Source organism: Hevea brasiliensis, chromosome 17 (assembly GCF_030052815.1).
Source record: "Hevea brasiliensis isolate MT/VB/25A 57/8 chromosome 17, ASM3005281v1, whole genome shotgun sequence".
NCBI classification, from domain to species: domain Eukaryota; kingdom Viridiplantae; phylum Streptophyta; class Magnoliopsida; order Malpighiales; family Euphorbiaceae; genus Hevea; species Hevea brasiliensis.
In genome coordinates this window covers 43220798-43364976 of record NC_079509.1, presented here as the reverse complement: position 1 = coordinate 43364976, position 144179 = coordinate 43220798, and positions in this window count along the sequence as shown.

Genomic DNA, 144179 nt, shown 5'->3' with positions numbered 1-144179 from the left:
AGTTTTTAATTCTTTCACCATGGCATCTTCGTCTTTATTTAAAGTAAGCTTTTTAGGGACTTAGGAGACCAAATAATTCCAATTACGTGGGATCCCCTCAAAGCTGTTTCGATCCTTGCTCCTAAGGATGAAAAACTGATCCTTCCAGTTCTTCAGCGAAGAAAAGAGATCGGTGAAAAGCCCGCAGTTCGACTTTGCCTGAAATAACTAGAATTCGTCATCCTTTCTTCGGGCAAGCCTATGCAGCTCGGCAAAGATCCTAACCATGGGCTCTAGTCTCTTAGCTCGACAGAGACCTCTAAAGGCTACTAAAGTCCTCCAGGCGTTCGGATGCACTTGAGCTATTGAGACATGGTGGAATTTTAGGACGGCCTTGTAAAATCCATCCAAGGGAAAACGGAGCCTGGACTTCAACTGCTTCTCGTATACTAAGATAAGATCGCCTTTTTCAAAGAAGTGATCGGCCTGAAGATCGCCATGGCATCTGATCAGTTCAAAAGAGTCAATCCACAGATTGTATTTTTGACTTATGGATTGGAGATCAGTCTCTCTAAGGACTGATGGCAGTTCATCAACTAGCAGGTTATCCTTTCTCGAAGACATTCCTCGGTTCGGTCTGGTAGCTGGACCAGTAATTGGAATGATGGCTGTGTTGGATTGTTTGCTTAGTCTAATCGCGTTGCCTTCTTCCGAGGTCTATGAAATATGGACGAAAGGTGGGCTCGCAGCTCTCTGACCCTCGGTACCACTCATTTTCAGGAAAATTGATCGAAAAAAGATTAAATCTCTTATCAGAGTGTTAGTCGGTGCCGAAAAAACTTGAAAAATGAGAGAAAATTTGATGTCGATGAGAGAAATATGAAAGTGGCATGATTTGCAAATGGCTACCCCCTCCCTATTTATACCCACTAGTGCATTAAATGCTGCATCGATAAGCAAGATCTGACCAGTGCCCCGAGAATATTCTAGAAGCATGAAAAGGAGATCGGATAAAGAAAATCAGTTTATGAGTTCATTTAGAGGATTAGATTGGACACAATTAAAAGAGATCAGAAAATAATGCAATAATAAAACAAAAACATTCAAGTAAAATTTCATTTCATTTCCAAAAGATCAGATTACATTATTTGGGCGATCTCAAAAGATTATATTACATCATTTGGGCGATCTGAAAAGATCAGATTATATCATTTAGGCGATCTCTCAAAATCAGCACTACATTCTACCTAGCCTAAGACTACTCCGAAACCCAGAATGCTGGCTTATGTTAAAGCCTAGTCTTTTGGTTGAATCAAAAGATGTGTTTGATCAGAAAGCCAACAATAAATACTGGGCAGATGTACATCTCAGGTGGGGTGACTATTACTCTCATGATATTGAGCAGCGTCATTGTTGATGTCATCGACCAGAACCAAGCTGCAATCAAGACCCTCGAGATGGTAAGGAACCAAGTGAACTTCAAGAGGCAGTCACCGATATTAAGATTGAAATTAGCGGTCCTCTTGTCAGATATCGATCTATGAGCCATGCCAATGGGCTGGCCTGAGATCGGTGTGGTAGTTAGTTTTGACCTTGATCAGTTAATTAGTCCAGTTCCCTCACCACCATCGGATGAAACCCTCATGAATCTCTAATCACCGAAGTTGCTCATTTTCAGGAAATGAACAAAGAAAGCATTCGGAAAAAGATTAAAGTGGTTGTCATGGGAAGTATTCTTGCGAAAAAAGCCAAAAGCTGAAGAATGAAACATTGAAGGTTCACCGGAGAAAGTTGTGAATATGCAAAGGAAAATCCCTCAACATATATATTGGGCCCCAACATTTATTGCATACAGAACTTGAAGCGGACGCATTAGTAACTGAAGAATTTATTGCTTTGACCAATACAAGTTAGATAGAGAGGAAAGATCAGGAATGAGCGAGTTCGGGAAATAAGAGGGGACCTGATGCAAGAGATAGAGATCAGAATAATGACCCTAAAAAGGGACGGTCATAATAGGAAGATCGAAAAAGCAAGGAATAACCTGTAAGATCAAAGAACTCAGGGAGTTGAATAACTACCGATCATGGCCTTTAATTAGCTCCCCCCACCATTAGATTCGAGTTAGTTAAAGCATTGTAGGCTTGATCAGATCCTCACCACACATCTCATTCGCAAGGACACCCTCCTAGTCGTCAGATGCCAAAACGGTTAAAGCAGCCCTATACATCCTGATCTACACCATTGATTATAATTGTAAGGATGGATCTGGAGCCATCAGATCAAAAATAGATGACAGATTTGGCGCCTTTTATTCCTAGCCTTTGGATCCATTTCATAAGGCGAGACCCTTGATCGTTGGATTAAGGGAAGAAAGGAAAAATATTCTGAATGGAATCCCGACCCCCGATTTTGATTCTCTTTAATTCTCAGACATCAGATTATGTCCTTTTGAATCTAAGCCTTCTGTCTCCCCCGGATAAGATCCTTACCCTTCATTTTGAACACCCATTCCCTATAAATACCTGCATGTAATACTGTAGAAAGAAGGAGGTGATTATTGTGGAAAGACTCTGGACTTTGATTCAGTCTTACTGCTTATCATTCGGAGCTTTCAAAGTGTTGAGAAACTTTAAAAACCAGTTTTCTGAAGTATTTCATCTAAAGGAGCTGTAAATCCTGAGATTTTCATTTTCAGTGCCTGTGCACTACTCTGTGAAACTATATTCGCACCGCTTCATTCCCATCACTTTAGTATCTATGCATTACCTTCTGAGCTCAAGCTCATTTCACTTTGTTCCTATTACCTCGAGTAAGCTCAAGCGCTTCGGTTGTCTGCTTTCAGCTCTCCAAGATTTGCGGATACCGAAATTGGCTTGCCTGCTTCCCCAACTTTCCACAGGTAAGCTTTTAAGTTGTTATTTTGTTAAATATCCTTGGTTTGTTTTCTCAAGTTTTCTTTTAAAGTTTTTTTATCCAGTCACACAAAATCTCAGAATAGGTTATCTTAGCCCATTGTTATTTCCTTTGTCTTCTTTTCTTATTCATTCATAAACTCCATTTATCATCACTTAGTTTTTATTCCTTTCGAGAGTAGATGTTCGAGTCATCGGCGACTCGTAAATACTCTAAAGAATATAGGCAGAAGTACTTTAACAAGAGAGTTTTTAGTCTGAATAAATGAAAAATGATAAAGGAAGATAGGTGTAGCAAAGGTCAAATAGGTTGGAAACAAGATTAGGTCAAATAAATAAGTTACGAGATCGGGCCTTGGAACGAGCCTAGATGATAAGGCAATAGATCGGGAATCAAAACAAGTTCGGATCCCGAGCGAGCGGCTAAAAAGAGATCGGATGTCACAAATTAAAGAGTTCTGATAAAGCGATCATGCGGAAGATCAGCAAGGAGTTCGGCCCATCCGCCATCTAGTTATAAGGTCCCGTAGGCTAGGAAAAGCTTTACACAGGGGTTTCCTATGTCTTCAGTACTTTATTCCCATATAAAAGGGATCAAAAAGGACCCTTTACCTGAATCCTTAGTTCAAAGTTCTTATAAAATGCCATTCTTATAAATATATTAAGAGATCAGGGGAGAGTTCTTACCTGAACTTAGCCTAATTTTTTAACGCAATATATTAAGAGATCGGAGGAGAGTTCTTACCCGAACTAAGCATAATTTTTAACGCAATGTATTAAGAGATCCGGGGAGAGTCCTTACCTGAATTCTCAGCCAAAATCTTAATAAATTATATAGAGATCGAGAGAGAGTTCTTACTCGAATTCTCAGCCAAAATCTTAATAAAATGTGTGGAGATCGGGGGAGAGTTCTTACCCAAAATCCTCCGCTTAAATTTTAACAGAATACATTAAGAGATCAGGAGAGAGTTCTTACCCGTATTCTCTTAGCTTAAATTCAAACTAAAATATACTAAGAGATTGGGGGAGAGTTCTTACCCGAGCTCTTGAATTAAATTCTTAATACACCAAGGGATCGGCCGGAGAGTTCTTCGCAAAGTATCCTGAATATTAGGTTGAGGCCCGATGGAGAGTTCTCCTCAAGGCTCTCATATTTATAGGACAAAAATCCCACCTGAGAATATCACAACTTTAATATTCATATTAACCCTCCTAAATAACCCTTACACAACACCTATTCAGTGAAGGGTCATCTCATATACTCGTGTTCTTGGGCAACCCGTAATAGTAAAATATCAAACATTCCTTTTATCTGTACAAAGAATTAACATCATCATTCTAACCCCCAAATTATTAAATTTTAATTTATAAAGAGCACAACATCAAATCTGCTTACCCTTGTCGAGGGACGATGTGGGGTGCCTAACACCTTCCCCACCCGTATATGGACCCCGAACCTAGAATCTCTATTTTCGAAGTGGTTTTTATTTAATTTTTACAAATGGTTTTCTTTAATTTTCCTCAAAATTAAAGTGGCGACTCCTCACTTTTCCCACTTCGGTGAGAATCGTCTAGCGACTGTAAAGTCCTTGCGACAGGTGTCGGTTATTTAATGGTTGTTTTTATTTTTAATAATCAACTTTATATCATTTGGATCCATATCATAAGATGTGATAAAATTTTTATGCTGGTTGTCACTTACCGCAATCCTCCTCCTTTATCCGGGCTTGGGATCAGCTAAGCGCAAACTACTTAGGCGGAGTTGCTCAAACTATAGTGGAATTAAACTCATGTGCCATACTATGAAGTTGTGAGAGAGAGTTGTGGAACATGAACTGCGTCATGATACTTCTATCTCTCCCAATCAATTTGGCTTCATGCCTAGTCATTCAACTATAGAAGCAATTTTTCTACTTAGAAGCTTAATGGAGAAATATAGAGATGTGAGGAAAGATTTACATATGGTTTTTATCGATTTGGAGAAGGCTTATGATAGTGTTCTAAGAGATGTCTTATGGAGAGTGTTAGAACAAAATGGGATTATCTATTAGGTACATACAAGTATTGAAAGACATTTATGAAGGAGCAACTTCTATTGTGAGCACCGTGGGAGGGGACACTGGAGATTTTCCTATCTTAGTTGGATTACACTAAGGTTCAGCTATAAGCCCTTACCTTTTTACATTAGTTTTAGATGAATTAACGAAACATATACAAGAGAGTATCTCTTAGTGCATGATGTTTGTGGATGATATAGTTCTGATAGATGAGATGCAAGAAAGAGTCAATAGAAAGCTAAAGCTTTGGAGAAGTACTCTAGAGTCAAAGGGCTTAAAGTTAAGTAAAACGAAGACAGAATACATGCATTGCAAGTTCAGTGAAGGTCGAACTGGTGATAGGGAAGGAGTTAATTTGGATGGAGTGATACTGTCCCAAAGTAATCAACTTAAATATCTCGGCTCAGTCTTTCAAGTAGATGGGGGGATGTGAGGAGAACGTTAGTCATAGGATTAAAGCCAGATAGTTGAAGTGGAGACATGCCACGAAAGTTTAATGTGATCGCAAGATTCCCAATAAGTTGAAAGGAAAATTTTACCGTACAGCCATACGACCAGCCATGTTATATGGTAGTGAGTGTTGGGCACTGAAGGAGTCATATATGTCTAAGATAAGAGTTGTAGAGATGAGAATGCTAAGGTGGATGAGTGGCCATACTAGACTAGATAAAGTCCGTAATGAGAATATTAGAGAAAAGGTAGGAGTGGTACCAATTAAGGATAAGTAGAGAGAAGGGAGATTGAGGTGGTTTGGTCATGTGAAGCATAGACATACGGAGGCTCCAGTTAGTGTGACACCCCTTACCTGTCTACAGTGTAGCCGAGCAATATATGCCACACAGTGTGCCAGAGCACCAAATCATATTTCAGTTCAATTTACCCTTTTTACTTTTTTATTTTCAATTTTTGATTAATCTGAATTTTTCGCAAACTTTATAGAAAATCCGGCAGAGTGCCGGCTGTAAATTAGAAAAACAGTTCTTCTGAATCTATTAAAAACATTTCCAATAAAATCATCACATCATTCTCAGTCAACCACCAATATATTCTCAACAATTTCTCAATTGACTTTAGTATCTCAAAATTAAATTCAATTCATATCACAGTCAACTCAATGAGAAATGCACACATTTATTACTGAACATAGTTCATAGATAATTACATCAAAAACATAATTACATGAATTTATTATATGCATTACAGAAGTTTACAAAATATAAAATATCAAAATATCAAAAGTGGCCTAATGTCCTACCAAATGCACTGCAATGTGAGGTGACTCTAAACTCTGTGTGCAGATCTGAAAGCTCACCCAGTATGAGGTTTGCTGGACTCCCCAGCTATGTCTCCAGTGCCTGCGATTGGCAAAAGCGACGCGCTAAGCAATTCTGCTTAGTGGTGACAATATAAAATAAAATAACTAAATTAATATAAATATGTAGAATGTATGTTTACATTTTAGGTAGACTTAATTTCTGGCATTTATTGCAATATAAATTGATTAAAATTTTGTAAAATTCATTATTGTTGCCCGAGTAACCCATACTAGTTGACTGGACTAGATAAATGGGTAAACTGGCACTGGGTACTAAGTACCTCAGACTATCACACCATCAGTCACATTGTGTCTCTCGATGTGTAACAAAACAACTAATGAGCTGTAATAATTATCAAGGATATTAATTACCATAGCCAAAGACTATTTTATCACAGAATGGCATAGGAGGCCATGAAACACAGAATGGCATGAAGCCATATGCAGTACTGCTAATAGAACCCTATTGGCATGCCAACCTATCCAAATCAATCTTGCTAGGTATGGTAGGGCATATTACACTTTTCAGTTCACAATTCTTGAAATTCAAGTTTTGGTGTTACTATTCAATTCATTAGTCAACAAAATGTTAACTTTTACATGGACAATAGGTACATTGGTTTTATTACTCCCAACATACCACATTTTGCATTCTAAAATTGTTGGTATTGATTACCAATACCATTTCTAAGTTTAATGTTAACTGTTCAAAATTTTTAGATTTCAAGCTTTGTGTTTACAATTCCATTAGTCATTTTTGCAGTGAGAATTTGGCAAAATGATCAACATGAAAGTTGTTCCTTATTTTGTCTAGTTACATTTCCTTTTTTAAATCACTCCATTTGGAGTTTTGTAGCTCAAGTTATGGCCAAAAAACCACAACTGGCCGGATTATAATTTTTCCAGAATTTCTGGACTGACTAAATCTACAGTAATTTGAGCAGTGACTGCAAGTCACTTTTTGAATATGTTGTGGTCATAATTTGGGTTAGGTTTCTTCATGAAAGTTGTAGGTCTATGTCTCAGCTTATTTTTGGTAAAATTTCAAGTCAATTTTACCTTTCTACATTGAGTTATGACTAAATGACTAAACACTGTTCATTTAGTCATTTTACCTAGGCAGATTGTAGGTCAACCAGATTAGGGCAATCTTTAGGTCAACTTGGTTTGATTTTCTAGGCATGGTTTCTTCACCAAAGTTGTGCCATTATGTGTCTATTTTCATTTCCAATAGGCCTTGTACCAATTGAACCTCTACAATTCCAGTTATTGCTGCCCAAACCTGCTGGACTCATGCCCAGTCCTACAGGTCACCAAGGGCAGCCACACCAAACTCAATTCCCACTACACAACCCACTTCATTTTTTATTCACACACAGCCAAATGGTCAATAATTGACCATTAAAACTCTCTTTCACCAATTACATGAACAAGTCTCAATTTCAAGCTCAAACCCTAGCTCAACCATCTCAAAACTTGCGTTTACTTACCTTTCACTATCCTAACCAATAAATTAATGTTAAGGGCAGCCACTATACCACTTTAATTCTAAGAATTCTTCAAAACACTACCAAGTTCATGGCTGCTGGAATTTAGAGTAAGACATACACATAATGTTTACTAAATTTTCTTGCAATTTTGCATCAATTACCACTGCTTCAACATGAATTTAAAGAGAAAAACAAGTTTAAGTCACTAGCCTCTAATGGAGTGAAATTACAACTTGCTAGGGTTCTTCTTTTTCACTTCTTTTTGCTCCCAAAAGACTCACTAAGATGAAAGAACAAGTTTTTATGTTACTAGGTTAGGGTTTTGTTGAGAAAAGACTAAGGAATTCAAGCTTTTGTAAGCATGAAAATGGAGGAGGGAAGGAGGAGCATGGGGTGGCTTCTTTGGGAAGAAGAGCGGCTGCTGAAGTTTTCTAAAATTTGCCTTCTTTTCTACCCATTTTATGTATTATAAGTGTTTTCCTTTAATTTGATTGGCTAAGCATTTTAATTACCTCATGCTTACATAAGCATGAGGCAATAAATCTTATTTATTCACAATTTCTCTTCTTCCTTTTCCTATTCATTTTTAATTAATTTTTCATCAATATTTGTTCATATATTATGTCATATAATTCACTTACATAAATGGACAAGTTGGTCAAAAATTATCTCTGAAGGCGAAATGACCAAAATGCCCTCCGTTTGGCTTAACGAGCTAAAATTGTGTGTACCGATTGAAAAAATTTTCTAAGCATTTTGTTGGCATTCTAATGCCATAAGAACCTCAATGACCCTTCTCTAGAGTCCCAAAAATTATTTTATAATTTTTTTCCTGGGTTTAGGGTTGCTAACGGCCTTCACCGTCACTTCCCCTTCGGGTTACTCATCACTGGAGTTTCGGCTCGTTTAACCTTAGTGTATTTCGTTTCTAAAAATTTTTCCTTGATTCTTATGAGCATTATTTAATTTCTTTATAACTCCCCACTTTATTCTAATTATAATTTGAAACATTCTAGCTGCTCGAACTGACATTGGTCACCGAAACAGTAGACTGTACAGACTAGCTAAAGTGAGGATGTTACAACTCTTCCCCTCTAATAAAAATTTCGTCATCAAAATTTACCTGATGCAAACAGTTGATGAAACTATTGCTTCATCATCTCTTCACTTTCTGAAGTTGCCTTTTCAGTGTTGTGGTGCCTCCAAAGCACTTTCACCAGTGGAATTTGTTTATTTCTCAGTTCCTTCACTTCCCGAGCTAAAATTCGTATAGGTTCTTCTGTATATGTTAAGTCCGGTTGGATTTCAATCTCTTCCTTGGAGATGACATGTGAAGGGTCTGAGAGATATCTTTTCAGCAGAGAAACATGGAATACATTATAGATTTTATCCAGTTTTGGTGGTAAAGCTAGCCGATAGGCCACTGGTTCCACATGTTCATTGACTTCATATGGGCCAATGAACTTAGGGCTTAACTTATCCTTTCTTCCAAACCTCAGTACTTTCTTCCACGGTGAGACTTTGAGAAACACTTTATTGCCAACTGCATACTTTATCTCTTTTCTCTTCAAGTCAGCATAAGATTTCTGTCTATCTGAGGCAACCTTCAAGTTAGCTTTGATTATTTTCACTTTCTCCTCAGTCTGTTTCACTAGGTCTAGTCCTACCAGCTTATCTTCGCCCAATTTAGTCCAACACACTGGGGTTCTATATTTCCTCTCATACAGTGCTTCATACGGAGCCATTTGAATGCTAGCTTAGTAGCTATTGTTATATGCAAATTCTGCCAGTGGGAGGTATCTATCCCAACTCCCCTCAAACTTAATGACACAACTCCTTAGCATATCCTTCAGGATCTATCACATAATTCACATTGTTACTATCATTTCTATTTATTAACTATGAAAATTCAATTAGTTCTTAGGTTTACCTGGATTACTCGTTCTGACTGTCATTCGTCTGAGGATGAAAAGCCGTGCTAAAGCGGAGTTGTGTGCCCAACTCTTCTTATAACTTTTTCCAGAATCTCAATATAAACCTTGGGTCTCAATCAGATATGATGGAAAGTGCGATTCCATGCAGTCTAACTATCTCACTGATATACAATTCTGCTAACTTCTCCAGTGAGTAGTCAGTTCTAACTAGCAGAAAATGTGCTGACTTCGTCAATCTATCCACTATCACCCATACTGTATCATGCTTCTTCTGGGTGAGAGGTAGACCACTAACAAAATCCATAGTGACCCGATCCCATTTCCATTCAGGTATGCTTATAGGCTGTAGCAATCCTGATGGAACTTAATGTTCTACTTTAACTTGCTGACATGTCAAACACTTAGTCACATAGTCAGCTATATCCCTCTTCATACCAGGCCACCAATAATGAGGCTTCAAATCATTATACATTTTTGTGCTTCCCGGGTGCATAGCATAAACACTAGTGTGTGCCTTTTTCAGAATACTAGTCTTCAGTTCCCCATCATCTGGTACACACACTCTTTCTCTGTAGTACAGATACCCATCTTCTTTCACCTCATAATCAGTTTCCTTTCCCTCTGGAATTTTACCCACAATGGCTATTAATTTTTTATCTGCCCTCTGCCCATCTTGTATCTGCTATAGCAGGTTTGGCCTCACTTGTAACTCAGCCAAAATAGCTCCATCTTGAGCTAAGGATAGACAGGCATTTAGTGATCTTAAAGCTGTGATGGATTTTCTGCTCAAAGCATCAGCAACTACATTTGCCTTTCCAGGATGATAATCTATCACACAATCATAGTCCTTTAGGAACTCAATCCATGGCCTCTGTCTAAGATTTATCTCCTTCTGTGTTGGCAAATATTTTAAACTCTTGTGATCTGTATATATCTAGCATTTCTCACCATATAAATAATGCCTCCATATCTTCAGTGCGAAGATAATTGCTGCTAACTCCAAGTCATGAGTAGGGTAGTTTTGTTCATGTGGCCTTAACTGCTTGGAAGCATAGGCAACCACTTTCCCCTTTTGCATCAATACACACCCTAGCCTATTATGTGAGGCATCACTGTAGACTACAAAGTCTTTTCTCGACACTGGCTGTGTTAACACTGGTGCTTCTATCAACATAGCCTTCAGCCTCTCAAAACTGGCTTGGCACTTATCATTCCAGCCAAATTTCACATTCTTGTGCAACAACTTGGTCATTGGAGTAGCTATAAGAGAGAACCCCTTCACAAATCTTCTGTAGTACCCAGCTAGCCCCAAGAAACTTCTGACCTCAGTTGTATTTCTAGGAGGCTTCCATTCCATCACTGCTTCTATCTTTTTGGGATCCACTCTAATCCCCTCAGCTGATACTATGTGTCCAAGAAAGGAGATTTCACTCATCCAGAAGTCACACTTGGACAACTTAGCATACAGCTTCTTTTCTCGCAGGGTTTGCAGAATAATCCTCAAATGTTCATCATGTTCTTCCCTAGTCTTGGAATACACCAGAATATCATTAATAAATACCACTACAAACCAATCTAAATATGGATGAAAGATACGGTTCATAAGGTCCATAAATGTTGCTGGTGCATTTGTTAACCCAAACGGCATCACTAGAAATTCATAATGCCCATACCAGGTTCTGAATATAGTTTTTGACAAATCTGCATCCTTTACCCTCAACTGATGATACCCTGATCTAAGATCAATTTTTGAAAATACACTGGCTCCCTTCAAATGATCAAACAGATCGTCAATTCTGGGCAATGGATATTTATTCTTCACAGTTACCTTGTTCAACTACCGGTAATCAATACACAATCTCAAAGTTCCATCTTTCTTCTTCACAAACAGCACCGGAGCTCCCCATGGTGACACACTGGGCCATATGAACCCTTATCGAGTAACTCCTGTAACTGAATTTTCAACTCCCTCAATTCAGTGGGTGCCATCCTATAAAGAGCAATAGAAATTGGTGTTGTACCCGGCATTACCTCAATAGCAAACTCGACTTCCCTTTCTGTTGGTAAACCATGCAACTCTTCAAGAAATACATCTGGGAAGTCTCTTACTATGGGTATATCACACAGGTTTGGCTTAGCCTGCCTAGTATCAACCACATGTGCTAGGTAAGCTTCATAGCCTTTTCTCATCAATCTTCTTGCAACTGTAGCTGAGATAACATTGGATAGGAAATCTATCCTTTCACCCACAACAGTAATCTCATTACCCTCAGAAGTTTTCAGAGAAATCCTCTTTAATTTGCAATCAACTATTGTCTGATGACGTGACAACCAGTCCATTCCCAAAATCACGTCAAACTCGTGGAAAGGCAATTCAATTAGTTCTGTGGAGAATTCTTACCCCTGAATCCTCAACGGGTAACCTTTATACACCTTATTCACTACCACACTGTGGCCTAGTGGATTTGTGACCAGAATGTCTTAATCACTCTCCTCTACTGGAACTCCCCTCTCTACGGGTAGTTTGATGCAGATGTATGAATGAGTCGATCCTGGATCCACCAATGCATGCACAAAAGTGTTGTAGAGGGAGAACATACCCCTGATGACATCTGGGGCATCTTGCTCCTCCTGAGCTCTAATGGCATAGGCCCTGGTAGGTACTCTAGTCTCTGGCCTCTCAGTTGACTCGGATGCAGGCCTCAGTGATGGACCAGCTACCACAGATTTACCGACTTCCTACCCCTTTGTGGTGCAGGAGCAGGTCTGTCAGTTTATGTTGAAGCAACTGTAGTAGTCCTCTTCGGACAATTCTTGATCTGATGTTCTGTAGATCCACACCGTAAGCATGCACCAGTCACTCGCCAATAGTCCCCCTTATGCCACTTTTGGCAGTACGGACAGGCAGAAGATGCTGGGGCTGGTCCCCTAAACACTGTCCCTGGAGAGTTATCCACTGATGGTGTGGACTGGCCTCTCCTAGGTGTAAACTGTGGTCTGGGCCCCTGAGACTGACCTTGACCTTGTGGTTGTCCTGAACCCTGAGCAGGAGGACCTTTACTCTTCTTATTGGGAGTAGAAAATGAACTGGACTGACCTGAACCCCTCTTCTGCTGTCTTTCCCTTCTATTTTGCTCATTTATTCTGACTCTTTCTACTTTCGTTGCAGCATCAACTAGCTTAGCAAAATTCATAATCTCCAATGCTGTTATCATGACTTTGATATTGTCATTGAGCTCTTCTTCGAATCTTCTGCACCTCTCTGCCTCTATAGGGACTATCTCCCTCCCATACCGGCTCAGTCTGACAAACTCACGGTCATACTCTACCACTGATAATTGCCTCTGTCTCAGATTGATAAATTCTCTTCTTTGCTCTTCTAAATACACTTTGTTAACATATTTCTTCCTGAACTCTGTGAGGAAGAATTTCCAGGTGATCTGTTCCGATTGCACCTCACTAGTTACTGTGTCCCACCACTGATATGCATCATCCTGAAGTAGGGACACAGCACCCTCCAAGTTCTGCTCGGGGGTGCAATTAAGCTATTTCAACACTCTGATTGTTCTATCCAACCAGTTTTCTGCTGTCATGGGATCATCCTCCTTCTTTTCAAAGAAATCCATAGCCCCATGTTTTCGCAGTTTCTCCAGATGGGACTTCTGTGGTGTTGGTGGAGGTTGTGGCTATGGTTGTGGTGGTGGAATTGCCCCCATCATTTGCCTGTAGAATTCGGTCATTTGCTGGAATAGTGCAAACTAAGGTTGGGCAGGTGCCTCAGCTGCTGGTGGAGCAGATTCTCCCCTGCCCCCAGATTCAGCCCTTGGTGGAGCACGACTCTCCACCTCTTCATCAACTGCTCTTTAAGAAGCAGGATCCATATTCTATTCAAAAATAAGAAAACAAACAGATCTGCATCAGTGTCACCTCAACACTTACAAATGCAATGCAATGGTATGCACTCTATCTAGGCCCATAAATGCCTAAACCGATGCTCTGATACCACTAAATGTGACACCCCTTACCCGTCGACAGTTTAGCCGAGCAAGATATGTCACACAGTGTGCCGGAGCACCAAATCATATTTCAATTCAATTTACCCTTTTTACTTTTTTATTTTCAATTTTTGATTAATCTGAATTTTTTGCAAATTTTATAGAAAATCCGGCAGAGTGCCGGCTATAAATTGAAAAAATAGTTCTTCTGAATCTGTTAAAAACACTTCCAATAAAATCATCACATCATTCTCAGTCAACCACCAATATATTCTCAACAATTTCTCAATTGACTTCAGTATCTCAAAATTAAATTCAATTCATATCACAGTCAACTCAATAAGAAATGCTCACATTTATTACTGAACATAGTTCATAGATAATTACATCAAAAACATAATTACATGAATTTATAATATACATTACAGAAGTTTACAAAATACAAAATATCAAAATATCAAAAGTGGCCTAATGTCCTACCAAATGCACTGCAATGTGAGGTGACTCTGAACTATGTGTGCAGATCTGAAAGCTCACCCAGTACGAGGTCTGCTAGACTCCCCAGCTATGTCTCCAGTATCTGCGCGTGGCAAAAGCGATGCGCTAAGAAATTCTGCTTAGTGGTGACAATATAAAATAAAATAACTAAATTAATATAAATATGCAGAATGTATGTTTACATTTTAGGTAGACTTAATTTCTGGCATTTATTGCAGTATAAATTGATTAAAATTTTGTAAAATTCATTATCGTTACCCGAGTAACCCATACTGGTTGACTGGACTGGATAAACGGGTAAACTGGCACTGGGTACTAAGTACCTCGGACCATCACACCATCGATCACATTGTGTCTCTCGGTGTGCAACAGAACAACTAATGAGCTGTAATAATCATCAAGGATATCAATTACCATAGCCAAAGGCTATTTTATCACAGAATGGCATGGGAGGCCATGAAACACAGAATGGCATGAAGCCATATGCAGTACTGCTAACAGAACCCTATTGGCATGCCAACTTATCCAAACCAATCTTGCTAGGTATGCTAGGGCATATTACACTTTTAAGTTCACAATTCTTGAAATTCAATTTTTTGTGTTACTATTCAATCATTAGTCAACAAAATGTTGACTTTTACATGGACAATAGGTACATTGGTTTTATTACTCCCAACATACCACGTTTTGCATTCTAAAATTGTTGGTATTGGTTACCAATACCACTTCTAAGTTTAATGTTAATTGTTCAAAATTTTCAGATTTCAAGCTTTGTATTTATTGTTCCATTAATCATTTTTGTAGTGGGAATTTGGCAAAATGATCAACATGAAAGTTGTTCCTTATTTTGTCTAGTTACATTTCCTTTTTTAAATCACTCCATTTGGAGTTTTGTAACTCAAGTTATGGCCCATAAACCACAAATGGTTGGATTATAATTTTTTTAGAATTTCTGGACTGACCAAATCTATAGTAATTTAAGCAGTGACTGCAAGTCACTTTTTGAATATGTTGTGGTCATAATTTGGGTTAGGTTTCTTCATGAAAATTGTAGGTCTATATCTCTTTTCTGGTAAAATTTCAGGTCAATTAGACCTTTCTACACTGAGTTATGATCAAATGACTAAACACTGTTTATTTGGTCATTTTACCCAGGTAGATTGTAGGTCACCCAGATTAGGGCAATCTTTAGGTCAACTTGGTTTGATTTTCTGGGCATGGTTTCTTCACCAAAGTTGTGCCATTATGTGTCTAGTTTCATGTCCAATTGGCCTTGCACCAATTGAACCTCTACAATTCCAGTTATTGCTGCCCAAACCTGCTGGACTCATGCCCAGTCCTGCAGGTCACCAAGGGCAGCCACACCAAACTCAATTCCCACTACACAACCCACTTCATTTTTTATTCGCACATAGACAAATGGTCAATAATTGACCATTAAAACTCTCTTTTACCAATTACATGAACAAGTCTCAATTTCAAGCTCAAACCCTAGCTCAACCATCTCAAAACTTGCATTCACTTACCTTTCACTATCCTAACCAATAAATTAATGTTAAGGGCAGCCACTATACCACTTTAATTCTAAGAATTCTTCAAAACACTACCAAGTTCAAGGCTACTGGAATTTAGAGCAAGACATTCACGTAATGTTTACTAAATTTTCTTGCAAATTTGCATCAATTACCACTCCTTCAACATGAATTTAAAGAGAAAAACAAGTTTAAGTCACTAACCTCTAATGGAGTGAAATTGCAACTTGCTAGGGTTCTTCTTTTTCACTTCTTTTTACTCTCAAAAAACTCACCAAGATGAAAGAGTAATTTTTTATGTTGCTAGGTCAGGGTTTTGTTAAGAAAAGACTAAGGAATTCAAGCTTTTGTAAGCATGAAAATGGAGGAGGGAAGGAGGAGCATGGGGTGGCTTCTTTGGGAAGAAGAGTGGTTGCTGAAGTTTTCTAGAATTTGCCTTCTTTTCTGCCCATTTTATGTATTATAAGTGTTTTCCTTTAATTTGATTGGCTAAGCATTTTAATTACCTCATGCTTACATAAGCATGAGGTAATAAATCTCATTTATTCACAATTTCTCTTCTTCCTTTTCCTATTCATTTTTAATTAATTTTTCATCAATATTTGTTCATATTATATGTCATATAATTCACTTACATAAATGAACAAGTTGATCAAAAATCATCTCTGAAGACGAAATGACCAAATGCCCTCTGTTTGGCTTAACGAGCCAAAATTGTGTGTACCGATAGAAAAATTTTTCTAAGTATTTTCTTGGCATTCTAATGCCATAAGAACCTCAATAACCCTTCTCTGAAGTCCCAAAAATTATTTTATAATTTTTTCCCTAGGTTTAGGGTTGCTAACGGCCTTCACCATCACTTCCCCTTCGGGTTACTCATCACTGGGGTTTCGGCTCGTTTAACCTTAGTGTATTTCGTTTCTAAAAATTTTTCTTTGATTTTTATGAGTATTATTTAATTTCTTTATAACTCCCCACTTTAGTCTAATTATAATTTCAAATATTCTAGCTGCTTGGACCGACATTGGTCACCGGAACAGTAAACTGTACGGACTAGCTAAAGTGAGGATGTTACAGTTAGACAAGTAGAGCACATTAGGGTAGAGGATAGAAAAAAAAAGAAAGGGTAGACCTAAAATGACTTGGAGTAGACTAGTACAACATGACCTAGAAGCATTACACATTTCCAAGGATTTAACCCAAAATCATTTAGAGTGGAGAAAGAATATTCATATAGCCGACCTTAAATTTTTGAGATAAAAGTTTAGTTGAATTGAGTTGAGTTTAATCAACTTTATAGGGCAAAATTTTATAAATTTCTTAATATTATACTATTTATTTTTAATAATCAATATTTTGAGATAAAAATATATTAATATTTAAATGTTAAATTATTTGTTTTTAGGGTAATTAATTATTTCCCATTGAAGTTTAATCATAATCACTATTTAATCCTTGCTTTTTGAAAGTTGAATTAATTGATCTTGTGTTTTATTTATGTGAATTATTTGATCCTTCTATTAGGGTTCAGTTACTGTTATGCTTAGTCAAAGTTTAAATAATAGGTCAATGGCTTAGACATTTACTAACAATCCTAAAATGCCCTCCACTTTAAAAAATGGTATAAGTAAAAGAAGTTTGAAGCTGGATAAACATCCTTGCTGTTATTTCATGATTTTCTGCGATGCTTTGGTTTCTAATAGCGTTTTCAAAAGAATGATTTGAAGCCTTGCCTTCAAGAATTTTCAGCTGCACTAAGAAAACATGCATGTGATAAATGGGTTTAATTTTCTGATTACCTAGGGTTTATATTATGGGACGAAAAGAATACATTTTTTATCATTAACAATGGCATAAAAAAAACGAATGTGTTCTTGATATTGCCGCATAAATAAAAATATAATAGCATAGGAAGGCATAAATATATAAAATAGCTTGTCTTTCTTTTATAAATCTCCACTTGGTATTTGCTCTTTGCAATCACTGTCACTGTATAATGAACACTTTGTCTTCTTCAATTTATATATCTACTAAAAATGGGGGTAAGGGTTTCAAAAATATTTTGTAAAAAAGGAGAAACATAACAAATCGAGGAGAGGTGAGAATAATTTATTGAAAGTGAAACAGATAGACTGCATAAAATGAGGTAATTAAGTCAATTATAGAATCACTAACAGAGAGAAAACAGATTTTTTAACTGAAGGATTAAATAATTCACATAAATAAAACATAAGATCAATTAATTCAGTTTTCAAAAAAGTAAGGATTAAGTAGTGATTATAACTAAATCTCAGGGGGAAATAGTTAATTACCCCTATTTATAATAATAAAGTTTTTGATACAAAAATTTATTAGTCTCTAAATATTTATTATTTATTTCAAATAATAAACTTTTTCAGATTATTATTATTATTATTATTATTATTATTATTATTATTATTATTATGTTAGGTATTAAATAAAGAAATTATATTTTCTTTCAATCTGGTTTATATATGATTAAAAGTTCTAATTACTAAGACAACATATTATTTTTAATCATTAAGCTTAAATTAAATAATTAAAAAAATTAGAAGAAAATACGTGTATTATTTAGCTATAAATATTTTAATAATTTTAGATTATTTATATGAATTGAAAATTTAAACTACAAATTTAAAATATAATAACAATTTAAAAAAAAAAAAAAAAAAAGGAAGAAGAAGAACAACGCCCCACATCTTTTTCAAAGCGCCGGAGAATGCACGAGCGTTCCTCATAAAAGGTCCTGCCAATAAGTTTTCAAAATATATTTCCTTATTTCAGTTTTCAAAATACTAATAAGTGGGGCCTTTAATTTTATGATTAAATTATTCTTATCTTAAATAATATTTTAAATATGTTTTAATTTAAATTAAAGCATATAAAGACAAAATAATTTGCCTCTAAAAAATTATTAGAAATAAATTTATTTAATTTTAAAATAGATTTAAAAACAAAAAAAAATATTTTTAAAAAATAATTTTAGAGGCAAATAATATAACTTGTAAAAATATATAAAGAGATAGATATATTGTCTCTAGAAGTTATTTTTTAGACAAATATATATATTTTTTCAAATTAAATTAGTATTAAATATAAATTTATCTTTATATTTATTATTAATTATATTTAAAGACAATAATAAAAAAATAAATATTTATTTATTTCTAGAAATTATAGAGACAAATAAATTATTTTTGAGACAAAATTTTAAGTATCAATATGACAAAATAAGTGTGGTGCCTCGTTGATGAATAATGCTTTTTATTTCATATTTCTTATCACGATAATGAAAAAACATCCGTTTAACTCAATCTACACAAAATCTACCAATAATTCTCTCTCAGTCGTTTCTCTCTCTATTATTTCTCTCAACATCTATAATCGCTCAAACCCTTTGGATGCTTATTAGCGACCCCTTCAATTTTCTCCTTTTTTTTCTTTTTAGTTTATTAACGATTTTTTTTTTAATTCTTTAAATTTTGAACCTTCCAATCAAGGAGAGTTAAAAATTTGAGTTAATGAGGTCAAAAATATTTTATTTTATTCAATTTAGAGAAAAAAATTATTGTATGCAATAATAAACTATAAATTGAGAAAACAAATTATAATAATGCATGTAAATCTTTAATATGTAACAACTTAGCTGAGTAGTAAAAGATAATAATTTCATAAAATAATAAATTATCATGATAATATTAAATTTATAATTATTCTGGATGAGTTTTAAATTTTTAAGAGTATTGCTTGATCATTTCATTATCAATGAAATCAAAAGCATCTTTCAATATACGTAATCAAATAATCATTTCAACTGATATCTCATTCGATTCTACAACTGAGTATTCACAATTTTCATTATAGAAAATGTAATGGTCGGGTTCCAACCACTAGAGGAATTGTTCGTTTTGACCATAAGCCTCACTATAACACTCCTATTTGTATAGCCTGGTATATTTCACTGTTCCGATGACCGGAGTCGGTTCGAACAATTAAGGGGTTTAGAACCACTCTTAAGACAACTAGATAAGCTATAAACACAAATAATTAATAATTATCAAATAGTTAAGTATAAATAAGAAAAACAGAACATAAGAAGTTAAACGAGCCGAGAGTCACAGCGATGGGTGACCTTCTCGGGAAGGACTGCAAAGTCATTTTAAACTCAAATTTCGAACCGTAAAATGTGACGTCGCGGTCCTTAGGACCATTACGAACACAGTGGAAAAGAGAAAATCACGAAAAAGAATTGTTAAGCGTGTCAAATAATTAGGTTAGGGAGCCGGAAGAAATATTGAATTATTTGCAAACCGGGTTGAACCGGCGAGGGGCAATTTGGTCAATTGACCCCGAGACTGACTTCTGACCTAACTGTCAAATAAAATCGGAGAAAAAAAAATTTCAGAATTGGGAATTAAATTAAAGAAGTATGGAAAAATAAAGGAAAAAGAAAAGAAAATGAAATATGAATTATGACATCATCCAAATGACATCATACATGATGTCAAAAATGTAAATTATTTAATTAAAGTTGACTAAGTGAAAATTTAAGATAATTAGACATAAAAACAAATAAAAAAAATTTGTTGGGTTGTCTTCTTCATTTGGCCAAAATACACTCTCTCACTTCCCTCTCTCTTATTTCATTTCTCCACCATTGATAAGCCTCACTAAGCTTTTGAAACCCTAAATTAAACATGATTCCCCTAAAATTCTCCACTTAAACCTCTTCCTTACATCTTGAAGAGTATAGAGGAGCAAGAAATAGAAAGAAAATTGGAGAAAAAGGGAGTTAGAAATTGCTAAACCAAGGTTAGTAATAAACTCTAAATTATTTCTTCAAATTTCATGCAAATATGCTTAAAGTAACTTAGAAATTAAAGAAATAAAATGAAATTAATTGTTGAAGGACCAAACTGAATTTTCAGCCAGCATGTGTATGGGGGTATATTTGCATGGTTTGATAGATTTAAAAGTATATGTGATCTTGTTTGAGATGAAGAAACATGTATATATGCATTGAATCAATTAAATGCAAAGAATTAGTAAACTAGGGTTTAGACACTTAGGGTTTAGAGACAAAAATGTGAGAAATTGGTAAATGATATATTTGACCTAGTTTGAAGTGGGAAATGGTCAATGGTGACCAAATGAAGTGTGTTGGAAGTGTTGGAGTTGAGATCGAATTCAGATTGAGTGTAGTTAAGCTGCTGGCAGCATGACCAAGGTCCCTTTGAGGGACCAAAAATGAAAATTTACAAGTCAGTATGAGACCAATTGGGAATGAAAATAGACACTAAATGACACAATTTTCATTTAGGAAGCATGCCCAAAAAGTGATCAAAACCTAGTGAACAAATTGACCGAACTTGCAAAATCTCAGTCTGCCCTGTACAAACTGACCAAATGAATAGTATTTGTTCATTTGGTCATAACTTGAGCTAGGTAGGTCTAAATGACCTGAAATTTTACCAGTGGACAGATGAGTTATAGACCTAAAACTTTCATGAAGAACACAAACCCAAATTATGCCATTAACCAAGTTATTTGGCCACCCAAATTTGGTGACCTAAAACTGCCAGAACCAAAATTGCCCAGAAAATCTGGGTTAAGTCTAATCCGGCAACCATAGTTCAAATGGCTATAACTTGAGCTAAAAAACTCCAATTGGAGTGATTCAAAAAGGAGAATAAACTTAAGACAATAGGGAACATTTTCTATGAAGGAAGTTTTGCCAAATTCTAACAGAAAAATTACCAATGGAACAATACAACTTTAGACACCAAAACTGAAAATTGTCAAATTTGCCTAGAAGACTTAAAATTTGAGTAAACAACCAAAACCAACAAATTTAGTGACCAAAATGTGGTATGTGGGTGAATTTGGAATTCCCATACCTATTAAGCTTTAAAAAGTCAACAATTTGACTTGAATAGTATAGTGAATAGTAACCTCGAAACACAAAATTTAAAGAACGCTAAGTTTAGCATATTAGAGCTAGGTAAAAGTGAAGTTAAATTTATTTTTGGATTTATGCTAAGTTATGGTACTGAAACACTGTGAAATTGTGTGTTTCAATTGAAAAGAACACCGGGAAAGAACCCGAAGAATCGAGTCAAGGCAAAGAGGCGACTTGCTTGAGGTTTGTGTACAACGTATAAATTTTGTAAATTATCTCTGCATATTGCTTTGAATGATTTGAAATAGTGAATTGTGACATTATTTATGATGCTTTGATTTAAATTGTTGAAAGTTAATTATGTGTATTTGAAATGACAATGTTTAGCAAATTGTTATGATAAGTTTTGAAACCACAGTGTTATGACCATATATTTGAACACCTCACTAGCATGACTAGTGGGGGTAATCAGTTTCGAATTTTGATTCCTTCTCTGGATGAAGTGTTGAGGTGTGCCAGTAGAAGAGGAAATTGAATGGATATCCATATATTTGAGCTAGCCAGCCTTGTGATGTGATTTCTCCTTAGCCTCTGGCTATTGAGATTATATTTGTTTCGAATGGCATGATATAACTGTGGGTTTTATAAAATGTATTGTGATACTTCGAAATGAACTTGTTTGCATTAAAAATCTCATAATTCATGTTTTGTATTTAATGCTCATGTTTGGTCTAATTTTTGAATAAATGTGATTTAAATTCTGCATAAAGATTATTTTAGTATATTGTGCACCATTGAGTCCTAGTACTCAGCGATAGCTGTTATTGCTGTCGCAGATTTAGAGACTAGAGGAGCAGTAGAGTGAGCTACTGAGGATTGTGGAGCGACTCATCCTGAGGTTATATCGAGTATAATTTATACCCAGACTATAAATATTTATTGTGATGTTTATGATGCACATAAATGTATGAACTTGTAAAATGGGTCTTGAGCAGCTTGTACAAAGTTTGTATAAAGTTTGTAATAAAATTTAGTTTGAATTTCTTTTGATGTAAATTTTTGCAATGGTGTATATAAATTACTTTGTCATTAATGAAATATGTATGGTAGCATTTATTTTGAATTGAATGAAATTCATTAATGGAATTTGATGATTGATGGATATTGAAAATGGTGGATTTGATTTTTAGAAGTTGATAAATGAGTTGAAATTGATTGAGATTGATTGTGAAATTGAAGAAGTGGTTGAGAAAATTTATTAGAAGTGCTTTTTACAGGTATTTGAAGAACTGTTTTCTCAAAAGACAAACGGAACTCTGACAAAATTTTTATAAAATTTATGAAAAAATAAAATGGGCCAAAAATATTAACCAGTTTTAATTTTAATTAAAGGTTTTAAATACCTATTAGAAAATGCTCACCACTTATCAAAAATAAGAAAATTATTTTAAAATCCCTTGTAAGGTACTTAATGAGTTATCTGTAGGTGAAGTTCGGTAGTTCATTAGGTATTCTACGGGATCATGTTATGCCTTACAGAGGGGTAAGGTGTGACACTCACGGTTTTTTCCCGTAGGTGGAATGGAGAACTTCCTAGGAGGTCACCCATTCTAGGATTTCTCTCAAGCGAGCACGCTTAACCCTGGAGTTCTTCCAACTCTCTAGGCCATTCCACCAAAAGGCACCTCTAGTGATTAGTTCCTCTATTTTATATATCATTACTTTTTTGAACCCAAGACTATCTTCGCCGGTGCTTCGGCGATGGGTGACCGTTACAATTGGTATCAGAGCCTCTCGCATGTCCTCTTGGGCGATGGTGGGGCAAACCTCAGTGAGGATGCTGAGTCCCAAAATGGGGAGAGAAAGGTCCCTTAGGCAAATCCCACATCTGAAAGCACGGAGATGGTCTTGGGTTCAAAAAAGTAATGATATATAAAATGGGGAACTAATCACTAGAGGCGCCTTTTGGTGGAATGGCCTGGAGAGTTAAAAGAACTCCAGGGTTAAGCGTGCTCGCTTGAGAGAAATCCTAGGATGGGTGACCTCCTGGGAAGTTCTTCATTCCACCTATGGGACAAAACCGTGAGGCTTATGGCCAAAGTTGACAATTTCTCTAGTGGTTGGAGCATGACTATTACAGAAAATATCTTTTTAACACTTGCAATTATAATATGTTGCATCGACATCAATTTTACAGGCAAACATACTAATGGGTACGTTAATTTTTTTTATATACAAGAAAAATGGTCTTTAACGAGAGAAAAAAAAAATCCTCAATTAAAGTTAAAAAGTGGTTGTTAATAATGATTAATGATCCCAAAAGTTGATCGTTAAGTTGTTATTATAAGCTCTATCATTAAAAAGTTTAACAAAGACTTTACATAAACTTGTTGTTAATGCTAATAACAAGGACGTAATAATCAATCATTAAAAATATTATATTAATGACTATTTAGTCATCGTTAATGTTATTAACGAAAGAGAAAATAGTCATTAAATTTGAATTAAAATAATGTTATTTTGCATGTAATGACCTTTGATGTTACCGTTAAAAATTATTAACAATGAGAAAACTTAGCCATTGAAAAATAGTGAATGAGACAACTTAGCCGTTGAAAAATAGTAACAATAATAAATAATGGTCATTAAAGTTTATTAACGAGAAAAAAAGTCATTAAAAAGTATTAGAGAGAGCAAAAGATGATCGTTCAAAACTATTAATGATAGTAAAAAGTAGGATAAATGAACCTTAAAAATTGATGAAAATGATGAAAAATGGTCGATCAAAATTGTTAATGACCATAAAAGTGGTTGTGAAAAATTAATTATTAACGACAATGAAAAAATTGATTAACAATTAATATGAATACAAATATCATCGTTAATGATGATGTTTTAATTACTTTCACTTTTAAAATACCTCAAATTTTAATATGCAATTAATAATAATCAATAATATGCATTCTTAAACAAAATAATATTCTTACATTAATTGGAATAATGTAATAGCTGTAGAACATCATTGCATTACATAACTCTTAGGTTATATTAATTTGTAACAACTATAAGAGAGAGCTAGTAGAATACAAATAGAAAATTGTACAAGCTAAATACTAACCAACAAGAGTTTATATTACAATAAACCTTATCACACTCCCTCAACTCGAACTAAGTGCTGGTTGGATTATAAGCAAGTCATGAAGTTGGTGATGTCATTGGTGAGTTGCTACTTTGGTGAGTAGATTTGCAATCTGATCATGAGTGGAGATGTATTGGATAGCCAGTTGTTTCTTTATGACTAGATCTGAATGTCGACACCATATTTTGGCCGATCCCCAAAATCAATAAAACTTTGAAACCGATCCCCAAAATCAATAAAACTTTGAAACCGATCCTCGGTACTAAGTCTCCTTCGGACAGCTAATCACATTTCCGATCCCTCTTTGATAGGCTGTCACAATTCCGATCTCTCCCCGCAAAGAATTAAATCAAATTGTTAAGTTCTCGCATCAGTCAAAGCTTTACCAGTCTGTCGCTCACCGATCTCTCAAACCCATTGTCGAAACTCAGGACCCGTCAAGTACATTCCTGATAAATGAACTGGCACTAGATCTTTTCCTACCATTTTTATTGCCAATCTCCCTTTCGAAAGTTTAAGAGTTAAGGTTTTGGTTCGGTTTAATAAGGATTCCGATCTTAAGTGTTCAAGTTAAATTTTCAATTTTAATCAAGTCCCGTTCAGCATTTCTTCCCCACCGATCTCATGCTTATTTTGCTTTCCGATCTCTTATACTTAGATTAATAATTGCATTTAGTTCTTGTTTCGCTATGCTCATACAATCAAACACTTAGGCAGTTCAGAGATTTTCCAATCACATCCATTCATTGAACAAAAGAGAGCCCATTTCATTTCATTTTTTGTACAAGCTATTCAGCTGGAGGGTCACCCCCAGCCTGATTTACATTTTGCTCACTCTCTCTCTCACCCTCGGCTTCCCCCTCACTGTCCTCATCGTCGCCCTCAGGAGCCAGGTCGGCCATCCAAGAGAAGTCCTCCCCTGGGTAACGCTTCTGGAGTTCGGCCAAGAGGTCCTTGTGAGCATTCACATAGGCCCCGGCTATTCCCGTCACCATCTCTTCATCTTTCTCCTTAAGCTCCCCGTCTTTCTCTTTAAGCTCGTCGATGAGTTGGGCGACCTGAGCAGCTTCGTTGGCCTGTAGCGCCTGGACTTCTCCGAGAACCCGATTCCTTTCAGCCAGAACAAGATTCAATTCGGCCACCCTATCCTCAAAAAACTTCGCTCGCCCTTCAACTTGAGATATATAATCTTGAGCGGATGAGAGTTGGGATCGGAGGGAAGCCACTTCCTGATTTTTCTTCCCGATCTCCTTACCCAGACGCTGAACCTTTTCCCAAACCATGGTCTGATTCACCAGGCACTCAACGTTCAGGCTCATGGATTGAGTCAAGATATCATCAAGGCTATTCAAGGATAGCCTGTCCCGATCCTCCCGAAGAAAGATGGAAGAACCCAAGACTTGGGCAAAACCGGGGTTCTCCCGAACAGTCCGGTTATTCTTCAGGGACTCGATTAGCTTTTGAGCGCCACGAGAAGAGGTCCTCCCAGAAGATTGAGAAGGACCCCTTTCCGTGCTTGGAACAACTGGAAGAGCCGGAGGTTGCTCTTCCAATCTAGGAGAGATCGAGCGGCTTGGTCGGCAGATCCGAAGGTTGAGGCGGGTCCCCTTGTACTTCCCCAGATTCATGACCAGGTGTTCGAAGCATTTCCGAACGCTTCATCTCTTTTATTCTCCGGGAGATCTCTTTGTCCTTCTTCCATTTCCTAGAACCCTCACCACCCGCCATACCTGCACAAAGAAAAGGTCAGTGAGATCGCTAAGGTCCTGAGAGCTGAGATATAGAAAATACCAATGCCGAGGTCAGAGAGCGGAAGTTCGCGGTCTTGGCCGGTGAGCAGTTGAATAGTCCAATGGTGCAACTCGGCAGTCACCGCATCCAAACAAGAATACTTTTGAGTGGCGGCCAGACTCTTCAGATCCATCACTACTAAGCTTTCTTCCTGGTTCAGGGTAATATGCTTCGGAAGCAAAGGCCCCTGGTACCACCGGCTACAGGGGAAGTCCTCAGCGGCTCGGATCTTTGCTCCTCGAGAATGAAGAAAGCGGTTCTTCCAATTCTTAAGGGATGAGGCAGATCGGAAAAGAGCCCGCAATGAGGCTTACTGAAAAGAACCGATGTTCGTCATCCTTTGGCGAGTTAGTGCATGCGATTCGACAAACACCTTAGCCGTAGGTCTGATTCCCTTAGCTCGGCATAGACCTCGGAAGGCTACCAAGATCCGCCACGAGTTAGGGTGAATTTGAGCAATGCATGCTCGGTGAAGTTTTAGGACCTCCTTATAGAAGTCATCTAGAGGGAACCGAAGACCAGCCTTTAACTGTTCCTCGTACACCATAACCATGTCATTCTCTTCAAAGGAGTGATCGACACGAAGATCGCCGTGGCACTTGATTAGCTCGTACGAATCAGGCCGAATGTTGTATTCTTGGCTAAACGATTGCAGATCGGATACTCGAAGAACCGACGGTAGCTCATCTATAGGGAGAGTCTCCCTCCCTGAAACAGGTGCACGCCTTGATGGTATGATCCGCCCCCGAGCTGGAGCGGAGACCCTAGGGGGTTCGGTTTGCGTGCTTGGCCCGACTACCTCTTCTTCATCGGACGACCATGAGAACTGAATGGAAGGAGGGCTCGCCGCTCTCTGACCTTCGGCACCGCTCATTTTCAAAAGGAATAAAGAACTTAAAACTAAAAAAGAAGATCAAAGCCCTTACCGGAGTCTGATCGGCGTCGGAAGAACTTGAGAAAACGAGAGAACTTCGAAGTTGTGAGCAGGGGATTGAAAATGGAATGAGAGAACAACTGGCTAACCCTCCCACCCCTATTTATACTAGTCCGAGCATTTAATGCTCGCGAGGTTCTAGGCAACGCATCGATTGGTGGGACTCGACAGCTGTTCTGACACTTCTCTCAAATATTCGAATGTTCCGAGATCGGTTAATTGGAGATCGGCATAATAAGTTAAATATTTTGAATAAAGGATCAGTTAAGTGTCATTCAGGTAAAGAACCAGATCGGATAATCACATTAGAGATCGGAAAATAATCAATGCAAAAATAATAAGATGATAACCGACAAAATAAAGTCTTTATTTTCAAAAGATCGGATTACATCATTTGGGCGATCTCTAGGGATCGGATTACACTAAAATTGGATTACATCATTTCTGTGATCTCTAGAGATCGGATTGCATTGAAAATAAAATACATCATTTGGGCGATCTCTAGGGATCGGAATGTCACATTGTGATTGATCCACGAGGTGTCACCCAGGCGAGCCAAGCTGTCGGAACACCCAATGTGGAGGAAAGCCGCTGTCGGAATACTCAATGTGATGAGAAGCCGAATGACCCTCCATTTCCTGTTGTTCATTTTTTTTTAGGGTAATCTTGAATCCTACTAGAACACCTACACATTTTCCTACTTTGATAAATGTGTACGTGTCACTCAACATGATATGATTCAAAATTACCCCAATTTGTCTTACTAACGAATTTTCCATGGGCATTACCAAACCGAAGTGCAGTAAAGGATAGGCATCATTTTTATCATGGCATCCTCGAGTCAGTCGGCAGAAGAGGCTCAGCATGCTAAACTTTGGTCCAAATCAGCTCATAGGTCGGTACCCTCGCAAAATGATGTTTCCGAGGCACACGCTAGCTCAATACCGTCACTAGATCTGGATAAAATAAAGGTCAGAATGAACAACCTCGAGGGTCTGTCTAATGGATGGAGGTCGCTTCCCGATCAGGTCAAGGTACGATTTGAAGAAAAGTATGGAAGGATTGCAACCTTGATGCAAGTCAAGGTCCAAATCCCGGCATTAAAAGCCATGTTGTCGGTTTGGAATTCTAAGTACGGGGTATTCTCTTTCAATGACATTGATATGGTTCCCACTATGGAAGAATATCAGGCATTGCTAGGGATTCCTTACTCATTACAGAACCGGATCTACCTACACCTCGAACATAGGCAGACCTGGAAACGACTGGCACATATGTTGGGTACTCCCCCAGAAGAATTGAAGTCAAAAGAAACCTCCAAAGGAAACACGCATGGTTGGTATTGGACATATCTCCAGAAATGGTTAGATCAATGCCTCCGAGAGAAACGGTGGGATAAAGCTTCGGTAGCACTCGCCTTGGGAATCTATGGTCTGATTTTGTTCCCAGGACCATTGGGAATCATAACTTGCAATGCGGTGGAAGTGTTCTGGACAGTAGAAAGGCAGCAGATCAATCCAATACCGGCGATCCTTGTGGAGACTTTATTAACCCTTACCTACTGCAGACAACAGGGCAAAGGGTCCCTTAAGTGTTGTTCTCAACTGTTATACCTCTGGATTATCAGTCACATGTGTCCCGTGGAGACGAAGGGGTTGACTTGGTACCTTGACCAGCCTCCCATCGAGAGAATGACCGGTTAATGTCGATCACGAAAAATGAACAGCGATGGTGGGAGCGGATTTTGAGTTTCAATAGCCATGATTCTTGTTGGAGAAGCGTGGACGTCGAGGCCAACCCGTTCGATCGATGCGAGGGTAATCAGTCGGTATCCCTAATCGGAGTAACCGGGTATACAAGTTACACTCCGGCATTGGTAATGAGGCAGTTTGGCTCAACACAGTCCGTGATCAACATCAAAGAATACCACCAAGGTCGCTTCTACCATGAGCTCAAGGAAGAAGAAGGGTTGAAAATGGCTCGCAAGTCTTGGGAAAACATCACTCTGATGGAGAAATCACCCAAAGGCCCAAGTGCCTTGGGCGATTATCTTAAATGGAGAATTGACAGGGACCGAGAACACTCTACTGTAGAATTCAAGGACAGCAACCCTCGCCAAAATGCCCTATTAGAGGAAGCTGATAATCGCTTGGTTGACTCGCTACAAAAGGCAAATGCCGAGAACTCACAGCTGCAAGAACAAACGAAACAATTGGAGGACCAACAGCAGAAACTTAAGAGAAGGGTGAGAAGACTCAAGGAAGAGGCAAGTGCCGAAAGGATGAAGTTCGAAAAGCAAGAGGTGCAGTGGGAAAAGGAAAAAGACTCTCATCAGGCTGAGGCCAAAGAAATAAAAGTGCAGAATAGTAAGCTTCAGGAAAAGATGAAATACCAAGAAATACTCATTGAAGAGTATAAGCAAGAAAACAAAAAGAAGAAGCTTGAATTAAAAGAACAAGCACTACTCATCAACGATATCTTGAAAGAGTGTGCTAAAGAAAGGAAAGAGAAAGAAAAACAAGCTGCTCTCTATCAAGGACTGAAAGAGAATGTTGACCAGCTGGAGAGAACAATAGCACAGGGAAAACAAGAACTATTACCTGAATCCGAGTATGCCTTGAAAGCATTCGATCCTACCAAGCAAAAAGAAAGGTTATATGAGTATCTCAGAAAATGTCATCTCATTATAAAGAACCTCCCAGAGCCTAGGCCGATGTAAAGAATATGGTGTACAAATTATTCAGTTAATGAAATGATTTTTGGATCATTGTTTAGTAAATTTGTGAATGAATAATATGACTCCCGTAGGAACTCCCTCGCTAGGGTTATGTGAAAAATTGAATGCGCTATATGGACAGGTATCATAAATGAGCATTCAATCCCGTCATTCACAGTCAGACTATCGGGCAATGCCATGATAAAGTTAACGCGATTGTCCTTTTACAGATTTCAACCTGGCTTTCAAATGCCACTGTATCCTTCGTCCAGACCAGGACTTTTAGTTTCTTTGCAAAATTCAAAGTTCATTTAAAATTTTCTTTTTTTACCCCTCACAGGAAATCAATATTGCTTCAAACAAAGCAAGTCTGACAAAGCACACGGTTCAGCCCAAGCGAGTGTACTTAACAAGATCTCGGACAAAGAAGATAATGGAAGATCAGGAACAAGTACAGAACCTACAGGGGCAAGTCTCCGAATTGAAAGACCAGGTCTCAGAACTTATGAGACTAATGAGAGAAATGTCCCAGAATAAATCGACAGCAGAGTCTAGCCTGCCATTACCTCCTCCACCACCTCCAACAAATGATCCTCACCAAGCTTCAACTTCTTTTACCTTTCAGTCTCCCATCCCGGACCCAACAATCACTGTCAATCCGGTTACTACAAATAATGACCTGCCTTACTCTCATTACCCAGCCGTTCAAAACACCGACCCATACCCTTCAAATGTGATCCCTCCCATTCACTTCACCCCTCATCTCCCAACTGGGGGAGTATTCCACCTTGATAGGGGAGAAAATAAGTCAAAAAAATGAAAGCTATGCACTCTAGAGGAAAGATTGAGAGCAATTGAAGGGCTGAATATGTATGGCTCTGTGGATGTGGCATCACTAAGGCGGTGCCGGATGTGGTGGTGCCACCCAAATTCAAGGTTCAGTTTTGACAAGTACAGGAACTCAGATCCCGCATCCACACGGCAACCTATATTGCCAAAATGCGCCCTAACAGAAGATGAGACTTCTCATTCACTTCTTTCACGAGAGCCTCTCGGGCGGCTCTAAGATGGTGCATACAATTGGGCAGAGCAAAATTTGCACTCTGGAAGGATTTAGGCGATACCTTCTTAAAGCAATACAAATTCAATTGTGATGCGGCACCCACAAGGAGAGACCTCGAACATGGCACAGAAAGAGGGAAGGTTTCAAGCGGTATGCTCGAGAGATGGAGGAAAAGGCGGCGGAAGTATATCCCCGGTGGTGACAATGAGCTATGCTCTTTGTTCATCGAGACTTTGAAGGCTCCTACTTCAACTTGATGATTGGAAACACTTCCAACAGCTTCTCGATATCATCCGGTGGGTGAGAGAATTGAGGCCAACTTAAGAATGGGACATTGCAGAGTCGTGAGAGAACCCTATAAAGAAGGCGCGACTTTGGCAAGAAAAAGGAGGGTGAGGTACATTCTGTCACGTCAAAACAATTATTCCCCATTCCCCAAAACAATTCTGGTAGTATCCTTCCTCTCCTGGCCAAACCATCGCAAATATCCCACCTCCCTTCCCAAATTATCCACACCCGCGCCCACAATATCCCCCACCTACAAATTACCAACCAAGACCGCTTCCTCCTCCTGCTCAACCAAGACCACCACAAAATAATCCAAGGCCCCCAAGAAACCCTGATCCACCTCTTCCCCTCCCACTCAGTGAAATATACCGATACCTTGTCGGTATAAACCAAATTGTACCAGTCCCCTTAGACCCAATCCAGCCACCATACCCTAGATGGTATGATGCCACCGCCCGTTGTGAGTACCATGGAGGGGCACAAGGGCATTCAACTGATAACTGTGGGGCACTCAAAGGGAGAGTGCACGCTTTAATCCGAAATGGGTGGTTGAAGATCGAGGGAAATGGTTCCCTCCCCAACGTTACCTCAAACCCACTGCCTAACCATAATACGGGCAGTGGTGTAAATATGATAGAGTCTAAGGGAGAAGGATCAACACCAGAAGTGGATTACACTAAAATTGGATTACATCATTTCTGTGATCTCTAGAGATCGAATTGCATTGAAAAACAAAATACATCATTTGGGCGATCTCTAGGGATCGGAATGTCACATTGTGACTGATCCAAAGGGGTGTCACCGACCAGAACCGAGGCGTTGTCGGAACACCCAATGTGGAGGAAAGCCGCTGTCGGAACACTCAATGTGATGAGAAGCCGAATGAACTCAGTCGAGCGACTCGAGATCGGTACAACCGAGGTCCGCAATACAGATTGGTCAAATCCAGTTCTCTCACCATCATCAGTTAGGGTTATGCGATCATCGGGATCGTAAATTTTCAGCCGGTGGTTAAAGAAGCTCATCGGAAAGGGATCAAAAACCACCATCATGGCCGGAACTTCCACCGGAGCAGCTAGAACAGGAAAAGTAAGAAGGAAGAGAGGAAAATCAGATGAAGGAAATGTCTCTGTCGACAGGGGTATATATAGGGGAAAATGAGCATTTATTCTTTGGCGAGCAAGCGGTTAACGCTTACGGAATCGAGGGCAATTAATGCTTTGACGAACGGACCTAAGGAAGGAAAGATCGGAATAATAGATCGGAAGATGGGAGACCAGCATGAAAGATCGGAAAGAACATGTGAAAGAGATCAGAAAGAGGAGGGATCGGAAGACAAAAGGAATAAGACGAATCCCAAATAACCGTTGTCAGAATCAGAGCCGAGGTAGTTAAAGCGTTGCAGGCGAGATCTCCACCGCACGCCTAAGAATCGCCCACAATCTTGTGAGTGCGGGGTATGTCATGTGATCCTATACATCTCAATCCCCACCGTTGATCTCACTTGTAAGGACAAACCCGGAACCCTTGGATCAAGAGAGAAGACGACAATACCAGCGTCTTTCGCTCTTAGCCCTTAGATCGTTCCGGACGAGAAGATCTGGGACCGTCAAATTGAAAAAAGAAAAGGACAAACGTTCTGAAGAGGGATCTCAGCCATTCATTTTGATTCTCTTTAATTCCTAGACATCCGATCATGTCCTTCGAAATCTTGACCCTCCATCTCCCTCAAAATAAATCCTGACCCTTCATGGGGAGCACCCGATTCCTATAAATACCAGCATGAAAAACTGTTCAGGGGACGGACGGACAAAAAAGGAGAGGCTGTTATTATAGCGGAAGAACTCTGAAAACTTCATTTAGTTTGTTATTCCGCTACTCTGAAGTGTTGATTGGAAAAACTTTTGAAACTAGTTTTCTGAAGTGTTTCTTGAAAAGGATTCTGGATACTGGAACTCCACATTTCCAGTTTGTTCATTATCTGGTCACACCCTCACTTTCAGCCCTTTATCATCTCTGTTTTCATCACCACTGTCTAAGCTAAACTTCATTCCACTCGGCTTTTATCTTAATCTGATTATATTTTAGCTGAGCTCCCTTCACTTCCCGACGAACATCAGCTCTCAGGCTAATCAGTCTACTGTCTTATCTCTATTTGCCACCCCATAGCTATTTCAGTAGATTTGGCTCCTCACAGGTAAGAGCTCATATTGCTGTTTTACTAAGTGTTTACATTTATTTTTCGCACTTTCTTTGTTTCCTCTTACGTATGTGATTTTCTCCAAGTTCATTTTGTGCAAAAGGACCCAAAAGAATGTTACTCTCAAGTTATCTCTTTAGTGATTAGTCCGTTATTTTATTAATCTTCGTCGTTTCTGAATGCAAGTTTTTCTAGCTCCTAGTAGCGTGTAAATGGTCCGGTAAGACGTAGGTAACTGCAACTTAAGGATCCCTTTTAAAAGAAAGAACCTGAATAACGCGTCAGGAAGATAGCCAAACTATTAGGTGGCGTGTGACAATTCGACAAAGAGGTCATAAAGTGGAATAAAACCAAAATAAACAAAACAGAATAGATCGGTCATTAATAGATATTGGTAAAATGAATACATGGAAGGTCGGTAAATCAAGTCTAGTTTTCCCCATCTAGCCAAAAGGTATCGAGAAGCCTTATCCCCAGCATCTTCGAATGCCAGAATCCTTAGCTTTAGGCTCTTATGTCATGTAGCTGAAGTTAAAATCAGGGAGATCGGAAAAGTCCCTTTCGGGCTCCTGTTAATTTAAAAGAGATCGGAGGAGAGTTCTTATCTGGTCTCAACTCAAAATTTTAATAACTATTAAATAGAGATCGGAGGAGAGTTCTTATCTGGTCTCAACTCAAAATTTTAATAACTATTAAATAGAGATCGGAGGAGAGTTCTTATCCGGTCTCAACTCAAAATTATTGATAAATGTCTAGAGGAGATCGGAGGAGAGTTCTTATCCGATCTCCCCTCAAAATTTTAATAAACGTTAAAAAGAGATCGGAGGAGAGTTCTTATCCGGTCTCAACTCAAAAATTTTAATAAACGTCTAGAGGAGATCGGAGGAGGGTTCTTATCCGGTCTCCCTCCAAAATTTTAATGAATAACTTAAAAGAGATCGGAGGAGAGTTCTTATCCGATCCTCGCACCAAATCTTAACCCGCACGCAAAAATAATCTCAGAACTAAAAAATCCGTAACGTCAATTCACTAAGGTGGTCTCATTTACTTGTGTATCTGGGTGATCCAAATTCAGTGAGAAATCAAATGTTCCTTTAGCCAAAAGGATTAACATTTCCATCCAAGCCCTCCTAACTAATTTATAAAGAACGCAAAACTAAATCTACTTACCCTTATTAAGGGACGAGGTGGGGTGCCTAACACCTTCCCCACCCGTTTACGGACCCCGAACCTAGAATCTCTGTTTTGAAGTGGTTTTATTTTTAATTTATTATCCCAAATGGTTTACTTTAGTTTCCCTCAAAACTAAGGTGGCGACTCCTCACTTTTCCCACTTCGGTGAGTGATCGTCCAGGCGACCGCAAAATCCCTTGCGACACTGAACAAAATGAAAATCTAGGCTCGACAAGTTCAAAATGCGTGATTTGCCCAATTTTGATAGGACTGGAGATCTTAAGGCCCATCTGAGGTCCTGTTTGATTGTGATGAGGACTACTAAGCTCAATAGGGAGCAAATCACTCAGTTCTTTACTATCTCTCTATAAGGGGTGGCATCATCCTAGTACTATAAGTTTAAGCCTACTGTTAGAAGAGTTTGGGATGGGTTAGTTAGAAGGTTTATCCAATATTATTTTTATAACACTACTCTGGATGTAACTTTGAGGGACCTAGAGATAAGTAAACAAACACGTACTTAGACTTTCTTCGAATACTTGATGGGGTGGAGAAAAAAGGCTACGAAAATACCTAATTGACTCAGTGAGAAGGATCAAGTTTGTCTAGTTGTGAAGAATTTGTTGCCAACCTACTATGAAAAGTTGTACTGCATGCCCAGAGCCACTTTTGAATAGTTGTATGATGTGAGGGTCTAATTAGAAGATGAGAAGAATGAAAATAGTAAAGCATACCAGCCCAAAAAAGGAGGATACCAACCTAAAGGAAGTGTAGAAGGAGAAAAGATTGTGGATGTCCAAGCTGTAGGTAAAATCCCTAAAATCTTTTCCCACCTAGGCAAGCCCCTTTCTAAGGTATTCAAGTGTCTTAAAGCTTAGTGTCTATTCTAACCTTTAGCTCTTAGACAAACTTTAAACTTTCTACCACCTAATCATAAAGTTAACCTCTATTGTCACTATCACAAATTCTTAGGCCATGACATATATAACTGTCTTTTATTGAGGCATAAGGTTCAAAACCTCATCAATGATAAGAAAATAGTTGACCTAGAACCAAAGCCCAATGCCCAAACTAATCCAATGCCTAAAACCATATCCAACCATAGAAAAATGAGAGAAATTAAGATTTTGGGCATAGAGAGAGGTGAAGTTTGAAAACTAAAGACAGAGAGATGCCCAAAATGATAGAAGGAGTTCAAGAAGGGATATGAATAGTAAGCATAAGAAAGACATTTGCAAGTTGGAAGCCATGCTCCTGAAGCTACACTCTAAAGTTTAAGTTTGTCCTTTATAATAATATTGAGTCTAATATTTTCATTTCTAATAAACTAAATGTTGATTTTGAGGCAAAGATTAGTAATATAAATTCTCTGTTCTCTTGTTTGATGTTTATCCTGATGAGCATGTGCATAGCATTCATGATCATGTAAAATCCACTTTTATAAATGCAATAAATTTGATCTATGTTAACTTGGGTACACCAGAAAACCTTAAAGAAATAAGCCTAGTTGCAAATTTGACTCAGGAAGAAAAAGATAAATTCATAACTTTTTTAACAAAGTACTTAAAGGCATTTGCTTGGCCTTACTCTTTACATACCTAAAGTTAGCAGATAAGAAAGATAGAGCCACCATTTGGAAATGAGTAATTCAATTCATATTGGCTGAGGGGCAACTTTTACGAGATTCTTTGAAAGTGTCTAACAATGGGGCCCAGCTCGAGAGGAAATTTCTAGATTTAGTTCAAGAGTACAAGATCAAACATCATAAGTCTTTACCATATAGACCATAGACAAATGAGGCAACAGAAGTAGCAGACAAGAATGTGAAGACTATCCTGAAGAAAATATTTGAGACTTATAAGGATTGGCTAGAAAATTTGCCCTATGCTTTATGGGAATATGAGATTATAATGAGAACATTTATAAGGCAACACCTTTCTCTCTAGTATGTGGTATTGAGGTAGTACTCCCAATTGAGTTAGAAGTTGAGTGAATGATGGTAGCTCTAGAAGCAAAGACTCCTGAGAATGAATAGGCCTAAATGAGGTATGAAGAACTGGCCCTAATTAATGAGAAAAGAATGCAGGCCCTATGTCACATGCAAGCCTACCGAAGGAAGATAGCTCAAGCCTTCAATGAGAAAGTTAAGCCCAGAAAGATTAAAATGGTTCTAAAAGAAGCCAGACTAATACCTTTTGATCCAAGGGAAAATTCAAGCCCAAATGAAATGGACCCTACATCATAAAACATATCTTACCTAGACGTGTAGTTAGAATAGCTGACTTGGATGGGAGTGAATTTCATGAATTGGTCAACTTGGATAGGCTTAAGAAGTATTTTATGTGAAATTTGCCTACTACATTGAAAACCCATAACTGGCAGTCTAGGCAAAAGTTAAGGCTAAAAAAGACAAAAAGAATAAAAGGGGGGAATAAAAAAATTAAAAAAAAAAAAAGAAAATAGAATAAAGAAAAGCTACATTAAATACCCACAAAGGGTGGCCTAGGCAAAAAGAGAGTGAGAAAAGATCTTGATGAAAAACTCGAAAGAACCATCTGGCAAGATAAGAGCTTAGATTTAACTCCTAAAAGTTAGAAATGTAATTAGATTTTAAATCCAAAAGGGGTGACAGTTTATTTGCATCAATGAAATGTGATTCATTGTTTTATGAATGTCTTGCATAAAATCTTTAATGAGACTGCATTAAGCAATAAGTAAATAAAAATTACACCTTCTGCCTCTTATTGGATGTGTTGGTTTCTCTAGCTATCTTGTTTAGTAATGTAATTCATTCTTTACAATGATGACTAGAGGAAGCATCAGGATTCTATTTTGAAACTATGATGCATTGTTCTCTTTTTTCAAGTATCCTTCACTTTCTCTGAGAATCGAGTGTCATTGGGCTAACATTGAAGTGATAGTCATCAAAGGAGATAGCTTTGGATTGTCTTATAAGACTGAGAAAATCGATGGAGAATGTATAATGAAGACTCAGATAGGCTAGCCAAAGCAACACAAGGCAGGTAAGTCCTAGTAGTCATATGTGATAAATTCCATCGAGGGACAGTCCATAGAATATCAATATCAATTTTAATGCAAAACCAAATAGTCTAAGATATAGGCTCAATAGGCTTGAGTGGCCACCTTGACTGCAGATTCTTAGGCCAACTAGGGATCTTGGTTGGGACAGCCAAAAGCTTGAACTTCTCTTGCAGCTAGATCTAAAAAAAAAAATGAGAAAAGAAAAAAAATTAGCTAAGTAGAAAGCCTGATAAGGCAGGTTAGACAAAAAATAAAGCTCGCTAAGTTGAAACCCTTAAAGGGCAATTTAGATAAAAGATGGAGCGTAAGAAAAGATCATTAAGATGAAAACCCATAAAGGGCGTCTTAGGTAAAAATTAGAGCAAAAATAAAAAAATAAATATCTACAAGAGAAGTGGGCTGCCAGAGAAATATGGAGTAAAACCAACTTCACTTTGTCCAAATCGTGCAATGTCTCAGCTCAAACATTGGGAATAAGTGTAGCTCTAGGTTTGAACTCTCTCAAAATATGAAAGATTTGATAGTTTCCATGAATAAACTCATGTGACAAAAGGTAATAGGCAATTAGAGCAAAGAGCAGAGCAATAGTGTTGTGTTTCTTTTGATCCCAAGAAGTAAATATCTCACCAAGCTCTAATAATGAAATAAAACCCTTCACAGGAGAGACAGAGAGAGAGAGAGAGAGAGAGAGAATTTCCTTGCTAGCAATTGCTAAAGCAGCTTGAATTTCCCAAGTAAGTCAACTCTAAACGATGGAAGGATGATAAAATCATGAGGAGATGGTTTCCTATCCAAGATAATAATGAACTCCTCATAAGAGGGGTAAATCTCAAAATTTTGAAACCTAAACACATGTGTAATAAGATCTTAGAGTTGTATAGCAGCTATCACAAGGGTTTTACGGTCGCCTGGACGAACTCTCACCGAAGTGAAAAAAGTGAGGAGTTAGTAGTATGCCCTAGAGCATATCATTTAGTATGTATCTTGTACATATTTTTATTAATAAAAGGCATTTCTACTTTTCCATTTACATAATATATTTATGTGTAATAGAAAAGGTCCATTGATATTTTGTTAGAAATATTATTCTTAAGTTGTTAAGAATATTAGTGACAATATTTCTAGCACGAAGTATCATAAATAGGTTCACAATCGAGGATACTTCATAATAAGGACATGACTTATCCAGAAAGATTGTATTCATGTTTGTTCCCAAGTTATTTATATGAGATATAAATAAGATGGAATGGTGAGTCTCATGCCATATAACAAATATGATAGGCACTTATAAATGATAAGTAGGCCGAACCAGTGACACTTATGACAAGCACATGGAGTTTACTCTTGTCAATATTTTGTCATAAATCATATCAGTGCATATAATCTTTAGACCTAAGATAGCACAGTTATCTTGTATATAGGTAGTTTGAGTTTGATACTGCTTTCATACTTATCTGTGTATGGGTATATGGGCATGTGTTGGCTCCTAATAGTTATTTATGGAGGTAGGTGTTGATCAAGATGGAATCTGGTGCTCTAAGTAAATAGAGATAAATTCCTATTTTCATTTAATTGTTCTTAATGTTTCAAGTTCCTGGCGAGGACAGATATATTTATTTAGAAAAGAGTTTATGATGAGAAAATCTTTTAATCAAGCTGGAATTAAAAGGAACATAATATTCATAGCAAATGCGGTTTGACATAAACCATGACTCCGGCTTGAGTTGGGATTTTGTATGTGAGAGAGATTCTAGTGCATGGTAACATATGATTATAGGTTCATTTAAGGTAAACCTTATTACTAATTGGGTGGCCATGGCATGCTATGCTAGGTGTTAACCATGGTCTATGAGGTTCATAAAATGATTTAGAGAAATCATTTATGGTAAGAAAGAGTTCTGATGATATTAAGAGTTGATATCATGTCTCATTGCCAATTAGTGATGAGCCTAGTAAGTCACACACATACACAAGTTATCACCTATTTAAATATGATTTAATTAATTAATTAAAGAGTTTAATTGATTAATTAAATAGGTTTGGTTTACAATTAAATTGCAAAGTCCCTAGCATGACTTGAAACCAAATCTAGATTATTGGATGTGTAGTATAAATTAAATTTATATTTAAAGTGTTTAAATATGAATTTAATTAATGAGAAATTAATTAATAGAGATTAATTAATTAATTTATATTTGATATAAATTAATTAGAAGAAGAAAAATAATTATTTTGGGTTAAGAACTCAAAATTAAGACACAGGGGCATTTTGGTCATTTCATAGTATGACACGTGGCACCATGAGATGGTGACACATGGGATTACACATAAGCTTGCCAAATGTTTTTAATCATGTAAGATGATTAAAATCAAGATTAAATATAGGTTTGACACTTGGCACAATGTGATTGGGTCACTTAAACCTAGAGCTAATCAAAGGGTGACATGTGGCAAGGGTTTAATGTGTTAACCTAGCTATTTAAGTGTTGTTATGAAAAGAAAAACAACCAGCAGCCACTCCTCTCCTTTGTCACGCCACTTTGAGGGTTTTCATCTATTCTTCTTCATCTCTCATCAATTCAAAGAGATTACCCATCAATCTCTTGAATTAAGAACACTAGAAATTGTTTCTAATGTCCTGTTTACATCTCTAATCTCTTAAAAGGCAGAACTTGAAATTGTAATTAATAGAAAAGGATTTAGAAGCTGTTTAAGGACTGCCATAGGTGTTCTTGGTGTGGACAAGCTAGAGGGACAACATCTGGTGTCCTGAAGACGAATATCAAAGGCGCAGACACGCTGCAGTGCATCAAGAGGTTAGTGTAATCGTTCTTGATTTAATCTAGGGTTCTAAAATTAATCTGATTAATTTTAAAATCTTAAATGGAAAATATAGATCCAAAAACATATTAAAAGAGTTTTAATATGTTTTTTATAATTGAAATCAAATAGATAAAAATAAATCTTGCATGATGCATGTGACCCTAGGTGAAAATTTTTGAATTCATTGGTATAAACTTGTGTTTTTCACGCTTCCGTTCCTTCAGTTGCCACTTTAATTTTGAGAGAAATTAAAGAAAACCATTTGTAAAGGTAAATAATAAAAAAAATCCACTTCAAAAACAGATATTCTAGATTCGGGGTCCGTATACGGGTGGGGAAAGTATTAGGCACCCCACTTTGTCCCTCAACGAGGGTAAATAGATTTAATGTTGTGCTCTTCATAAATTAAAGATTGGTAATTAGGGGGTTGGAGTGACGATGTTGCATTTCATGACATCACATCATATATCATATTATCATTCGCCATGGAGTTAGAATTACATTTTGGTCCTTCACATTGCAAAATTACAAAAATGTTCCTAGAGCATATTAGAATTATATAAGTTTGTCTGTTTTCATCCCCAGTGAGTTCTTTTTAACAAAATGATCCTCAAATGAGTTAAAATTTTTCAACATCATTCCTTGATGATTCTTTTACAAAATGGTCCCTAAAAGGACTAAGTTTTTTCAAAAATCCTTAGAGGATTCCTTTTTCCAAATATCCTCAATGAAATTTTAAAAGCATTAACATCACCTATCCAGTGGAGATTTTTCTAAAAGCATAAGTACTGTGCAATTGGTGCGCTTGGACCCAATGTGTCACACCCTACTCCTCCATAAGATGTAACATAATCCCATAGTACACCTAATGAATTACCGCACTTTGCCTACCGGTATTATTACATGCACACATTAAAACCTATGTATATGGGTCTACCTATGATATACACAGGCGATGAATGTGTTTTTAAAGGCACACTACAAGAATTCTCACTCAGTTACTCTATCCTTATCTTCACCTGTGACAACATACAAAGCTATCGCTGAGTGGTAAACTCAGTGGTGCACAACTATAACTTAAAACATAGTACAATATACCTTAGCAAAATTACAGCAAATAATTTGGAAATCTGGATACTCATCAAATTTCAAAAATCAAAATATTCATTGCCAATAATATAAATCATTTGTATAAAATGACTTTGATCACGAAATTTAATTTATCAAATCATAAAGGTAATTTCAGCAATCATGGAAATAAAGATTAATTCCAATAAAATCAATTATGCATAAATCCCATTTGAAATCAAAATTCTTTACTATTCAAAAATCATTCTTTATCTCACTAACAATGCAAGACTAATCTGAAAGGGCCATCTCCGGGGTGATTCTAACTCCCTATGGTCGGGGAGGTCGAATCAGATTCTAACTCCCCATAGTCGGGAAGGTCGAATCATCGTGCACAGTACACACCACAATAATGAAACTTTCAAAAAGGCCATAACAAAAAACTTAGATCTAACCTCTATTAAGAGGAGAATCTAAGCCTGTGCACGTACCATGGTAATCAAAATAAAGCTAACTCCATTACCTCCTCAACAAATGAAAGAGACGGGTAATAACCTAGTCAAGCATCTATAGTGAGATATAAAATAATATCATAAATCTCTTTGTCCTTTTTGTGAGCATAAATCACAACACAATTCCATTCAAAGTCAATTTCAATATTCAATAATTTTTATGCTCATCACAATTCAAAACATAAATTCATATTTTTCCATGCAAATTGCCCATCACAATTCAAAACATATTCTATCATAATTTTCCAAAGCATAATTTATTTAATCCACAACAATGCTTAATACTTGTTGAAATACCATTTCACAATGCTAAATTCATACATACTATAACAATTCCAATAATCATTGAATTAAATCCAATACTTGATAAACATAATACATAAGGAAAATACACCCTTTAGTCATGTGAAATTTTCAGAACAAAATCAATTAAAAACTAGTTGTGCACAAATCTCTGATGAGTAGCCTTTTGGCCTTGACTCAGTGGGTCTTTTCCCTTCCCAGTGTCTTTTCTAACTGAAACACACAATTTAAAGTGTTTTAGTACTCATTTAAATTGTTTCTAATAATAAAGTTTGATAATTAAATTTTATTAATACTATTCCTGTCATTAGTCAACCTATAATGTTTACCTTTAATGCACACTAGATGAATTATTTTTAATGTCACTAATATGTTCTATTTTTCATTCTTCACATGTTGATATATGTTGCCAATTTCATTTCAAAGCTTATTGCATTTTTATTGCAATTGTTTAGATTTCATGGCTAATGTTTACTGCCTATTGGACCAAGCTACAGTTTAAATTTAATAGATTTCTCTTCATTAAATTATTTCTCATTGTGTCTTCTTTAATTTCCTTTTTGAATCACTTTATTTGGAGTTGTATAACTTAAGTTATGGCCATTTAGCCATAGCTAGGTCAAAGTTAAATTTTGACTTCCTTATTAGGCATTTTCAGTTCTGACTTTACTCATTTATTTGGACTATTTGTAATTACATTGAGATCTTGCATTCTTCATAAGTATTGTTGCCCTATGTCTTAGGGTCAATCTAAAATTTTACTTGTAATTTGTCAAGTCTTATAGAATTATTTATAGCCAAATTGTTGACTTGGACTCAAAGGTCTTATATTGGCATGGTCCTTAATTAGGTCAATGGCTTTGCCCTTAAATTTTGATCTTATACATTTATAAATTGAGGAAGTTGTATAAAACAAAGTTTTAGGTATCTTTCTTAGCTTTCCAGATTGGTATGGCTCATTACATTGGGAGATTTCTTGTAGGGATATGCCTATTTGAATTTTCTAGACTTAATGGTCAATTGTACCAATTCCATATTTTATACATGGTTATTAACTTGCTACACTTCAATTTGAGTTAATCAACCTTAATTCCCATCTATTTGAGATAAGAAACAAACTCAAATAAACCAATTTTCATGGCTGTCGAAATCATGGTATAGCAAAATTCAAACATTTCCTCACAATTTCTTAACTATTTAACTTGTCTCAAGCTTAACACAACTTTTACTTAAGAAATTTTAAGAAACTAGCACTTACCTTATTTTGAGCTTTGTAAAAACTCACCCAAACTTCTTCTTTTTTCTCCCAAATATTCTGTCCAAGATGTGTACACCACTTTTAATGAAGATACTTATAGGAATCATGGCTTGATCATGGAGGAGAGGAAGCTTGCATGTGGGACAACCATGGAGGTTATTTCTATGGGAGGAAAACCAATTCGGCACTTTGAAGAAGAAAGAGGATGAAGTTGATGAATGGCAGATTACGGTCCTTACATGTCTTCTATATACTCCCACTTAGTGCTCCACTAAGTTAATTAAAAATTGGATTAATGTAAGATTTCCTTTAATTGCACTTTTACCCTTAACTTCCCTTAAATTACATTTTATCTTTAATTTCATTTTTCATTAAATTTTCAAAATGTAATGCCACTTATTTTTTATGGACATTTAGGTCAAAAGTCAACTCGAGATGTTAAATGACCAAAATGCCCCTCTTCAGGTTGTATTTGATTTTTGGTACTCTGATTTACTCTTTATCTGATTTCTTTAATTTTCGTTTTTCATTTAGACTAACTTATTAATTTTTCTTTAACATTTCCAATGTTAGTTACACCTCAGTAGACCTTTAATTATGTCCTGAAAATATTTCCCTGAGTTCCCTGCGGTCCAGGGCTAGTCAACGGTCCTTGCTGTAACTTCCCGGTGCGGTCACCCATTGCTTCAGTGTCGACTCGTTTAACTTAGTTTCACTTTCTCTCTTTTATTTTTCTTTAATTTTTCTTGTATTTTTTTTTATTTATTTCATCATTTCATGCCTATTTATTATCACTGAAGTGTAGTTTCAGACATCCTGACTTGTCCGGACCGATATTAGGTCACCAGAGTAGTCGAATGTACGGACTACATAAAGTGAGGGCGTTACAATTCTTCCCCTCTAAATGAAAATTTCATCCTCGAAATTTATCGGATTCATATAACTGATATAGTTATCTCATAATTTTACTCACTCTCCCATCATTATGTCTGTTGCCTTTTGTGTTTCCACTCATGAAATTCTCTTATTCATTAATTCCTTGATTTCTCATGTTAGAATCCTTACTAGTCCTTCCATCTCCTTTACTTACTGCAATGCTGTTAACTTGCCCTTGTCTAGGTATTCTACATTTATCTCACACAAATGTCTCAAATGCCTAAATCATTTCTTTCTGACAAAAATATCAAAATAACTATCAGACTCCATATCGAGGTCTAGATATCATCGTCCTCAAGGTATTCTTTTTAATTTATAGTCATACTAAAATCTCAAATTTTATAGTATTTCCTGTCGTATCTGTAGCTCACATTAGTGTAATCGAGTCACTGACTAATAGTGACCTTTTGATATGTTAGTTTTAAAGTTTTCAATTTCTAACTAAAATTTTCACATTTATTTCCCGTAATAGTACTCTTCTGTACCAAATCAAAGACTACTTACAAACATCCTTATCTTGGTGTACCACGAGGAAGCATGTAGCTCTATACAATAATCCTATGTCGGTACTGTAATCTGCAGCTTACAATACAAACATCGAGAACATTACATAGTCACTACGTTATAACCTCATGGACTATGTTTTCTAACATCTTATCCTTCTCGAATCCACTAATATCCTAAACCTATTCTGATTACAATATCTATTGACAATTACTAATAGTAACATCTTTGCCCTCATCTAGAGCAATTTTATTACTATAATTTACTTTTAGGTTCTCTTGCTTTACATTAAGTAGGCTTACCAATTAGCTTTATAAATTATTGTATGCTAGTAAATATTTTTGCTAACAAGCTCTTCCAAAACTAATTTCATTTACACTGGTTATCATAGTTTTTATTCTAAAAGACTAGTCACTAATGCATCAAAATTTATTCCCCTGTAAAGGAATAGCAACAGAACATATGATTCCAATACTAACACACAAATAAGTAGTGCTAGGATCAAATAATAACTAATTGTTTCTTTCAAAAATTAAAAACTTACCAGCAGCTACGTCTGAAGTTTCTGCTCTTTTTCCCTGGTGGCTGGAGTACACCTTGGCTGATTCACTACTTTGTTTAGGTTTATTTGTTGTGCTTAGATTGCAAGGAGTACCAACTCTATTTCTATCTCGACCTCTACTGACTATTTATGAACTTTGGAGAGCATATCGAGGTGCTCTAATACAATCTCTATTCAAATGTCCACGTTCACCACAATTATAGTAGGCTCCAGTGGCCTTATAACAATTACCTCCATGTAGCTTGCCACAAACATGGTAGATACAGGCAGAATAGGCACCTCTGGTTGTTCGACGAGTAGGTCTTGGTGGTCTCTGTCCTGAAGATCTGCCTCTATCATATTCATGAGTTCGAGGTTCTCCAAATCCTTTTCTCTTTCCCAAATGACTATTCGAGCTCTGACTCATAGTTTTTTCCCTCTTCTCTATTTCATGCTGCCCATGTAAGGGTTGGGTTGGTACTTGGGCTTGGGCTGACAAATTATCAGCCATTTGTTGAAAGAAAGTAGCCATTTGCTAGGCCATTTATGCAGTAATTTATACAAGTAGGGCTGGTAAAGTCGGGCTTCTGACTCTCTGAGAGGCTGGGCCCTCACCTTGTAGTTCCGTCGTCACAGACTGTTCTATTGTCTCATTCTTCTCTTCCATATCTTTTCACAGGATTTTCTATTTCCTATACAACCAACACAAGGAGATTTTTCTCCATTAGTTCATATTTATGATGCAAATGTACTATATGTATCAAACATTTGGCGATTGTATTCTGGATAAAAGATTTCAAATTCACAGTTCAAAATTTACTTTAAAACCATTGCTCTGATACCACTAAACATGTCACACCCTACTTCTCCGTAAGATGTAACATAATCCCATAGTACACCTAATGAATTACCATACTTCGTCTACCGATAACCCATTAAATATACTACAAGGGATTTTAAATCAATTTTTGTGAAATTTAAATCATCGATTAAAATCTGGTGTTATAAAAAATTTTCAAAATTTCGGTAGAGTGCCGACTTTGTTTTGAGAAAACATTTCTTCAAACCTGACAAGGAAAACACTCCCAATATGATTTCTCAAATACAACTCCAATAAACTTCATTTCATCTCACAATTCAAATCTTAATAATCAAATCAATTCATTTTTAAACCAACCTCATCATAAAAGAAATATTTCATTGATTACAAGACTCAAAAATTAATATTACAAAACTATACAGGTAAATGAAATCTCAAATTTACATTACAATAATTTACATTTAATTACATACCAAAATCTTTTACAAGAGCTTTTATACAACTGCTCAAATAATTTATGTACATATTATTACATGCACACATTAAAACCTATGTATATGGGTATACCTATGATATACTTGGAGCTGATCTGAATGTGTTTTTAAGGCACAGCTACAGGAATTCTCACTCAGTTACTCTATCCTTATCTTCACCTGTGACAGCATACAAAGCTATCATTGAGTGGTAAACTCAGTGGTGCACAACTATAACTTAAAACATAGTACAATATACCTTAGCAAAATTACAGCAAATAATTTAGAAATCTGGATGCTCATCAAATTCCAAAAATCAAAATATTCATTACCAATAATATAAATCATTTGTACAAAATGACTTTGATCACGAAATTCAATTTATCAAATCACAAAGGTAATTTCAGCAATCATGGAAATAAAGATTAATTTCGATAAAATCAATTATGCATAAATCCCATTTGAAATCAAAATTCTTTACTATTCAAAAATCATTCTTTATCTCACTAACAATGCAAGACTAATCCGAAAGGGCCATCTCCAGGGTAATTCTTGTCACACCTTATCCCTGGTAAGGCATGACATGTTCCCGTAGCATACCTAATAAATTATCGAACTCCACCTACCGATAACCCATTAGTTATGCTACAAAAGATTTTAAAACAAATCATAGCTTTTTATCTTATCAATTCTTTTGCAGAAAACTGCATGAGAATAGTTAAAATTCCATGTAAACATTCATTGGAAATAATGATAGACTAAATATTGTAAAAGTTACATTTTCATAAGTCTCAAAGTAAAATACAAAATAGTTACAATCTCAAAATATGACAGCAATGCAATGTTTTTAAATACAAACTGCTCAACGTCCGTACATCCATACATATAGGTACAAAATACATCAAAAGGAAATTACAGGGGTATACCTATGATATATACCCACAATCAAAACCAAAATGCTGCTTCCAAGTCTCTCACTCAGTAGCCTTCTCCTTTCCCTTTCCTGCGATAGCATAAATAAGCTATCACTGAGTATATCACTCAGAGGTGCACAACTAATAACTTTAAAATTTAAAATAAAGTAAAACTTGTCAAGGTATAATAAATCACATCCTTCTTAAGCATGAAAATATCACAATAGTTCTAAGTTCATAAGAGCCATTTATTGGAATAACATTTCAAACGAGAAATCACACTTCATAAATCACAATTCACAAAGCATTAGTGTTGCCAACATCAACACATAGTTCAGGCCATGACACAAAATTTCACGATCAGTACTATATTGTACACCATGACAAAGCAATCTCAACCTCACTAACCATTATTAATGAGGGAAGGGCTAGCTTGCTAATGAGTACTCATGTGGTTTTACCCCACTAACCGTAATTAATGGGAGACATAATCATATCAAATATCAAACCCCAAGTAGCCGTTACTACTGGGGAGTTCCGAAGGGACTGTCATGCTAACTATGATTTCAAAACAACTTTCAAGAGTTTCTAAATCAATAATCACGTTTGCAAAATAATAACATATTAAAATCATCATAAAACCCATAAAAGGGGTGGCAACACACAAATTTCTCAAATGCAAGAGAAAAACCATATCTCATTCAAAATAAACTCATTTCAAATCAAACTCATTCAAATAAACTCATTCAAATCAATTTACAAAGTTAAAACAAAGAAAAAGGTTAGTTGTGCACAAACCTTCAATAATTCTCCTTCCTTGTTACCTACTTCTCCTTGTCCGTTCCAACTTCTTTTTCTACTAAAAATACACAAATAGAATACCTCAATACTAATCTCAATTGCTGCCAAGAGCTCATTACCTAAATGTCTAATGCATCCAAAATTAACTTTGCAAATTTTAGAGAGTTTTGGTTTTGGGCAGCTTGGTGCCCCAATAATTGAACCCAATTTTTACCTAGTTTCGATCATAATTTGATGAGGTGTTCTTCATGAAAATTATTCATCTTGGTCTTAACTTTATTTTAATTTTTGAATCGCCTAATTTGGAGCTGTGTAGCTCAAGTTATGCCCAAAACACAGTTATTGTTTATGTCACTGTTCATCCTATAGTTTTAGCTCTGGCAGATTTAATGATCCAATTTCGTTCAGCAATTTGATCAAGTTAAGTCCATAATTTGGCTAATGTTCTACATATGAAATGTTCTACTATGTCTTATGTTTCCATCAGTTCAAGAATCGCCTAAATCAGAGTTTTCTAGAGAGAGTTATGGCCATACAAATTTTACTGTTCATATGATAAATCTGCAGATTTTCAGATTTCTGCAGATTCGGTGATTCAATTTTGCTTTGCAATTTGATTGGGTTAAGTCCATAATTTGGCCTCATGTTCTTCATATGAAATGTTCTACTATGTTTTAAGTTTCTATTGATTTAAGAATCACTTAAATCAGAGTTTTCTAGAGAGAGTTATGGCCATGTAAAGTTTACTGTTCATATGGTCAAATTCTGCAGGTTCCAGAATTTTGTCTCTAAGTTCAAGGCTCATTTCGGATAGCTTAAGGTCATTTTCGAGGTAGGGTGTCTTCATAAAAATTCTAGCCCTATGTCTTAAGTTTCATTTCCAATTGGTTTCACACCAATTGGAGTTGTGTAGCTTAAGTTATGGGCTTCCAAACACACTGAGTTCAATGTGCAAAATTCTGCCCTAAGTTAAAATTTTTATTTCTTCAATTAATTCCACTAATCAATCTCAATTCACATTTAATTCACCCAAAATGACTATAATTTAGAATTAACACATCAATGGCACTTCCTAGCACAAAACCTACAATTTTCAAACACCAAAGTTTATAATTTTCCCTAATCCTACCATTTCATTACTTCCATTCATCAACCCAATGTCAATTCAAACTAAATACACCTCAAATGATTATAATTTAACACTACACATACCAATTTCACTCTCTAGCACCAAAGCTCCAATTTTCCCTTGAACTCTAATCTTTCATAATTCAATTTATGCAATCCCATGAAATCTTATTACTCCCAATCATGCATACTACTTCAATTTAACTTAGATTTATCATTAATTTAACTAAAATACATCGAAACCCTAATTTCCCCTAAATTGGCCACAACCCTAGTTTAGATTTCCATACATGTTTTCTTTCAATTTCTCATGTTATTTCATCATAAGTTAACTTAATTCAAAGCCTATACAACTAATCTAATATGAAAATACACTTACCTAAATTGTGACCTTCCCAAATCTTTAATTTCTTCCAAATCTCTTGTCTCCCCTTGTTTTTAATCTCTCAATCAATGTTTAATTTGATGTTCTCTACCAATTAGATGCAAAACCCATAGAGGAAAAGCAAGGAATTGAGTTTTGTGAATGGGTGTCAATGGAGAAAGAAGGAAGAAGAAGAAAGAAAGAAAGAGAGAAGGAGAGAGAGTGGGTGGTAACTAAATGGGGGAGGGAAGAGGGTTTGTCCCCTTTATATATTTATCCCCATTTTTTATTTATTTAATTCATTTAATTGAGTTGTCCAAAGCTCATTAATACTAAAATTTCAATTGGTTCAAAATGGAATTAAAATTCTAGATTTTTATTTCTTTTATTTTCTTTTCACTTTATACTTGAATTCTTTTCCTAAAAAAAATTATTTCATAATTCAATATATTATTTTCATTTAATTTAATTTACATTTTGGTCAAAAATCAACTCTTGAGGTGAATTGACCAAAATGCCCCTTATCGGGTCATAATCCCTCTTTTAAAATATACCCGGTGAATCCTTATATTTTTTGGTCACTTGAATTTTTATTATGTCTATCTCAATTAATTTTCTATTTAATTTTTGGTCCTCAAGGTATCTTTGAATAGTATTTATCACGGACCAAAAATGGTACCATTCATAACTCGGAGGTTCGGGGTGTTACAATTCTCCCATCTTTAAAAATAAATTTCGTCCTCAAAGTTTACCTGGTCTCAGTCTCTGAATAGCTGTGGGTGTTGTCTCCTCATATCCTCCTCACGCTCCTATGTAGCCTCCTGGCCTGAATGATGGTTCCACAACACTTTCACTAGAGGCATTTGCTTGTTCCTCAGCTATTTCACCTCATGTGCCAAGATCTTTATGGGCTCTTCATCATATGTCAGGTCTGGATTCACCTCAATCTCCTCTACTGGCAAAATGTGAGAGGAGTCTGATCTGTACCTCCTCAACATGGAGACATGGAAGACATTGTGAATCTTTTCCAACTCCGGAGGCAATGCAAGTCTATATGCCAATGGACCCACTCTTTCCAGAACCTCATACGGCCCAATGAAGCGAGGACTTAGTTTTCCCCTTTCTACCAAACCTCATGATCCTCTTCCATGGAGAAACTTTCAGGAACACCTTGTCACCCACACTGTACCGAATATCTCCTCCTTAGGTCAATGTAGGACTTTTGTCTATCCATTGCAATTTTGAGTCTGTTTCTAATGAGCTTAACCTTTTCTTCCATCTGCTGCACTAATTATGGGCCAATCAACTTCCTCTCGCCCACTTCATCCCAACACAAGGGAGTTCTACACTTTCTGCCATAAAGTGCTTCGTATGGAGGCATCCTGATGCTTGACTGATAACTGTTATTGTAGGCAAATTCAATTAAAGGCAAGTGTGTGTTCCAACTCCCTTCAAACTCAATCACACAAGCCCGAAGCATATCCTCTAAAATCTGAATGATCCTTTCAGATTGGCCATCCGTCTATGGATAGAATGTTGTACTGAAGTTCAATATAGTTCTTAGGGCTTTTCGGAGACTACCCCAGAATCTAGAAGTGAACCTTGGGTCTCTGTCTGACACAATAGACACTGGAACTCCATGTAACCTCACCACATCATCAATGTACAGTTTGGCCAATCTTTCCAGGCTGTAATCCATCCTCACTGGCAAAAAGTATGTAGACTTGGTCAATATATCAACAATAACCCAAACTGCATCATGATTCTTTTGTGTATGTGGAAGTCCTGTCACGAAATCTATAGTGATTCTTTCCTATTTCCACTCGAGAATTGGCAATGGTTGTAGCAACCCTGCAGGCACTTGGTGTTCTACCTTTACTTGCTGACAAGTTAGGCATTTGGCAACATATTCTGCAATGTCTTTCTTCATTCCTCTCCACCAATAGTGCTCTTTCACACTTCTGTACATTTTGGTTTCACCAGGGTGCATTGCTAAAGGTGAATCATGTGCTTCTTTTAAAATGGTCTCCCTCAGTTTAATATTCTGAGGAATGCACATTCTGCCCTTATATAACAACAAGCCCTCATTTGATAATTTTGGTTTCTTGCCATCCCGAGCCTTTTCCATCAACTTCACATACTTATCATCATTCTGTGCAACTGCTTTAATTTGCTCTGCCAGCATTGGCTTCACTTGCCAAGTAGCTACCAACTGTCCATCTTCATTAATCTCCAAATTAGCATGCAATGCCCTTAACTCATGCATCATGGACAATGGAGATACCCTCAAACTAGCCATAGTCTTGTGACTTAAAGCATCAGCTACAACATCTGCCTTTCCAGGCTGATAGTCTATCAAGCAATCATAATCTTATCAGCTCTAACCATCTCCTTTACCTCAAATTTAACTCCTTTTGTATGCCCAAGTACTTCAAACTTTTATGATCTATGTATATATAACATCTCTCCCCATACAAGTAATGTCTCCAGATCTTCAAGGCAAAGACAATGGCTGCCAGCTCCAAGTCATGCATAGGATAATTCCTCTTATGCGGTTCAAGCTGGCGTGAAGCATAGGCAATGACATTCCTATCTTGCATCAACACACAACCCAATCTATTATGAGAAGCATCACTGTATATGGTATACTCCTTACCCAAAGTGGGCAAGGTTAAGATTAGAGCTTCAGTTAAACGCCTCTTTAACTCATTAAAACTTTCTTGACACTGATCAGTCCACTGAAATTTCACATCCTTCCTAAGTAGCTTGGTCAGTGGAGATGCTAGCATGGAGAATCTCTTCACAAACCTTTGGTAATACCCAGCTAAACCAAGGAAACTCCGAACTTCCGTGACATTTCTAGGTGGCTTCCAATTAAGAATGGCTTCTACTTTACTAGGATCTACCTGGATACCCTCTGCAGATACACTATGCCCTAAAAATGTAATCTTCTTTAGCCAAAACTCACATTTCGACAGTTTGGCATACAACTGCTTCTCCCTCAAAGTCTGCAATACTATCCTCAAGTGCTTATCATGTTCCTCTGCATTCTTTGAGTACACCAAATTATCATCAATGAACACTACAATAGGCTGGTCCAAATATGGCCTGAAGATAGTGTTCATCAAGCCCATAAAAGCAGCTAGAGCATTAGTCAACCCAAATGGCATTACCAAGAACTCATAGTGGCCATACCGAGTCCTAAAGGCAGTTTTAGGAATACTTTGCTCCTGCACGCTCAACTGGTAGTAGCCTGATCTCAAGTCAATTTTGGAGAATACAGTTGCATCCTTCAACTAATCAAACAAATCATCGATCCGTGGCAGAGGATATTTATTCTTTATGGTCACCTTATTCAACTATCTGTAGTCTATGCATAGGCAGAGATTACTATCCTTCTTCTTCACAAATAATACTGGTGCTCCCCAAGGTGACACGCTAGGGCAGATGAAACTCTTATTTAACAATTTCTGCAATTGCACCTTCAACTCTTTCAACTCAGCAGGTGCCATCCTATAAGGAGTGATGGAGATTGGCTCCACACTAGGCATAGTCTCAATTTCAAATTGCATCTCTTTCCATAGGCAATCCCGATAATTCTTCTAGAAAGACATTCGAAAAATCTCATACCGTAGGAATATCTTTAAGATCTGGACTCCCCACCTGGGTGTCTATCACATGAGCTAGATAAGCTTCACTGTAACACCCCTAACCCGACTACAGTGTAGCCAAGCGAAGTGTGTCACACTTGGTGCCAGACCACCCTATCTTGTCTTACTTTATTATTTTAATAATTTGATCTTGTTATATTTTTAATATAAATTATTTTTCTAGAGAGAAACCAGCAGAGCATCCCCTGTTTCTATTACCATTTGGCGTATTTTAATATTCACCTAACTAGTCAACCAAAATATTAACCTTTTCATACTTAATGGATATATTAATTCTAATTACACCAAGATCCCACATTTTGAGTTTTACATTTGCTAGTATTAATTTCCAATTGCAATTTAAAGTCCCCTAGATGTGTGACACCCCTTACCCGACTACAGTGTAGCCGAGCAAGTTATGCCACTCAGTGTGCCGGAGCACTCTATTTTATCTGATTTCATTACAGTTCTTGATTTATTTATTCAAAAACTTTATTCAAGATTTAGGCTATTTTTACTTTTATCAAAATCTAACTAAATTGGAAATTTCAAAAATTTTAACGATAATCCGATAAAGTGTCACTTTGTAATTTGGACTATGATTCTTCCAACACGCCAAAGACAATTTCAATATATACTCAATTTCTCAAACTTAATGTATCTCAATACAGTATTCAGATTTCTCAGAAATCTCATTAGATTTTCAATATCTCAATATTCACAAGTATAATCTCATTATAACTCAAATTCAATTCACATACTAAAATACTTACTTTGAATAGCTTCCATAATTCATAGGTTAATTACATGAGTTTATTTTGTACAAGATATACAAATAATTTACAATGTGCTAGGAATGAACAATATACATAACATGTATAAAATGAGCCCTATCTACATGCATTGCTGAGGAGGTGACAATCTTGAACTCTTCCGACACTTCGCAGATCTGACTCCAAAAATCTCGATACCATCTGGTTTTACCTTCAGTACCTGCGCGAGGAAGCAATTCCATCGCGCTAAGCATTTCTGCTTAGTGGTGCAATAATATAACCAGAAATAATATATACAAGTAAAGAAAGAAATAAATGATAATTCAGATACTCAAGAATCAATTTAATTTGGCATGGTATTTCTAGTATCAACGATCTTATATACTAGTTTGTTCCTCTTTGGAAGTGCTTAGTTTATAACTTTTCAGTAATACTAGCAGGTATATAATTTATTCTATCTGTATTGTATTTGAAGTCTGCATTTGCTCGCAATTTATATTTTTGTTATGTTTCTTTTGCTAATCTCTTTTGCTTATTCATTCAATACTTAATTTAATTGTACTGGATTTTCATTATACTTAACTTAACTTAGCTGCCTGAATTGAATAATACTTTAATTGACTGCCCAAGTAACCTATACTAGACGACTGGACTGGATAACGGGTCGTTGGCACTGGACACCGCGGTGCCTCGGGCCGTCATACCATGGGACGCAGAACGTCAACCATGTATGCAGTCAGTATGGCTAAAAAGCCATGATATCACATAATCGGGCATAAAAGCCATGAATACGGGCATAAAAGCCATGAATACGAGCATAAAGCCATGAATACAGGCATAAAGCCTTTCGCAGTACTGCTAACACAATACCCTATTGGCATGCCAAACTATCCAAACCAATCACATTAGGCCTACTAGGGCATTTTGCATTTTTAAGTTTCACAATTTTTGAATTTCAAGTTTTCATGTCACTATTTATTTCATTAGTCAACTAAAAGGTTGACTTTTGCATAAACAATAGGTACATTGGTTTTAATACTCCCAACATACCACATTTTGTATTCAAAACTTGTTAGTTTTGGTCACTTTCTCAAAGCTTAGGTCATTTTGGCAAAATTGCCAATTTTTGGTTTTGGTGTCACTATTCACCTCATTGGTCAACAAAAATGTTGACTTTTGGATAGAAAATAGGTGTATTGGTCTTAACACCTCAAACATACCACATTTTGTATTTCAAACTTGTTGGTATTGGTTACCAATACCATTTTTAAGCTTAATGCTAATTGAGCAAAATTTTCGGTTTTCATGCTTCATCTTTACTGTTCCATTTGTTATTTTTACAGTGGGAATTTGAGGAAATGGTAAACATGAAAGTTGTTCCTTATTTTGTCTAGTTGAATTTCCTTTTTTGAATCACTCCATTTGGAGTTTTTTAGCTCAAGTTATGGCCAAAATAAGTTTACTGTTCACGTGCAATCGTTCATCTTTGAGATTTTGGAGTCCGCAGATTTTTGGTCCAACTTTGGTCAGTAATTTGATAAAGTTAAGTTCATAATTTGGTCTAACTTTCTTCTTATGAAATGTTCTACCATACCTTAGGTTTCCATCGGTTCAAGAATTGCCTAAATCCGAGTTTTCTAGAGAGAGTTATAGCCATCCAAACATTACTGCTCAAATCAAAATCTGCAGAGTTGCAGGTTTGAACAGTGACTGTGACTGCCATTTGGGTTAGGTTCTGGTCATAATTTGGGGTAGGTTTCTTCATGAAAGTTGTTTGTCTATGTCTTAACTTATTTCTGTAAAAATTTCAGGTCAATTTACCAAATCTACAGTGAGTTATGGCCAAATGAACAATTACTGTTCATTTGGTCATTCTGCAGGGGCTGTTTGCAGGGTATCCGGATTGGGACCAAGTTTTGGTCCTCTTGCTTTGGTCTTTTGGACATGGTTTCTTCAGAAAAAATGTGCCATTAAAAGCCTAGTTTCATGTCCAATTGGCCAAACACCAATTGGACCAACACAGCCCAAGTTATGGCTGTGTAATTGGACTGAATTTTCAGTCCCTCTGCTGCTGTCCTAGGGCAGCCTACATCTTCACTTTGCAATCCTATTTTTCAGTCCAATTCATGGTCAACATACCTAAAATGGTTACTAATTGACCACTAAAATGTCCATTACTCAATTCAAATGCCAAGTCCAATTTTCACCCTTAAAACCCTAATTTCTCATTGCAATTCACCCATACACCTTAGTTACACACTTCCATTCATTATATATGTGTTTATACACCTTAAACATAATCTCTAATTCATTCTAAGTCCATTAAAACCATCAAAAACACTCCACCTTTGTTCCTTCCTTAGGGCAGCCAAAATTGATGGCATACATACACATAGTTTTTATTCATTTTACTTACAATTCCTTACTTATTTCAAGTCTTTAACATAGAAATAAAGAGTTTTAAATAGATAGGTGCACTAACCTTGAATGGGGCAGAATTTCCAGCCACCCAAACTCCTTTCTTTCTTCCTCTTTTGGCTTCCTAGAGGTTGCTCAAGTTGCTAGGTTAATTTTTTGTGAAGCTAGGTTATGATTTTGTTGGGTAGAAATGGGTGAATCAAGCTTTGAAAAGCTTGAATATGCTTAGCTATGGAAGAGGTCACGTTTGAGGAAGAAGAAGAAGAAGATGACCAGAATTTTTGGTCCTCTTTGACTCTTTTAAGTGTTTTAAAAATGCTTATTTGAATGCAATTAGTGGAGACTTGTAAGTGACATCATAAAGATGTCATAAATTGCTTTTTATGGATTTTTCTTTCCTTTTCTTTTCTAATCATTTTCAATTCAATTTTCAACAATATTTATTCACATTTTATGTCATATTAATTATTTACTCGACTGGACAAGTCGGCCAAAAATCACCTCTGAAGGCGAAATGACCAAAATGCCCTCCGTTTGGCTTAACGGGTCAAAATTGTCTGTACCGATTGAAAAATTTTTCTAAATATTTTCTTAGCATTCTAATGCCATAGGAACCTCAATGACCCTTCTCTGGAGTCCCAAAAATTATTTTATGAATTTTTTCCCGGGTCTAGGGCTCCTCGTTGCGAGAACCGCAACTTCCCTCCAATTACCCATCGCTTGGGCACCGGCTCATTTGACTTGGTTGTATTTTATTTCTAAAATTTTTGCTAAATTTTTCTCATTAATATTTGAGTTAATTATGGTCCCTCACTTTGATTTGAATATTTTTCCGGACGTTCTAGCTGTCCGAACCGACATCGGTCACCGGAACAGTAGAATGTACGGAGTTGCTACGGGGAGGATGTTACAAGATGCATTTCTAAATTTTTAGTTTTGATTACCTAAGTTTACTGTTCCATTGGACAATTTTACAGTAGAAATTGGGCTAACTTTTCTTCATCAAAGTTGTTCCTTATTGTGTCTTCTTTAATTCCCTTTTTGAATCACTCCATTTGGAGTTTTGTAGCTCAAGTTATGGTCATTTTACCATAACTGGCTGGAGTTACCTGTACCTAGAATTTCTGGGCAATTTGGTTCTACCAGATTTGGTGACCTAAGTTTGGTTGGCAATTTAACTAGGTTATGGTCAGAATTTGGATTTGTGTTCTTCATGAAAGTTGTAGATCTATGTCTCAGCTTTCAGTTAGTAAAATTTCAGATCAATTGAACTTGCCTACACTGAGTTATGACCATTTGGACTAATACTGTTCATTTGGTCATTTTCCGGAGACAGCCTATTGGTTACCCGGATTAGGGTAACTTTTAGGTCAACTTGATTTAGTTTGGGCAGGGTTTCTCCACCAAAGTTGTGCCATTATGTGTCTAGTTTCATGTCCAATTGGCCTTGCACCAATTGAACCTATAAAACTCCATTTATGGCTGCCAAAACCTGCTGGACTCATAACCAGTCCTACAGGTTACCAAAGGCAGCATGCCTAAGTTCAACTCCAACATCCTTACTCACTTCAATTCCTCCTCACACACATTCAAATGGTCACTAATTGACCATTACAAGGTTAATATATCATTTTATAAGCAAACTCCAATTTTTTCACAAACTCTAATTCCCAAGTGTCCATTTCATGCTTTTCATGTCATCTAACATATCCAACACACAAAGTTCAATATCTAACTCAAGTTATGTAACACCCCTAAGTTCGGTAGTGCGTTCTACTGTTCCGATGACCAATGCTGTCCGGACAGCTAGGATGCCTAGAACTACACTTCGTTATGAGTGAGGAGAAATAATGAAATACAAGAAGAGAAAACACAAGAAAAACAAAGGAAAAATAATAGCAAAGAAATGTAACCAAGTTAAGCGAGCCGAGAACCCTAGTGATGGGTGACCGCACCGGGAAGTCACGGCGTGGACCGTTGACTAGCCCTGGACTGCGGGGAACCCTGGAAAATATTTATAGGACTTAAAGAGACATCAATTGAAGTATAAATATCATTAGAAATATCAAAGAAAAATTAAATAATTAGTATAAAGAAAAGTGAGAAATCGAAAAATGGACAAAACCCGGTGTTACCGAAAAATCGGGAATGCAACCCGAATAGTGGCATTGTGGTCATTTGACATCTAGAATTGTCTTTTGACCTAAATGTCCATTAAAAATAAATAATATTACACTTAGAAAATAAAATGAAAAATTAATTTGGTGGTACCTAATGTAAATAGCCAAAAGTGGAGTGAAAATTGTGTAAATAACACATTTAACATATTATATGATTAAATTGAGTGAGTGGGCCACTATTGAATAAATTAAGAACAAAAAGGGGCAGGTGTACACTTAATATGCAATCTGCAAATTCATTTTCTCTAAATTCTTCATCCATGCCGAAATGGGAGAGGTGACATCCTCCATTGCCGTTTCACTTAAAGCTTCCTCCACTCCTTCATTTCACCTCCAATCACTTAGGTTTCTTCATTAAGTTTTATCCCCACATCACAAGGAAGAGTTTGATACTAAAATCAAGAAGTTTAATCAAGGTTTAACAAGTCCCAACCAAAGGTAAGTTTGTATTTTTGAATATTGCTTTGTTAAAGTTTGTATACATGTTATGGGTGTTTGCTTTGTGAAGGAAATTTTAAGTTTTGAGGAGTTCTTGATATATCAATTTTTGGACAGCCATGGAGTTGTATGGTTAATGAAATATTCTTACATATGTTTGATGAGAATTCATGTTGAATAGGGTGAATTGATATCCTAGTAAGTTATTTCCATATGTAATGGTGATTATGCATTTGAAATTGAAGTTGAAGAAAGTATGTGAGACTTTGGCATTGTGGAACAATTCAGCAGCCTTGGGACTCTTTGATGAATGTATGAATTCATGAAGATATTGGCAGAGTTATGACATTGAGGATTGATGGATATGTATATAAATTAGTGGTGGAAATTGTATGAAATGATGAGTAGTGTTATGTGTATTTATGGTTGTAATTGGACTTTATGAATTAGAGTTTTATTTGGTGTATTGAGGATGTTTGTATTCTGGCCAAAATGATTTTAATGTGAAGTGATAAATGGTTTTGGTAATGTACCAAAACAGAATGGGTAAGAGAGATGGACTTAGAGTAAGGTAAATGTGTAATTGATACATGTTTATGCAATGTAATTAAGGGCAGTGTGCATTTTAACCTATAACTTTAAATGTGTAACTCCAATTGGTATGAGACCAATTGGAGGTAAAACTAGGCACAAAATGTGCCAACTTTCATTAAGAAAGCATACCAAAATTCTGCTTGCAAGGTAGCATGAAAAATGACCAATTCGGATTAAGTGCAAGTGAAACCTGAAAACTTACCATTTGGGCAGCAGTTAGTGTTTAGGCCATAACTCACTCAAAACAGGTCCAATTGACCTGAAATTTTAACCATGAATAGTTAAGACCCATATCTACAAGTCTTATGAAGACACCAAAGCCCAGAAATGACCATAAGCAAGTCAAACAGCTTGTACAATTTCGGGTCCAAAAACTGGCCGAACCAAAGTTGACCTAAAATGACCTAATTTGATGCCATTTGACCAGCATTAGTAAAATGACCATAACTTGGTCTACATAACTCGGATTGACCTGAAATTTTGCCCCACGTGCAATAAGACATAGATCTACAAGTTTGTAGTTTTGATCAAAACCCAAAAACAGAGGGAACTAAGTCATCCAGCTAGGTCAAACTAGTATCCCGGAATCCAGCAATTTGCAATAAAATGCACTAAACAAGGAAATGAAATTGGTAACGAGTACCAACCCTAAAACACTATCGAATGTGACATATTAGTGACACTAAAACCTAAATTACCTAGAACGCATCGAGGGTCGGTATATTAGGCGATTAAGCAAATAATAGCTTTCAGTGAATTATTTGTCAAACATTATCGATAGAGACAGTTTAATTTAGTACTGAAACACTTCAAATTGTGTTTCTCAGTTACCAAAGACTCAGGAAAAGGGAAGGAAACACTGAGTCCAGACCAAGAGACAATTATCAGAGGTCTTTGCACAACAACTATTTCTTTTGAATTTTTCAATTGAAATAAATTATGACTATTTGTATATTATTGTTTTAAATTGTGGAAATGTGTTTGAATGGATATTTATCGCTTGAAAAGTACTGTAAATGGTTTGAAATTGTGAGAAATTGTTGAATGATATTGATGGATACTTATTGATTGAAAAGCATTGGAAATGGTTTGAAACCACAGCTATCATGTATATTGATTGTATTCCTCGCTAGCTTCTCTAGTGGGACGAATTGAATTCCCTCTCTGGCTGAAGTGTTGAGGTGTGTGCCTGTTGAGGACGAATTGGATGAGTACTCATATTTTTGCTAGCTAGCTATGTTATTCCTCATTAGTCATCGACTTTTGGGACGAATTGAATACCTCATTAGTCATCGACTTTTGGGACGAATTGAACTTTGGAACATGATTAAGCTGTGTGTGATTTATTGATATGTATTGTGAGATTGTGAAATGAATTTAAACTCTTATTGACATATACTGTCTTTTGAATTCAACCATGATCTGACTTATTGAAATTTATTGTGATATTGAGAAATGGAGTTTAAATTCTTGTTGACAATTACTGTCTTGAAATTAACTATGGTTTAAGTATCCACTATTTGTATGATTTATGAATTGTGATTTAAAGATGTATTTGGTTAATGTTGTGCACCACTGAGACATTATCTCAGCGATAACTTTTTATTGCTATCGCAGGTAGACAGACAGACAGGGTAGCAGACTAGGCTGCTAGTACCTCCAGCGAGAGATTGCCGGGTATAATGAGTATACCAACATTTTGCATTCTGTATTGTAATGTATGACCACTGTATGTACATATTGTTTTTGGTTTTGAGAAGTTGTAAATTAAAATTGTACATTGAAGTTATAAAGTAAATTATGAGTTATTTTGACTTGTAAAAATTGTATTATATTTCTTTTATCTCAATCTTTGAAAAATCACTGTGGATTTGAGTTGATAACTATATTGTGTTGAGAAATATGTTGAAGTTGAGATTTGGAAAAATATTGAAGTGCTTTTTACAGGTTTTCTGAAGAACTGTTTTATCCAAAATACAGATGGCACTCTGCCAAAATTTTTACAGAAATTGCAAATAATTCAAATGTGTTAGTTCTATCACTTCAGTTCAAAAAGGTTTTTAACACCTGTAAATAGTGCTCACCACTGTAAAAGAAGTAAGAAAAGTTTTTAAAATCCCTTGTAGTGTATTTAATGGGTTATTAGTAGACAGAGTTGGTAATTCATTAGATATACTACAGGATCATGTTATGCCTTACAGAGGGGTATGGTGTGACATGTTTTAGTGGTATCAGAGCAAAGTTTTTAAATTTTGTTTTCACCTGTTATTTGAATATTCTTTCTTCATAGTACAACTGCTCAATATCATTGTTTGATACATACAGTACATTACATTATAAATATGCACTAACGGGAGGAAATCTCCTTGTGTGATTTGTTCAGGAGATCTAAAATCCTCGCATTGACCATGGAAGAGGGTGATCGTTCAGTCGATCAATCTATTGAGGATGAGGTGCAAGGGGATGCCCCAGGCCTACAAAATGTCAGTGGTTCATTGCACGGCCCTGCTGATCGCAGATTTCTGCTCGGTTGCTCAGCAGATGGCTGTAATGTTCCAACAAATGGCTGGTAATGTGCCTACTCAAGTCCCAATACAGACACCAGTGGTACAACCACAATCTCCTACTAGGCAGTATGACAAATTGATGAAGTATGGGGCTACAGAGTTCAAGGGGACAGTAGATCCTCTAGAAGCTGAACAATGGTTAGAAAGGATGGATAGGGTATTCAAGAAACTGCATTGCACAGAGGAGCTCAGATTTGAATACTCTGTATCTTTGCTACAGGGGGATGCTTATGACTGGTGGAAAACCATTCCCCACAGTCTGGTAGAACCAACAATGCTAACATGGAATGACTTTCTCAGGGAATTCAGACAAAAATATGTCCCTGATGCTTATGTAGACCAGAAGTTACAAGAATTCCTAAGTCCAAAGCAGAGCAGATCAGTGGCTGAGTATGAAAGAGAATTTTCCCGTCTGAGCCATTACGCAGTAAGTTTACTTTCTACCAGCAGGGAGAGATGCAAGAGGTTTGAAACTGGCTTAAAGCCCAGTATCAGACTACAAGTAGTCGGATTCAAACACACTAACTTCTCTGAACTTATTTCTCAAGCTCTAGAGTTAGAAAGAATTGAGTCTGAAGCTGCTCCTGAGAAAAAGAAATCAGAGAAGACAGAGAAAGAAGGAAAATCTGTAGAACAGAGTTCTAGTGGTCCTACTGGAAAGAGGAAGAACTATGGGGGACATGGCAGAGGTGGCAAGAAATCTGGTAGGGGAAGATATTCAGGACAGAAGCCTCCCCTATCTAGTCAGTAGAGTACCAGAGGTTCCTACTCTCCCCGCCAATGTGAAACATGTGGAAGAAATCGTGGTGGAATCTGCTACAAGGCTATTGGAGCCTGTTATAACTGTGGAGGCACAGGACATTTTGCCAAGGACTGCACCAGTAGTCGCAGAGTTGGACCACCTCCTACTACTGTAGAAGGGTCGATTCGAGCCTGTCACTAGAAGTTCACAACCACCCAGAGGCAAGGGTAGGTAGCCCAGTGCAGCCAAGGCACGATGAAACATTGAGTAAGCGATTGCTCGATCAGAATGTATGCAATGAGACAGAGGGAAGAGGCCGAGACATCTGATGTTGTGGCTGGTACCTTCTCAACTTTTAACCAAAATGTGTTTGCGTTATTTGATTCGGGTTCTACCCATTCTTATGTGAGTGCTAGCATAATTGATTGCATTGTTGTTCCATGTACAAAAATGGACTTTGAGGTGCTAGTAACAAGTCCGTTAGGACAGGAAGTCAGGGTTAATAGAATGTATAGAGATTGTCCTTTGGTGATCCAAGGACACACTTTCCTGTTTGATTTCATTGAAATGCCCTTCAGAGATTATGATATCATCTTAGGCATGGATTGGTTAGCTAGGCATCACGCCATGATTGACTGTAGACTGAAGACAGTCACTTTTGGCCTTCCTCAGTACAGTGATGTGGTAATACATGGGGAAAGGCAGTTATTGCCATCAAACATCATTTCGGCTGCTCTAGCCAGAAAAATGATCAGAAAGGGGTGTGAAGCCTACTTGGCACATGTGGTAGACACCCAAGTGGGGAGTCCAGTATTGAAGGACATCCCTACAGTACATGACTTTCCAGATGTGTTTCCTGATGAATTGCCAGGATTACCTCCGGAAAGAGAAGTGTAGTTTGAAATTAATGTTATGCCTGGTGTGGATCCAATCTCCATAATGCCATATAGAATGGCACCAGCAGAGTTGAAGGAGTTGAAGATACAATTGCAAGAACTACTTGAAAAGGGCTTCATCCGCCCTAGTGTGTCACCTTGGGGAGCATCAGTGTTGTTTGTTAAGAAGAAGGATGGTACTCTCCGCTTATGCATTGACTACCGACAGTTGAATAAGGTGACAATAAAGAACAGATATCCATTGCCTCGCATTGATGATCTGTCTGATCAGTTGAAGGGTGCAGCTGTATTCTCCAAAATTGATTTGTGATCTGGTTATTATCAGTTGAATGTGCAAGAGCAGAGTATTCCAAAAACTGCTTTCAGAACTCGGTCTGGCCACTATGAGTTTCTAGTAATGCCATTCGGGTTAACAAATGCTCCAACTGCATTTATGGATCTGATGAACACTATCTTCAGACCATATCTTGATCAATTTGTGGTGGTGTTTATTGATGACATTTTGATATATTCAAGGAATGCAGAGGAGCATAACAGACATCTGCGGATTGTACTGCAGACTTTAAGGGAGAAACAGCTATACACCAAATTGTCAAAATGTGAATTTTGGCTGAAAGAAATCTCCTTTTTAGGACATATTGTGTCAGCTGAAGGGATCAAGGTAGATTCCAGCAAGGTAGAAGCTATCCTTAATTGGAAGCCGCCTAGGAACATCACAGAAATTTGCAGTTTTTCTGGGTTTAGCTGGATATTACAGTCGGTTTGTGAAGGGGTTTTCTATGTTATCTTCTCCACTGACTAAACTGCTTCGGAAAGATGTAAAATTTCAGTGGACTGATAAATGCCAGCAAAGTTTTGATGAGTTGAAGAGGTGTTTGACTGAAGCTCCAGTCCTAACTTTACCTACTCCGGGTAAAGAATACACAGTTTATAGTGATGCTTCTCACAATGGGTTAGGCTGTGTACTGATGCAAGATCGGAATGTCATTGCTTATGCATCACGCCAGCTGAAACCGCATGAGAGGAACTACCCAACACATGATCTGGAGCTAGCAGCTATTGTTTTTGCTCTGAAGATCTGGAGACACTATTTGTATGGGGAGAAATGCTACATTTACATAGATCACAAGAGCTTGAAGTACTTAGGCACCTAGAAGTAATTGAATTTGAGGCAGAGGAGATGGTTAGAACTCATTAAAGACTATGATTGCTTAATAGACTATCAGCCAGGGAAAGCAAATGTGGTGTCTGACGCCTTAAGTCGCAAGACTATGGCAAGTCTCAGAGTTTCTCCTTTGTCCATGGTATGTGAATTGAAAGCACAGCACGCCAGTTTAGAGATTGATGATGAGGGACAGACAGTAGTTGCATGGCATGTACAGCCAGTGTTGATTGATCAAATCAGAATGGCTGCTCAGAGTGATGAAAAATATCAGAAGCTACTGAAAGAAGTCCAGCAGGGCAAGAAGCCCAAATTCTCTGTGAGAGATGATGGTTTATTGCTACATCAGGGCAGAATGTGCGTTCCTAATGATGCTGAATTGAGACAGATCATTATGAAGGAAGCACATGAGTCTCCATTTGCTATGCACCCTGGTGGAACTAAAATGTACAGAGGGCTGAAAGAGCATTACTGGTGGATGGGCATGAAGAGAGATATAGCTGAATTTGTTTCCAAATGCCTAACTTGTCAGCAAGTAAAGGCAGAACATCAAGTTCCAGCTGGTTTGTTACATCCTTTGTCAGTACCAGAGTGGAAATGGGAACGAATAACTATGGATTTTGTTACAGGACTTCCAAGGACACGGAGTAGTCATGATGCAGTATGGGTTATAGTTGACAGATTGACCAAGTCTGCTCACTTTTTGCTAGTACGGATGGACTATAGTCTGGAAAGATTGGCCAGATTGTACATATATGAGATTGTAAAATTACATGGATTGCCAGTATCAATTGTGTCTGACAGAGATCCTAGGTTCACTTCTATATTCTAGGGTAGTCTTCAAAGAGCCCTAGGAACTAGATTGAACTTCAGCACAGCATTCCACCCACAGACAGATGGCCAGTTTGAGAGGGTTATTCAGATATTAGAGGATATGCTACGGGCTTGTGTGATTGAATTTGAAGGTAGTTGGGATACACACTTGCCTTTGATTGAGTTTGCTTATAACAACAGCTACCAATCAAGCATTGGGATGCCTCCATATGAAGCATTGTATGGCAGGAAGTGCAGAACTCCCTTATGTTGGGATGAAGTAGGTGAAAGGAAGATGATTGGGCCAGAAATTGTTCACAGACAGAGAAAAAGATCAGATTAATTAGAGATAGACTCAAGGCTGCATCAGACCGTCAGAAGTCCTATGTTGATTTGAAAAGAAGAGATATTGAATATGCAGTGGGTGATAAGGTATTCCTTAAAGTTTCTCCTTGGAAGAGGATTATGAGATTTGGCAGAAAGGGGAAATTGAGTCCTCGTTTCATCGGACCATATGAGGTTCTGGAAAGAGTGGGTCCTTTGGCATATCGGTTGGCATTACCTCCAGAGCTAACAAGGATACACAGTGTCTTCCATATGTCCATGTTAAGGAGGTATAGATTTGACCCATCTCATGTACTATCAGTTGAAGAGATTGAGGTAAATCCAGACCTCTCATATGAGGAAGAACCCATAAAGATTCTGGCATATGAGGTGAAGCAGCTGAGGAACAAACAGATACACATGGTTAAAGTGCTGTGGAACCATCATTCAGGCCAAGAAGCTACTTGGGAACGTGAAGAGGATATGAGGAGACAGCACCCACAACTGTTCAGAGACTAATGTCAGGTAAATTTTGAGACAAAATTTATTTTAAGGGGAGGGGGGGGGGGAGAATTGTAACACCCCTAAGTTCGGTAGTGCGTTCTACTGTTCCGGTGACCAGTGCTGTCCGGACAGCTAGGATGCCTAGAACTACACTTCGTTATGAGTGAGGAGACATAAAATAATGAAATACAAGAAGAGAAAACACAAGAAAAACAAAGGAAAAATAATAGCAAAGAAATGTAACCAAGTTAAACGAGCCGAGAACCCTAGCGATGGGTGACCGCACCGGGAAGTCACGGCGTGGACCGTTGACTAGCCCTGGATTGCGGGAAACCCTGGAAAATATTTATAGGACTTAAAGAGACATCAATTGAAGTATAAATATCATTAGAAATATCAAAGAAAAATTAAATAATTAGTACAAAGAAAAGTGAGAAATCGAAAAATGGACAAAACCCGGTGTTACCGAAAAATAGGGAATGCAACCCGAATAGGGGCATTATGGTCATTTGACATCCCAAATTGTCTTTTGACCTAAATTTCCATTAAAAATAAATAATATTACACTTAGAAAATAAAATGAAAAATTAATTTGGTGGTACCTAATGTAAATAGCCAAAAGTGGAGTGAAAATTGTGTAAATAAAATATTTAACATATTATATGATTAAATTGAGTGAGTGGGCCACTATTGAATAAATTAAGAACAAAAAGGGGCAGGTGTACACCTAATATGCAATCTGCAAATTCATTTTCTCTAAATTCTTCATCCATGCCGAAATGGGAGAGGTGACATCCTCCATTGCCGTTTCACTTAAAGCTTCCTCCACTCCTTCATTTCACCTCCAATCACTTAGGTTTCTTCATTAAGTTTTATCCCCACATCACAAGGAAGAGTTTGATACTAAAATCAAGAAGTTTAATCAAGGTTTAACAAGTCTCAACCAAAGGTAAGTTTGTATTTTTGAATATTGCTTTGTTAAAGTTTGTATACATGTTATGGGTGTTTGCTTTGTGAAGGAAATTTTAAGTTTTGAGAGGTTCTTGATATATCAATTTTTGGACAGCCATGGAGTTGTATGGTTAATGAAATATTCTTACATATGTTTGATGAGAATTCATGTTGAATAGGGTGAATTGATATCCTAGTAAGTTATTTCCATATGTAATGGTGATTATGCATTTGAAATTGAAGTTGAAGAAAGTATGTGAGACTTTGGCATTGTGGAACAATTCGGCAGCCTTAGGACTCTTTGATGAATGTATGAATTCATGAAGATATTGGCAGAATTATGACATTGAGGATTGATGGATATGTATATAAATTAGTGGTGGAAATTGTATGAAATGATGAGTAGTGTTATGTGTATTTATGGTTGTAATTGGACTTTATGAATTAGAGTTTTATTTGGTGTATTGAGGATGTTTGTATTCTAGCCAAAATGATTTTAATGTGAAGTGATAAATGGTTTTGGTAATGTACCAAAACAGAATGGGTAAGAGAGATGGACTTAGAGTAAGGTAAATGTGTAATTGATATATGTTTATGCAATGTAATTAAGGGCAGTGTGCATTTTAACCTATAACTTTAAATGTGTAACTCCAATTGGTATGAAACCAATTGGAGGTGAAACTAGGCACAAAATGTGCCAACTTTCATTAAGAAAGCATACTAAAATTCTGCTTGCAAGGTAGCATGAAAAATGACCAATTCGGATTAAGTGCAAGTGAAACATGAAAACTGACCATTTGGGCAGCAGTTAGTGTTTAGGCCATAACTCACTCAAAACAGGTCCAATTGACCTCAAATTTTAACCATGAATATCTAAGACCCATATCTATAAGTCTTATGAAGACACCAAAGCCCAGAAATGACTATAAGCAAGTCAAACAGCTTGCACAAGTTTGGGTCCAAAAACTAGCCGAACCAAAGTTGACCAAAGTTGACCTAAAATGACCTAATTTGATGCCATTTGACTAGCAATAGTAAAATGACCATAACTTGGTCTACATAACTCGGATTGACCTGAAATTTTGCCCCGCGTGCAATAAGACATAGATCTACAAGTTTGTAGTTTTGATCAAAACCCGAAAACTGAGGGAACTAGGTCGTCCGGCTAGGTCAAACTAGTATCCCGGAATCTAGCAATTTGCAATAAAATGCACTAAACAAGGAAATGAAATTGGTAACGAGTACCAACCCTAAAACACTATCGAATGTGACATATTAGTGACACTAAAACCTAAATTACCTAGAACGCATCGAGGGTCGGTATATTAGGCGATTAAGCAAATAATAGCTTTCAGTGAATTATTTGTCAAACATTATCGATAGAGACAGTTTAATTTAGTACTGAAACACTTCAAATTGTGTTTCTCAGTTACCAAAGACTCAGGAAAAGGGAAGGAAATACTGAGTCCAGACCAGGAGACAATTATCAGAGGTTTGTGCACAACAACTATTTCTTTTGAATTTTTCAATTGAAATAAATTATGACTATTTGTACATTATTGTTTTAAATTGTGGAAATGTATTTGAATGGATATTTATCGCTTGAAAAGTACTGTAAATGGTTTGAAATTGTGAGAAATTGTTGAATGATATTGATGGATACTTATTGATTGAAAAGCATTGGAAATGGTTTGAAACCACAGCTATCATGTATATTGATTGTATTCCTCGCTAGCTTCTCTAGTGGGACGAATTGAATTCCCTCTCTGGCTGAAGTGTTGAGGTGTGTGCCTGTTGAGGACGAATTGGATGAGTACTCATATTTTTGCTAGCTAGCTATGTTATTTCTCATTAGTCATCGACTTTTGGGATGAATTGAATACCTCATTAGTTATCGACTTTTGGGACGAATTGAATACCTCATTAGTCATCGACTTTTGGGACGAATTGAACTTTGGAACATGATTAAGCTGTGTGTGATTTATTGATATGTATTGTGAGAATGTGAAATGAATTTAAACTCTTATTGACATATACTGTCTTTTGAATTCAACCATGATCTGACTTATTGAAATTTATTGTGATATTGAGAAATGGAGTTTAAATTCTTGTTGACAATTACTGTCTTGAAATTAACTATGGTTTTAAGTATCCACTATTTGTATGATTTATGAATTGTGATTTAAAGATGTATTTGGTTAATGTTGTACTGCTGAGACATTGTCTCAATGATAGCTTTATTCTTTGTCGCAGTAGACAGACAGAGCAGAGCGTGAGACTAGGCTGCTAGTACCTCCAGCGAGAGATTACCGGGTATAATGAGTATACCAACATTTTGCATTTTGTACTGTAATGTATGACCACTCTATGTACATATTGTTTTTGGTTTTGAGCAGTTGTAAATTAAAATTGTACATTGAAGTTGTAAAGTAAATTATGAGTTATTTTGACTTGTAAAAATTGTATTATATTTCTTTTATCTCAGTCTTTGAAAAATCACTGTGGATTTGAGTTGATAAATATATTGTGTTGAGAAATATGTTGAAGTTGAGATTTGGAAAAATATTGAAGTGCTTTTTACAGGTTTTCTGAAGAACTGTTTTATCCAAAATATAGATGGCACTCTGCCAAAATTTTTACAGAAATTCTAAATAATTCAAATGTGTTAGTTCTATCACTTCAGTTCAAAAAGGTTTTTAACACTTGTAAATAGTGCTCACCACTGTAAAAGAAGTAAGAAAAGTTTTTAAAATCCCTTGTAGTGTATTTAATGGGTTATTAGTAGACAGAGTTGGTAATTCATTAGATATACTACGGGATCATGTTATGCCTTACAGAGGTGTAGGGTGTGACAAGTTATCTCATCCCAAACCACTTCTAAACAATTCAAGTCATACAAATTAACAATATCATCCTTCTCCCATGGCTGTCAAAAATTAGAATGTTCCTAACATGCATATTTCTTCAAATTTTCTCCATTTTCTAACTTAACTCAAAATTCAAATAAAAAATATAAGGAGAAAAGGAAGAGATTTAGCACTAACCTTGAATGGAGTCACTTCTAAGACTTCAAAACTTGACTTTCTTCCTTTCTTTTTGCTATCCAAAGCTTGCTCTAGGTGTGAGGACCAAGTTTTATGAAGGCATATAGGGGTTTTATGGTGTAGTTGGCTAGGTTTTGGAGCTTGGGTGAGTGCATCAATGGAGGTCTCTCTTTCTTTCTCTCTCTCTTTCTTTTGGTGCGGCTATTATGGAAGAAGAGGCTGCTAATTTCTTTTTTTTTTTTATCTCATCTTTATTTCCTTTTTATCTCTTTAGTTAATTTATTAAATTGTGATTGGGTGGGAGTGCTTTAATGACATCATGTGATGTCATAATTAGGTATTTTCCTTCATTTTCTTTTCTTTTCTTCTATACTCATTTTTAATTTATTTTTTAGCAATATTTATTCACATTTTATATCATAATAATTATTTACTTAACTGGACAAGTCGGTCAAAAATCATCTCTGAAGACGAAATGACCAAAATGCCCTCCGTTTGGCTTAACAGACTAAAATTGTCTGTACCAATTGAAAAATTTTTCTAAACCTTTTCTTGGCATTCTAATGTCATAGAAATCTCAATGACTCTTCTTTGGAGTCTCAAAAATTATTTTATGAATTTTCTCCCTGGTCTAGGGCTCCTAATTGCGAGAACCGCAACTTCCTACTAGGTTACCCTTCGCTAGGGCCCCGGCTCATTTAACTTGATTGTATTTTATTTCTAAAAATTTTCCTTAATTTTTCTTACACTTATTTGAGTTATTTATAACTCTTCACTCTAGTCTAAATATTTTTTTTCCAGATGCTCTAGCTGTCCAGATTGACACCGATCACCGGAATAGTAGAATGTGTGGAATTGCTACAGTGAGGGTGTTACATTCACATCCTTTTCTAATCATCTTTCTAGCAAGTGCAACTGAAATGATGTTGGATGGCAATAACTGCCTCTCCCCGTGTATCACTATGTCTGCATACTTGGGAAGACTAAAAGTGACTATCTTCAGTTTACAGTCGATCATAGCATGATGCCTGGCTAACCAATCCATGCCCAAGATGATATCATAATCTCAGAAGGGCATTTCAATTAAGTCTGATAGGAATGTATGTCCTTGGATCACCAGAGGACACTCCTTATACAATTTGTTCACCCTAACCTCTTGCCCTAAGGGACTAGTCACTAGCACATCATAATCCATTTTCAAGCAAGGAATGGCAACAGAACATGCAATACTAGCACTAGCATAAGAATGTGTAGAACCAGGGTCAAACAACACATATACATCTCTATCAAAGATGGAGAAAGTACCAGCCACAACATCTAATGTCTCAGCTTCCTCCCTTTGGCGCATGGTGTACACCCTGGCTGATGCACCACTTTGCTCTGGTTGGCTCGCTGTGCCCTGGATGCTAGAAGTGTTACCTCTACCCTTGCCTCGGCCTCTACTAGCTATCTGTTGTCCTCTGGAAGCAGAACCTTGAACAGATCCCTCAGTGGTGGTAGGCGGCCCAGACCTGCGAGCACTAGTGCAATCTCTAGGAAAATGCCCACTTCTACCACATTTGTAATAGGCTCCTATGGGCTTATAACATACTCCTCCATGATACCTGCCACAGGTTTCACAGGTAAGAGCAGGAAAGGAACCCCTAGATGTCTGCTATCCGGATCTAGGTGGCTTCTGCCTTGAGAATCTTCCCCTACTAGATCCTCTGTTACTTGGCCCCCCAAAGCTCTTCCTCTTACCTTAACTGCTGCCAGAAGCTTGACCAGAAGTCTTCTCACTCTTATCTTTTTCTTTTGTTCCCTTTCTAACGGCCCCTTCTAATTCAAGGGCCCATGATATCAATCCTGTAACACCCCTATGTTCGGTAGTGCGTTCTACTGTTCCAGTGACCAGTGTCAGTCCGAACAACTAGGATGCCTAGAACTACATTTAAATTTTAGTGAGGAGATATAAAATAATGAAAAATGTGATAAGAAAAATTAAGAAAAATAAAAGAGATAAAATGTGACTAAGTTAAATGAGCCGAACCCATAGCGATGGGTGACCGCACTGAGAAGTTACGGCGATGACTGTTGACTAGCCCTGGACAGCGGGAAACCAGGGAAAATATTTTTGGGACATAAGTAAAGGTCTACTGAGGTGTAATTGACATTGAAAATGTCAAAGAAAATTTAGTAAGTCAATATAAACAAAAATGAAAATTTAAGGAATCGGCGGTACAAGGAGTAAATCGTTAGCATCGAAAAAGTCTGAATTTGACCCGAAGAGGGGCATTTTGGTCATTTGACACCTAGAGTGGACTTTTGACCTAAATGTCTATTAAAACTAAGTAGTATTAAATTGTAAAAATTTAATGAAAAATGAAATTAATTATAAAATGTAATTTAAGGAAAAAGAGGGCATTAGTACAATTATGGAGAATTTGAATTATTTAATTAATTCAATAGGTTAGTGGAGCACTAAGTGGACTATATAAGCCACATAAGGACCATAAAATCTGCATTAAAACTTCATCTTTTTCCCATTTTAAAACCTTGCCGAATTCAAGCTCTCCCATTGTCCTCCATGGCCATCCCACATGCAAGCTTCCTCTCCTCCATGATCAAGTCATGATTCCTATATGTGTCTTCATTAAAAGTGATGTACACATCTTGGGTAGAATATTGGGAGCAAAAATAAGGAAATTTGGTGAGGTTTTAGTCAAGCTCAAAAAAGGTTAATGCTTAATCTCCCCATTTTCTTTCATTAGATCTTGTTTTGAGCTTTGGGTGAGTTGATTTATGAAGAAACTGAATAAATTAATGTATATTTGGTGAGCCCTTCATTTCGGCAGCTAAGAAATTCATGGGATTTTGATGTGTTTAAATGATGTAGATGAGTTTAAACATGATGTTTGATATGGTTAGATGTATGGGAAGTAATAAGAATTGAATTTATTGAAATTGAGAAATTTAAATTATGGTTTGAAACAATTATTGGAGATTTATGTTGTTGCTTCATTTTGGGCAGCCATGGAAACTTACTATTTGTAACTTATTTTCACTTTTAAATGGTTGTTTAAGATGTTGGTATAAGTGTTTATGTGTATAAAAATAGTTTAGATAATGTATACTAAGTGTATGTGTGATAGCGCACTTGGTTTTGGAAGCTTGGAGGCTATTTGAAAGAGATGTGTAAATTGGCAACTTTAAAGTGTGGTTAGAAATGTGTTATTTCATGGTTTGGTTTACTGAATTATGTTGTTTATGGTGGCAGCATGTATATGTGTATAATAGATTAGAATTAGATATGTAAATGGGGTATGTTCATGTGGTTAAATTGTGTAAATGAACTTTAGAAAATTCTGAGTTATAATGTGTATGTTGAAAATGGTTACAAGCTGTCCAAAATGACCAAAATGTGATGTAAAGTGTGCTAATGGTATGGTACCAAATCAGAATTGGCATGAAAGATTAACTTGGTAAGTTTTGAATGTGTAATTGGTAAGTGATGAACAATGTGTAATAGGGCAGTGTACATTTTAGCTTAGAACCTTAAGTGTGTGACTCCAATTGGTATGAGACTAATTGGAAGTGAAACTAGGCACAAAATGTGCCAACTTTCATGAAGGAAGCTTACCTAAATTCTGCCTAGAAGGTGACTTGAAAAATGACCAAATCCAGATTAGTGACTTAAAAGCCTGAAAATTGACCATTTGGGCAGCAGTTAGTGTTTTGACCATAACTTACTCAAACTAGGTCCAAATAATCTAAAATTTTTACCATGAATAGTTTAGACATAGATCTACAATTCTTATGAAGACACTAAAGCCAAAAAATGGCTACAACCAAGCCAAATAGCTTGCACAAATTCAGGTACCAAAACTGGCCGAACCAAAAGTGACCTAAGCTTACCATTTGAGTGCATTCTGTCCAGCATTGGTAAATTGACTATATCTTGGTCTACACAACTCAGAATGACCTGAAATTTTGCCCCGCATGCAATAAGACATAGACTTATAAGTTTGTAGTTTGGACCGAAACCCGAAAATAGAGGAAACTAGGTCATTCGGCTAGGTCAAAATAGTGTACCAAAATCTGATAAATTGCAATAAAATGCAATACCCTTGAAAATGAATTTGGTAATATATACCAACACTAAAGGGCTATAAAATGTGACATATTGGTAACATTGGAATTGAATCACTTAGAGTGCATCAAGGGTCAACATTATAAGTTGACTAATGAAATGAATTGAAGGGAATAATACCAAGAAAATTTAGATATTGGATTTTATGGTTGGAAACAAATTCATTGAGTACTGAAACACTTTAAATTGTGTGTTTCAGTTGATAAGGATATTGAGAAGTATAAAGAAGATTGATTCAAGGCGTAGGAGCGACTCAAATCAGGTCTGTGCACAACTAGTTTTTTACTGATTTTATTCTGAATATTTCATATGATTAAATGACATATTTTTCTTATGTATTATGTTTAACAAGCATTGGATTTAATTCAATGATTATTGAAATTGTTATAGTATGTATGAATTTAGCTTTGTGAAATGGTATTTCCACAAATATTAAGAATTATTGTGAATTGAATAAATTATGTTTTGGAAAATTGTGATAGAACATGTTTTGAATTATGATGGGCAATTTGCATGGAAAAATGCAAATTTATGATTTGAATTGTGATGATTATAAAAATTATTGGATATTGGAACTGACTTTAAATCGAATTATATTGTGATTTATGCTCGCTAAAAGGATTGTGATATTGTTTTATATCTCACTATAGATGCTTGACTAGGTTATTACCCGTCTCTCTCATTTGTTGAGAAGACAATGGAGTTAGTTGTGTTTTGATTACCATAGTACGTGTACAGGCTTAGATTCTCCTCTTATTAGAGGTTAGATCTAAGTTTTATGTTATGGCCCTTTTGGAAGATTCATTATTGTGATGTGTACTGTGCATGATGATTCGACCTCCTCGACCATAGGGAGTTGGAATCCGATTCAACCTCCCCGACCATAGGGAGTTAGAATCACTCCGAAGATGGCCCTTTCGGATTAGTCTTGCATAGTTAGTGAGATAAAGAATGGTTTTTGAGATAAAAAATGGCTTTTGAGATAAAGAATGGTTTTTGAATAGTAAAGAATTGTGATTTCAATTATGATTTATGTATAATTGATTTTGTTGGAATTACCTTAAATGTTTGGTTGTGATTTGATAAATTGAATTTTGTGATCAAAGTCATTTCATACAAATGATTTATTTTATTGGCAATGAATAATTTTATTTTTCGGAATTTGATGAGTATCTTGATTTCCAAATTATTTGTTGTAATTTTGCTAAGGTGTATTGAACTATGTTTTAAGTTATAGTTGTGCACCACTGAGTTCATCACCAGCGATAGCTTTGTATGCTGTCGCAGGTGAAAAGAGCATAGAGCAATTGAGTAAGCTTCTTTGAAGAGACATTCAGATCAGCTTCAGGTATACCCATGTACACAGGTTTTGATGTATGCATGTAATAATATGTGTGTAAATTATTTGAGCAGTTGTATAAAAACTCTTGTAAAATATTTTGGTATGTAATTAAATATAAATTATTGTGATATAAATGTTGAGTCTTGTAATCAATGAAATGTTTTTAATAATGAGATTGGTTTGAAAATGAATTGATTTGATTATTGAGATTTGAATTATGAGTTGAAATGAAGTTATTGGAGTTGTATTTGAGAAAACATATTGGGAGTGTTTTCCTTTTCAGGTTTGAAGAACTGTTTTCTCAAAACACAGCCGGCACTTTGCCAAAATTTTGAAAAAAATTTTATAACACTAGATTTTAATCGATGATTTAAATTTCACGAAAATTATTTTATAATCCCTTGTAGTATATCTAATGGGTTATCGATAGGTGAAGTACGGTAATTCATTAGGTGTACTACGGGATCATGTTACATTTTACGGGGGATTAGGGTGTGACAAACCCAGAGAAGTTGTCATGTCGAAACCCAACCACTTGCAATCTCAAACTAGGCCTCAAACCAGCCTCAAACTATTTGCATTTGTCTCTACTGGTAGTGAGTAGGCTTCCAACATAGTGGCTGAGGTGGGAAAAGTCTCTCTCATACTCGGCTACAGTCCTGTTCCCTTACTTCAAACTAAGAAACTCCTATAGCTTCATATCTACATATGTGTCAGGAACATACTTCTGTCTAAATTCTCTGAGAAAGTCATCCCATGTCAACACGGGGGCTCAACCAAACTATGAGGAATGGTCTTCCACCACTCATATGCATCTCCATGCAGTAGCGAGATCGAGTATTCGAACTTCAAATCATTAGTGCAGTGCAGTTTCTTAAATACTTTCTCCATCCGTTCTAACCATTGCTTAGCTTCCAATGGGTCCACTGTACCCTTGAACTCCATCGCCCCATACTTCATTAAATTTTCATACTGTCTGGCTGAAGGTGGTGGTTGCACTGGAGGTGCTTGCACAAGAACTTGGACTGGAATATTGCCAGCCATTTGCTGAAATAGCATAGCCATCTTCTGAGCGAATTGAGCAGGAAACTGCATGGGTGGGATGGGTGCAGCCGATCCACTGGCATTCTGAGGAGCTGGGGCCTCCCCTATACCTCAGCTGCTACTGATTGCTCTACTGTGTGATCCCCCTCTTCCATACTGAATAACAAAGAATTCTACTCCCTAGATAACTAACACAAGGAGATTTCCCTCCATTAGTCCATATTTATGATGTAATGTACTATATGCATCAATTAATGACAGTTGAGCAGTTGTACTTATCAAAATTTTTCAAACATATAATTTCAAAACTTGTAAAAAAACCAAAGCTCAGATACCACTAAAACATGTCACACCTTATCCCTGGTAAGGCATGACATGTTCTCGTAGCATACCTAATGAATTGCTGAACTCCACCTACCGATAACCCATTAGTTATGCTACAAAGGATTTTAAAACAAATCATAGCTTTTTATCTTATCAATTCTTTTGCAGAAAACTGCATGAGAATAGTTAAAATTCCATGTAAACATTCATTGGAAAAAATGGTAGACAAAATATTTCAAAAGTTACATTTTCATAAGTCTCAAAGTAAAATACAAAATAGTTACAAACTCAAAATGTGATAGCAATGCAATGCTTTTAAATACAAACTGCTCAATGTTCGTACATCCACACATATAGGTATAAAATACATCAAAAGGAAATTACAAGGGTATACCTATGATATATACCCACAATCAAAACCAAAATGCTACTTCCAAGTCTCTCACTCAGTAGCCTTCTCCTTTTCCATTCCTGCGACATCATAAATAAGCTATTGCTGAGTATATCACTCAGTCGTGTACAACTAATAACTTTAAAATTTAAAATAAAATAAAACTTATTAAGGCATAATAAATCACATCCTTCTTAAACATGAAAATATCACAATAGTTCTAAGTTCATAAGAGCCATTTATTGGAATAACATTTCAAATGAGAAATCACACTTCATAAATCACAATTCACAAAGCATTAGTGTTGTCAACATAAACACACAGTTTAGGCTATGACACAAAATTTCACGATCAGTGCTATGTTGTACCCCACGATAAAGCAATCTCAATCTCACTAACCATTATTAATGAGGGAAGGGCTAGCTAGCTAATGAGTACTCATGTAGTCTTACCCCACTAACCGTTATTAATGGGAGACATAATCATATCAAATATCAAACCCTAAGTAGCCATTACTACTGGAGAGTTCCGAAGGGACTGTCATGCTAACTGTGGTTTCAAAACAACTTTCAAGAGTTTCTAAATCAATAATCACGTTTGCAAAATAATAACATAATCAAATCATCATAAAACCCATAAAAGGGGGTGGCAACACACAAATTTCTCAAATGCAAGAGAAAAACCATATCTCATTCAAAATAAACTCATTTCAAATCAAACTCATTCAAATCAATTTACAAAGTTAAAACAAAGAAAAAGGTTAGTTGTGCACAAACCTTCAATAATTCTCCTTCCTTGTTACCTACTTCTCCTTGTCCATTCCAACTTCTTTTTCTACTAAAAATACACAAATAGAATACCTCAATACCAATCTCATTTGCTGCCAAGAGCTCATTACATGAATGTCTAATGCATCCCAAATTAGCTTTGCAAATTTTAGAGAGTTTTGGTTTTAGACAGCTTGGTGCCCCAATATTTGAACCCAATTTTTACTTAGTTTCGATCATAATTTGATGAGGTGTTCTTCATGAAAATTGTTCATCTGGGTCTTAACTTTATTTTCCTTTTTAATCGCCTAATTCGGAGCTGTGTAGTTCAAGTTATGCCCAAAACACAGTTACTGTTTACATCAGTGTTCATCCTACAGCTTTAGTTTTCACAGATTTAATGATCCAACTTTGTTCAGCAAGTTGATCAAGTTAAGTCCATAATTTGATCTAATGTTCTTCATACGAAATGTTCTACTACGTCTTAGATCTCCATCGGTTTAAGAATCGACTAAATTGGAGTTTTCTAGAGAGAGTTATGGCCATACAAAATTTACTGTTCATATGGTAAATCTGCAGATTTCTAGATTTCTACAGATTCAGTGATTCAATTTTGCTTAGCAATTTGATTGGGTTAAGTCCATAATTTGGCCTCAAGTTCCCCATATGAAATGTTCTACTATGTTTTAAGTTTTTATCGGTTTAAGAATCACCTAAATCGGAGTTTTATAGAGAGAGTTATGGCCATGCAAAGTTTATTGTTCATATGGTCAAATTCTGCAGGTTCCAGAATTTTGTCTCTAAGTTCAAGGCTCATTTCGGATAGCTTAAGGTCATTTTCGAGGTAGGGTATCTTCATGAAAATTCTAGCCCTATGTCTTAAGTTTTGTTTCCAATTCGTCTCACACCAATTGGAGTTGTTTAGCTCAAGTTGTGGGCTTCCAAACACACTAAATTCAGTGTGCAAAAATCTGCCCTAAGTTAAAATTTTCATTTCTTAAATTAATTCCACTAACCAATCTCAATTCACATTTAATTCACTCAAAATGATTATAATTTAGCATTAACACATCAATGGCACTTTCTAGCACAAAACCTACAATTTTCAAACACCAAAGTTTATAATTTTCCCTAATCCTACCATTTCATTACTTCCATTCATCAAACCAATGTCAATTCAAACTAAATACACCTCAAATAATTATAATTTAACACTACACACACCAATTTCATTCTCTAGCACTAAAGCTCTAATTTTCCCATGAACCCTAATCTTCCATAATTCAATTTATGCAATCCCATGAAATCTTACTACTCCCAATCAAGCATACTACTTCAATTTAACTTAGATTTATCATTAATTTAACTAAAATACATTAAAATCCTAATTTCCCCTAAATTTTCCAAAACCCTGGTTTAGATTTCCATACATGTTTCCTTTCAATTTCTCATGTTATTTCATCATAAGTTAACTTAATTCAAAGCCTATACAACTAATCTAACATGAGAATACACTTACCTCAATTGTGACCTTCCCAAATCTTTAATTTCTTCCAAATCTCTTGTCTCCCCTTGCTTTTAATCTCTCAATCAATATTTAATTTGATGTTCTCTATCAATTAGATGCAAAACCCATAGAGAAAAGCAAGGAATTGAGTTTTAAGAATGGGTGTCAATGGAGAAAGAAGGAAGAAGAAGAAGAAAGAAAGAAAGAGAGAAGGAGAGAGAGTGGGTGGTAACTAAATGGGGGAGGGAAGAGGGTTTTTTTCCCTTTATATATTTATCCCCATTTTTTATTTATTTAATTCATTTAATTGAGTTTTCAAAAGCTCATTGATATAAAAATTTTAATTGGGTCAAAATGGAATTAAAATTCTAGATTTTTATTTCTTTTATTTTCTTTTCACTTTATACTTGAATTCTTTTCCTAAAAAAAAATTATTTCACAATTCAATATATTATTTTCATTTAATTTAATTTACATTTTGGTCAAAAGTCAACTCTTGGGGTGAATTGACCAAAATGCCCCTTATCGTGTCATAATCCCTTTTTTACAATATACTCGGTGAATCCTTATATTTTTGGGTCACTTGAATTTTTATTGTGTCTATCTCAATTAATTTTTTATTTATTTTTGGTCCTCAAGGTGTCTTTGAATAGTACTTATCACGGACCACAAATGGTACTATTCATAACTCGGAGGTTCGGGGTGTTACAATTCTAACTCCCTATGGTCGGGGAGGTCAAATCAGATTCCAACTCCCTATGGTTGGAGAGGTCAAATTATCGTGCATAATACACACCACAATAATGAAACTTTCGAAAGGGCCATAACTAAAAACTTAGATCTAACCTCTAATAAGAGGAGAATTTAAACCTGTGCACATACCATGGTAATCAAAACAAAGCTAGCGCCATTGTCTCCTCAACAAATGAAAGAGACGAGTAATAACCTAGTCAAGCATCTATAGTGAGATATAAAACAATATCATAAATCGCTTTGTCCTTTTTATGAGTATAAATCACAAATCAAAGTTAATTCTAATATCCAATAATTTTTATGCTCATCACAATTCAAAATATAAATTTGTATTTTTTCATGCAAATTGCCCATCACAATTCAAGACATATTTTATCACAAATTTCTGAAACATAATTTATTCAATCCACAACAATGCTTAATACTTTTTGAAATACCATTTTACAAAGCTAAATTCATACATGCTATAACAATTTCAATAATCATTGAATTAAATCCAATAGTTGATAAACATAATACATAAGGAAAATACGTCATTTAGTCATATGAAATTTTCAGAATAAAATCAATTAAAAACTAGTTGTGCACAAACCTCTAATGAGTAGCCTCTTAGCCTTGACTCAGCGGGTCTTTTCCCTTCCCAGTGTCTTTTCTAACTGAAACACACAATTTAAAGTGTTTCAGTACTCATTTAAATTGTTTCTAATAATAAGGTTCGATAGTTAAATTTTATTAATACTATTCCTTTCATTAGTCAACCTATAATGTTGACCTTTAATGCACACTAGGTGAATTAGTTTTAATTTACTAATATGTTCCATTTTTCATTCCTCACATGTTGATATATGTTGCCAATTTCATTTCAAAGCTTATTGCATTTTTATTGCAATTATTCAGATTTCATGGCCAGTGTTTACTATTTATTGGACTAAGCTACAATGTAAATTTAATAGATTTCTCTTCATTAAATTGTTTCTCATTGTGTCTTCTTTAATTTCATTTTTGAATCAATCCATTTGGAGTTGTATAACTTAAGTCATGGCCATTTAACCATAACTAGGTCAAAGTTAAATTTTGACTTCCTTATTAGGCATTTTCAGTTCTGACTTTACTAATTTATTTGGACTATTTGTAATCACATTGAGGTCTAGCATTCTTCATAAGTATTGTTGCCCTATGTCTTAGGGTCAATTGAAAATTTTACTTGTAATTTGTTAAGTCTTATAGAATTATTTATAGCCAAATTATTGACTTAGACTCAAAAGTCTTATATTGGCATGGTCCTTAATTAGGTCAATGGCTTTGACCTTAACTTTTGACCTTATACATTTATAATTTAAGAAAGTTGTCTAAAACAAAGTTTTGGGTCTCTTTCTTATTCCAGATTGGTATGGCTTATTACATTGAGAGATTTCTTGTGGGAGATATGCCTATTTGAATTTTCTGAACTTAATGGTCAATTATACCAATTCTAGATTTTATACATGGGTATTAACTTGCTACACTTTAATTTGAGTTAATCAACCTTAATTCCCATCTATTTGAGGTAAAAAAAACAAACTTAAGTAAACCAAGTTTCATGGCTGCCAAGATCATGGTGTAGCAAAACTCAAACATTTCCTCACAATTTCTTAACCATTTAACTTGTCTCAAGCTTAACACAACTTTTACTTAAGAAATTTTAAGAAACTAGCACTTACATTATTTTGAGCTTTGTAAAACCTCACCCAAACTTTTTCTTTTTGCTCCCAATATTCTACCCAAGATGTGTACACCACTTTTAATAAAGATACTTATCGGAATCATGGCTTGATCATGGAGGAGAGGAATCTTGCATGTGGGATGGCTATGGAGGTTTTTATGGGATGAAAACCAATTCGGCACTTTGAAGAAAAAAGAGGATGAAGGTGATGAATGGCAGATTATGGTCCTTACATGTCTTCTATATACTCCTACTTAGTGCTCCACTAAGTTAATTAAAAATTGGATTAATGTAAGATTTCCTTTAATTGCACTTTTACCCTCAACTTCCCTTAAATTACATTTTATCTTTAATTTCATTTTTCATTAAATTTTCAAAATGTAATACCACTTATTTTTCATGAACATTTAGGTTAAAAGTTAACTCGAGGTGTCAAATGACCAAAATGCCCCTCTTCGAATTGTATTTCGGATTTTTTGATACTACCGATTTACTTCTTGTACCGCCGATTTCTTTAATTTTTGTTTTTCATTTGTACTAACTTATTAATTTTTCTTTGACATTTCCAATGTCAATTACACCTCAGTAGACCTTCACTTATGTCTCGAAAATATTTCCCCTAGTTTCCCACTGTCCAGGGCTAGTCAACGGTCCTCGTCGTAACTTCCCGGTGCAGTCACCCATCACTTCGATGTCGGCTCATTTAACTTAGTTTCACTTTCTCTCTTTTATTTTTTGTTAATTTTTCTTGTATTTTTTTTATTTATTTCATCATTTTATGCCTGTTTATTATCACTGAAGTGTAGTTTCAAACATCCTGACTTGTTCGGACCGACATTAGGTCACCAGAGTAGTCGAATGTACAGACTACGTAAAGTGAGGGCGTTACACAATGATAAATAATCTTTAGGGCATAAAGTATATCCTGAACATCACAAGATATTTAGGACATAGAATACATCTAGCACACAACAGAAGTCTTTAGGATACAGAGTATGTCCTACATATTATACAAGTTTTTTGGACATAGAAGATGTCCTGTAAATCAGTTTTAGGGCATAAAATACATTTTGCACATATAAAAGCCTAAGGATATGGAGTACATCCTAGAATAAGCTTTCGGATACATAGCACATCTCATAGGACACGAGATATATCCTAGCAGAATATAGAGTATGTTCTACAAGTTATAAGACACAGAGTGCATGTTGCAAATAATGGGTTGCTAGAAGAATCTTATGCATTTTGGTGGGCTTTGGGATACAAAGTACATTCCATAGGACACAGTGTATGTTCTAGCATAATACAAAGTACATTTTATAGGCCATAAAGACACAGTGTACATTCTAGTAGATCATGTTCTTTGCAAATTGTTTATGAGATATATAAAATGTCTTGTAAATCATGATGGTCTATGGGATATAAAGTATGTCCCATATATCTGATCATATAGAATATGGACTACATTTTACAAGGTCACCGTGTGGCTTTTAAGAGATGAAGTACCTCTTATAAAGTTGCATCTCGAACTACGTCAGGTCTTATTATCCCTCAGAAGGAGATACGTAGGAAGTTTAAGCATGCTTATATTCAAATCCTTAAAATTCAAATCAAGTTTTTTTATTTTCTTTAGAACTATGAAAGGGTTTGATTCTCCCTTTAAATGAGTTAATTATGAAGCTCAAGAAAATCTAAGTACAAAGCCTTAAAGCATAGCACATATCATAGTTTTTTCTACAGTCATGGAATCATAATCCTTAAGATGAGCAAGGTGCATGATGTAACATCCTGACCTAACTTAGGCACTGAGTGTGTCATCAAGTTGGCATACTTAAACCTCATTTTTTATGCATGGTTTTCACTTTGATAGCCTTTGGCAGTACCTTTGGCACCAATTTGGAACCCTGTTAAAGTAAGGCAAAACTATAGACTCCTAATTTTTGATCCCAAATGGATCTTACACATCTAAGGTAGTGAGGAGACTAATAATAAAAGCTTTAAATAGTTTCAAGAATGCTAAAGGTACTAGAAAAATTTTTATGAGATGTTTTACTTGTTAAAAATAAAAATTAAGTATGTTTATAGAAGAAAAATAAAAAATAATAAAATGAAAATAGATTAAGAAAGAGCAGTAAGGCCTGTAAGCAAAAACATTGACTGCTTTAGTTGGACCCAACCTAGGACTGCATTGAGTCAGAGCAAGCCCAGGAAGTGCCCACTAGAGCAAGGCCCATTAAGACCTTACCAAGGCTCATATTTGGCCAACATAGATGGCAGAGGAGTGAATCTGGTTTTCCTTTTATACTTAAGGGAAAATTAGACCAAAAAAAGGAAGAAAATAAGCGAGGATATTAAAAAATATAAAATAAAAATATAGAATAGGTAGCTAATGTCTATGTTGGTCAAATATCAGAGCTCAAATAAGGAAGATATTTACTCTTTTACCTAATAAGGAAGTTTTCAACTCTATTTTTAGCTAAATAGGAAAATATATGCTTTTTCTTTTTTAGAAAATAAATAAAAATAAAAATAAAAAAATAAGATTTAGGCAGCTATATGTTGTTGCTGAAAATGAGAGAGGCTCTTTGGTAAATTAAATCACCTAAATGGGAAGGAGAGGAGTTAAGCGAGATCTCTTCCTAATTAGGCTAGGTTTAATATTTTTAAATAGCTAAATGCCTATAAATACACCTCTTGCTCTCCTAAAGAGGCATATTTTCCTCTTTTCTCTAGCCAAAGAAAAACCTAGTAGCTACACGCCACTCTTCTCGTTCCTTTCTTCTTTTACTTTTCTTTATTATTAATTTTTTTTTTCTAAAGGTAAGAACATGATAACATTTAGAACATCTCTTTACATATCATTCATATGTACTTTTAGTTTCTTTTACGTCACAAAACATATTTTAAAGGCACTTACAAATTCTGTGTATGGTTTAGGCACGTTTAACTACTGCTTGACCTATAAGTCATAGTTAGGTAAGTTTTCAAGTCCCAAAATTATTATTTTTTTTTTTTGGATTCTTCATATTTATCCAAATTTCATACATATTTCATCTTGATCAGATTTGTAGATTTTGAGTTATTATTTTTAAAATTTTTATGTTTGATTCTGCATAATTCTGCACTACCCCGAAATTTGAAGGGACATAACTTTGTAATGACCTCACCTTTTTAGGTAATTATTGAGCCTAAACTTCCTACAACTTTTATGTTTTGAGTTTTATCTAATTCCTTATAGAACAATATGCAAACTCATTTTTCAAAACTATGTTAGAATTTGGGTAAATAAAAAAAAAAAGTGTTTTTTCCGATTCTAATTTAACTTTTTCTTTATTATTTTTTGTGGTTTCTTTTTTCTAAGTTGTTCATTAGTGTTTTAAGAGCATCTCTATAAAATTTCATAACTTTCATGCATGTTTTATATTTTTTATATAATTTCTATTGCTACTCCCTCTATACAGAAAAGGTAAATTTCTTAGTTTTATTTTCTTTTTTATTGTCTAGTTTGGTTTATTTCATTGTTTCATCTTTACTAACTTATTTTTCTTATTTATTTTCTATTTTGGGACTTTACAGCATGTATTGGACCATAAGAAGGAGATGACTAGGGTTGAAATCCAACCCTAGCTAAATTGCTTATAAACCTTCTAAGAAGTTTCTTTTCTTTCATTATTTTCTTTCTTTAATTGTTTACTTCCTTATTTCAAGTTTTCAAACATGGTAAGTGGCTATGTTGGTGAGTTTTGAATATATGGTAAATGGATAAATATGGCAACTACTCTAAATAAGGAAAGTAACTAAACATGGAAAGTGGGATTTCTCCAAACAAGACAAATGGAACAAAACCAATATGGAAACCTTAAGGAGGACTCCAAGACCCTTGCGTGGGAGATGGGTTAATGGACCTTGTAATAAATTAGGACTATTAAATTTAAAGTTTTATGGGCTTATAACTCTTTTCTCCTCCCCCATTCTTTTAGTTATAGGCTTTTAAAGGGCTTGTAATTCTTTTTTCCTCCCTTCTTCTTTGGATATTTATTTTATTGCACAATCACTTTTCTATGTAAACTAACTTTGTAATTAACTTAGGGAAATTAGGTAAAATAAAACAAGTGGTGCATAATAAAAACATGGGATGCATGCTTAGGGGTTGTTTATATACTTACTTATCTTCCAATATGTGTAAATTAACCCAAGGTATGAAAAGAGCATAGAAACATGTTAATAGGAAAATATGGTAAATATGGTAATTATTTATAACTTAGAAACCAAGTATGATTAGGGCTATAATATGTGCATGTAACGGGTGTAATATGTTTAAATGTATAAAATTTGCATATTTGTTATAAACTTGCTTTGAATGAACAAGAACTTTAATAAGGAAACACTAAGACGTGCTATAAGAAACACGAGTAAGGGGTGGCTCTTATTCTAAGATAAGTCCAAGGAGAAAAGGTAAGGGGTTAGTTTTTATCCTAAGATAAGCTCAGGTGAAAAAGGTGCCTAACATCTTTCCTTTTCTATACCCACTATCTGAAATCTAGTTCATTAGGCTTATCAAAAAAGAAGGTTAGTGGTCCTTTGTAAGGGGTGGAGTCGTTGCCCACATCTTTTCTAAAGTTTTTATCTCGGTTATCATTTGGGTGGTGACTCTAGTCAATCCTCTACCTCTTGAGGCATTTATAACTAAATTCCATGGTAGTGTTATGGGAACATGGATCTACATTAGCAATATAGAACAAACATGTAACTTATAGTAGTTGAAATCCATTAGGGTTTTATTAACAATAGCAACAATTAGCAAATGAATATCCAAACTGCTTTTCTCAATGAACACATAGAGGAAGACATTTTCATAAAACAACCTAAGGGTTTGAATCCAAGGATGATTCTAAAGTGTGCAAGCTTAAGAGATTCATTTATGGTCATAAGCAAGCTTCGAGGCTAAAACATACACTTTGACGAAGCTGTTAAGTATTCGATTTTATTAAAAATGAAGATGAATGTGTGTAGAAGAAGGTTAGTGGAGTGCAACCAATTTCCTAGTCTTGCATATGGATGACATATTATTAATAGGAAATGATATTGGTATGCTAACAATTGTGAAAATCTGGTTGTCCAGTACTTTTTCCATGAAGGACATAAGGGAGGCAACCTATATTTTTAGAATTCACATTTATAGAGATACCTCGAAAAGAATGATAGGTTTATCCTAAAGTCTGTACTTGGAAAAGGTGTTGAAAAGGTTCAACATGCTTGATTCCAAGAAAAGATTATTGCCTATGAGGCACGATATCCTTCTCTCTAAGGAAATATCTCCAAAGACACCTAAGAAAAGAAAGAAAATGGCAAGAATTTCATATGCTTTGGCAACTTGAAGTCTTATGTTTGTTATGTTGTGTACAAGGCTGGATATCACATATGCTATTAGTGTGACTAGCAAATATCAATCCAACGCAAGTTTAAAACAATGGGCGATAGTCAAGAGTATCCTAAAGTATTTACGAATAACTAAGTATTTAATCTTGATATATGGAGGAAGTTACCTACAACTAGATGGATTTACAGATTCTAACTTCTAGTCAGATGTGGACAATAGAAAGTCTATCTCAAGTTTTGTGAACATTTATGGTGGAGGAGCAGTCAGTTGAAAATTTTTCAAGCAAATAATGACTACGAATTCTACTACAGAGGCCGAGTTTATTGCTATATCAAATGCTACAAAGGAAGTTGTTTGCATGACAAAGTTTGTAACAAAACTTGAAGTGGTTCCTTTGATTGTGTCATTAGATCTTTACTGTGACAACAATGGTGCTATAGCTTTAGCAAAGAAACCCAAGTCTCACCAAAAGTTCAAACACATAGAAAGGCGCTACCATGTTATTAGAGAAACAGTTGGGAGAGGTGATGTAACTGTGCAAAAGATAGCTTCAGCTAATAACCTAGCTGATCCACTCACTAAGGCCATGTCACAGCAATAATTGGACTGACATCTTAAGAAAATGGGTTTTAGGTTTTGTAATGATTAGCTCTAGTGCAAGTAGGAGATTGTTAGTACTATATCCTAAAGCATTACTTGTAATATTGTACTTTGTAAATATTAACTCCCATTAATGGCAATTATCTTTTTATTTAAATTAAATGGTTTATTTTTATTTTTAAAAGTCCATTTAGTAGTTTGTTAGATATTCCATTCTTAAAGTGTTAAGAATATGAGTGACGAAATTATCCAGTATAAGTACTATAAAAATAATGATTTATAGTCAAGGATATTTTGTTGGGCATGACCTATCCGGCTAAATTATCACCTTTATTCATTTCCACTGATTAGTATGTGATGCTAATGAAAGTGGAATGGTGAGTCTTATGCCATCAAACATTATGAAGCTAAGACAAAAATAATGGGTACATATAAGATAAGTAAGCCAAACTAGTGATATGGATATGAAGTTTGCTGCTTTCAATATGTTATCATTTAGGTCATAATTGTGCATATAATCCTTAGATGAGATGATATAGTTATCTCATATATAGGTGATTTGAGTTTGATATTACTTACATGTTTATATAATGTATGGGTATATCAGCTTATGTAACACCCTCTCTGCAGCAACTCCGTACATTATACTGTTCCGGTGACCAGTATCGATCCGGACAGCTAGAACGTCCGGAAAAATATTTAAACTAAAGTGAGGAACTATAATTAACTCAAATATTAATAAGAAAAATTTAGAAAAAATTTTAGAAATAAAATACAACTAAGTTAAATGAGCCGGTGCCCTAGCGATGGGTAACCTAGTGGGAAGTTGCGGTTCTCACAACTAGGAGCCCTAGACCCAAGGGAAAATTCATAAAATAATTTTTGGGACTCCAGAGAAGGGTCATTGAGGTTTTTATGGCATTAGAATACCAAGAAAATGCTTAGAAAAATTTTTCAATCGATACAGACAATTTTGGTCTGTTAAGGCAAACAGAGGGCATTTTGGTCATTTCGCCGAGGGCATTTTGGTCATTTCGCCTTCAGATGTGATCTTTGGCCAACTTGTCCAGTTAATTAAATAATTATTATAACATAAAATGTAAATAAATATTGCTAAAAATTAAATTGAAAATGAGTAGAAAAGAAAAAAAAAAAGAAAATGGAATAAATGAGAATTTTGACATCATTATGATGTCATTAAAACCCCAATGACCAATCACATTGTGACACATATCCTTAACTCATTTAAAATGAATAAAATAGGCAGAAAATGAAAGAAAAAAAAAATAGATTTCTTCTTCTTCCCATTTCCAACCGTGACCCATTTCTTCCTCCATTAAAATTCCTTTCATTTTCTCTCTTCCAAACCTTGAATTCTCACCACTAAACCCTAAGTTCTCTTCATTAAAAATTGTCCTTACCTCTTGGGAAGGTCTTTGACTGCCAAGAAAGCCAAAGAAAGTGAAGAAATTTTGAGTGGAAAAATTCTGCTCACACGGTTAGTGACCAATCTCTCTTCCTTTCTTTCAATATTTGTTTAAGGACTCGATTGAGCTTAGAAATTGCAAGGAATTGGAAAGAAAACTATAAGTATGCACTCTTTAAAATTTTAGCAGCCTTAGAGTATGTTAGGATCTCATTGATTAAGTTAATTTATAGTGGTCCATGGCTACCATTGAACATGAGTTAGATGTCTTAATTCATTGATTGCATGTCTAAGAAGAATTGAAGTTGATGGAGTTAGGGTTTGGGCAAAACCTAGGGTTTTGCTCTGTGTTGGTGAATGAAAGTTTAAATGGTCAATTAGTGACCATTTGGCTCTGTATGATGAAGAAATGAAGTGAGTTGTGGCTTAGTATTTGAATTTGGGTGAGCTGCCTTGGCTGCCCTGCAAGTCTGGATGTTAGTCCAACAGGTTTGGGCAGCTATAAATAGAGTTGTAGAGGTTCAATTGGTGCAACGCCAATTGGACATGAAACTAGACACATAATGGCACCACTTTGGTGAAGAAACCCTGCCCAGAAAACCAAACCAAGTTAGCCTAAAAATTGCCCTAATCCGGGTGACCTGCATTCTGCCTTGGCAAAATGACCAAATGAATAGTGTTTATTCATTCAGTCATAACTCAATGTAGAAAGGTCCAATTGACATAAAATTTTACCAATAGAAAGCTGAGACATAGACCTACAACTTTCATGAGGAACATAAATCCAAATCCTGACCATAACCTAGTCAAATTGCCAACCAAACTTAAGTTACCAAATCTGGCAGAACCAGTTTTGCCCAGAATTTTGGATTCCGTCTAATCCGGCTAGTTATGGTGTTTAAGCCTTAACTTGAGCTACAAAACTCCAAATGGAGTGATTCAAAAAAGGAAATGTAACTAGACAAAATAAAGAACAACTTTCATGAAGACAATTTTACCAAATTCCTACTGTAGAAATGACCAATGGAATAGTAAATATGAGGATTGAAATCTAAAAATTTTGAATAACTAACACTAAGCTTAGAAATGGTATTGGCAACCAATACCAACAATTTTAGAATGCAAAATGTGATATGTTGGGAGTATTAGAACTAATGTACCTATTGTCTATGCAAAAGTCAACATTTTAGTTAACTAATGAAATGAATAGTAACACCTAAACTTAAATTTCAAGAATTGTACAATTTAAAAGTGTAGCATGCCTTAGTACACCTAGTAAGATTGGTTTGGATAGGTTGGCATGCCAATAGGGTTCAGTTAGCAGTACTGCACATGGCATTATGCCATTCTGTAATTTCATGGCTTTTAGCCATTCTGACATTATGTTGATACTTGGCCTTGTGCCTAATGTTATCTGACTTATTAGCCTGCTTACATTAATCGGGAGATACATATGTGACCGATGGTGTGATGGCCCGAGGTACTTAATACCAAGTGCCAGTTTACCCGTTTATCTAGTCCAGTTATCCAGTATAGGTTACTTAGGCAATAAAAAATGAAAGTGAACAAATTTAATAAAATAATGAATAGAACATGTACATAATAAATAAGATTACTCATAATGATCGAAAAATTGTCTGCATAAGACATCAAAATATGCACTGCATACTTACTTTATGTTATTTCTTTTTATTTTATTATTGGCACCACTAAGCATTATTGCTTAGCGCGCTGCTTTTTGCCACGCGTAGGTTCTGGAGAAACCGATTGAGAGCCCAGTAGACCACAGACTGGGTGAGACCTTCTGCAGATCTGTATAGTGTCCGTGTCACCACACCGACATCAGTACATTGATAGGACACTAGGTTTCATTTTGGGTATTTTGTAATTAATTTTTATTTTCTCATATGAAATTGAGACTCATGTAATGTATTTTGTTATCAATGTAAATAGTGAAAATTATGTGTATGAATGAAAAAGTGAATATTTGTTTACGACTTGTACATGAATATCCTATGAAATGAAATGATGAGAAATGGGAGTATATTTGAGAAATATTGAGATTTTGTTGATGAAATGGAGTTTGGGATTTATTAAAAATTTTGGAAGTGTTTTTCACAGGTTTTGAAGAACTATTTTATCCATTTTTAGCTAGCACTTTGCCGAATTTTCTATAAAATTTGCGAAACCTCAAATAAATTATAATTTCAATAAATGACTTAAATGAATGATATTTCACGAATTATACTTCATAACTATGAAATAAATAAATTAGGAAGAATAAAAATAGTTGAATTAAAATAAGGTATTCCGGTATACTGTGTGACATATCTTACTTGGCTATATAGTAGACGGGTAAGGGGTGTCACAGCTTATGTTAGCTCTAACTAGTTATTTATGGAAATATATGTTTAGTCAAGATGGGATCCGTTGCCCTAAGCAAATAATGATAAAATCCTAAGCCTATCTAAATTATTCTTGATAATCAAAGTTCTTGGCCTAGACAGATAGATTTAGTCAGAAAATAATTTATGATGGAAAGTCTTATTAATCAAGAATTAGAATTAAGATGATGACATATAATTCCAAGCAATTTGGGTTTGACATTGACTATGATGAAGAGATTTTAGTGCATAGTATGTATGATCAAGGTTTAAAAGAAAGGGATGAATTTAATTCATTAGTAGTTGGATAGTCATGGCACACTGTGGTAGGTGTCAGCCATGAATTATGAGAATCAAGAGTGAAAGGGAATTTTATTATGGGTATGAAAAGAGTTCCAATAATATTAAAGAGTTAATGTTATTCTTATTGCTAATTAGTAATAGACCTAAGAAGTCACATAAATAGGAACAAGTGATCAAGGAATAAATTAATTTGAGTAACTAATTAAATAGTTTAATTGATTAATTAAATTAATAAATTTAGTTTGCAATGAGATTATAAGGTCCCTAGCATGACTTAAAACTGAATTCAAGCTTTTGGGTTTGAACAAGCTAATATTTAAATTGTTTCAATATTAGCTTAATTAATTAAAGAGTTGGATTAATAGATAATTTATTTATGATGTAAATTATTAAGTTAGAAGAATTAATTTGGCTAACATGCCTTAGGAAGCCATGAGAGAAATGTGGCTTAGTGAATTGGTGGTGATGTGGCATTGATGCCATGTGGCATTGATGCCATGTGGCAACATAAGATGGTGAAAACTCATCAATTTGATTTGATGAGAGGAAGATACTTGTAAAGGTTGTCTCCTTAGTGGAGAACACTCATTCTCCACTAACTATGTTTAGGGATTGTAAATCCCTAAATTTTAAAGAATTCCACCTACTTTAGGGCTATGAAAATCCCTAAAGTATATAATGCCATGAACCATATGTATTTTGTGGAATCTTTTGCAAGATTGTTTTTTTTTTTTTTTCCTATTATTCTTTTCTCTCAAGCCTAAGTTTTTCTTCTAACCTTTGTTTTTCTTGTAATTGATTCAAAGACACTAGAAGTATTTACTCTTGAATCAAAATTAAAGAAGTTGGTTTTCTAGTTACCTAAAATGAAAACCAAGAAAACCACTTTCTTCCTTGAACCTAGCTTGGCCGTAGGGAGGACTGCGAGGAGGATCACTTTGCTCATGTGGACAGATGAGATGACTAGCACTTGGAAGTCTTAGCTTCTCGAATGAGGTGGTGAATAGTGATCATGAACCTTTTCGGGTAAAGTCCCTAAAACCGTTAGTTAGGGTTTTAGCTTTTAACTTTCTAATGGCAAATAGGCTAATAGCAATAAGTTACAAGTGTTGTGACCATTTGGTATATGTATGTGATTTTGACAATACACTTGGAATGGTATTGCATATAATGTAAGGCTTATAAAAATTTAAAATTGTCATTTTCACGCCCTCCGCGGTGCCAAATCCTTCAGTTTCTTTGTCCTAGGGAGTTAGCAATTCTCATCCCAACGAAAGTGAGAACAATCGAAAAATGAAAGGGAAGGCATTGGGGTTTCTCGCTTCAACGGGTCGAATTCTCAAAAGTCAAAGGGGTTATTTATAGGCTTGTTTTGAAGCTCCGATGCCTCAAACTTAGTAAGAAAGTGGCAACTTATCAAAAGAGAGATATCAATGAGCAATAGCACAAGTCAATGCATATGGGTCGGCAGGTGTTAAAAAAGGATCAACTTTTATAGGCAGGTGATGAAGATGGAGCAAACGACGCATCATTCTACACCTACCAGATGTGCACTCTGCATGACTTAAAGTGCGGTTTTGTTTCTATTAAAAGGTGTTGTTTTGACTGGTCAACTCCTTATCAGTATTTTCCATTTTCTTTTATTTTTTATTCTAACTTTAGACGTTCACAAAAAAATTCACAAGTCTTGAAAAATTATGAAATTTGTGCCTAAAATTCTAGAAATTTTCTAATTATGTTAACATCAAATTTGAAAAATTTTCATATATTACAATAAATCGAGTTGATCTTCGATTCAACATCAATTTTATGAATTATTTAAATTTGAATTATTTTAAATTTTATATAAATTAAAATAAATTACAAATCATTTTAAGTCAAAGGTGTGGAATCAACTTGGTAAAATGAATCAAAATGTGGCACCACTAATCAGAAGGAAAATAAAGCCTTCAGTTATTTTAAGCAAAGTAATCGCTTTATTAACACAAACAATCTGTCGCATGCCTTGTATGTAAGTGGAGTTCAATGTATACTTTAAAATATAGGTCTACACTTCTTATCCGAAGCACACTATGATAATCTTTGTTTAAGGTTTTTTTGTGAAATCAAATATGAAAGAAATTGGATTTGTAAATGAAACTTTGAAGAAAATTCATAGCATAAGAACCCATAAAGATTAGAAAAAGATTTGGTCAGTCACTATACTCCATTTCCATCATTCTTTGCGTTTCCAATAGAATTTTCATGTATGGATAAATTCATTAGTTAAAAGATTGTCCAGAAAATTTTCATTTTTGTTTTTGAAATTTAGTTCTTTTTTCTTTGTCTACATTTTAATTTCAATGTAAATCCAATTTCTAGCTTAACAAATCGGATATTGAAAATTTTAAATATACATTAATATAAAATATTCAACATTTTTCATTCCTTTTTTATTTAATTATAAAAAAATTAATATAAAACTTAGCCCCATTTATTATTATTATTATTATTATTATTATTATTATTATTATTATTATTATTATAGCATGATTCGAAAATTTTTTTCAATTATCTCTTAAATTATATATATATATATATATATATATATATATATATATATATATATATATATATATATATATATATTATTAAGAAAATATTTTAAAGTTGATTTAGAAAATTTGTTCCTACTTCACTCATACTAAAAAAAAATCATGAATTTGCAATATGTTTTTTCTGTTGCTAATCCATCAAAATCAGTTGCTAATCGATTTAGCAATAGATTTAGCAACAGATTCGAAACCGTTGCAGCGTGCCTTGTTGCCAATTCACTAAGTAATAGATTGTCATTTTCGTTGCTAATAGCAACAGATTAGCAACGAGGAATTCTATTGCAAGTTGCAACTGATAATAATTTTTGTCACTAATTTAACTAACTTGAAAAAAAAAGAGTATAAAAATTAATAAAAAAAATAATCCATTGCTACTAGCAACCAATCTACCAACGAAAATTCGTTGCCAGCAGCAACGGATACGATAATTGGTTGCTATTTTAGGAGTTTTTAATTAAGCATTTTAGCAATGGTTTTCTTTCTTCATTGCATTTGTAACCAATTTAGCAATGGACTTTTTTTGCTAATTGCAGCCGATTTATAATTTGTTGTTATTTTGCTTGTTATTTATTGTTATTATAAATACATTATAAATAATAAATTTTAATTGATACATAATTTTTCACTAATACTTATTAAAAATACATTATAATGAGAGTAAAAAGCATTATTTGAAAAAAAAATTATGATGAAAAAATGAATGGAGGGAAAATTATATTAATGAAAATGGAAAATAAAAGGTAAATAATAAAAGTGAAGACAGTGAAAGGAAAAGTTAGAAAATAAGAGAAATTATAGAAGAAAATGAGAGAGAATGGAAGAAAAGTAAAGAAAATGATGAGATAAAATGGAAGAAAATGAAAGGAAAAGTGAAAAAATGATGAGAGAATTGGGAAGAAAATGGAAGAACATGAAAGAAATTAATGTTAGAAAATTAAAGAAAAAGGAAGAAAAAAAATTAGAGATTTGAAAAGAAATTGAAGAAAAATTAGAGATTTTGGAAGAAAATGAAATAAAAGAAAGAAATTGATGATAGAAAATCAAGATAAAATAAAAGAAAATGAAAGAAAATGAAAAAAAAAATTATGGATTTGGGAAGAAAGTGAAAGAAGAGAGAAGAAAGATTGAAATGGGAGAGAAGAAAATGAGTGAATGAATGATATGAGGAACAAAAATATGGTATTCAAAAATATAAATACACGAATTAGCAACGGATTGCAAATCCGATGCTAAATTTTAAACACAAAATTTTAATTTTCCTTCCAAAAAATAGCAACAAATTCTAAAATTTGTTACTAATTTTGGAATCAAAATCCACTACTAAGTATAATTAGATACACTTTTGAATTGCTAATGGTGGGATTTTTCCTCTGAAAATTAGCAACGGATTTTATAGGTTTTTTTATGGTTACATATTAGCAACAGATTAGCAAATCCATTACTAATTAGTGATGAATTTCACAATCCATTGCTAATTTGACAAAACAATTTTACTGATCGGTTGACAAAATTGTAAAATCATTTCATAATTCTATGAAAATATCAATGGATTAACAAATTTGTTGCCAATTTTGTAATGAATTTTATTAGTCTGTTGCAAAAGTAGTAACAGATTTAGAAATATGTTGCTAATAGCAATGGACTTTAACATCCGTTGCTAATTTTATATTAAAATATTTTTATAATGTTAATTAACAATAAATTTTAGCAACGAATAAAATTTCCATTGCTAGTAGCAACAAATTAAGTAATGGAATGTTGATTCCATTATTCCATTGCTAAAGTATTGCTCCATACATTTTTATTTCAAAATTGCAATGAAATCACAAAATTAGTTGTAAAATTGTTGCTAATAGCAACAGATAAAAATCAGATACAAAAATTTATTGCTTCTATCTAAATTTTTTTATAGTGAGAGAAATTGTGTATATTGCCCCACTCGTTAAGTAACTTCCTCAGTATTCAAGAAGTTGACTAGTCAAGGGGAATCACACTTCCTTATAAACAAACAAGTACCTCTAGCCTATTTTTTCTAAAGTCTTACCTCCTTAGTTCACTTATTGGGAAACAAACAGGGTCATAATTTAAATAAATTATATAATTATTTAATGAATTGTAGGAGATGCGAACAACTTTGATTTAAACAAATTACTAGAGATATGCATTTTTCTATTTAAATCAAATAGATTATCTATATTTATATGTAGGAAGAAAATATACAAAAGTGTTATGTGGTTTTACATTTTTAGCATTTAAGGCTTGCTATTTTTTCATTATAAATAAGAGCTTATGATTTCAAGTTGTTAGGCATGGATATTATATGGATGCTACATGCATTTATCAGAGTTGGATGGAATTTAAAAAATTATAAGATGACATAGTCATATCAATAAAGATACAAAGAAGATATGTGAATTGTAAAAAGAAGACAAATAGAAAAGGGCCAAATACATTATCACACACTTGAACTATTTAGGTTTTATTGTAAGACCCCCTAATCTCCGATGACTAGTACTAACCATTGGTGGAGGTCTCAGACAAGTCTTGGAAGCCCTATTGGGAATTTAGAAAGAGCTAAGGTTAGAAAACATTGTATATTACTTTGAATAATGAAGTTTCTATGATGTTTTAAGTGTGTCTGAGATGTTTATTGTTTGCTTAAATTAGATTTCTTTGGGAAGTTTCTTGGAGTGGCAGTAAAAGTCCTAAGGAGTGTTTGGACTCAATAGTGCATAGATCTTAGTGTCCTAGCCTTCAAGGGAAATATTAAGGATAAAAGGAGTTTAGACAGCCAAACTTTGAACTTCTAGTAGCCAAAAATTCCTTCAAGGATTAAGGGTAAAAAAGGCCAATTTAATGGAGATTAGGATAAATTTGCCAATCTCTACTTTTAAGGTAACTAATGTCCTTTGTTTCTCTTTATTTCTTTCTTCCTTCTTCAAGAATGAAATTTTAACTTAGATTAGATTTCCTTTTGTGGGCATGCAGGATCATATAAAGTGTTTGGGTAAGATTCACCTTTTGGAAGCTTTGGGGTGCTACTTGGCATGGGCAAACTCAAAGCTAAATTACAAATTCTAAGCTGCAAGAGGTAGGCTTTGCCTCTCACTTGAAAATTTCATTTCCTATAGCAAAATACAAAAGAATAAGCTTTAATTGGTTGCATGCATGAGGGGTTTCTCTATTGAGTAGTGGAATTGAGTCTCTAAAAAGAGTTATGATGAGGGAATCATGATCCTATAGCCATGCATGTAAATTTTTAATAAGTAAAACTAACCAAAATTTCATATGGGTTGCATGAGATTTGTCTTGTTTGTAGAGATTTTGTTCTTTGAGTGTGAGATGATTTAGGATTTCAAGTTGTGGCTCATCTCCCCTTTATAAATGCACTTGGGTTCTTTTGATTTCTTTAAAGTTTTTAGGAGTTAGAAATGAGCATAAAATGTATTACTTTTTGTTACATGTTAAAGATTAAAGATTTTAATATTTGAAATAAAATCAATTAAATTTTCATGGGTTTTCTCCCTTGCTTTTCAATGAAATTGGTAATTGTTTGATGCATGTTGAGTTTTCTAGCTGCTTAGGGTTAATTAGTTGTTGTATGGTATGTGTGAATGGTTGGATTGCATTTTGGAATCTTGAGTTTCTTTATGAGGCAAATGAGAGAAGTTTAAAGTTACTGAACTTCGGGTTCATATTTTGGAATTCCCTACATTGGCTGTGGAAATGGCTGGAATTCCCTATATGCTTCTAAATAAAAGGTAAATATATATGTTTAGGTCTTTAGAGGTTCAAAGTTCTCTTTGGGTCTAATTTTCATAGGATTAGACTTAAGGAACAAAAGAAGTCCAATGTGAAAATTATTGTGATGTTATAGAAAAGTTGTACCTTTAAAATTCATGTATCCTTCTTTCCACCACTTACACAGAGTCAATATTTAAGTTCAGTCAATCGGACCCTGAGTTAAAGTCTAGTATAAGAGACACTTAAGAGAAAGAATTTACCAATTAGAGCAAATGGGTAAGAACAGTGACAAAATCTTCAAGAGGTAAGTATAAACTACTTCATTAAATTTTAAATGGTTTTATTTATTTAGTCATTTAAGTGTTGCTTTGAGCAAAACCATGCATCGTGGAATACATCTATAATAGGGTGCGGTGCATTAAAAACATGTGTACTATTGCATTGAGAATTATTGTGATGTGAGGTAGACCATGGATAACCCATTGAATCCCAAATGGTATATAGAGTATGATATGAAATAATATGTACGGCTCGGATTCAAAAGACCAAGTGAAGTTATGAGGCTCTTGCTACATGGCACATGTAATGTTTAAAGAGGAAGTTCTAAGGAGCTTCTATATAAGCCGCACATATTGAATATAGTAAGAGCAAGTCTAAGGAGCTTCTATATAAGCCAAACATTTTGGATTAAAAGGGAGTCATTCATGAAATGACTGCCATGTTTGCAAATATTTGCTACCTTCATATGAATGTCACACTCATATGTATGTGATAAAAGGATAATTAAAATGTTTAAGTAGTTTATGCTTATTGAGCCTCCCAGCTCAACCTCCCCATTCTATCCCCCCCCCCCCCCCCCCAATCCCCCCTGGTCCCCCCCTTCCTCTCCAAACCAACATAGGTCTTGTCAGTAGTATGCCCTAAAGCAATACCTTTCTGTTGTGTATTGTAAACCTAATTCCTAATAATTGGCTTTAATGTTTAATTTAACCTAAAATGTTTATATTTCATTGAACAAGCCCGTTAGTTTTTGTTGGAGTTTCCATTCTTAAAGAGTTGAGAATATGAGTGATGAAAATATCGATACAAGTGCTATAAATAATGGTTCACAGTCAAAGATATTTTATAGGACATGATCTATCCAGCTAAACTATTACCTCTATTTGTTTCTATGGATTAGTATGAGATACTAAAAAAAGTGGAATGGTGAGTCTCATGCCATCTGATATTATGATGTCAGGACAAATACAATGAGCACTTATAAAATAAATAAGCCCAAGCAATGGCACATAGATGACATATACATGGGGTTTATTCTTATCAATATATTGTCATCTATATCGTAATGGTGCATATAATCCCTTAACCTGAGATGGCATGGTTATCTAGTATATAGGTATTTTAAGTTTGATACTGCTTACATATTTATACAATGTATAGGTATACGAGCATGTGTTTCGACTATTTGTATATGGAGATAGATGTTCAGTCAAGATAGGATTCCTTACCCTAAGTAAATAAGGATAAAGCCATATGCTATCTAAATTGTTCTGGATAAATAAAATTTCTGGCCAGGATAGATAGACTTAGTAAAAAAAAATTTTCTGATGGAAAGTCTTATTAATCAAGAATTATAATTTAGATGAGGATATATAATCCAAAGCAATAGGGTTTAGTTTAACATGTATAGTGACCCTAGCTAGGATCAGGACTTTGTAACAAAGACTTTAGTGCATGGCATATATGATCAAGGTTCTAAGTAAGGACTGAATTTAATTCATTACTAGTTGGGTAGTCATGACATATTATGCTACGTGTCAATCATAATTTATGAGAACTAAGGCTAAAAAAGGAATTTCACTCTAGGTATAAAAAGAGTTCCATTGATATTAAAGAGTTAATATTATTTTCATTGCCGATTTGTTATGAACCTAAGAAATCACACACAATAGAATAAAGTGATCCTATCAAAAAAAGAAAAAGAACAAAGTAATCAAGACTTAAATAATTTAATTGATTAATTAAATGGTTAATTAATTAATTAAATCAATGAATTTAGTTTTGCAATAAGATTACAAAAATCACTAGCATAACTTAAAACTAGATTCAAATAATTGGATAAAAAGGAAAAAAGGACAAGCTGATCAAAAGTTGCATAAGATGCAGCATGTGACATGCTACAACCCAGTGTAAGTGTTGCATGAGGCATGCGGCGTCAACATGAGGCATGTTGCACTATAGCAAAAGATGCAGGAGTGCGCAGCATCAATATGGGCCATGTCAGACTAAGGCAAATGTTGAATAGGGGAATATCGGTTAGAGAGAGAAAATGCTTAGTGGGTTTTTATATCTCTTGACTTGTCTTCACATGAGATGACATGACATGACTTCAGATGATGTGAGTAGGAGACAAGAAAAAGACTTGTGTGACAGATGTCAAGTTTGTCTCCAAAAAGCAAAAGATTCCTTCTCCACTTACTAACTTTAGGGATTTGAAATCCCTAAAAGTTAGGGATTTCTCCCCACTTTTGGAATTTTCATATCCTTAAAGTATAAAAGCTAGAAAAAAAAGAAGTAGTCTTTTAGAGATTTCATCTTTTTCTTCTACACTTTCTTTCAACCTTCATTGAAGAACCTTCACACTTTTCTTCCATAGGTAATTTACTAGAAATTAGAAGTTGCTAACTTTTGAATTAATGATTGAAGAAATCATTTCTTTAATTACATTAATAAAACCAAAAGTCCCAAAATCTCCTTCTGTGCAATTCGGTCGACAAAAGAGGAAAGAGCATGCTTAAAGAGTTTTTTATTCAAGTGGTTGGACTATCTTGATCACCAAGTTTGTGTGGAGAAATTAGAGGGTTTACATTTGGAGGCCTAGCTACCCAGGTAGGTGAAGCGCCTCTTAGGTAAGAAATCCTAAACTTAGTTTAGGTGTTTCCTTTTTGTTTCTTAAATTGCAAAATGTGCTTGATGACTTATGTTGGTTACAAGTGTTGTAGCCTTTGTGTTTTGATAATAGCTTGCATGAAATTGAATTTAGCATGAGATGTTTAAAAACTAGGCTAAATTAAAATTTTAAAATTTCCACCATGCAAATATCGCCTTCAGGTTTTACGGGTAGCAGATACACAAGAACTTAGGAGGATTTTGGTATGTTAACAAGATAAATCTTGTTATAATGGTAGACTCATAGATGTTGATGTAATTATATTCTTGATACTTGTATAATAGTAGGTTTAAGTATGTCTATGTCTCTTGTATGTAATCATGTCATGTATTGTAATTATGTAATGTTAAGCTATAAAGTAGTTTAGTGGATGTAAGCATGTATGTAAGGTTGGTGGGCATTTATATCTAATGTATGTTAGAATGTGAATGTGTTTACCAATAGGACTAAATGGTTACTTCAATAAGTAAGCTATTTTTTCTAGAACTAAATGGAAAAGCATAATGAATATTTAAAGCATAAAGTGTAATCTTATAAGTATGTTCAATAAGTATAAGAGGGGAATGTTTACAACCAAAAGTTAATAAAGAAATGATAAAAGCTAAAGAGCAAGAATAACTTGTTAAGGTATCTCCTTAACTTAATGAAAGAATTGTGCTGCATAAATGATGTGGCTAGAGAAAGTAAATGGTAATGAATGAATGAGGAAAGGAAAGAGTGTCCAACTGATCACACTAAACATGAGTAAGATGTAATGAAAGTCTATTAGGGTAAGCATATGTCATCTTATGTATTCTAAGTACTAAGAGTAGACTTAAAGATGAAAAAAAAAAAAAGTAAAGATAGAGAAAAGTAAAGTTGAGTGTAATACCCATCATTTCTCGATGTCAGAATATCTATCTGTGACAGAATATTCTAGAGAAAACTGAAATTTAACTGTCTTGGGAGTGACGGTAATATGTGAAAGTAGGTGCATGTAGATGTGTTTAAAATGTTCAAAATGTATTTAAGAATGAAAAATGTTTAAGCATTTTATTCTTTAAAAATTTTAAAGTGGTTGCTTTGGGTAGAAGAAACTTTAGCAACCGAAGAATAGGCTTTTAGCAGCCGAAGAACAGGCTTTCGGAAGCCGAAGTCCTTTTTATGGTTCAAATGCCCAATTGGACATAATCAACTCCAGCAGCCAAAAGTCCCTTAACAGAGACGGTATAAAAGGGACCTCAGCTCATTTCCTACCCAAAACACTTGGGTTTTCCTTCTTTCCTCTCTCCCTCAACTATGGGGGCATACAAGGAACTCTTTAAAGAGATTTCCTAGAAATTTTCAAGATCTAGAGGTGGATTCTTCCATTTAGAAGTATGGAAGAGTAGATTCAAGCTTTAAGGCTTTGGTTCTCTCACCTCCAAGCTCCATGAAAAGAGGTAACTTTCTTTTCTTCTTGATTTAATAGGCAGATCTAAGATAGTTGATAAGAAATTAGGTTTTTTTAACTTTAATTTCATAAAAAGTTGTTTCAAGTTAAGTTTTTGGAAGTTTATGCTATGATAGGTTGGGGAAAACCTAGGAATTTGAGTTTTGATTAATGTGTGTAGGTATTAAGCATGTTTTCTAGTTGTCTTAGGCCCTAGAGATATGTATATGTGATGGGGTTGTGTTTTGAAATCTTAAATTGAGTTTGGGTATTGATAGGAGAAGGGATCTGCAGGTTTTCAACTTGAGAATTCTAGAAATTCCCATGTTCGGTTACCGAAAGTCAGAGGTTCAGCAGCTAAAGCTTGCATTTTCTCAAAAAATCTAAAAATTTTCTAGGTTTAGTAACCAAAGTTTTAGACTTCGCCAACTGTAGTGGCTAGTGCCCAAAATGGACACCTAACGTTCTAAGGTTCAGCAACCAAAACCCAAGACTCTAGCAGTCAAACTTGGTTCTGCCCACTTTATTTCTCCTTCGATTTCAAGGTTTCAAAACCTAATTGCATAGTTCCTAAGGGCCTAAAATACGATGTTTATATTATTTATAGAGTTTTAGAGCCTTGCATAACACTTTAGAGTCTGATTTTATAAGATCGGGCTTGAGGGATTAGGAAGAGTAAAGATCAAAAGATAGCTTCCGTTTGAGTAAGGAGGTTGATAGACTACAAAAGGTAACTCTAACCTTAATAAAATAAAAACTATTTACAGGTAATTAATGAGTATCCTCATGCATCATATTATATTTTTTTAGAATGCATGTATTTAGAACATGAAAATATTGCATAATTGCATAAATTGCTATTGGTGCATTGATGAATATTGGATGACCCATTACTCTTTCCATGTGATGTTTATGTAACATTACATATGTTATGGATCTATAAGTAAATCCTAAGGGGAGATCTTGATGTTTCCCTTCAAGAGGGATCTGATAGTTGCTCTTGGGTATATAACACAAGTCATGTTTAAAAGGAAAGTTTAGAGAGTTATTGGTGATAATGTCCATCTTACAACAAATGTTTATGATGTGAAAATCCATGTGAATTAGGCATTGCACATGTATGAATGAATGATGTAATTAATGATAGTTAGTTTACTCACTGAGTTTCTGTAAGCTTATCCCATTCTGCTAACTCCCAGGTGCAGGGTTAAAGGACTAGAAGAGTTCCTTGAAAAAAGAGTATCAGGGGTAGTCTTTGAAGGAGCAGAAGCATTAAAAAACACAAGTTTATATCATTGAATTCAAAAATTTTCACATAGGGTCACATGCATCATGCAAGATTTATTTTTATCTATTTGATTTCAATGATAAACAACATATTAAAACTGTTTTAATATGTTTTTGAATCTGTATTTTCCATTTAAGATTTTAGAATTAATCAGATTAATTTTAGAACCCTAGATTAAATCATGAACAAATACACTAACCTCTTGATGCACTGCAGCGTATTTGTATCTTTGGAATGCGTTTTTAGGACACCAGATGTTGTCCCTCCAGCTTGTCCACACCAAGATCACCTATGGCAACCCTTGAACAGCTTCTAAAGCTTTTTCTATTAATTAGAAAATCAAGTTTTGCCTTTTAAGAGATTAAGATATAAACAGGACACTAGAAACAATTTCTAGTATTTTTAATTCAAGAGATTGTTTGCTAATCTCTTGGAATTGATGAGAGATGAAGAAGAAGAGAGAATGGAAGCCTCAAGGGTGGCGGCACAAAGGAGGCAGCAGCTGATTGTTATTTTTCATTTTCATAACAACACTTATATAGCTAGGTCATCACTTAAAACCCTTGCCACATGTCACTTTCTGATTGGCTCTAGGTTTAATTGACCCAATCACATTGTGCTAAGTGTAAAACCTATATTTAATCTTAATTTTAATCATCTTACATAATTAAAAGACATTTGGCAAGCTTATGTGTAGTGCCACGTGTCACCATCTCATGGTGCCACATGTCACCCTGTGAAATGACCAAAATGCCCCTGTGTCTTAATTTTGAGTTCTCAACCCAAAATAATTATTTCTCTTCTTCTAATCAATTTATATTAAATATAAATTAATTAATTAATCTCTATTAATTAATTTCTCATTAATTAAATTCATATTTAAACACTTTAAATATAAATTTAACTTATACTATACATCCAATAACTAAGATTTGGTTTCAAGTCATGCTAGGGACTTTGCAATCTAATTGCAAACTAAACCTATTTAATTAATCAATTAAACTCTTTAATTAATTAATTAAATCATATTTAATTTGGCGATTACTTGTGTATGTGTGTGACTTACTAGGCTTATCACTAATTGGCAATGAGATATGATATCAACTCTTAATATCATCAGAACTCTTTCTTACCATAAATGATTTCTCTAAATCATTTTATGCACCTCATAGACCATGGTTAACACCTAGCATAGCATGCCATGGCCACTCAATTAGTAATAAGGTTTACCTTAAATGAACCTATAATCATATGTTACCATGCACTAGAATCTCTCTGTTACAAAATCCCAACTTAAGCTAGAGTCATAGTTTATGTCAAATGCCATTTGCTATGAATATTATATTCTCTTTTAATTCCAGTTCTTGATTAAAAGATTTTCTCATCAAAAATACTTTTTTGATTAAATCTATCTGTCCTGGCTAGGAACTTGAAACATCAAGAACAATTAAATGAACATAGGATTTTATCCCTATTTACTTAGAGAAACAGATTCCATCTTGATCAACACCTACCTCCATATATAACTAGTAGGAGCCAACACATGCCCATATACCCATACACAGTACAAGTATGAAAGCAGTATCAAACTCAAACTACCTATATACAAGATAGTTGTGCTATCTCAGGTCTAAAAATTATATGCACTGATATGATTTATGACAATACGTTGACATGAGTAAACTCCATGTGCTTGTCATAAGTGTCACTGGTTCAGCCTACTTATCATATATAAATGACTATCATGTTTGTTATATGGCATGAGACTCACCATTCTATCTTATTTATATCTCATATAAATAACTTGGGAACAAACATGAATACAATCTTACTGGATAAGTCATGTTCCTATTGTGAAGTATCCTCGATTGTGAACCTATTTATGATACTTTATGCTAGAAATACTATTACTCATATTCTTAACAACTTAAGAATAATGTTTCTAGCAAAATATCAATGGACCTTTTTTATCACACATAAATATATTATGTAAACAGAAAAGTGAAAATGCCTTTTATTAATAAAATATATACAAGATACATGCTAAATGATATGCTTTAGAGCATACTACTAACAATCTCCCACTAGCACTAGAGCCATTCATTACAATACCTTAGACCCATCTTCTCAAGATGTTAGTCTAACTGAGCTTGTGACAAAGGCTTAGTGAATAGATCAGTTGGTTTTTCAGCTGATGCTATTTTTTGCATGGCTGTATCGCCTTACCCAACTATTTTTCTGATAATGTGGTAGTGCCTTTCTATGTGTTTGGATTTCTAATGAGACCGAGATTTCTTATATCCAAACAGCTTCCTTTGCAACATCTGATGCAGCAATATACCCAGCCTCGGTAATGGAATCTGCAGTCGTACTCTGTTTGGAACTCTTCCAACTGATTGCACCTCTATTACAAATGAACACATACCCAGAGGTAGACTTTTTATCATCGATATTTGATTGGAAATCAGAATCAGTATAACCATCCAATTGCAAGTCTCCACCCCCATAAATCAAGAATAAATCCTTAGTTCTTCTCAAGTATTTAAGGATATTCTTGACAGCTATCCAGTGTTCCAAACCTGGATTGCATTGATACCTGCTAGTCAAACTAATAGCATATGCGATATCCAGCCTAGTACACAACATTGCATACATTAAACTTCCAATAGCTGAAGCATATGGAATCCTGGCCATTTTATCTCTTTCTTCAAGTGTCTTTGGAGACATCTCTTTAGAAAGGTGGATACCATGTCTCACTGGTAACAATCCTCTCTTGGAATCAAGCATGTTAAACCTCTTTAACACCTTTTCCAAGTATAGACTTTAGGATAAACTAATTATTCTTTTCGCTTTATCTCTATAGATACGAATCCCAAGAATATATGTTGCCTCCCCTAAGTCTTTCATGGAGAATGTATTTGACAACCATACCTTTACAGTTGTCAACATACCTGTGTCATTACCCATCAATAGTATGTCATCCACATATAAGACAAGGAAAGTGATAGCACTGTTACTAACCTTCTTATATACACATGGCTCATCCTCATTTTTGATAAAACCAAATGATTTAATGGCTTCTTAAAAACGGATGTTCCAACTCCTCGAAGCTTGTTTCAACCCATAAATGGATCGCTTTAGCTTCATACCTTGGAACCATCTTGGGATTCAAAACCCCTAGGTTGTTCCATGAAAATGTTTTCTTCAATGTATCCATTGAGAAAAGCTGTTTTAACATCCATCTGCCAAATCTCATAATCATAGTATGTAGCTATTGCTAATAGAATCCTAATTGATTTAACATGGCAACAGGCGAGAAAGTCTCCTCATAGTCGATTCCTTGCCTTTGGCGAACCCCTTTCTCTACTAGCCTTACCTTATAGGTCTCTACCTTTATATCAGAACCAATTTTGTTCTTGAAAACCCATTTGTTCCCTATAGGTACAATACCTTCAGGTGGGTCAACAAGATCCCAAACTTGATTCTTATACATGGAATCAATCTCAGATTTCATAGCATCAATCCATTTTGAAGAGTCTATATCTGATATAGCTTATTCATAGGTAAGTGGATCATCTCCATTATCTACTTCTTCATGAGTAGACAACTCTTGTTCTTCTTCATGAAGGAAACCATATCTCACTGGTGGGTGAGTACCCTGGTTGTTCTACGAGGAATAGCTATAGATGTTTCATCAATGGGTGTAGGTTGACTAGATGGATCTATATCCATCTAATCTATTGGTTGGTCAGAATTCTCTAATTCTAACTCTATTTGCCTTCCTTTGCCTCCTTCTTGAACCAATTGTTGTCCAAGAAATGTGGCATCTCTACTCACCATAACCTTTTGAGATGTAGGCAAATAAAAATAATATCCAAAACTATCTTTTGGATATCCAACAAATCGACCCTTTTCTGATCTGGTCTCCAATTTATTAGTGTTCAGCTTTTTGATATAATGTAACACCCCTATGTTTGGTAGTGCATTCTACTGCTCCAGTGGCCAGTGTTGTTCGGATAGCTAGGATGCCTAGAACTACACTTCGTTATGATTAAGGAGACATAAAATAATGAAATACAAGAAAAGAAAATACAAGAAAAGCAAAGGAAAAGTAATAGCAAAGAAATGTAACCAAGTTAAGCCAGCCGAGAACCCTAGCGATGGGTGACCGTGACGGAAGTCACGGTGGATCGTTGACTAGCTCCTCGGATCATGGGAACCCCGAAAGCATTTTTAAGACTTATAGAGACATCAATTGAAGTAAAAATGCCATTAGAAATATCAAAGAAAAATTAATTAATTAGTACAAAGAAAAGTGAGAAATCGAAAAACGGACAAAACCCGGTGTTACCGAAAAATCGGGAATGCAATCCGAACAGGGGCATTGTGGTCATTTGACACCTCGAGTTGTCTTTTGACTTAAATTTTCATTAAAAATACATGATATTACACGTAGAAAATGTCATGAAAAATTAAATTGGTGGTACATAAATTAAATAGAAAAAATTAGGAGTTAAATGTGGAAATTGAAAACTTAGGATTATTTTAATGTTAATTTAGATTAGTGGAGCACTAAGTGGAGTATAAAATGGTGCTAATGGACAAGAAAGTGCCACTTTCACTTCTTCTTCCTCATTTCCATCTTCAAACCGAATTCATTCTCAAGCAAAAACCTCCATTGCCGTCCATAAGGGAACCTCCATGCATCCATGATCCAAGCTCCCATTGGTTAAGGTTTCTTTATTAAACTTAACCACCACACCATGGGCAGTAGGCAAGAAGACCAAGTTTTGGAGAGGTTTTGAAGAGTTTCCAAAGTGGTAATTTTGTATTTTTGGGTTATTTCTTCATTAAAGTTGGTAGGAATGTTATGGGTACTTGAATTGTGGAAAGAATTTTGAGGTTTGATGTTTAAAGGGAGAGCTGTATTTTTGGCAGCCATGGAAACACTTTGAGGACAGCTTATTCTTGCTTCTAAATGGTAGATTAAAGGATTGATTAAATGTATATATGTGTAGGAAATTATTTGGGTGATGTATACTCAGTATATGTGGATGTGTATTTGAAATTTGAAGCTTGGAAATTAATGGAATGTAAATGCATGAATCGGCAGCCTAGTTTGGTGAACCATAAGGATGTTATTTTATGTTTGGTTTATGGATTATTAATATTGAATTGTGTTAGTTGTTATGGCAGTTTGAGTATATGTGTGGTGGTGTGAAGTTGGACATATAAATGAGCATGAATAGGTGATTAAATTGTTGTAATTGATTTTGACAAATTCTGCACTTAATGGTGTATGTTGAATGTGATTGTAAGCTGCCAAAATGATCAACAATATGTGGTAAAATATGTTTAGGTTATGGTACAAACCAGATTGGATAAGAATGTGTGAATTGGTAAATGCAAAAAGTGATATTTGATGAGTAATAAAGGAAGTGCAATAGGGCAGTATGCATTTTGGCCTAGAACCTTAAGAGTGTGGCTCCAATTGGTATGAGACCAATTGGAGGTGAAACTAGGCACAAAATGTGCCAACTTTCATGAAGAAAGCTTGCCAAAATTCTGCTTGCAAGGCAGCTTGAAAAATGACCAAATCCGGATTAAGTGCAAATAAGGCCTGAAAATTAACCATTTGGGTAGCAGTTAGTGTTTAGACCATAACTCAATCAAAACAGGTCCAATTGACCTGAAATTTTGAATATGAATAGTTAAGACCTATATCTACAAGTCTTATGAAGACACCAAAACCCAGAAATGACCATAAGCAAGTCAAAAAGCTTGCACAAGTTCGGGTCCAAAAACTGGCCGAACCTAAAATGACCTAAAGTGACCAATTTTGATGCAATTTGACCAAAAATAGTAAAATGACCATAACTTGGTCTACATAACTCAGAATGACCTGAAATTTTGCCCTGCGTGCAATAAGACATAGATCTACAAGTTTGTAGTTTTGACCGAAACCTGAAAACTGAGGGAACTAGGTCGTCCGGCTAGGTCAAACTAGTATTCCAGAATCCAGCAAATTGCAAGAAAATGCAGTATACATGGAACTGAAATTGGTAACATGTACCAACCCTAAAAGACTATCGAATGTGACATGTTAGTAACATTAAAACCTAATTTACCTAGAATGCATCGAGGGTCGACATATTAGGTTGATTAAGCAAATAATAGCATTCAGTGAATTATTTATCAAACATTATCATTAGAGACAGTTTAATTAAGTACTGAAACACTTCAAATTGTGTTTCTCAGTTAGCAAAGACTCAGGGAAAAGGAAGGAAACACTGAGTCAAGATCAGGAGACAGTTATCAGAGGTTTGTGCACAACAGCTAATTCTTTTGAATTTTTTCAATTGAAATGAATTATGACTATTTGTACATTATTGTTTTAAATTGTGGAAATGTGTTTGAATGAATATTTATTGCTAAAAAAGCATTGTAAATGGTTTGAAACTGTGAAAAATTGTTTGAATGATATTGATGGATACTTATTGATTGAAAAGCATTGGAAATGGTTTGAAACCACAGCTATCATGTATATTGATTGTATTCCTCGCTAGCTTGTCTAGTGGGACGAATTGAATTCCCTCTCTGGCTGAAGTGTTGAGGTGTGTGCCTGTTGAGGACGAATCGAATGAGTACTCATATTTTTGCTAGCTAGCTATGTTATTTCTCATTAGTCATCGACTTTTGGGACGAATTGAATACCTCATTAGCCATCGGCTTTTGGGACGAATTGAACTTTGGAACATGATTAAGCTGTGTGTGATTTATTGATATGTATTGTAAGATTATGAAATGGAGATAAATTCTCATTGGCATTCATTGTCTTTTGAATTTAACTATGTTTTGATTTTCTGAGATTTATTGTGATATTGTAAAATAGAGTTTAAGTTCCTTATGACATTTATTGTCTTGAATCTAACTATGGTTTTACGTATCCACTATTCATATGATTTATGAATTATGATTTAAAGTTGTATTTGGTAAATGTTGTGCACCACTGAGACATTGTCTCAGCGATAGCTTTTCATTGCTGTCGCAGGTAGACAGACAGATAGGGCAACAGACTAGGCTGCTAGTACATTCAGCGAGAGATCATCGGGTATATTGAGTATACCTCATTTTGTATTTTGTATTGTAATGTATATTCACTGTATGTATATTTTGTTCTTGGTTTGAGCAGTTGTAAAATAAAATTGTACCTTGAAGTTGTAAAATAAATTATGAGTTATTTTGACTTTTAAAATTTGTATCTCTTTAGTCTCAGTTTTTGAAAAATTATTGTGGAATTGAGTTGAGGAAAATATTGTGTTGTTTAACTATTGGAGTTGAGATTGAGAAATATATTAAAGTGTTTTTTTACAAGTTTCCTGAAGAACTGCTTTATTCAAAATACAGATGGCACTCTGCCAAAATTTTTATAGAAATTATTAATAGCCCAAATGAGTTAGTTGTTTCACTTCAGTTCAAAAAGTTTTTTTTAACACTTGTAGATAGTGCTCACCACTGTAAAAGAAGTAAGAAAAGTTTTTAAAATCCCTTGTAGTGTATTTAATGGGTTATCAGTAGACGAAGTTGGTAATTCATTAGGTATACTACGGGATCATGTTATGCCTTATAGAGGGGTAGGGTATGACATATAAGCTGGACAACCCCAAATCTTAACATGCTTAAGACTTGGTTTTCTTCCATGCCATACCTCATAAGGTGTGGAAGAAACTGATTTTGATGGAATCCTATTCAGAATATACAAAGTTGATTCTAACGCAAATCCACAAAAGGAGATTGGCATATCAGTATAGCTCATCATACTATGTACCGTATCTAATAGGGTACGATTTCTCCTTTCAAATACACCATTCAGCTGTGGTGTTCTTGGAGGAGTCAACTGAGAAACAATGCCATGCTCTGTCAAGTATTCATCAAATTCAGTACTCAAGTATTCACCTCCACAATCTGATCAAAGAGCTTTAATACTTTTTCCTGTTTGATTTTCTACTTCAGATTTAAATTCTTTGAACTTTTCAAAGGATTCATGTTTGTATTTCATTAAATACAAATACTCAAAATTTTATTTATCATCAGTAAAGGTAATAAAATAATGAAAACCGCCTCTAGCTATTTCTTTAAATGGACCACATACATCACTATGTATTAGCTCAAAAATATTTTCAGCTCTTAGCCCTTGTCCTACAAAGGGTGTTCTAGTCATTTTGCCTTGAAGGCAGGATTCACAAGTTGGAGTAGGCTCAGAGCCCAATGAGGATAGAATCCCCATTTTCTCTAGTTTTGCAATCCTTTCTTCTGCAGCATGACATAACCTTAAGTGCCAAATATATTTTGAACTTGAGTTGGTTTTCACCATGGCATTACATTCATTTAGATCACTTGCATTCATTTTGTGTTTGTCATTATTATCCAAATAATAAAGACCATCCTTCATATAACCCGAACCAACATATTTATTTCCAAAATAAATATTGCAAATATCATCTGTGAACTGAAATTCATAACCATTTCTAGTCAAACTAGATATAGAAATAATGTTCTTAAAAGCATCAGGTACATATAAAATATTATCCAAATACAAAACATGTCCAAACATGTAAAAAGATTTAGATCCTATGGCTAAAGCTTCAACAGTTGAGCCATTGCCAATCCGGAGTCTCAAATCTAATTACTGCAAGCTTCTATTATTGGCTATATTCTGGATAGTTCCTATTCTAGTGCCCATCATTCTGGCTGTGGAAACACTTTCCTTTGCCTCCATCAGCTTTAGTCTTCCCTTTCTGTTTAGCTATTTTCTTGGAAGTACCAGGAATTTGAGGTTTCTTTTTCTTATTGCCCTTCTTCTTATTGGACTTTCCAATAGAAGAAGATGCAATCAAAGCTACCTCTTTTCCTTTATTGCTCGGTATATTCTTTTGGGCAATAACCAGCATGTTGAGTAAACCAGCCAAGGTGCATTCCTATTTAGTCATATGGAAATTTGTCACAAAATTTCCAAAAGACTCAAGAAGGGACTAAAGGATCAAATTCGTCTGTAGTTGGAAATCCATGTTGAAGTCAAGATGTTCCAACTGCTCAATCAGCCAAATCATCTTGTGGACATGATCCCCAACATTCTGTCCTTCAGACATCCTCATGGGAATAGCTGTCTAGATATCTCATACTTAGCATTCCTGCTGTGCTCACCATACAACTCTTGTAGGTGAAGGAGGATCTCACTTGCACTCTGCATATTTTCATGCTGCTTCTGTAACTCATTACTAATAAAAGCAAGCATGTAACACTTAGCTCTCATATCATGCTCCATCCACTTGTCCAAAGTTTTATGTTCCTCTGGAGTGGCCTCTAGAGGTAAGGGACCAGGAACATTTGAGTCTAGAACATATCCTATATGTTCAAGGTTCAAGACAAGTTTTAAATTTCATAGCCAATCAGAGAGATTAGGTCCTGTCAACCTATTGCAATCAAGTATGCTTGCAAGGATATTGGATGGTGGTGGATGTTCTCTGCTCATTATTATCAGAAAATTAACTGCAGAAAATAACTAGATTAATTAGTAAATGTATCATGTAATTAACCAAAATGATTATGGTCTTTTAATCAAATTGGTTCTCCCACTAACTTAGCGAATCCTACACTTCCAAAGTAGAAAACGGAAATCCTAGTTGGATGGATTTCTAGTGGGCGATTGAATTCTTATAATTCTATTGATCATCCTCAGGTACATCTATTATTGGAATTACAATAAACTATAAGTGTGCAACTCCTTGCACATCACATCTCATGTGAGGTTCAATCCTTTACCTAGCCCCTAATGGTCAAAATCTAAGGTACATCCATTATTGACTTATCTTGCATTAGTTAAGTTGATCCCATTGAGCCAGTAATTATGCAAATAATTTTAATGTCCTCAGGTACATCCAATATTGGCCACCAAACCATTTACATATTTACAACATCTTATGCTTAACAATTATTCTTAAGAAAATCTCTTAAATTAATTGCATCTTATGCAACTATTTAAAATTTCTTAAAATAATTGCCCCAATGGAGGGCCCATGTTATAATTACTTTAATTATAGCATTTCCAACTTAATCATTTATTTGGAAGATTTTATGGTCATCCTAATTACTATTAAGGTCTCACTTTGCATATTATCCATTTAGCATGCATATATCATATAATTGCATACATTCCCATACATCTCATGCATTCATGGATAAACAGTAAATATGGTATGATCATGGACTTTCTAAGGGATTTAATTCTGAGCCACCAAGAATTGAATCAGGGCATTCCTATGTGCATTTCATTCATTCATGTTACAAGAGTTGCTGAAGGAGTACATAATCAACACTTGATCTTGAATTCCTCCCACTGGTCCTACCAATGATCTTGACCTCCTTGATCTTCTTGCAATCCAATTACATAGTAATCCTTGGCATACCAAGGCGAATTTACAAGAACTAAATAAATGAAATTGCAATCCAAAATTATTACAACTTTAATAAAATAAATTAAAATAAATTAATTAATTTACAATCCCAAAGAAACATAAAAGAAATAAATCCAATCACATTGGTCTTTTATAGTCCATGATCATCCATCATGCATATCACTATTTAACAATTAAATAAAGCATACATACTTAAATTAAATTGAATATATCATATTCAACTTAAAAATCCAGATTTGAATATGATTCAAACAAATTTAAAAATTCATATTTGAATCACATTCAAATCTGAATTTTGATTCAAACAACCTTAAAAATTCAGATTTGAATCCCATTCAAACAATTTTTAAAAAATCAGATTTGAATCACATTCAAACAATTTTTAAAAATTCAGATTTGAATATTATTCAAACAACTTTAAAAATTCATATTTGAATATGATTCAAATAACTTTAAAAATTCAGATTTGAATCACATTCAAATAATTTTTAAAATTATGATTTGAATCAAAATTTAATTGTGTGATTAAAACTCTAATTAAACAATTTAATTAGACATAGGATAGGTCTTAGATCATACAACAATTATAGAATTTAAAACCAAACCTTATCCCACCCATGAAGCTCAAAGATGGCGCACCATTGATGGTGAGATCAAGCATGCCGCCACACTTCTTTATCCAACCAGCAATGGATCTATCATCTCATGATTATTCCACAAAATTAAATCATATAATCAACAATCTAAATGGCAAATATAGTGGCTCTGATACCAATTGAAGGAGCGGAAGCATGAAAAACACAAGTTTATATCATTGAATTCAAAAATTTTCACCTAGGATCACATGCATCATGCAAGATTTATTTTTATATATTTGATTTCAATGATAAACAACATATTAAAACTCTTTTAATATGTTTTTGGATCTGTATTTTCCATTTAAGATTTTAGAATTAATCAGATTAATTTTAAAACCCTAGATTAAATCAAGAACAAATACACTAACCTCTTGATGCACTGCAGCGTATTTGTATCTTTGGGATGCGTCTTTAGGATACTAGATGTTGTCCCTCTAGCTTGTCCATACCAAGATCACCTATGGCAGCCCTTGAACAGCTTCTAAAGCTTTTTCTATTAATTAGAAAAGCAAGTTTTGTTTTTTAAGAGATTAAAGATGTAAACAGGACACTAGAAATAATTTCTAGTATTTTTAATTCAAGAGATTGTTTGCTAATCTCTTGGAATTGATGAGAGATGAAGAAGAAGAGAGAATGGGAGCCTCAAGGGTGGTGGCACAAAGGAGGCAGCAGCTGATTGTTATTTTTCTTTTTCATAATAATACTTATATAGCTAGGTCACCACTTAAAACCCTTGCTACATGTCACCTTCTGATTAGCTCTAGGTTTAATTGACCTAATCACATTGTGGCAAGTGTTAAACCTATATTTAATCTTAATTTTAATCATCTTATATGATTAAAAGACATTAGACAAGTTTATGTATAGTGCCATGTATCACCATCTCAAGGTGCCACATGTCACCCTATGAAATGACCAAAATGCCCCTGTGTTTTAATTTTGAGTTCTCAAACCAAAATAATTATTTCTCTTCTTCTAATCAATTTATATTAAATATAAATTAATTAATTAATCTCTATTAATTAATTTCTCATTAATTAAATTCATATTTAAACACTTTAAATATAAATTTAACTTATACTATATATCCAATAATCTAGATTTGGTTTTAAGTCATGCTAGGGACTTTGCAATCTAATTGCAAACCAAAACTTTTTAATTAATCAATTAAACTCTTTAATTAATTAATTTATTAATATTTAATTTGACGATTACTTGTGTATATGTGTGACTTACTAGGCTCATCACTAATTGGCAATGAGACATGATATCAACTCTTAATATCATCAGAACTCTTTCTTACCATAAATGATTTCTCTAAATCATTTTATGCATCTCATAGACCATGGTTAACACCTAGCATAGCATGCCATGGCCACCCAATCAGTAATAAGGTTTACCTTAAATGAAGCTATAATCATATGTTACCATGCACTAGAATCTCTCTGTTACAAAATCCCAACTTAAGCTGGAGTCATGGTTTATGTCAAACCCCATTTGCTATGAATATTATATTCTCTTTTAATTCCAATTCTTGATTAAAAGATTTTCTCATCAGAAACACTTTTTTGATTAAATCTATTTGTCCTGGCCAGGAACTTGAAACATCAAGAACAATTAAATGAACATAGGATTTTATCCCTATTTACTTAGAGAAACAGATTCCATCTCGATCAACACCTACCTCCATATATAACTAGTAGGAGCCAACACATGCCCATATACCCATACACAGTACAAGTATGAAAGCAGCATCAAACTCAAACTACCTATATACAAGATAATTGTGCTATCTCAGGTCTAAAGATTATATGCACTGATATGATTTATAACAATACATTGACAAGAGTAAACTCCATGTGCTTGTCATGAGTGTCACTGGTTTGGCCTACTTATCATGTATAAATGCCTATCATGTTTGTTATATGGCATGAGACTCACCATTCCATCTTATTTATATCTCATATAAATAATTTGGGAACAAACATGAATATAATCTTACTGGATAAGTCATATCCTTATTGTGAAGTATCCTCGATTGTGAACCTATTTATGATACTTTGTGCTAGAAAACTGTCACTTATATTCTTTACAACTTAAGAATAATATTTCTAACAAAATATCAATAGACCTTTTCTATTACACATAAATATATTATGTAAACAGAAAAGTGAAAATGCCTTTTATTAATAAAATATATACAAGATACATACTAAATGATATACTCTAGGGCATACTACTAACAGTCTTAGCCCTTCTGTATGTATAATGTATGGATAGATGGACATGTAATTTATGAATGGATAGTACTATACCGGTGATTAAAGAAAAATTAGAAAAAATGTAATAATTGCTTAAGTATGATGATGTATATGTTGTGTTAACCCTTGCGAGGGTACACATGTTGAAGCATTACACTTTAGATTTTATGTATGTCAAGGTTCATATTATGAACCATTATTATGTTATGAATGTTTATGTATGGAGAAAGGACTAAGGTGTAATGGTTTAATGTATGTTAAGATGACGAGATGTCAGAATGTATGGATGTTTCATAGGTTTCAGGCTTGCTACAGGTTCTAGTAGCCTTAAGCTGATCTGATCCCCAGCGCCAGTAACGGCCCCTTAGTTTGGGTCATTACAAAGTTGTTATTAGAGCTCTAAGTTAGATGAGTGGACCAAAATGCTTGTTAAAGTATAAAAAGGAAGTTTGTTAACTAGCACAGTTAGGGAAATACATGTTCAATAGGGATTGAGTCCTAATATGTTATGTGATGAATGTATGTGAATGTTATGTTTGATTATGTGTTGTGTGTTCATGTGAATACACATTAACTTTTTATATGCTCAACACTTCTTGTGCCCCACCCAAGAATGAGGGTATGGGAGCACTACTCGCCAACCCTGTTATCAATGAGAGAACATGTAGATTTGGAAGGAGAGAATCTTCAAAAGGTCCTAGAAGGTCCTTTAAAGTCAGCAGGGAAACCACACAAGCACCTAGAATGTCTGTAGATGATAGAAGGAGTTCTTATGGTTTCTCCCAATAGCATGAGAATCCTAAGCCTTCTAGTGTGGGGAGGATAGGAGAAGATAACTTTATGGAAGGAGGGGATCAGTTAGAGTTTGTATCTTTTCCACAGCTGGGATTGAAGTATGGGTTTAGGTATTAATACCATAACGGGGAGTTTTGGAAACCCTGGGTTTATGGGCTACCCCTTATATCGTCCTTTTATGCCCTAACCACCTTTCATTCCATCGTACAACACATATCCCATGTATCCTCTACAGCAGTACCCCCAAAGTTCCTCTACCACCATGGGAACTCAAAATCCCATAGAGAGAGTCACAAGAGATCTAACAGTTCCTACACAAGACATTGAGGCAAGTAGTAGAAATAAAGCAAAGATGATAGATTACTTAATGTTAGATGCTCTTAAGTACAAGGAAGAAGATGATCCTTTCAAGTACATTAGGGCAGTCAAAATGATAACTGATGAATTGGACATAAATGATACTAGGGCCATTCAGATAGCCAATTTTACTTTACAATATAAGAAGGTAAAGGAATTATACAAGTCCTATGTTAAAGAGAGGCTTGACAGTATGACCTGATCTCAATTTGTGATAGAGTTTACAAATTAGGCTTTTCTAAAAAGCTCTAGAGAACTGAAGGTGCTTTAGTTTGAACAACTGAGATAAACTACTGATATCAGTGTGGATGAGTATGCAGACAAGTTTGTTAAGCTTCTATAGTATATGGGGCAAGTGTATAATACAGATAAGAAAAAAGTGAAGAGGTACACTCAAAGATTGCACTCTAAATACTTTTATTGATTTTGGCTACAGAAACCCGTAGCTTCCATTGTATAGTAGATGTTGCAAGAAAGATGGAGGCTAGGGCTATCATTGAAGGGAGTTTGAAGTTAAAAAGTACAAAAGCTGAGCAATCAGCAATTTCTAAGGTTACTGATGTAGGGAGGTTTGATCATTTAACCCAGACTGTTTCTTCATTCGGAACTAAGAAGGATAAAGAAGGGAAGTTTGGCAAGAAACAAAAGAAGAATAAGTTTTAAAACAAAATCAAGTCAGGCCTTGGGATGGGAGGCTACTCTAGTTCAAGTTTGAATAACTCTGATTGTACAAACCTCTTCGAGGAGTTTGTAGGTTTGGAACTTGCCAATGTTAAAAATGTGGTCAAGAGGGGCACATATCTAAGGAGTGTCCTAACATGAAAAGGATGGCTTTACACAGCAGACTGGGTCAGGCAATATGGCTCAATCGATGGTAAAACAAACTTCTCTATGTCCTTTCTTAGGAAGGGGATAGCGTAAAGGACAAGGTTCTTCTTCCTCTACAGCAAGCTCTCAAGGAAAGGGTTCAATAGCACCGACACAAATCTCTGCCATGACACAATAGGAAGCCAATACCTCCAACACTGAGGTGTTACGTAATCTTTGCATTGGAAATTTAGATGCGCATGTTTTGATTGATCTTAGTGCATCGTATTCTTTTATTAAGCTCAAAGTAGTTTTGAGATTGGGTTTAGTAGTTTTGATTCTATAATGTTTGTTGCTTATTAGTGGACTTAAGTGTGATCCTTTAATGACATAGATGATTTGTTACGCCTATCCAGTGATGGTGGAGGATAAATGTTTTCCAGCTAACTTGGTGGTCCTAAAGTTAACGGATTTTGATGTCATTCTAAGGATGAATTGGCTCTTAGCCAATTATGCCACCTTAGACTATAAAAATAAGGTAGTAAGATTCAGAGGATCGGATGGGTCAGAGGTAGTTTTTTAGGGAGATTAAACATCAGCAGTGAAGGGAATGATCTCCATGATGCAAGCTAGTAAGATGCTCCGAAAATGATGTAGAGAGTTTCTAGCCCATGTTAGAGAGGTTGTGAAGAATAGATATGGACCAAAATCAGTTCCTACATTAAGAGAGTTTCTAAATGTGTTTTTTAAGGAACTACCTGATTTGCCACCTGAAAGAGAGATAGATTTTGTAATTGATCTAGTGCTTTGTGTTAGAACCATATCTATTCCTCCTTACAAAATGGCTTCTATAGAGTTAAAAGAATTGAAAGAATAGTTACAGGAATTAGTAGATAAGGGATTCATCCAATCGAACACTTCTCCTTGGGGTGCTCCAGTATTGTTTATAAAGAAGAAAGATGGGTCCTTAAGCCTATGCATTGACTATAGGCAGCTGAACAAGGTAACTACAAAGAATAAGTACCCTCTATCCCATATTGATGATTTGTTTGATCAACTGGCTAAAGCTAATTGTCTTTCAAATATAGATTTGAGGTCCGAATGCCATCAATTGAGGATTAAGGCAATATTCTAAAGACTCCTTTAGAACTAGATATGGGCATTATGAGTTTTTGTGATATCTTTTGGATTAACAAATGCCCCAGCTACATTCATGGATCTCATGAATAGGGTATTCAGACAACATCTGAATCACTTTGTAATCGTCTTTATTGATGATATATTGGTGCATACCAAAAGTCTAAAAGAGCATACACAGCATCTAAGAATAGTTTTTTAGACATTGAGGGAGCATCAGTTATATGTCAAGTTCTCTAAGTGTGAGTTCTGGCTAAGGAGTATATCCTTCTTAGGGCATAAAGTGTCAAAGAATGGAATCAAAGTGGATCCTAAAAAGGTAGAAGCAGTGGTAGATTAGCCAAGGCTAACCACAGTGACAGAGATCAAAAGTTTTCGAGGTTTGGCTAGCTATTGTAGGAGATTTGTACCTAATTTCTCTAAGGTGGTTGCTCTAATAACCAGGTTAGCTTAGAAGAATAAAAAGTTTGAATAGAGTGATGAATGTGAAGAGAGCATTCAGAAGCTTAAAGAGTGTCTAATTTTAGCACCAGTACTAACTCTGCCTACAGATAATGAGGATTTCACTATCTATTGCAATGTTTCCAGAGTGGGTTTAGGGTGTGTTCTCATGCAAAAGGGAAGGGTAATAGCTTATGCTTCAAGATAGTTGAAGAAACATGAAGCCAATCATCCTACTCATAACTTAGAAATGGTGGCTGTAATTTTTGCTCTAAAGATGTGGAAACATTATCTTTATGGAGCAAAATATGAGATATTCACAAAGTACAAGAGTCTCCAATACATCTTTAAGTAGTAAGAGTTGAATCTCAGACAAAGAAAATGGGTAGAACTGCTTAGTGATTATAACTGTATAATCCAGTTCCAAATGTTGTTGTAGATGCCCTCAGCTGGAAATCATTTGGCAATTTAGCTCATATATATGTAGAAAGACAACCCATCTTTAAAGAGTTGAACCAGCTGATTGAAAAAGGGTTGTAGCTAAAGTTATCGGCCAAGGTACCTGGATAGCTCAGATGAAGGTAACTCCAGTATACCTAAGTCAAATAGCAGAGAAACAGCATAAAGACCTTAAGTTAGTGAAAATAGTGGAATCAATACAGAAAGGTAAGATTAGTGAGTTCCTTTTTAATGGAAAAGGGATGTTAAGGTACAGCAATAGGTTATGTGTACCAAATGTCATCTAACTCAAATGATACATTATGAGGGAAGCTCATAATGCTAAGTATAGTGTGCACCCTAGAGCTACCAAAATGTATTAGGACTTAGAAAAGGTGTATTAGTGGCCTTCCATGAAGAAGGAGATTATAGAGTTTATGACTGCTTGTGAGGTTTGTCAAAGAGTAAAGCTAGAGCATCAGAAACCAGCAGGAATGCTCAACCTACTACCCATTCTAGAATGGAAATGGGAAAATATGGCCATGAATTTTATTGTGGGGTTAGCAGTTGCCTCCAACAGACATGACTCGATATGGGTTATAGTAGATAGGTTAACCAAGACTACTCACTTCATTTCTGTTAGAGCTAACTACTCTATGGATAAGTTAGCTCAAGTATACGTGGCAGAGATAATAAGGTTACATGAAGCTCCAGTGATAATAGTCTCCGACAGAGGACCACAGTTCACATCAAGATTTTAGCACTGTCTTCAAAATGAATTAGGCACCAGGTTAGACTTTTTCACGGCCTTTCACCCTCAAACAAATTAATAGTCAGAAAGGACCATACAAACTTTGGAGGATATGCTGAGAATGTGTGTACTTAACTTTGGTGGATCGTGGAAAAAGTACCTTTCCCTAGTTGAGTTTGCATACAATAATAGCTATCACTCTAGTATAGGAATGGCACCATATGAAGCTCTGTATGGGAGGAAATATAGGTCACTTGTCTATTGGAGAGAAGTTGGTGAAAGAGCCTTAGCAGGAATAGAGTTGGTGGAAGTCACTAATCAAGCCATGCCTTTAATTAGGGCAAGGTTGAAAACAGTAGCCAGTAGATAGAAAATTTATGCAGATTTCCACAGAAGAGAAGTGATTTTTCAAGAAGGGGACATGATACTTCTGAAGGTATCTCTAATAAAGGGTGTCATCTGGTCTAGCAAGAAAAGCAAACTAGCTCTAAGGTACATTAGATCGTATGAAGTGTTACAAAGAGTAAAAAATGTATCTTATAAGTTAGCTTTGCTACCAGAAATGGAAAGGATACATCTAGTGTTCCATGTTTCTACGTTGAAAAAGTTTGTGTCAGATCCGAACAAGTTTATAAATAAACCAGACATGAAAATTTCATAAGGTCTTTCTTATATTGAATAACCTGTTTGGATTGTAGACACTCAAGTAAGGAAGCTGAGGAACAAGGAGATACTTACAATCAAGGTATTATAGAATCGTCACAACATGGAAGAGTGCATGTGGGAAACTGTGATTCTATGATACAACAATATCCTCACCTTTTCTAGGTATGTTCTGTATGCTATGTTTGTTATGTCTGCTTTTATGTGTTTGTTGTAACATTCAAGGATGAATGTTCTTAAGGGGGGAAGAATGAAATACCTGCCATTTCTTAATGTTAGAATATCTATCTATAATTGTCTTAGGCCTTAAAGTTATGTATATGTGATGGGGTTATGTTTTGAAACCTTAAATTGAGTTTGGGTGTTAATGGGAGAAGGGATTTACAGGTTTTTGACTTGGGAATTTTAGAAATTCCTAAGCTCAAATGTCGAAAGTCAGAGATTCGACAATCAAAACTAGCATTTTCTCATAAAATCTAAAACTTTTCCAAGTTTAGCAGTCAAAGTTCTAGATTTCGACAGCCGCAGTGGCTGTTGCCCAAAATGGGCACCTCATGTTCCAAGGTTGCAGCCAAAACCCAAGACTCTGACAGCCAAACTTGATTCTGCCACTTTATTTTTTCTCCGATTCTAAGGTTCCAAAACCTAATTTCATGGTTCCTAAGGGCCTAGAATAGGATGTTTATGTTATGTATAGAGTTTTAGAATCTTGTATAACACTTTAAGGTCTGATTTTATAAAATCAAGCTTGAGGGACTTGAAAGAGTAAGGATCCAAAGATAGCGCCTATTCAAGTAAAGAGGTTGACAGGCTACAAAAGGTGGTAACTCTAACCTTAATAAAATGAAAACTATTTATAGGCAATTAATGAGCATCCTTATGCATTATTTTACATTTATTTAGGATGTATGTATTTAGAACATAAAGATATTGCATAATTGCATAAATTGTTGTTGGTGCATTGATAGATATTGAATGACCCATTACTCCCCCCATGTTATATTTATTTAACATTATGTATGTTATGGATCCATAAGTAAATTCTAAGGGGAGATCTTGACATTGCCCTTCAAGGGAGATCTGATAGTTGCCTTGGGTACATGATACAGGTCATGTTTAAAAGAAAAGTTTGGGAAGTTATTGGTTATAATGTCCATCTTATGTGAAAATCCATGTGAATAATGCATTGCACATAGACGAATGAATGATGCAATTAATGATGATTAGTTTACTCACTAAGCTTGTGTAAGCTTACCCTATTTCCCTAAACCCTAGGTGTAGTGTTGCAGGATTAGAAGAGTTCCTTGAAGAGAGAACATCAGGAGTAGTCTTAGCCCTTCTTTATGTATGATGCATGGGTAGATGGATATGTAATTTATAAATGGATAGTACTGTATTGATGATTAATGGAAAATTGAAAAAAAAATATAATAATTGCTTAAGTATGATAATGTATATATTGTGTTAACCCTTGTAAGGGTACACATGTTAAACCATTACACTTTGGATCTTATGTATGTTAAGATTTAAATTATGAACTATTATTATGTTATGAATGTTTATGAATGGATGAAAGGAATAAGGTGTAATGGTTTGATGTATGTTAAAAGGATGAGATGTCGGAATGTACACATGTTTCGAAGGTTTTAGGCTTGCTATGGGTTCCGGCAGCCTTAAGCTAACCTGATCTCTAGCACCGGTAAGGGTCCCTTGGTTTGGATCGTTATATTTAGTGTGATCAATAGGAGAACATAAAAGAGGTTCCTTAAGAGAATACTTTCAAAGTTAATGTATCAAAGTTTTCAATATCAATAAGAGATATAAGAAAGTAAAAGAAAATGATAATGCTCTTATTAGGAAAACAATTCTAAGTACCCTTCGGTTGATAAGAGAAAGTCTAATGGCTCTTGCTAGTCTTTCAAAGGGTGCAGAAAGAGTTTAACTTTGTTCAAGTAAAGCAGAGTTAAAAGGAAAAAAGTAAAGTAAGATGAGAACGAAAAAAATAAATTCTAGCATAATGCACTTATATGTTGAGGCTTTTTCTGAGAAATGTCAGTTATATGGAGAAAAGAGCCACTTTTGACTTTCTAAAAAGTTCCAAATCAGCACAGTGACCCCTAGATGGTTAAATTCTATAGTCTTAGGATTGCTATGGGTACCTAAAACCTCAAGCTGACTTATTTCCTAGCACTGATAATGGCCCCTAAGCTAAGTCATTGGATTTGCCTATTAAACACTTGAATTAATTTCATGACCTACTAAACACTTAAACTTAAAAAAAAAATTATAATTAAAAATTAAAAGTAACAATCATTATAGAGTATGGAAACATGCTAGTAGAAGCAAATGAGTTAGGTATTTACTGTCGATATGGCCCTGTGTTTCCTTCCGCCTTAAAACGAGTAAACTTTAACTTTCGCTTCTCTCTCTAATTCTCTTCTATAAGCAACATCTTCTTCTTCTCACCTTTTTTTTTCCCACTCTTTAATTATCAACACTTTTTTTTTTAATCTGCATAAGGAGAAACATCAAAAAGAACCTGTTGGGGATGAGGCTAACAGCGACACCATTTTGGAGTTAAATCTTCAAACTCTGAAGAATATTAAAATGAGTAGTCAAGAGGATATTCTAGTGATGCTGGGTGTGGGAATCCTTCCCTCAGTGTTTATGGGGTTCGTGCAGTTTGTGATTCCTAAATCCCGAAGGTGGTTGGTGATGCAAAATATTTTGAATAAGCAAGATTAGTACTATCAAAGACAAATGAAAATGAAAGTGGAGGAAAGATTGGCAAAGATACAAATGGCTATTGGGCTTACTAATGCAGAGAAGTATGAAGCAAAAGCTGCCTAGCATGAGTGTAATTTAAAAACTAAATTACCAAAAGGGGGTGAAGGAAAAATTATTTACCAAAAGGGGGTATTTTTAGTGACGTGGAGGAGAGAGATAGGCAGACTCAATCATGAGTAGCAACTAAGGACCAATTTGTAACAAAAAAAAACCTCCTTTTAGACTGAAATATAAAAAAAAAAAAATTAAAAGGTCTAACGCAGCTGGGTGCTACCCATATTAGAGTCTGGCTGCACTCAACAGTACTGATTCTCTCGTTTTGCGAAAAAGAATCTCACACTGTTCAAAAATGAGGGTTGGCAACTGGGTGCTACTCATGGTAGAGTCTAGCTACAGTCAATAGTACAGAATCTACACACTTGTCAAAAAAGAAGAGGCGACCAGCTAGGTGCTACCAATGTTAATGCCTAGCTGACATGCTGTCAGCACTCAGACGCTACAAAAGGTAACATCCAGCTGGTCCTCCCCATCACACCATCCAGCTAGTCCTCCCCATCACACCGTCTTGTCGTCTTGTCCTCTTGTCTTCCACAGTTAAATGGCAGGTAGTCTCTAAATATAATAGCATCTAGTGGCTCTATATATACCAACCCAACTTCTCTCATTTCCTGCACTGGTTTTATGCATCGGCACTATTCATTGTATAATATTTTGAGCAACCATTTGAAGTATCGGCTCTCTCCAACATTTTAAGGTATGTGTAGTATATATATTTATGTGTTTTTTTTTGAATGATATGTAATAATAAATTTCATGTAAAAGAAAATAATTTAAGTATTAGTAAAATATTTTTAAAATTTGTAGTCAAATTAAATATTATACAATTATATAATAGTATAGTTAATAATTTGTATTAGTTAAACTAAAAAATATTAGTAATAAAATTTAAATATTATGTTGTAAAATTTAAATTTGAAAAATTATTAGGTTTATAACATTATTTTATGTGTAAAGAAGGTAATAAAATAATAAAAAAATGAAAAAATAATATTATTATTTTGAATATTATTCATAAATTTTTTGAGGGAAAAAATTAGGTGAAAATAATATAAAATGTAATTGAAAATTTGTTAATAATGAACAAAATATAAAAAGTATAAAAACTAAAAAAAAATGTTGAGGTAATTTTTTTTAATGTGTATTATATTTTTTGATAAAAATAATTAGGTAAAATATTGATATTATATTATGTATTCTTTTAAGAAAAATTTAATAGAGTACTTAAAATAAATATGAGGTAAATTTATATTATTAGAAAATTTTATTATGTAGTATAAATGTCAATATATTATTAGATTTAGGAAAATAGAATAAAATCTACATATGTATTATTTTTTATGTCTAATAAATTTAGTAGTGTGGTCAAAAAGTTTGTATTAGTAAAAATATAAAAAGAAAAATCATTATTAGTGAAATTGATATATTATGTTGAAAAATTGAAATTAGGAAAAGAATTGTTGAAATTATATAATTTAAAAGAAATAGATTGAAATGATTTATTTTAATATGTCTTATAATTAAAATATTTAAATTTATATTATTATGAAAAAAAATAGAATTCTATAACTTATTTGTGAATAAGTTATTTGATTTACAAAAAATGATAATTTTTTTTTTGTTTTTTGCCCAGTTAATCATAAATTTATTACAAATAATTACATTAAAATTTTATATTATTGCAATTATTAGTCCTATTGGTTTAATGGAAAAGCTAATTATATTATGTTTTATTTTGCCCTCATACATTAACTAGTGTATGAAATAGTATTAAAATTTTTATGTTCAAAATTTGTATTCTGTTTATGTGTTATTTTACATGTATATTGCAGATTATAAGAAATGTTATTTTTTATATATGAAGATGTCAAGTCCACGTTTTGATATTGTGTACTAGGACGGTGAGATTATTTTAAGTGATGATGGATATGATTATTATGGGGGCAGATCAGCTGTGTTTAGTATTAGTAGTAGATTAAAATATGCAAATCTCGCGATAAGAATAGTACGTATAATTTCCCTGATAGAAGGACGTGAATTCATTGAGCGTATCCTTTTTAGGAAACTAAAACTAAGCAAAGGTGTTTTGAATTAGACTTGCATGGATTTGAGAAATGATGATGATGTGTCAATAATGTTTAATTTCATTGAGCAAATTGGGTGTTTGGAATTGATAGAATTGTACATTGACATTTATAGACCCGATGGTAGTGTAAACATAGTAGATGAAGCAAGCCCATCAAATGCTGATACATTAGAAAATGCTGAGGTTGCAGATGATGTCAATAACAGTGCAATTGGTGTTCAAATTCAAATCCAGCCATCTCAAAGGATCATTGCAAATTGGATTAAAAAATTATTTGTCATTTCATACTGCCTATAGTTAAACAATAACCGAGTGTAAGGATTTTAGCCTTATAAGCTGAATGTAAAGACAAAATCGGTTATGAACCTAGTTATAAGAAAACTTGGAAGGCAAGGCATATGGCAATTGTAAAGATTTATGAAGTTTGGGAAGAATCTTATGATCGGTTGAGATGATTAATGACAGCATTATGCAAGCAAAACCCTGGATCTTGATAGAATGTTTTGGTTATTTAAACAATTAATTGAGGGATTAAGCATTGTAGCCCTGTTATATGCATTGACTCCACTTTTTTGTACGGGAAGTATAAAGCTTGTTTATTTTGTGCAACAGCCCTGGATGGAAATAACCATATCTTTCCCATTGCATGGGCCATTGTTGATTGTGAAGATGGAAGGAATTGGGACTAGTTTATGAAATTTTTAAGAGTGTTTGTCACTCACTGAGAAGATATATGTGTCATATCGGACAGACACGAAGGGATTATAAAGGCAATGCAGGATGATTGGGGGCAACCTCCTACAGCTCATCACCGGTTTTGCATTCAGCACATCTTAAGCAATTATAATACACAGTTCAAGAATTCAGTCATGAAAGACGCATTACGTAAGGCTAATTAGTACAAAAACTATTATGTATATTGTAACACCCCTATTTGTATAACCTAGTATATTTCACTGTTCCGGTAATCGGAGTCGGTCCAAACAATTAAAGGGATTAGAACCACACTTAAGACAACTAGATAAGCTATAAACACAAATAATTAGCAATTGCCAATTAGTTAAGTATAAATAAGAAAAACAGAACATAGGAAGTTAAACGAGCCGAGAGTCACAGCGATGGGTGACATTCTCAGGAAGGGTTACGAAGTCAATTTAAACTCAAATTTTGAACTGTAAAATGTGACACCGCGGTCCTTAGGACCATTATGAGCACAATGGAAATAGAAAATCACGAAAAAGAATTGTTAAGTCAGTCAAATAATTAGGTCAGGGAGCCAGAAGAAATATTGAATTATTTGCAAATCAGGTTGAACCGGCGAGGGGTGGTCAATTAACCCTGAGAGCTGACTCCTGACCTAACTATCAAATAAAATCAAAGACAAGAAAACTTCGGAGTCGGGAATTAAATTAAAGAACTAATAGATAGAGATTTGAAGGATTTGGAGTTCTAAGAAAGGTTAGTAAGCAAACTTGATAATTTTAGTTTGATTTCTATATTTTTAACTTATTGAACTTGTAAATAAACTTTAAATAAAAGAAAATTTTGTTGAGGGACCATGAGTGAATTTTGGCCAGCATTTGTATGGGGTTATATTTGCATGGTTTGATAGATTTGAAAGTATATGTGATCTTGTTTGAGATAAAGAAACATGTATATAGGCTTTGAATAAATCAAATGTAAAGAATTGGTAAACTAGGGTTTGGATACTTAGGGTTAAAGACAAAAATGTGAGAAATGGGTAAATAATATGATTGACCTAGTTTGAAGTGGGAAATGGTCAATGGTGACCAAATGAAGTATGTTGAAAGTGTTGGAGTTGAGATCAAATTCGGATTAAGTGTGGTCATGCTGCTGGCAGCATGACCAAGGTCCCTTTGAGGGACCAAAAATGAAAATTTACAAGTCCAATTGGTATGAGACCAATTGAGAATGAAAATAGACACTAAATGACACAATTTTCAATTAGGAAGCATGCCCAAAAAGTGACCAAAACCTAGTGAACAAATTGACCAAACTTGAAAAATCTCAGTCTGACCTGTACAAACTGACCAAATGAACAGTGTTTGTTCATTTGGCCATAACTTGAGCTAGGTAGGTCTAAATGACCTGAACTTTTACCAGTGGATAGTTGAGGTATAGACCTAAAACTTTCATGAAGAATACAAACCTAAATTATGCCATTAACAAAGTCATTTGGCCACCCAAAGTTGGTGACCTAAAACTGCCAGAACTAAAATTGCCCAGAAAATCTGGGTTAAGTTCAATCCGGCAGCCATGGTTCAAATGGCTATAACTTGAGCTACAAAACTCCAATTGGAGTGATTCAAAAAGGGGAATAAACTCAAGACAATAGGGAACATTTTCTATGAAGAAAGTTTTGCCAAATTCCAACAGTAAAATGACCACTGGAACAGTGCAACCTTAGACACCAAAATTGAAAATTATCAAATTTGTCTAAAAGACTTAGAATTTGAATAAACAACCAAACCAACAAATTTAGTGACCAAAATGTGGTATGTGGGTGAATTTGGAATTCCCATACCTATTAAGCCTTAAAAAGTCAACAAATTGACTTGAATAGTGTCGTAAATAGTAACTCCGAAATACAAATTTTAAAGAACGCCAAGTTTAGCACATTAGAGCTAGGTAAAAGTGAAGTTAAATTTATTTTTGGATTTATGCTAAGTTATGGTACTGAAACACTGTGAAATTGTGTGTTTCAGTTGAAAAGAACACCAGGAAAGAACCGAAGAATCGAGTCAAGGCTAAGAGGCGACTCGCTTGAGGTTTGTGTACAACGTATAAATTTTGTAAATTATCTTTGCATATTGCTTTGAATGATTTGAAATAGTGAATTGTGATATTATTTATGATGCTTTGATTTAAATTGTTGAAAGTTAGTTGTGTATATTTGAAATGGCAATGTTTAGGAAATTGTTAAGAGAAGTTTTAAAACCACAGTGTCATGACCATATATTTGAACACCTCACTAGCATGACTAGTGGGAGTAATCAGTTTCGAATTTTGATTCCTTCTCTGGATGAAGTGTTGAGGTGTGCCAGTAGAAGAGGAAATTGAATGGATATCCATATATTTGAGCTAGCTAGCCTTATGATGTGACTTCTCCTTAGCCTCTGGCTATTGAGATTATATTTGTTTCGAATGGCATGATATAACTGTGGGTTTTATGAAATGTGTTTTGGCACTTCGAAATGAACTTGTTTGGATTAAAATCTCATAATTCATGTTTTGTATTTAAGTTTCATGTTGAGTCCAATTTTTGAATAAATGTGATTTAAATTCTGCATAAAGATTATTTTAGTATGTTGTGCACCACTAAGTCCTAGTACTCAGCGATAGCTATTATTGCTATCGTAGATATAGAGACTAGAGGAGCAGCAAATTGAGCTGCTGAGGACAGGGGAGCTACCTGCTTGAAGTATTCGGGTATAATTTATACCCTAACTGTAAATATTCATTTTGATGAATGTATTGCATGTAATTATATGGACATGTAAATTCGGTCTTGAGCAGCTTGTACAAAGCTTATATTAAGTTTGTAATAAATTTTAGTTTGAATTTCTCTCAATGTGAATTTTTGTAGTAATGTATATAAATTATTTTGTCATTAATGAAACATGAATGGTAGTATTTTATTTTAAATTGAATGAAATTCATTAATGGAATTTGATGATTGTTGGATATTCAAAATAGTGGATTTGATTTTTGGAAGTTGATATTGATTGAGATTGATTGTGAAATTGAAGAAGTGGTTGAGAAAATTTATTAGAAGTGTTTTTTACAGGTATTTTGAAGAACTATTTTCTCAAAATACAGACTGAACTCTGCCAAAATTTTTATAAAATTTGCGAAAAAATAAAATGGGCCAAAAATTTTAACTAGTTTTCCACTTTAATTAACTGTTTTAATACCTATTAGAAAATGCTCACCACTTAATTAAAGTACCTAGTAGGGTACTTAATGAGTTATCGGTAGGTGAAGTTCAATAGTTCATTAGGTATTCTACGGGATCATGTTATGCCTTACAGAGGGGTAAGGTGTGACATACATACATACATTTTTAAATTTAAATAGAGTAATAATATAAGGTAATAACTGATAAAAAAATTTTTCATTCTGAATGGATACAACACATCAAAACCAAAAGAAGAAATTTTATGAAGAAATGAACAAAATTCGAGATATGCATCAAGAAACATATGATTAGGCAGTAAAGATAGATTTGCAAAAGTGGACTCGATCTCACGACGGAGGTAAAAGGTATGATTCAATGACGACAAACATAGTTGAGTCAGTGAACGGAATGCTTAAAGGATTATGTGCATTACCAATAAATATAATAGTAGAAAAAATATTTTACCAATTCGTGGAGTATTTTGATGCACAACGCACGATGTTTCGGGAAGAAGAACAAATGGGCTTTAAGTTCACGCAATTGTGTAACAAAATTTTATGAGAAAATGTATAAAAAGCAAATGGACATCATGTCCGTGTCTTCAAAACCAATTGTGGTGAATTTGAAGTGAGGACTAGTAGGCAAGGTCATAAGCAGGTGGTAAAGCTAAATGATCAAACTTGCAGTTGTGGAAAATTCCAAGAGATGAGAATCCCGTGCTCTCATGTCATTGCAACATGCTAATCCAAAGTAATAGATTATGAGCAATATGTGTCTGATTATTATAAGTTGAAATGAACATTGAAATGTTATGAGTTAATGTTCCATGCTCTTGGAGATGAACCTTATTGGCCAGAATCAAATGGCGATCCTCTTGTTCCTGACTCAACAAGGAAAAAGCAGAAAGGGAGACCAATGTCCAGTAAAAGGAGGAACGAAATGGATTGATGCTTAAGGGAAAATTAGGGGAGAGATCAACAATCTACTGTTCAATTTATCATGAACCAGGACATAATAGACAAAGTTATCCTATGAAGAATGTAGATTGCTAATATTGTTGATTATATATTTCATGAATTGATGTATTTTTCTAAGTCATTAATGAAATTGAATATTTTCAATTGAATAAATTCTCATAATGTACTAATATAAATTTATTTCAATTTTTTCACTAATGTAATAGGCAATATGAGTAGGATAAACGCTGGTGGTGAAACATCGAAAAAGAAACGTTTCACATGATCATGTGTTCATGCAGGTGGTGATGTTGTAGACAAATATATTGATCCTAATGGATGCATATGGTATAGTCATAAAAGACCTTTTGTCAACTTGCCTAGTTACACGTGTATTCAGAGAGGCTATGCAAACCATATATTTGTTGGAAAGCATTCAAAGAATATTACTGATTTTGGTAAAGTTATAATTTCTCCGCAACATGAATGGGAGAGATTATGGGAGATACATTATGAGATGGAAGCATATTGTAGATTTCACGATTTATCAGTCTCAAAAGTGCATTCAGCTGAATTAAAATGAAATACTGATGAAGAAATATGCAAAGTGAAAGCACAATTATAACTTAAGATAGATAAAATGAATAGTCATCTTGAACATTTTCACAATTAATTTAGTCCATACAAAAATGTAGGTGAAAAACAAAGTCTAACTACATCACAATTAATTGTTGATTATGATGAAATTTCTGATTTCAGTGATAGTGACGATAGTGATTTTGTAAAATTTCTTCCATAGTTTCTTCTGCCATGTTGTTAGTGAATTGATATTATTATAATAAATTCATAACAATGTTATTCTATATTTTCAATTATTAACTTTTTTAATTATTACATGTTGTCACTCATGTGTATTTGACTTGATGATGTGTTATTAATTTTCTACTTTATTCATTATTATTTTTTCTTAATTTTAAGTATGTTTAATAGTCCTATTATTTATTTATTTATTTATTTATGTTGTAGATGGTCATTATGAAATTCACTCCAAGCATTTTAAGAGGGCAATATGCAATAGAAAATATTAGGTTTAGGCTGCAGAACATTGATGAACTAAAATAGAAGCCTTGAAGATGCATAACGGAGCATGTTGTTGAAAAAATCATTAATATTAGTTATCAGATACAAGAAACAGAAAAAGTTAATGTCCTAATTGAAACTATTCCCATTCGATATTTCCACTTGCTATCTCGAATTTGGGAACAAGAAGGAGTTGGCACCTATAATGAACTAGTTTTAACTTTTTTCCTAGAGAAAGTCATCCCAAATACAGAGAGTACCTTAACATGGATGGAAACTCTACCTGTTCCATAGGAGATATATTATCATAGAGAAAACAGGAAAAGATCAGGCATGTTTATAAACTATATTGTTACTTAAAATGGATTGTAAATTTCTCTATATTGTCATATTTATATTATGTTTGAATATGTTATTGCAGTCCGCGCACGAGAAGAATTTGGGAATAATTATTTCCAATTACATGAATATATGAGACAACTGAAAAGTCATCAAAGTTTTAAAGTTGCCAAGTGCACAATTGAAGGTGAAATACACGAACATTGCAAGAAAATTGCCTAGTCATAATATTCATAAGTATGGACTGTATGAATTATTGTATGGATATATGTTTTTTTTTTATTTTAACTATGTACTAGGTTATTGATGAAAATTTTTATTTCTAAGATTGAGACGATTATGTGAATTAATGTTTAGTTAAATTAATAACTACACACTTGATGTGATGAGAATCAAGCTACATCCACACCAAAGGATTTCATCCAAGGTCCAATTACTAGAGCTAGAACTAAATCACTTCATAATTTAATTTGTGAAGTCTTAAGGAGTAAGGATTATAAGCTGAAATGGCATGAAGAAAATTATAAAGGATTAAATTTGGTGAAAATTAAGCTTGGAAGTAATCAGGTGTCATGTGGAACATTAGGTTACATGGAATAACCTATAGACATGCATGCACCAAATCCAACCCATGTACATGCATCTATTCCCCGCACATGAAGAGTGAAATATGTTGCTGGCACCTTTTTGAAGGAATATTCCTTGCTGTTATAACTACCTCTCTTTTGGACTTAAATGCCCTTATTGCTACTGTATTAAGTTTGCTCTTTGTTGGGAGTTTTTTGTCTTTTGGTAGATTAATTTTTTTTTGGACTTAAAGTTCCTTACAGTTGTTACTAAAGTAGGGATATTTTTGTCTTTAGATTAGGGCCAAGAGGCTATAAATACAAGTGTAATGAGAAAGGTGGAGGACACACTTTGAATATTAATGAAAGATTATTTCTACTCCATTAGTGAGTAAATTGGTTGTTGCCTTTGTTCTTGTGAAGCTCATTAACTTGCTGAGATTTCTATCTTGCAATGTTTAGTGTGCATAATATTCTTAGTTTATTCATTCTCCATATGAATTAGGTCAAAGATCTCATTTCTAATATTTTCTTTGAATTACACATCAATCTAATTATGCTGGTTCAAAGAATCCAATTCGTACAACTTGAATTTGGTGTTTTCATTTTGAGTTCATTGTTTATTGAATGTGAGTTCCAAATTGCTCATTACTTGAGGTTCATGTCCAAACAGCTCAAGGATTTCAATTCCATCTGATACTATTCTTTGAATTACACATCACATTTGTGCTGGTTCAAAGAATCAAATTCATACATTTTGATTTGGTGCTTTCCATATAACCTTTAATTCTTAAATGTGGGTTTTCAAGTTACCATATACTTGAGGATTCACATCAGTTGTGGTATCAGAGCAAAGGGACGTCTAAACAAGGTAAATTCTCTATTTGCTTCTTTTTCTTCTTGTTTACTTTGTGTTTGTTACCTTCTTCTTCTTCATCTTGCACCTGGTTCTTTCTTGCTAAACTTTATTTTGCTTCTTATTGTGTTTTTTTTTATTCACATTTTGTTCATTGTATGCTTGACCGAAATTAGCTTTTGGGGTTTAGTATGATCTGTTTGTTTAAAAATTTTTTTTGTTGAGTTTTTCTTAGGGTTTCGGGTTAATCAAGCTAAAGCCATTATTCTAGCTATCTATTTTGTTTCTTTCATTTTGATATCAAGCATGAGAGGTTGTTTGCGTCATTGAGTTCGACTTACCCATTTGGCTTGAAACTCTACCAACATTATTTGGGTGTGTATAAGATGTTGGGTGTCAATTTTGGGGGTTGTTTGATATTGTTTGCCTGCTGAACTAAAATTTTGCGGCAGACCCGATCAGATTAAGTTCACATAGCAAATAAACCCAGAAATTCTTGAAAATTTACAAGGTGTTTATACCCCATTTCAGTAGTTCCCAAATTAAATTTTAGCTTAAAATTCAACAATTTGTGTAGGGAACCAAAATTTTGCGGCAGACATAATCAAATTAAGTTTAGATAGCAAATTAGCCCAGAAATTCTTGAAAATTTACAAATTGTTTGTGCCACATTTTAGCTATTCTTAAATTGAATCTCAGCTCAAAATTTAACCATTTATGTGGGGAACCAAAATTTTGTGGCAGACCTGATTAAATTTAGTTTACATAGTAAACCTGCTAAGAAAAGCCTGAAATTCTAATAGTAATTAGTTAGTATTGGGTTCCATTTGCCTACTTAATTTCATATCAAAATACACTCATTTGCTTAGTGATCCTAAATTGATGCAATTCTTAGTGTATTGTATAAACTGCTGGTAGTTGTGATAAGTTGGTGGTAAACTTGGATATTTAAGCTTGATATCACTTCTTTAAGTTGTCTCTTTTCTAGCTTCTGGTGCCTTCTTTCTTGATTATTTATTGCATTACATTTCCATACTTGAGCTTTTCTTTTCTTGACCTCTTGAGTCACATTATTGCTTTCTTGATTACTTGTTTTGATCTGCCACGTGCAAGAATTTTATTGTGTTTTAAATTTTTGTGAGTTGTTGTCTTGGTTTGAGTTACTTGAGTTTGATAAGAACTTGTTGACATAGCCAAGAGAGGTAAAAGGCACAGAGTGGTGAGTTCATAAGAGGGTAAAAGCCTTATTGATTTAAACATGAGTGGAGTGTCCCCTATTGAGTGTAAACACGTAAGGGAGTGAGTGAGGTGTTTTTTTTACACTAACTATTTTCTTGGAGGTCTGAAAAACATGTCTAGAAGGGGTGATGGTAGTGAGGGGGAAGGTGAAAATCCATTCTATATGCAAGCTATCAAACAACAATTTGAAAGAATGAATGTTATGTGCAATGGAATCATAGATAGGTTGGAAAGATTGGAGCAAAGAGATAGGCAAAATGAGAGAAGGCCAAATAGGATGGATCTTGTACCTCTAGTAGTTAAATCTGATGAAGATGAGGTTGATAACTATGATTTTGAGGTTGAAAGACCTAGGAGAGGTAGGTATGAGAGAAGAGCTGAAGATAGAAGGAATGAGGATAGGAAGATAAGAAGAGAGGAAAGAGAGAGGAATAGGGTAGATGACAATATCAGAAGTATTAAAATGAGCATCCCTCCTTTCTAAGGGAAAAATGATCCGGATGTGTATCTAGAATGAGAAAGGAAAGTATAAGCTATCTTTGATTGTCATCACTATTTGGAGGGGAAAAAAGTAAAGTTAGCAGTAGTAGAATTTACTGATTATGCTTTGGTATGGTGGGATCAAGTGTTCATTAGTAGAAGGGGAAATTATGAGCAATCAATTGCAACATGGGGTGAGATGAAAACTATAATGAGGAAGAGATTTATTCTTAATCATTACTATAAAGAGCTACATCAGAGGTTACAAAGATTGACTCAAGGTTCTAAAAGTGTTGAAGATTATCATAAAGAAATGGAAATTGCTATGATTAGAGCAAACGTGAAGGAGGATAGAGAAGCCACCATGGCTAGATTCTTGAATGGGCTAAATAAGGAGATTGCTCATATTATTGAGTTACATCACTATGTTGAGTTGGAGGATATGGTCCACATGGCTATGAAGGTAAAAAGGCAACTTAAAAGCAAGTCAAAATTTGGAGGAAATGCAGGTACTTCTTCATCTTGGAAGTCTAACTGGAAGAAGGAGGATAGGGAAAAGGCTGTTAGCAAATATAAGAAAAATGAGGAAAAGGAAAAGAAGGTGGAGAAGAAATTTATAGAAAGTAAAGGAAAGGAGGTTGCTACTACTCCCGAAATAGAGATGTGAAGTGTTTTAGGTGTTTGGGCAGTGAACACATAGCTTCTCAATGCCCTAACAAGAGAGTCATGGTCATGAGAGAAAATGGTGAGATAAAATGGAAGAGAAAATTATGAGTGATTCCACATCTTCAAGGGAGGATGATGCAGAGGTAGAATATGCTATTGAAGGAAGTGCTCTAGTAATTATGAGAGCATTAAATACTCAAGTAAAGGAGGATGTTCGTGATAAATTGCAAAGAGAAACAAATTTTCCATGCAAGGTTTCTTATCTAAGACAAAGCTTATAGTGTCATCATTAATGGGGGAAGTTGTGCCAATGTTGCTAATACTATTTTGGTGTAAAGATTAGGGTTGAGGACCTTGAAACACCCTAGACCCTATAAATTGCAGTGATTGAATGAATGTGGTGAGGTGAAAGTAAGAAATCAAGTGCTGGTTTCCTTTGCAATAGGAAAGTATCAAGATGAGGTTATGTGTGACATGGTTCCAATGTAAGCTAGCCATTTGTTACTTAGCTGACCATGGCAATTTGATAGAAAGGTGATCCACGATGGCTATAAAAATAGGTATTCTTTTGAAATGAATGGAAGGAAAATCATTTTGGCACCTATGACAACAAAACAGATTTATGAAGACCAAATAAGGCTTAAGTAAGCAATGGGTGAGGTAAAATCAATAGTGGTCAAAAAGAGAGCAGAGAAGAAAAGAAGGAGTGAAAAGAAATAGAGTGAAAATATTATGAGTGAGCAAGACAAGGGTGGTTGTGAGGAAAGAAAAGAAAGTAAAGAAAACATTCAAAAAGTGTTTGAAAAAGGTGAATCTTTGGTGTAAAAGGAGAGCTGTGCGGAAAGAGGGAAGAGAAAATTAAGCTTGTATGCTAAAGGAAGAGATGTGAGGAATGCCATGTTTGCCAACAAGCAAATGTTATTAATTGTGTTTAAGGACTCTTGTTTATCCACATCTGAGCTTGACCCCAATTTGCCTAGTGTTGTTGTCTCCCTTTTGCAAGAATATGAGGATGTGTTACCCGAGGAGATGTCGCCTGGACTACCACCTATTCGAGAGATTGAACACCAAATTGATTTTGTACCTGGAGCAATTATTTCCAGCCGTCTAGCCTATAGAACTAACCCTGAAAAAACTAAAGAATTACAAAGGCAAGCTAAGGAATTGCTAGCTAAGGGTTATGTGAGAGAAAGTATGAGCCCTTGTGCTGTACCCATCCTTTTAGTACCAAAGAAAGACAACACATGGCACATGTGTGTGGATTGTAGGGCGGTTAACAAAATCACTGTAAAATATCACCACCATATACCTAGATTGGATGATATGTTGGATGAACTTTATGGTGCTTGTGTTTTTACCAAAATTGACTTGAAAAGCGGATATCATCAAATTCGCATGAAAGTAGGTGATGAATGGAAGACTACATTTAAAATAAAGCATGGACTATATGAGTGGTTAGTGATGCCTTTTGGGCTAACTAATGCTCCTAGCACTTTTATGAGATTGATGAATCATGTGTTGCATGCTTTTATTAGAAAATTTGTTGTTGTTTATTTTGATGATATATTGGTTTACAGTAGAGACATGAATGAACATATGCATCATTTGATAGTTGTATTCGATGTGTTAAGAGAAAGGAAAAATTATATGCTAACTTGAAGAAATGTTCATTTTGCATGGAAAATGTTGCCTTTTTAGGATTTTTCATTAGTACTAATGGTGTTGAAGTTGATGATTAAAAAATTAGAGCTATTAGAGACTGGCCCATTCCAAAGTCTGCATCTGAAGTACGTAGTTTCCATGGACTAGCTAGTTTATATAGAAGATTTATTAAGAATTTCAGTGCCATTGTAGCACCATTGAATAATCTTGTCAAAAAGAATGTTAATTTTGTTTGGGAATAGAAATAAGATGATGTTTTTCGCAAAATTAAAGGCATGTTATGTTTCACTCCTGTGTTGGCTTTACCTGATTTTTCAAAGACTTTTGAGATTGAGTGTGATGCATCAGGAATAGGTATTGTAGCCATTTTAATGCAGGATAAGAGACCAATAGCATACTTTAGTGAGAAGCTTAATGGAACAGCTTTGAACTATTCTACATATGACAAAGAGTTGTATGCATTGGTACGTGCCTTGGAAATGGGGCAACATTACCTTTGGCCAAAGCAATTTGTCATCCACATAGATCATGATTCATTAAAGCATATCAAGGGGCAGAATAAGTTGAGTACGCATCATGCAAAATGGGTTGAGTTCCTTGAGACCTTCCCATATGTGATTCAATACAAACATGGGAAAGAAAATGTGGCTGCTGATGCCTTATCTCGAAGGTATAACCTTCTTACCCTTCTTGATGCAAATTTATTGGGATTTGAATATGTGAAAGAATTATATGCTGAAGATGATGACTTTGCTAGAGTGTATGCTGCTTGTGAAAAGAATGCTTTTGAGAAGTTTTATAGGCATAATGGATATTTGTTTAGAGAAAATAGATTGTGCGTGCCTAAGAGTTCCATGCGTGAATTACTTGTGAATGAGTCTCATGCTGGTGGATTAATGGGTCATTTTGGTGTTGCTAAAACTTTAGATGTGTTAAAGGAACATTTTTATTAGATGAATATTAAAAGAGATGTTGAAAGAGTATGTGTTAGGTGTGTTGTGTGTGCTAAGGCTAAATCTAGAGTTTTGTTGTAACACCCCTATGTTCGGTAGTGCGTTCTACTGTTCCGATGACCAGTGTCTGTCTGGACAGCTAGAATGCTTGGAACTACACTTACATGTTAGTAAGGAGACATGAAATAATAAAATATAATAGAGGAAAATACAAGAAAAATAAAGGAAAAATAAAAGAGAGAAATGTAACTAAGTCAAACGAGCAAAAAACCGTAGCGATAAGTGACCGCATCGGGAAGTTGCGGCGTTGACCGTTGACTAGCCCTGGATCGCGAGGAACCCTGTGAAATATTTTTAAGACTTAAATAAAAATCTATTGAAGTATAAATGACATTAGAAATGTCAAAAAAAATTAATTAATTAGCACAAAGAAAAACAAAAAATAGAGAAATCGACAAAAATCGGTGTTACCAAAAAAATCGGGAGTACAACCCCAATAGGGGCATTTTGATCATTTGACACCTAGACTTTGGCTTTTGACCTAAATGTCAATGAAAAATAAATAGCATTACATTTGGAAAATCTAATGAAAAATGGAATTAAAGATAAAATGTAATTTAAGAGAAATTAAGGTCAAAATTGCAATTATTGAAACCTTAGAATATAATATAATTAAAGTATGTTTAGTGGAGCACTAAGTGGACACATAAATACTTAAAATGAGGACAGATTTCCCCACCCACTTCATCACCCTCACCAAGCTCTCTCATGGCCGAAAATGGTTTCTCTCAAACTCTCCCATGGCTGTTTCATGCAAAGTCCTCTTCTACCATGATTCAAGCCATGATTCCTATAAGTGTCTCCATTAAAAGTGGTCTACACACCTTAGGCAGCCTTTAGGGAACAAGAAAGAAGAGATTTAGTGGAGATTTGAGGAAGTCCACAAGAGGTAAGTAACCATTTCTTCATCCTTTTTTTGTTAAAGCTTGTGTGGGTGTTGTGGTGAGTTGATTTGTGGAAGAAATGTTGAGGTTTGATGAGTTATTGAAGTGTAACATTTTGGGCAGCCATGGAAGTGAAAGGTAAGTGGTTTTTTCTTATATGAATTTGTGTTAGTAGTATGCCCTAGAGCGTATCATTTAGTATGTATCTTGTACACATTTTATTAATAAAAGGCATTTTCACTTTTCCGTTTACGTAATATATTTATGTGTAATAGAAAAGGTCCATTGATATTTTGTTAGAAATTCTATTCTTAAGTTGTTAAGAATATGAGTGACAGTATTTCTAGCACAAAGTATCATAAATAGGTTCACAATCGAGGATACTTCACAATAAGGACATGACTTATCCAGAAAGATTGTAATCATGTTTGTTCCCAAGTTATTTATATGAGATATAAATAAGATGGAATGGTGAGTCTCATGCCATATAACAAACATGATAGGCACTTATACATGATAAGAAGGTCGAACCAGTGACACTTATGACGAGCACATGGAGTTTACTCTTGTCAATGTATTGTCATAAATCTTATCAGTGCATATAATCTTTAAACCTGAGATAGCATAGTTATCTTGTATATAGATGGTTTGATTTTGATACTGCTTTCATACTTGTACTGTGTATGGGCATATAGGCATGTGTTGGCTCCTACTAGTTATATATGGAGGTAGGTGTTGATCAAGATGGAATCTGTTCCTCTAAGTAAATAGGGATAAAATCCTATGTTCATTTAATTGTTCTTGATGTTTCAAGTTCCTGGCCAGGATAGATAGATTTAATCAGAAAAGAGTTTCTGATGAGAAAATCTTTTAATCAAGAACTGTAATTAAAAGAGAACATAATATTCATAGCAAATAGGGTTTGACATAAACCATGACTCCAGCTCGAATTGGGATTTTGTAACAGAGAGATTCTAGTGCATGGTAACATATGATTATAGATTCATTTAAGGTAAACCTTATTACTAATTGGGTGGCTATGGCACGCTATGCTAGGTGTTAACCATGGTCTATGAGGTGCATAAAATGATTTAGAGAAATCATTTATGGTAAGAAAGAGTTCTGATGATATTAAGAGTTGATATCATGTCTCATTGCCAATTAGTAATGAGTCTAATAAGTCACACATATACACAAGTAATCACCAAATTAACTATAATTTAATTAATTAATTAAAGAGTTTAATTGATTAATTAAATAGGTTTGGTTTACAATTAGATTGCAAAGTCCCTAGCATGACTTGAA